Below are 121,896 nucleotides of genomic sequence, written 5' to 3' on the forward strand. Positions count from 1 at the left end.
CAATTGTCTCTAGAGTTTACTCAGAATGGTGCCAAAAGCAAAAAACATCCAGTTCGGCAGATGGGAATACCTTGTTGATGAGAGAGGTCAACGGAGAATTGCCAGACTGGTTCGAGCTGACAGAAAGGCTACGGTAACTCAGATAACCACTCTGTACAATTGTAGTGAGCAGAATAGCATCTCAGAATGCACAACACATTGAACCTCGAGCTGAATGGGCTACAACAGCAGAAGACCATGTCAGGCACTTTATTAGGACCATAGTGTTCCTAATTAAGTGCTCAGTGTGTGTATACGTTGTCATTCTTAAACTGTTTATAACTGTTAATTAATATGCAAGTGACATTTTTAAAATAGTTTTATGGAGAACTAATAGGCTGATGCAAAATTATGCACTATGACTAGTATGTTATCCAATTTGTACTGCCAGTAGAAAGACGTTTTATATTGTTCTTAACAAACTCCCAAATTTAGTTAATCATGGCTGCAAGGAAACCATGAGGTGTCTGTCCCAATAAAAATATCAAAAGGCTGGGCATCACACACATCTGTTTAACTGGATGAAAGGAAAATCTCAGATGGTATATTATATAGCCTACAGTATCATTCTAAACTACTTTGATTTGAAATACAGATTTTTTTTATTTATTTTTTTAGGATCAAAGGAGGAATTCCTAAAGAAAAACAGGATTAGAAATAGTTTCACATTTATTCCCAAGAATGAATAAAACTTTTTGTTTTTCTGTTAAAACTGTTATACATACATACATACATACACATACGTAGTGCAATCTAATACAAATCTGTTATCTGTTATGTACAGTGCAAATGTTTTAATAATGTTATTAAACATGAAATAAAGAAGCTTGCTCTCCCTCAGTCCCAACGAAGACATGAAATATATGAATTCTATTAAAACCATTTGTGCATTGGGATCTAAGGACTGCACAGGGGGACGTGGGAACATTATCCACTCAGCTAATAGCTCATTAAGAGAACCCTTGTGTGCCTTGTTAATAGCATGTGGCCCCCTTTTTTATTTTCTTACTAAGAACATGAATGGAAATGCTAGATGTCTTGGCATAAAATCAGCACTGCTGTTAAAAGCTTATGTAATTTCAATGTTAATATTCTTTCTCATATACCAGCTCAATATGCAATGTCAAATGCAATTAGGCCATTTGTAGGTTGATCAGGCTGAAGTGTAACACTGTTGAGCGGCTCATCCAACCCAGCAAAGCAACATGACCAATGCTGTGATTTTGGTGCAGGACTATCTGTTTGTACAACCAATGTAAGATGGGGGAGTTTTCTGGAAGCTGTTTGAAAAAAGTGATTATTTTTGCAATTTTACTTGGTTAGGCTAGTGGAGCAGAAATTACACACTTTAGCTTTAAGAAGGAAAATGTTCAGAGGTATACAATAATTAGTTTCTACAGTCTTAACCAGACTGAGCTGTATTAATTCAGCTGAGCTTTGCAAAGTTAAAATTGCTGCTGTCAGAAATAGCATAAATGGTAATATTTGTTGTGCACTGTAATACAATATGAATATGTTAGTTGATGTTAATAAACAGTACTTGAACAAAATTGTTTTTCGTTCAGTCATTTCCCAATAGAGCTAATAACAACAAAATCTATTAGCCTATTCAATTATGGCATTAGTGTATTAGAACCTTGGCACCATTGTACTCTAGGGGGGATTGTTCATGTATTAATATCAGTATACTATGGCTACATACACACTGCAGCTTAATACAGTTGTCAATCCACTTTTGAGTTTTTAAATCCATTCTGTACACAAGAGTTTGGTTATATATAGGAACTGAATTTTCATTGACTCTGTGAAGTGTGGATTAAACTGTAGTGTGTAAACTAGGCCACAGTGTCTCCACCTTGTTAATGTAAATGTTTTCATATAAATATTACATTATATTTTATTTAAGGTAGAGACACTGCGGCCTAGCATTTACCAGGCACAAACTGGTGTATCAGACAAAAAGATGACGAATCAATAAACCAAGAAGTAGCTGATATATTTTGATCCATTACAATTTACTATTTGCAAAACACTGATAAACCACTACTCCGGTCTACTATACTTCTGAATTAAATGTCTGACCAGGTTGGTGGAAACAGTATAGTTTAACATAATTTCCACCCATCTAGCTTTAATTTTTTTACTCAACACAGAGGAGGGCTGCTCAATGAGGAAGGCATTAGAGGTGTGATGTCATAGGTTTGCATGTCGCCAAGTGCCTTGAATGATTTGACAGTTGTTTGTCTGCAAAGTATCAACCTATTTGCTTCATGCCCTTAATTGTTCTCTGGAGATGCCAGACAGACCCTAAAGATTATACTGATGGGAATCCAAACCTGAGAGAATTCTCACTAAGTAATCCAGTAAATGAGTGAACACCAATTAGTGTAGATATTGACACTATGAAAGCCACAAACAATGCAAAACCCTTGTGGTCTGATGACACAGACAGAAAAAATAAGAAGTTATTGACATTTAATACTTGTCTGTGTAGGGCTATCATATTGTATGCCTGGAATCAAGCAACTTTCATAACCTTATGTAAAAGTAGTGAATTTTCATTTGGCCTAATGTTGACAAAACAATGATCTCAGGACCATTTAAGTGAACTGCAAAAACTAAAAAGTTGTTTATATTGGTCAAATAAATAAATATGACCATGTACAGCATCTAAAAGAACGCGACTTATGTGGACATGTTAACACATAAGTGCATTCTCACAGGGTTTTGAGGAATGCGCATGTTTGTGTACAGAATGGATAACAAACGTCATAGGATGGAGCCCAACAATAAGTCAACACTGTGCAGAAAATGTAACATTTCTGGAGGTACAGTGGGAAAAGCACATACACTATAAACTATACCCATTTATACACCCAACGTAAAATCTCGATGGTCACTCGCATAAATTAGTTTTACGTAAGAGGGCATTCTTACTATTGCAGTGCGATTCCAATGCAGGCCGTGATAGAAAGTTAAGAAAGCAAACACAGCAACAACTCTGGAATATCTGGAAATAACGCGAAGCAACAGGGAATAAAATAGTGAAGTCTTCTTGGGATGCCATGTTTGTTATTTACACAAGTGTTGCGGGGAAATTATGTTGCTGTGGAGAAAGCTACTCACTGGCCAAGCCGCTTATACAGTGCATGTAAACCAAAATGCTGCTTTCTCACAATAAGCTGCTTTCTGGTTTCCATGTTAACGTAGTCACTGTAGAAAATGTTTTGTTAAGGTAACACAAAAAATGTGCTTGATGTGGTAACATCTTAATTAACTTTCTTTGTTTTGTCAAAAATAGTCAAAATATTGTATCATATAACTGAATCAACCTGATTACATTAGGTTGCACCAACTAAAGACATTTAAAGGTTAGATCAGTTAGAAATAGATCCTTAAGGTAATATCGGTACATGTTAACACTTTTTACAGTGGATTTACAAATAACCAAATAAATAAGAACACTTCATTTAATGTGCATTCAGTTTGATGTTTAAAAGATATATAAAGCATTTAAAAAAAACACTGGACATAAGCCTGATGCAGTCGTCTAGTACAGTGCAAAGGCTATACAATGTGTATAGCTAAAACAATAAGTTAATGTAGGGTGAGGCCTTCGTAAGACCAGGTACTGCAGGCCTCAATGAACACAAAGCTTCCACCTGTTTCAGTTAGGCTAAAGAATCTTACTTCATAGGTTATGAGTAGCATTTAGTCCCTAAAGCCCCCCCGACCCCCATGTAAAAAATGTGCATGGCTGTACACATACTGTTGTAGCGAACACTATATAACAACCGGTAATACACGGTCAACATGTAGAGCATAGAGTCAACATACCAGGTGCACACACATTTTCTAGATATCTGATGTCCTGCTGTTTATTGATGTGTTGCTGAATGTCATAATCTCAGCCTTTTGTTTGTTGAGATTACTTTTTTATATTTGATGTTATTTTTTATTTATTTTTTTGGCTTTACTTTTTTTTTTTTCAAAGGTGTCTTGTCTTTAACAGATATTGAGAATAGATTTTCTGAAACTGACAGTTAATTGACATTTATTATGTTCATATTATAAATTACTTCTGTGCTGATCTCTGCAGACATTTGTGAAATGTTACTGAAGAATTTTACGGCAATCTCTGAGTTCATCATTGTGGGCTTTCCTGGACTCCATCAGGACTACTATGGCCTTGTCTCTGTCATTTTCTTCCTCGTCTACACAACCACAGTGGCTGTGAACACTCTCTACCTTGCTCTGTTTGTCAGTTCAGAAAGCCTCAGAAAGCCCATGTATATTATCCTTGCGAGCCTGGCACTGTCTGATATGTGTTTCTCCACTGTTGCATTACCTAAGATCATATCCAGATACTGGTTTGATGCTGGAGCAACACTCTTTCATGTTTGCTTCTTCCAAATGCAGCTAATCCACTATTTTGGGACATTAAACTCGTTGATAATGATGATCATGGCTCTTGATCGCTATGTGGCTATTTGTTACGCTCTGAGATACCCAACTGTTATGACTAACCACACTACCTACATCCTAAGCATCTCAGCTTGGGTTACTGCCATGATTGCTCCTTCTATAGCCACTCTACACACTCTACAGCTTCCCTATTGTGGTCCTAAACTTATAATTCAATGCTTCTGTGACCACATCTCTATAACCAACCTGGCCTGTGCAGAGAACACCGAGCAGAAGTTGGTCGCTCTGTGTGTGGCACTAATTGTTCTCCTTCTCCCTCTAGCCTTTATCATTTACTCATATTGTCACATCATAGCATCCCTGATGAGGCTGTCGAACTCACAAAGTCGCTGGAAAACCTTTGCAACTTGCAGCACACAGCTGTGTATCATTGCGCTGTTTTATGTACCTCGCTGTGTTGTGTATATCGCCAGCTTCTTGCAATTCCAAATCAGCACAGATTTTAGAATACTTCTCATACTACTGTACAGCCTCTTTCCGCCCCTGATAAATCCCTTCATTTACTGTTTGCGTACCAAGGAGATCAGACAGATTTTAGGCAAGTGGGTAAACAGGCAGACAGCGATGAGGCAGTCACCAAGAATTAATGTTATTACTTTGTAAAAGACTGAAGCCTGTCCTGTAAGAGATTAGTAGGTTATTAGAGCATTTCAATGTCTAATATCAGCATTCTTATGTTCTGTGGTGTTTTGTATTTTATTAACAAGATGATTTCAGTGAAATAACAGTAATTTTTGTGTGTCTGCAAAACACTGTAATGAACTACTGTTTTTCTATGATCAGTTTAATTAATTGTTGTGGCAAAATATTCCACTGAAATCTGATGGTCCCAATACAAGCCTGGGCATGAAAGAAGGCAAATAGCTACTCGATTACAATGACTGACATTTTTAAACACTTTTGGATATTTATCAAGTATATAAAAAACAAAATGGTTTCTGAGAGAGTAATCTTTTTTGTGCAGGAGTGCCATAATCTGTAGTACCCATGCAGCTATGTATGGTGTGCTATGTATAAATATGAAAAACTACAGTTGCCCCAAACATTTTTTGACTCTTACAAAAAACTTTTTTGTAACGCTTTAGATATCAGAATATCAAATGGCATCCACAAACAAATGCTAGACCTTTTCTCAGAACTAACTCCTTTGCCATTTCTGCAATTACTTTTAACCAACTGACCACTTGGTGAATATTATTATTATTATTTTTATTTTTTTTAATGTATAAAGTCAGTGCTAGCAGTGTAACCAAAGGTGTAGTTCATGACATTAACTATTGGGTTGTCACGATACCAAAATTGAATTGGTCTGTACCGATACCAGTAAAATTATATTAATATTTTACTGGTATTGGTACATAATATTAAATATTGATAATATTGAAAATTGAACACACTTTTTTAGCCAATTTAAAAAGTGAAATATCAATGTAAATAATAAATTAAAACAACTTCATGTTTCCCTTCGTGTTTTTTTTTTTTTCTTTTTTTTAATTAAGTAAACAATTTTCTTTAAGTTTGGGTCTAAAATTTTACTTTTTATTTTATTTTTTATTTACATTTTTTAAAGTTGAAATTCAACTTAAGTGTTAAATTGGTGCCTAATCAAATTAACTAATAAAACTTTAATAAAATGAAAAGAGAACAATTGCTTTTCAACATACCATTTCTTTATTTATTTTTTTATCAAATAAAATGCTTCTGTAAAGATCCTGTCCTCACAGCATAATCTAAAACACAACATTGGTCTTATTTTTAGTAAAATTAAGTGCTGCACAATAGAGCATCACAGTATAAATGAAAACATTGATAAAAACGTCTATTCAGTACAACAGGTTCTGAGATATTATTATAAGTATTATTATTATTGTGAATGCATTTTAGTGAATATAACATTTTACTATACAATATTAAAATATTTCTGTCGCAAGTTGAATTAAGGTTCCCTATCTGTCACTCACTCGACGTTGTGTCGATGTAGTGACACTAGAGGTCACTCTTGGGAGCCCCAAACACCTCTGCTTTTTGAAAAAAGGCCAATGGGAATTGGCGAGCGGAATTTGCATGCCACTCCCCCGGACATACGGGTATGATAGGAGCTGGTACGCAAACACTCATTCAGATTTTTTCTTCAGAGCTGAGCGGTTGCATTCAGTGCACTGAATTCAATTCTCCCTTCTGTTCACCTCAAACTGCTGGATTTATGGCGCATTTCAGCAGCTTCTCCCCCTCCGTGGAGTGCAGAGAATGCCCCTGGGTGCTTCGGCAGAGCAAAACAAAGAGTATATTCTAAAAGAGTATATTTTCATAAGAGCGGCACATGGAGCAACTTTTTAAAGATGCCTTCCCGTTTGTGTGTTATTCCTGGTTTATATCTCTCCGCTTCTGACGGCTACGATCGCTGTCTTACGTGTCTGGGCGCTGCCCACGCGGAGACTTCGTTCGTGGATGGGTCTTGTCCTCACTGCGAGAACATGACCATGGCAACGTTGCGGCTTGCCTTTGTAAGAAAGCAAGCCACCCCAGCGGCTCCCCGCCTCGGTCCTTCTACCTACGGGTATGAGGCCACGTTGGTTAGCACTGGGGATGATTTGGGGACTTCAGTGGGAGCACTTCCGCCGGGTAACCCCCCACGGACCTTCCATTCCTTAGCACGCTCGCTTTCCCCGGTCGGGCTCTCGGATGAGACCGCCGGCTCGTCTCAGGGCATGTTCGACCTCTTATTCGGGGCCCGGGAAGACGATGAGTTATCGAGCGCAGCATCGGAGAGCATCGTCTAGTCTGACGCGGAGGCTTCGGCTGGGATTCCTCCTTTGGGTATGGTCGCCCAGTCTTAGGCCGACGCGAAGATGACGGACATGCTTTTCCAGGCAGCCGCGAGCGTCGGGCTAGAATGGAACCCTCCACTCTACTCTGAACCCTCACGGCTCGATGACTGGTTCCTGGGTCTAGAGCGCCACTCACGGCCGCTCCCCACCCCGGTCCCTTTCTTCCCGGAAGTGCATGAGGAGCTGACAAGATCGTGGGGGGCACCTTTTACTACCCGATCTCGATCTTTCAGCTCCCCCGCTCACTACCCTCTATGGTGGGGCGGCCAAGGGGTATTCGGTGATCCCCCAGGTGGATAAGGCGCTCGCGGTGCACTTGTGCCCGCAGAGTGCCGTCCAGGGTCTGTAGGTTTACGTCATCTCTAACAGCTAAGGCCTACAGTGCCGCTGGACAAGCCGCCTCTGTCCTGCATGTCATGGCTCTCCTGCATGTACACCAAGCCAAGGCGCTAAAAGAGCTGCACGAGGGTAGTTCTGACCCGGGATTGATGCAGGAACTGCGCTCGGCGACTGACCTCGATCTCCGGGCGACGAAGGTCACGGCGCGGTCTCTCAGGCAGGCGATGTCCACCCTGGTGGTCCAGGAGCGCCACATTTGGCTCAACCTGGTCGAGATGAGAGAGGCTGACAAGGCACGGTTCCTTGACGCCCCCATTTCCCAGGTTGGCCTGTTCGGCGACACCGCCGAGGACTTTGCCCAGCAGTTCTCGGTGGTGAAGCAGCAGATGGAGGCTATTCAACACATCCTGCCCCAGCACGGCTCAAGACCCTGCACCCCGTCTGCTCGTCGCCAAGGGCGTCCTCCTGCAGCAACAGCACCGGCTCCGCCGCAGTCCGCCCCCGTGGCCCGGCCCCAGCGTGGAGCCCACTGCAGGAAGCAGATGCCACCCGTCTCACAGCTGGCCGCCAAGAACCCAAGGAAGGCTTCGAAGCACCCCTGAGACAGGCGACCCAGGGACTAGGAGACCCGCTTCTGTGGAGCTGGTAGACAGACCACTCGGTGGAGGGCCGGAAGGAGAATCTTTTTTTAATTTTTCGCCGCATGCCCAAGAGGCTGCGGTACCCAAAACTTCAACAAAAGAATGGTTTTCTTGTTCCCTGGGTCACACGTCAGGTGCGCACGGCCGTCGTCACGACCGCCGTCCTCCGTCCCATTTTGGTAGGTTCGGCACTCCAGCGACGGACCCCCCGCCCCTGTGCGCCCAGCTGTGGTACAAACATGCCCACACTGGGTTGGTTCCAATGGACTGCAGGGACGATATTCCTCCTCCCCACTCCTCGACTAATCTTATGGTGGGCGTCAGGAGCCAGGTAAGTGCTTCGATGTCTCTGGACTCAGCACGGCCACGGGATTCGAGCCCCCTTGACGTAGTGCCTCAGGCTCTGCCCCGCCACGAGGCCCCACCCGCCGGTACGTCCGACGTGATTGTCCCCTTGGTCCACCTCGCCCGGAGTTTGGACGCGTGGCTCGCGCTTTCCAGCCCGTCGCGATGGCTGATCCGGACCATCCAACTCGACTACGCAATTCAGTTCGCCAGGCACCCGCCCAGGTTCAGCAGCATCCCCTTCACCTCAGTAAAGGGAGAGAACGCCGCTACCTTGCGTGCGGAGATCGCTACCTTTCTACGGAAGGGTGCGATAGAGCCTGTCCCTCCGGCCGAGATGAAGAAGGGGTTTTACAGCCCCTACTTCATCTTACCGAAGAAAGGCGGTGGGTTGCGGCCAATCTTGGACCTGCGAGTACCGAACCGGGCCTTGCACAGACTCCTGTTCAAGATGCTGATGCAAAAACGCATTTTAGCTAGCGTCCGGCATCAAGATTGAAGGATGCGTACTTCCACGTCTCAGTCTTACCTCGACACAGACCCTTCCTGCGGTTTGCTTTCGAGGGCCGGGCGTACCAGTACAAGGTCCTCCCTTTCGGCCTGTCCTTGTCCCCTCGCGTCTTCACGAAGGTCGCAGAGCCAGCCCTTGCCCCGCTAAGGGAAGTCGGCGTCCTATCCTCAATTATCTCGACGACTGGCTAATCCTCGCTCACTCTCGGGATGTGTTGTGTGCGCACAGGGACCTGGTGCTCACGCACCTCAGCCGACTGGGGTTGCGGGTCAATTGGGAAAAGAGCAAGCTTTCCCCGGTTCAGAGCATCTCTTTTCTCGGCTTGGAGTTGGACTCAGTCTCGATGACAGCGCGCCTCACAAACGAGCACGCATAGTCGGCGCTGAACTGTCTGAAGCCGTTCAGACAGAAGACAGCGGTTCCACTGAAAATTTTTCAGAGGCTCCTGGTGCAAATGGCATCCTCAGCGGTGGCCACACCGCTCGGGTTGATGCATATGAGACCGCTTCAGCACTGGCTTCAGACTCGAGTCCTGAGATGGGCATGGCGCCGCGGGACACATCACGTGGTCGTCACGCCAATCTGTCGCCGCCTCTTCAGCCCTTGGACCGACCTCTACGGGCAGGGGTTCCCCTAGAGCAGGTCTCCAGGTGCGTCATGGTGACGGACGCCTCCAAGACGGGCTGGGGCGCCTTATGCAACGGACACACAGCCGCCAGCTCCTGGACTGGTAGGGAGGACGAGGAGCAGGTCGTCCTAGTAGCACCCTACTGTACAATACCCAGACATGGTTCTCAGACCTCACGCTCCTCGCGACAGCCCCCCCGGCAAATTCCCCTGAGGATGGACCTTCTTTCTCAGGGACAGGGCACCATCTGGCACCCGCGACCAGACCTCTGGAATCTCCACATCTGGCCCTTGGACGGGACGCAGAAGAACTAAGTAGCCTACCACCCGCGGTGGTAGACACGATCACTCAGGCTAGGGCTCCCTCTACGAGGTGCCTGTATGCCTTGAAGTGGCATCTGTTCGCTAAGTGCTGTTCTTCCTGACACGAAGACCCCCAGAGATGCGCAGCCGGATCGGTGCTTTCCTTCCTGCAGGAGAGGCTGGAGGGGCGGCTATCCCCCTCCACCTTAAAGGTGTATGTAGCCGCCATTTCGGCACATCATGATGCAGTGGATGGTAAGTATTTTGGGAAGCACGACTTGATCATCAGGTTTCTGAGAGGCACTAGGTGGTTGAATCCCTCCAGACCGTGCCTCATCCCCTCGTGGGACCTCTCTGTAGTGCTTCGGGGTCTACGGGGAGCTCCCTTTGAGCCCCTGGAGTCAGTTGAGCTTAAGGCACTCTCTTTGAAGACTGCCCTCCTGACTGCGCTCACTTCCATCAAAAGGGTAGGGGATCTGCAGGCTATGTGCCCAAGGTTCCCATGACCCCTTTTAAGGATCAGGTGGTGAACCTGCAAGCGCTGCCCCAGGAGGAGGCAGACCCAGCTTTGGCGTTGCTGTGTCCGGTGCGTGCTTTACGCATCTATTTGGATCACACGCAGAGCTTTAGAAGCTCCGAGCAGCTCTTTGTCTGCTTTGGTGGACAGCGGAAAGGAAGCGCTGTTTCCAAACAGAGGATCGCCCACTGGGTCGTTGACGCCATTGTGATGGCATATCATGCTCAGGACGTACCACCCCCCGTGGGGTTACGAGCCCACTCTACTAGGAGTGTAGTGGCCTCCTGGGCCCTGACCAGTGGCGCCTCTTTGGCAGACATCTGCAGAGCAGCGGGCTGGGCGACACCCAACACCTTTGCGAGGTTCTACAATCTCCGGGTTGAGCCGGTTTTGTCCCGTGTATTGTTAGGTACGAGCAGGTAAGTTCTGAGACAGCTGGCCAGGTGTACCGCTTGTGCATAGCGCCTTTCCCCTCCCTTGAGGTGAAGACGTGTGCTTTTGACCCCCAGTCGTGTTCACAAACTGTGATCACTGGATGACTTTCCTCCTTAGCCCTGTGGCAGACGAGTTTGCAGAGAAACTCGCTGCTGGCCCAGTACGTGTGCTAATTAGGCCCTGTAATGGGGTAGGTGCTCCACATGTGCTGGTTCCCCATAGTTGACCCCATGTGATATCTTAAAATATATACAAGATAAATCTTTTCTCTGTCGGTAAGCTGCATCTTCCTTGGGCAGAGGCCCCTCTGCCCCCGTTCACCATGTTTGTAGAAACTCCTCCCCCCTCGGGTAGGACCTACTATGCGACTTCTCCACATGACATACTTTTGACAAGACTCGGTAAGACCATTTGAAGTATTTCCACTCAAAATCCCCCCCCCCCTTCTCTGGGCGGGGTGTGGTCTCCTCGGTGTCTTCCCCTTGGGGGTCTTCTCTTATAAAACAGCAATTTTATCGTAGTAAAACTTCACACATAGTTCATCCCAAAAGGATTGTTTAATGTAAAACATGTTGAAGATTAGCGGACAGGCGGTTAATTAATTAATTAGCTGTTTCCTCACAAAAGCAGTTTATTCAGTACACTGAAGCATCTCCTCCATTGACATCCATTCAAAAAATGGATACCAGTGTACCGGCCATAGAATGTCTATGGAACCACCGCGTTACGCATTCCTTTGCTAAACTTATAAACTCCCCTTGGTAGAAGGGCTCTGTAAGCTCTCGGTTCTGTCATCTATTACAACACGCACAGCATCATGCTTTATATGCGGCGATTTTTGCATATGAGCGCTTCACACATTTACTGTAAAGCATGCAGCACATGTAGACAGTATATTTATTTAGTTAAAATGCATCCTTTGTGATTTAATAATCATACTAGGACTTAGCACAGTTTTAATTAGATTCATTGTGCATTCATTTTTTTTCCCAAATACAATATGTCAAATTCGGATGTAAGCATTTGAAAGCAGTCTTGTGTCAGTCAGACGGTGTTTTTATTTATCCTTTATACTTTTTATTTTTGTATCAATTTGGTACAGAAGTACCAGTACTTTTGACATCCCTAGCAGAAAGGGCTCTATTTTAAGAGCGCTAAGCGCAGCGCTATGCTTTAAGTCATAATTGCAAAGTCAGTGGGCGTGGCCATGAAGTTTTTGTATTTTTGTGCAAGCATGCGCTAAGTCTAGGTGCAAGTTACATGTGCAAAGCGCTAATGGGCTGGGTCAAGTGCAATTTAGGTTCTTCTTCAGTTATTCCATCATCTGCGTCCTATTATATAGTTAATTCCCTGTCAAGCACCAATTTAAACAAAGTTGGTAGTGTAAATTGACTGTATAAAATGAATTAGAAGAATAGACATATGGATTGACCTCTTTTATGCATTAAATGCGTCCTTGTTGAATGTCAGTGAAATCTCAAAACTGCAAATGCAGGAACTGACTTTAGACTTGAGATAAGACCTGATTTTGAAATGTCTTAGCACAATGACCTATTTCTCAGGAAAACAGCAAATTGTGCTTTGCGCCACTTCATTACCATACAGTAAATCCACAGTTACTCCCACAGATAATGCAAACAGTCCAACCCAGGCCGACTTGCAATTTGCACTGGCATGAAAAATTGGGCTTAGAATTAACACTCTTACAAAAATTGGATAAGAATTGCGCACAGTCTTAGCATGTAGAGCTCACAAAAACAGAGCCCAAAGTGTCCAAATAGGCTTCTTCCATCTTGATTTGAACAGCATATCTATTATTTCATCATTTATCACTGAACAAACCACTTTTTGTGAAATGTTTTGCTAGAACATTTTGCTGTCTTTTACTTTAATAAATGCCACTTCAGTTGATATTTTTTTATTTAATGCAATGATTTTCATGCATTTTTAAGTGTGGCTTAAGTGTCCATAGCTTTTTGGGCCACATTTCAATGAAAACAACTGTTTAAAAGTCTAACCTGTAATATCAGTGCATTAAATTAATAATAAAATGACAATTGATAAAGACTTTTCTGTGCTCATTATAAACATATTACGGGTCTTTAAATGATTAGATTTTTTTTTGTAAAAAAAAGGCTAAACTAAACAGTACACGTGTGTGTGTGTGTGTGTGTGTGTGTGTGTGTGTGTGTGTGTGTGTGTGAGAAAGAGAGAGAGAAAGAGAGAGAAATAGAGATGCTTGCATATCTCCATTAATTTACAAAGCACCTCAACCAGAAACCCCAAAGGTCAGCTCAGTTTCATGATTCTATATGTTAAAACAAAGTGTGATCCAGCATGACGTGCTGGACCCTACAGGCTTTAACACTGATTCTACAGCTATAAAATAATGAAACATAAGTAGAACTTTGGCATGTGCATAGATCACTGAGATAGGTGACATGTTGAGCCAGTAAGAAATAGTCTTAGCAGATGTCATGCAACTTGCCTGAGGAATAATTAAGGTAATCATCTGACTAGCTGAATTTCAATACAACTTAAATGTAATTTTAGAAGAGCAAATAATTTAAGACTTATTTTAAATCAATGCAATAGTGACAATAAAGGAACCCCATGTACATCTTTTAAATGGGATTAAGTACAGTATTAAATTATACAGTGGATTATAATGATTTAGAACCATTTTTAAATATAATTTTATATTTATTTATATAATTATTATATTCTATTTTGATATGAGTGAAATAAATACATATATTATTAAGAGTAAACAAACAAGTAAATAATTTAGGGCAAATTAATCCACTTTTAACTTTAAATAATTTATATTTGTGTAAATGGTTGTTTGTATGTTTGATAGGTTTTTAGTATGTCACGGGAGAACCAATCCACAGCTTCTGCTGTAACAGAGTTTTTCATTGCGGGCTTCCCTGGACTTCAGCCTAAATACTACAACCTGATGGCCTCCGTTTTATTCTGCATCTACATGGCTGTGATTACGGGGAACTGTCTCATTGTGGTCCTTTTTATAATTGAACGCAGCCTTCATAAGCCAATGTATATCGTCATGCTGAGTTTGTCTCTTTCTGATATTGGTTTTTGCACTGTTGCCTTGCCAAAAGTGATTTCTCGTTATTGGTTTAATGACGGCTATATTGCTTTCTATGCTTGTATGTTGCAAAGGCTGCTAATTCACTACTTTGGTACTCTAAACTCTCTTATCATGATGATCATGGCCCTAGATCGGTACTTGGCAATCTGTTACCCACTAAGATACCCAGTTTTAATGACTAACCGCACTATGAGAATTTTACTAGGGTTGTCATGGTGTTCTGCAATGATTGCCCCAACTGTTAGTTCAATGCAGACATCGCAAATGCCATTCTGTGGGCCAAATATGATCCTTCATTGTTTCTGTGATGCCTCGTCTATGAACCAGCTCGCCTGTAATGATGCAACCAGCCAGAACCTTGTGTCCTATTGTATAGCAATGTTTGTTCTTCTTGTACCATTCTCTTTCATTCTCATTTCCTATGTAAGTATCCTTGTGTCTGTGCTTCGAATAGCAAATGCTCAAGGCCGACTTAAAGCCCTCTCTACCTGTGCAACACAGGTGACTATCATTACCCTCTATTATGTGCCACGTTTTGTTGTTTACTCCAGCACTACTATACCAAATATTCCAATAACAATAAGTAGCAGTCAGAGAATCGCCCTTGTCATGTTCTATAGTCTTTTGCCTCCACTGGTAAATCCCTTAATTTACTGCATCAGGATCAAAGAGATCAGGCAATTCTTTCTGAAATGTGTCCACAAACATTGTGTGCAAAAAAATTGGAGGGGCAAGAGGTTAACTATTTCCAAATGAGGTTACCTGTCAATTAGATTATGTTATGCATCTCATTATACAACTTATTTGCTGTTATGTATTGTTATTAGGTATTGACAATATTTTCTATTATTTTCTATTATGTACTGATAATATAGTGGGCGTCAAAAGTCTAGAGAGCACACTTGAGAAATGCTTCTATTTTGCTTTTTTTTTTTCTAATTTCATTATCATCATCATAACAGTTTGAGTGATATATTGAATTATAAAGATAAGCATAGATTATTTAGTATTTAGTATGCGCCCCTTTTGTTTTAATGACAACATGTACTCGAGCTGGATTGTTTGTGTGTGTGTGTGTGTGTGTGTGTGTGTGTGTGTGTGTGTGTGCCGGGTTTGGGTGGTTTACGAGGACTTATTTTTAGGTTACAAGCTGGTAATTACAAGGGTATTATGTTATAAATGTGGTTTATGAGGACATTTCTAGTGTCCCCATAATTCAAATCGCTTAAAAAAAGATGTTTTTTTGAAAACTTAAAAATGCAGAAAGTTTTTTGTGAGGGTAAGGTTTAGGGGTAGGGTTAGGGGATAGAATCTATAGTTCGTACAGTATCAAAATTATGTCTTTGGTGAGTCCTCATAAGGATAGCCACACCAACATGTGTGCTTCAACTGAAGCAAGGAAATCTGAACTTTTGTGCAAAGAAGTTTACATGAACAATGTCACATATTTGCTTATTTGATTGATAACATACACTACCGGTCAAAAGTTTTGAAACACTTGACTGAAATGTTTCTCATGATCTTAAAAATCTTTTGATCTGAAGGCCTATGCTTAAATGTTTGAAAGTAGTTTTGTAGACAAAAATATCATATTAATTTATTTCATTAAAAAACTAAAATTTAATAAAAAAATAAAAAAATAATGTTTTTGAAATTGATGACTTGGACCAAATAATAAAGAAAAGCAGCCAATAAGTGCCCAGCATAGATGGGAACTCCTTCAATACTGTTTAAAAAGCATCCCAGGGTGTTACCTCAAGAAGTTGGTTGAGAAAATGTCAAGAGTACATGTCTGCAAATTCTAGGCAAAGGGTGACTACATTGAAGATGCTAAAATATAACACAGTTTTGATTTATTTTGGATTTTGCTTAGTCACAACTTAATTCCCATACTTCCATTTATGTTATTCCATAGTTTTGATGACTTTACTATTATTCTAAAATGTGAAGAAAAAAAAAGAAAAAAGAAAAAAAAATTATAATAAAGATTGAGTAAGTGTTTCAAAACTTTTGACTGGTAGTGTAGTTCAGAATCTTAAATATTTATTTTTCAGTTTACATTATAAGGTTTCTTTGTTTGACATTTTAAAAATTCTAAAACTCCAGGTTTATTTAAATTAGTGTTTGTATCCCAGATTTTCAATGTGGACTATGAGAATAGATGTGGAAGCATCAAAATAAAGCTGATGGAAACGCAAATTATCGCTAAAATTTCACAAGTGTCGACATAATATTTTTCCGTTTAACTCTAGCGCATAAACTCTATGTCGATACATCAAATGTCGCGAAAAACTGGTTTGAAAACACTTTTTGTCGAGAAATTTATTGTACGTGATTATGGATTGATCTGATCGGCATAAAGATCCGATCACTGCAAACATTACACTTCCAGGAGTGCCAACACAAATATCTCGTATCAAGACATGCACATTGACAAGTGCACGGAGAACAAATGAGTGGCCACTCTTTGTGATTAATTTAATCGCGGTAGACATCCGTTTATTTATTTATATATATAAGTTGCTTTTACACACCATTCAAAATAATAGACGGCAGTCACGGAATTAGCCCACAATACAAAAAACATATAATTTCTGTGCACAAAGATGTTTTAAATTAAAAATAAATACACAACACTATAAGAAAAGCTGCAGTGTGCTTTTTTGGAACACTAACATAGCCCAGTTATATTAAATTATTGTTTATACATTTGAAAAAATGCTGGCAAAATTCCCTGTATTAAATTAAATAAATTACCAAACGAAAAACGCCTTAAATTAAAAAAAATTAATTACCAAACGAAAAAAATTATATTTTTAGACCTATATATGCCTTTTCTTTACACAAACATAAATTAGCCGTACCCTGTTCTGTAGGCGAATAAAGCCGGCTGAATGACATTTTCTACACTTCAAGACTATCAGAACTATTTGTCCAATGCGGAGTTCACTTTCAGAAAACTAGCTTTTGAACATTTTAAAATGTTTAAATATTTTAAATCTAATTCTCTTTACCTCGGATGGCATTTGCTGAGCTTCTTCAGAAAATGTAAATTGTATTATGACGCTAAAATTCATTTTAGATGATAATCAAGTTCAGTTGGTCGTTATAAGTTGTGGGACAAATATACGGGACATAATGCAGTTGAGATGGCAATGCTTTAGATTAGATGATTGCTCAAAATAGCCTATTCAATATCAGGAATGTATCATATGTAAACCCTGATATTACACTGCATCGGTTTTTCTTTAACAGCTGTGCACAAAGCAAATACACATCGATGGATGGTCCTTATACTAAGACCGAAAATTTCCCCATTACTTGGTGCAGGTTGCCAGCTTGAACAGGGCCATGGCGATTTGCTTTCGGGTCGGAACCGGTGGCAACCTGCGATAGGCGCAACATCAGGACCAATATTATAGTCCTACCAGATGGGCAACTGCTCCCTTTTGATTGCAAATCCTCGTCTTCTAATTGCATTTTTTTGTGAAATTAAAATGACAGTAAGCTGGCTAATTTCAATGAATTGCCTCAATACTCTCCCCATTTTACCAAAACTTAGGAGGAAAAAAATTAGGGACATCTGGGAGGCGAATTGGCGATAAACACACATTTCTGTATGGAAACGGCTTAAGGGCAGATTTCTTTTGCAATAAACCAAAACTTATGCGACAAAGTGCTTTTTTTAGGCATGACGTCATCATGCACACTATTTTTATCGATAAAAGGCCATTTGAATGGAAACAGGCAGAAGACGGCAAATGTTGCAAAAAAAACGCATTTTCACTTTTTCGATAACAAAATAGCGCGAAAAGTGGATGGAAACTAGGCTATTGACTTGTTTTGCTGTGTTAAAGTCACAACATATTTAATGATTTATTGACAGATTTTCAGTAAACTTTGTTCACTGGTTTTGTATCAGTATTCCAGTCCTTACAGGCCCATAGCCTGCAAAAATTGTATGAATGCCAAATTTTGTCTGTGGAGCAATTGGGTATAAATTATTTGACTTTACTAGAGCAGTACTTGGGTAAAAGTAGACACAGTTATGGTTTATGCTTGGTTTTAATAATGAAATAATGCAGTTTCTGCATTAATTGCAGATTCTTTGCAAATTAGTTCTTATTTATCAGTTGTGCCTTTCATAATTTACTCTGCACAATGCTATTTGTTCTATTAAGGTTTTTGTCTATAAAGAGCTAAAGGTATTAATATTAACAGGGGTCAGTGGAGGGCCCCCTTACTAATTCATAGGAGCTGCTGTGTTGTCTCATGTGCCATAATCTGCAGTTATCCAAGAAGCACAAGGATAAAGTGATATTTTAAATAAACATATTCAAAATTATAACAAAATTATGAACTTATGTCTGTGAATTGAAGCCAATTTTACTAAAGTGTTAACTTCATCTTATTAATGAAAATGTGCACGGTGTGATTTCAAATCAGATGGCTGCAGTCTCAACTCCATTTGCAGTCTCCGTTTATTGTATGCATCTCAGAAATCTGAGCTTGTCAAGAGTAATATTAAGATACTATATCATATACATTTTCCACTTCTTGAATTCACAATTAAGGATTCCCATGTATTCATAAACCAACCTGGCTGGCCTGACCTGAAGTGATGATTTCACAGCTCATCTGTCCATGTCTTAAACTTGACCATATTTACATCCACATTACCAATGAAAGGAATAGTTCACTCAAAAATGAAGATTCTCTCATCATTTACTCAACCTCATGCCATCTCAGATGTGTATGACTTTCTTTCTTCTGCTGAACACAAATGAAGATTTTTAAAAGAATATTTCAGCTCTGTAGGTCCTCACTATTCAATAGAGTGGGTACCAAAATTTTGAAGCTCCATAAAAACACTTAACGACAGCATAAAAGTAATCCATATGACTCCAGTGGTTACATCTATATCTTCAGAAGTGATATGATAGGTGTGGGTGAGAAACACATCAATATATAAAAGTATTTTTATACTATAAATTCTCTTCCCTGCCCAGTAGTGGCTGTGGCAGCGGGGGCGTGGTCAAGCGGTAAGGGCACTTGCACCTGAGCTAGATTATGTCTAACACCTGTCTCTAATTCCAGTGAGCTTTGAACCCTTTTACACTGGTGCCGAAACCCAGGAATTGAAGTTGGAGCAAGTACGCCCCATGGAGTCCTCCCAGTTGGCAGAGTTCCTCAAGTCCCTCGCTGGCCTACACCAGTCCCACCAACAATTCCTGCTTGAGCTCCGGCAAGATCAAGATCGCTGGTTTTCCAAGGTCCTTCGAGCTCAAGCAGAGGACCAGCATGTGATCAAGCGCCTTCTCAGCCAGGAGAGAGCCCCGGCTGCATCCCCGGACAACCACAGCCCCATGCCCCCGCCCACGCTCTTGAAGATGGGGGCGGAAGATAACCCAGAAGCATTCCTCGAACTCTTTGAGTGCACCGCTGAGACCTGGGGCTGGCCGCGTGATCAGTGGGCGGCCAGGCTCCTCCCATTGCTGTCCGGGGAAGCCCAGCTCGCAGTACAACAACTGCTGGCGGCTAACCTCCTGGTTTATGAAGATCTGAAGAAGACCATCCTGCAGCGGGTTGGCCGTAGTCCGGAGCAGCATCGCCAGCTCTTCTGATCGATGAAGTTGGAGACGACCGGCCACCCGTTTGCTTTCACCCAATGGCTCCGAGACGCCTGCCAGAGATGGCTGCTGGCGGGGGATCGCATCGTCGAGGGAGTGATCGATCAGGTGGTACTGGAGCAGCTCGTCCATCGGCTACTGTGAGGAATGGCGGAATGGGTCCAGTGCCACCGCCCGGCGTCGCTGGAGGAGGCTGTCCGATTGGCAGAGGACCATATGGTGGCGTACCCGAGGGCGGAAGAGCCCTCCCACTCTCTCTCCCCTTTCCCTATGTGGATGACGTGAGGGGGTGTGAGGCTGCAGCCCCGCCCATCATCAGAGGATTTCCCGAAGGGGATTTCCCTTTGGAGCAGTCACGAGACGAAACCCTCAAGCACGCCTTCAACCAAGTGAGAGTGATCGATGGTCAACAACTCCGGCCGAATGTCGCACTTTCATATCCCTATTTCACGATTATAAACGAGCGGTTGTATAGAGTGACGCAGGATGCTCAAACAAAGGAAGATACAACCCAGCTCTTAATACCGTGGAGCCACCGGGAAATGGTGTTCCAGGCGGCTCATTATAATCCGATGGCGGGTCATTTAGGGGAAAGAAAAACACAGATCTGCTGAGGAAGACAGGCCCCGATCAATTCTGGCCAAATTTTTTAGATCATCCGATAAAAATCTCGTGTTGCACCAGGTGAGGAGCAAAGGAAAAATTTCTTGGAAGAATCACGATATTTTCTTGTTCCCTGACTTTGCGAATTCGACAAGAGAGAAATGCGATAGGTTCAAAGAATGTAAGAAACTCTTACATCAACGGAAGATCACTTTTGCACTGATGTTCCCGGCCAAACTGAGAATAGACACCTAGGTTGGCAGCAAAGTAATTACATGTCCAAAACTGCCACTCTCCTTCATAAATACATTGGAGTAAGCCATTTGATGTTTCTTATATTAGTGGACTGACTCGCTGTATAGTGACTTGATTTTCTAAGGAAGCTGGGCGCCATTTTTGTTTCGTTTTGCGTTGGCTCCGCCTAGTGGCTGGAGTTTGTTTTGTAGAATGACACTTCCTTCAAGAAACTTTTGCATTGACGGAAGATCGCTTTTACACTGAAGTTCCTGGCCAGATTGAGAATGGGCACTTTGGATGACCGCAAAATATGTACATGCTCACATAAAGGACGTCTTTTATAAAGTTGACGGACTGAGTAAGTCATGGTGTATTTTATTTTTACTTTTTTACACAGCATCCGAGTGAATTTGACTCGCTCAATACACACTTGATCATCCGAGGAACCGGGATGCCTATTTTGTTTCTTTTCATGCTGGTTCCGCCTATTAGCTAGAGCTTGTTTTGTGGAATAACACTGCTTCGGGAAAGTGTTGTGGATGAATCTGTTCATTTTTTGTGCTTATGCCTCCTGTTGGCTGGAGTTTGTTTTTGTGGAGTATTTTTAAGGGACATTAGAATGATTTCGTCATCTGCTGCACTCATAACAGCCGGCTCACTGAACAATTCTTTGTCTGTCCGAGGAAACTGAATGGCTTTATATCAGCTGGAAGTTGTTTTGTGGAGAAACACACCTTCAAGACAGTTCTGTGAATGAATCTACATGTTTTTTGTGTTTATTCTGCCTGTTGGCTGGGGTCTGTTTTACAAAGTATTTTCTGTTATGTAATTTTCCTCACAAAAATTGTGCAGAGGCACTGGATTGAGCAATCTGATGGCAAAATTGTCGCGGGGACTCTCGCATGCGTACATGGACTCTTTGAGTTTAGAGGGATTGACGCTGGTTGGCGCTGTCGTGCGCGGGGTTAATGCACACGTTTTTCTTTTTTCTGTTTGTTTTGTTCGGGGGGAAGTTCGGGGTTTGTTTGTTGCACTAATGGGGAAAGTGGTCTGTATAATCTTGTTTTTGACACACAATTTTGTTTTATTTTTATTTGTTTTTATTATATCAATATGTCAAATGTTATTATGAGTAGGTTATCTCTCTCCACATGGAATGTCAGTGGGTTGGGGCATCCCATAAAAGGAAGGAAGGTTATTTCTTTTCTTAAGCGCAAGAAATATGATAAAGTGTTTCTTCAAGAAACGCATCTTTCCCTGCAGGAAGCTGAAAAATTTGGGAAGATATGGGGTGGACATGTTTTCTTTAGTGCAGGCTCAAGTAAGAGTAGGGGGGTCATTATACTGATAAATAAACATTTACAATTCAAATATTTTAAACAGAGTAAAGATAAATTAGGAAGAGTCATTGTTTTAGGAGAAATTCAGGGGCAAAATCTAATTGTGGCTAATATTTACGCACCTAACGCTGATGATCGGGGCTTTTTTATAGATCTTGAAGGGATGTTGCAAGCCGCTGGCACCACTCATGATATAATATTGGGAGGAGACTTTAATCTTTTGATGGACTCAGTCCTTGATCATAGTGAAGCAAAAGTGTGTAAACCCACTAGAGCAACATTGACGCTTCACAGAGTGTCTAAAAATCTTGGTCTTGCAGATATCTGGCGACTTTTGAACCCATCTGGTAGGGACTATAAATTTTTTTATCAGTCCATAAAATTTATTCTAGAATAGAATACATTTTTTTTTTAGATCTAAGTCCCTCATTTCATCTGTTGTGGACTGCTCAATTGGAAACATCTTAGTCTCATGCCCTGGTGAGTTTAGAGATGTTGCCACATACAGAGAAAAAGAAATCATATAGCTGGCACTTTAATGTATCCCTTTTCCAAATACTGATTTCCAACAAATGTTAAAGACTGAAATCAGTGTTTATATGGAGACCAACTGGTCCTCAGTATACTCTGTGGGCATGGCTTGGGAGGCACTTAAGGCAGTTCTTAGGGGCCGGATCATACAGTATGCCTCATTCACCAAAAAATGCAAAGCACGTGAACTCATGGAGTTGAAAGAGAATATTAAAAGTGCCGAGGCAGAGCTGAAGCGCCGAATGTCATCCAATGGCCTCAGAGATTTGACCCATTTGAAATACAGATATAATACTATTTTGTCGTGGAAAGTGGAGTTTTGATTGTTCAGGGCAAGACGGTCATACTTTGAGTCGGGGGACAAAGCAGGGAAGCTTTTGGCTAGGTATATAAAGCAGAGAGAGTCTTTTTCTACCATTCCCTCAGTGAAATCTGCTGGTGGTGAAATATTTACCCCAGCCATTGATATTAATAATGCTTTCAAAGAGTTCTGTCTTGATCTCTATAGTTCCAAGTATTCGTCTACTGATGAAGATTTTAGAAAATTTGTGGAACCATTAGAACTCCCTAAATTGACAACTGAGCAAAAAAAATTATCTTGATTCTGAGATAACTTTGGAGGAGCTTGACGAGGTAATTAAGGCCTTGCCTACAGGCAAGTCTCTGGGGCCAGACGGTTTTGCCACTGAATTTTTTAGATCTTATGTTACAGAACTGGCTCAACTTTTGTTAGAAGTTTATACGGAATCTTTAAAGAATGGAAAACTTCTGCCAACCAAGACACAAGCCCAGATCAGTCTGATTCTTAAAAAAGACAAAAATCCAAGCGAGTGTAAGAGTTACAGTTCAATTTCCCTGATCAGCTAGATGTAAAAATGTTGTCAAAAATTTTGGCTAACCAATTAAGTAAAGTTATGACATCTATTATACATATAGATCAGGTGGGGTTTATTCGGGGCCGTAGCTCTTCTGATAACATTAGGTGTTTCATCAATATCACGTGTTCAGTAGCGAATGATAAGACTCCGGTCGCTGCCATCTCACTTGACGCCGAAAAGGCATTTGATATTGTAGAATGGGATTATCTTTTTAAGATTTTGGAAATGTATGGGTTCGGGAATACATTTATTGGTTGGACTAAGTTACTTTATAGACACCCTGTAGCAGCGGTGCAAACAAATGGATTAATTTCAGATGATTTTACTCTGGATAGGGGCACCCGGCAGGGTTGTCCTCTTTCCCCATTATTGTTCTGTCTTGCCCTAGAACCATTAGCAACCACGATAAGAAAGGAGGATGATTTTCCAGGGGTGCTGGCGGGAGGTGAGGCACATAAGCTTTTGCTTTATGCAGATGATATTTTATTATTTGTCTCTGACCCTGCTAGATCTATGCTTTGCCTCAACAGAATTATTAACTCTTTTTCCAAGCTCTCAGGATACAAAGTCAATTGGTCTAAATCCGAAACTTTAGCTCTAACAATGTACTGTCCAGTAACGGCTTTCCAGACGGGCACCTTCCAGTGGCCCAAACAGGGCATTAAGTATTTGGGGATTTTATTCCCAGCAAATTTGTCTGATTTAGTTAGAGTTAATTTTGACCATTTAATAAAAAGGTTTTCGAGCGATGTGGACAGGAGGGCTTCATTACATTTATCTATGATTGGGAAGGTTTATGTTATTATAATGAATTGTATTCCAAAATTTAACTACCTGCTACAATCTCTCCCTGTAGATGTCCCCCTCTCTTATTTCAAGCAATTTAATAGCATAGTGAAGTCCTTCCTTTGGAATGGTAAGTGTCCCAGATTGCATTTCAATAAGTTACATAGGCCGATTGACAAAGGAGGGCTAGGCCTACCCAAGATTTTGTTTTATTACTATGCGTTCAGTCTCAGACATTTGGCTCATTGGTCTCTACCACCTGAGAGAGCCCCTCCCTGGTTTGGTATTGAACAGGAAGTTCTTGCCCCTATTTCGCCATTGCAAAGCCTCTCTATTAAACTAAACTAAGAAGTTAAGTCACACCCCCTTATTTCACATGTACACTCGGTATGGACAAAAGTGTCCAGAATGTTTAAATCTGACATTTATTTAAATATTGCCTCAAGAATATGGCAGAACCCAAGATGTTAAATGTTGTTTTTATTTATATATGTTTTGCATCTTGTTATTGTATGATTTAATAAAAAAAAAATTATTACAAAAAGAGGTTAATCTTCGATATGTCAGCACCCAGGTCTGGGCAATTTCCCAGCCTTAACTCTCTAATTCCCCTCGAGCAATTCTCCGTTCACTATGCCACCATAGATTATGCTAACTAATTGATCAAAGTAACAGGCTACGGAGCTCTTTTGGCCAAGGATGGTATTAAAGATGCTTTCAAAATTTTGCCCCTTTACCCTTCAGATTGGCCCCTTTTCGGCATCGAATGGCAATCCAAGTTCTATTATGCAGTCAGACTCACATTCGGCTGCCATAGCAGTCCACACACTTTCAATTTGTTGTCGGAAGCTTTGTGTTGGATTTTACTGAACGTTCACAAGCTCCCATTCGTTTTACATTTATTGGATGACTTTCTGCTGATCGATTTCCCCTCTTACCACAGCCCCATGTTGGACATTTTGAAATATTGTTTTTCAGGAGCTGGGTGTTCCCCTCTCCCTCGAGAAAACCTCTACTTCCCTGGAATTTTTAGGGATCACACTCGATACCAAATAAATGCAGGCTTCCTTACCCTCAAATAAATTGGACCGAAACAGAACTTTTTGTGATTTCATTATTCAATCCGATGATATCTCTAAACACGACCTTCTGTCTCTTTTAGGGCATCTAAATTTTGCAATGTGCATTATTCCCCAAGGCTGTTCATTCATTTCCCTCCTTCTCACCTTTAGCCCATTCTGTGGACAACTTGTCACTCAAGGTTACAAGGTTATAAAATAAAATGAGCAACACTAAATGGAGATTAAGTTCAATTAACTGCCAATTTTTGCACACACATATAAAAAAACAAATATTTCAAGAAATTCAAGAAATATAAAAAAAAAAAATATCAAGCCTTCTCCCATGAGATATTGAAACATTTAATTTGTTATTCAAGAGCATATTTTATTTGCAGTTGATGTACATCTAAGACTGTGTGACAGTAAGATTCAATTGTTGCAGTGTTTGCTTTTTTTTTTTTTTGCTCTTGTTGTACCCCTCTCTTTCCTTTACTAGTCTTTCCTAGACTTGAACTCACAATCTTTTGACTTGTATTCCAATACATTCACCATTGAGCCATTCAGTTGACACAGCTCAAAAGTGCCACTCCAAGCTGAGAGCAGCAGGTTTTAAAAATAAAATATATATAATAAATAAATTTAGAAATGTATCTCTGCCAATATCAGAAGACTTAGAATAAGGAAGCAATGACACATTAAAATATTTGTTTAAATTGACTAAGTATTTTGACCACTATGTGGCGCTGTCTCCAAACTGCTCTGGTACCCTCAGGACATGATGTCGAAGACTCCTTCCAATTTTCATTCAAATCGGACAGTTTAAAACATACAATATTTTTTCATAAAATTCTAAACAGTGGGGAGGTTATATGGCTGATTTTTGAAAAATTGACAAAATATTTTTTTTTAATTGAAGCAGGAATTATGCAATAAAGTACTGTCTGCATTGTAGTAAGCACAATATTTAGACTCAGAGATTAACAGAAGTTTTTAAAGTTTTACATTTTAAAACTGCTCTCTCTTGGACTCAAACTCACAACCTTTTGACTTGTGTTCCAATGTGTTAACCACTAAGTGATTCAGTTGACACAGCTCAAAAGTGCCAAAGATACATTTCAAGCTGAGAGCAGCAGGTTTTAAATAATAAAAAATATATAATAAATACATTTATACATTTATATCTGGCAATTTCAGAAGCAATGATACAGTAAAAGTTTTGTTTAAATTGACTAAGCATTTTGACAACTATGTGGTGCTGTCTCCAGACTTCTAAAGTACCCTCAGGACATGATGTCGAAGACCCCTTCGAATTTTCATTCAAATCAGACAAAGCATTTTAAATATACATAACTTTTTCATAAAATTCAAAATGGTGGAAAGTGTAAAAGGCTGATGTTGGAAAAATTTGTATTGTTAAAATTATCGTGACCCAAGGAATCCAAAGACACCAAACTTCAACTCATAATTTGCTAAGAATGTTTTTTACTGCCAAGCACAACAGTCAATGTGATCAACTTTGTATTCATGTAACTTTTCAACAGAGATCAAATTCAGAATTTGATTGTGGAACAGCCCAGCAACCATTCATTAAGCCGATACAAAAATCACCAAAACTACAGAACAATTTGTAGAGGTAGGGATTTGAACTCACAACCTTTTAAACTATAAACCAGCACTTTAACACTCTGAACCACTCAGTTGACATGATAACTTGTGATCAATTAGCCTTATAAGACAGAAAACCCAACAGTTAGCATGCTAACAGATGCGCTGGTTAGAATGCTAACTGATTAGCATGCTAAGCTAACGTTGTCTACAGATAACTTTTTGATCAAATAGCCTTACAAATGCATTGGCTAGCATGCTAACTGATTATCATGCTAAGCTTATGTTGGTCTACGGATAGCATTGTGATCAATTAGCCTTATAAGACAGAAAACCCAACAGTTAGCATGCTAACCGATTAGCAAAATGATGAATGATGAATGACATAATCCAAGATGGTGGCCACTGTAATGGGTGCAGTTTAATCCAAGATGGGGTCCATTTGAGTCATCAAGAGGAGACAAAAAAATCAGAATTGTGTCTCTAGGCCAAATGGTTCAAAATATACACACAAAAGAACAGTGGATTTTTTATATGGTGGTGGCGCTATAGAGTATGTTCTAGAGACCCCAAATTGGTATGGGGGCTATTCATGATCACCCCTATCAGTGTATCAAATTTCATCATTTTCCTATGTACGGTTCTATGGGCTGCCATAGACTCCCATTGGGGAGGAATAATAATAATACTACTAACAAAAACAATAGATGCCACAGCACCTTCGGTGCTTGGCCCCTAATAATACTAATGGATACAATAGGGGCTACAGCCTCTTCGAGGCTTGGCCACTAATAATACTAATGAAAACAATAGGTGCCACAGTACCTTCGATGCTTGGCCTCTAATAATAATAATAATACTAACGAAAACAATAGGTGCCACAGCACCTTCGCTGTTTGGCCCCTAATAATACTAACAGATACAATAGGGGTTACGCACCTATGTTGCTTGGCCCCTAATTAACGGATACAATAGGGGCTACTTACCTTCCGTGCTTGGCCCCTAATAATAATAATAATTATTATTATTAATAGTATTTTATGACAAGGCATATGCTTTGTATATTTTATTTATAGAAACTCTAAATGTAATAGAGTTACTTTTAAATTGGGCGTTTTATTTAGTTTTGATGCACTTCTGGTTAGGGCTGGGTGATATGGCAAAAAAATTTAATCTCGATTCTTTTCCAATTTAAGGATGATTTATGATTTTCAATAAGATTTTTATACATTTAAAGGTATTTTTCAAAAAAGTAACTCAAACATGATTCAAATAACATGTTCTTTATTAGAATACAAGGCAACAGGAATACAGTTTTTTTCATTATAGAAAACAAAGGTGTGTAACAGAAATGCACAAAAAAGTACAACACACAGAAAGTTGTCAACACTGTAAAAGTAAAATAAATGAAAATCTAATTTATTTTAAATAACACTGATGTTCAGAAATAATTTTATAAAATAAGAAAACTACAAAATACCTCAAAGCCAAATTAGGTATTATTTTTATTTAAATCAAGTCCATCTAGATAGTTGTCTAGAAATCAATATCTAGAAATAGTCATGTTTATCTAGAAAGTAGTTTTAGTATATCAGTCAATTTGTATGTATAAATATAAACACCTGCAGATATCAGAAACATTTCAGTGTAGTTGTAAAAACTGCTGTTCACTCTTTTATCTAACTCAGGTTCGAAGAAATTGAACGGCTACAGGATGTCCGTTTAGAACATTGTGTCTCACAACAGGGTGTACTTTTAGATTATTTATTGTGTAAATTTCAGGTGTGGTTCTGTAAACATAAAACAATATACAAAATTTAAATAAACTTAAATGTACAATCACAGATCTATAAACAGTACTAGATCTATAAAGCAGTATTTGAATACTGGTTATAAGCGGCATGGTAAAAGGCATTAGAGAACTAGACATAAAGCAAATAATATATATACAAATACAAACTCTATACTAATTATTATGCTACCACACTGCATGCCTAGCACACGTAGTGCTAACCGCGCATGCGTCTAACTCGCCAGATAAACATGCCCGTACATGTTCCCTGAGACACGTTTTAAGTCTACAAGATATAATGCAGATATAACATTAAATAATGTACAGATAAATAACACGGGAGGATCATATGACATTTAGGCGATAGTATAATGTGCAAACATAATTAACAATGTAAACATTTAGACGGAATGCCGCTATAGCGATCTTTAATGTCTCTCATAAACTTATTATGCAATAAAATATGCAAACGTACTTACGATTAGCTGCACGCACACACATAATCCACAAATTCCTTAGATGGCAACACTTCTGACTAGTTTAACTATTATTTACTATAAACATGCACATCTACACATCCTCTCTCCATAATATCTTGTAAAGGGCCTTTAGGTAGTTTGTGAAGGTGTGAAATTGCTGAGGATCTGGCAGTGACAGAGCAGAGGTTAACAGTCCACAGAAGGTTGACTTTTTTAGCTCACTGTTTTGGTTTATGTGAGCTAATGGTGGCATCTCTGGCCAGCTGTCTGGTGTTTGTCTGAGGAATGCTGGGCCTTGGTTCCATCTGCTCTCTCTGTTGAGATCAGAGGGAGACTTCCCTCTTGTAATGGCATCTGCAGAGTTGTAGCCTGATGGTACATAGCGGCAGGTGTCAGATTCAGGTAAGTCCTGTATCTCTGCCACTCTGGTCCACACAAACACCTTAAAGCGGCAGGAATTTGATAAAAGCCAGGTCAGTACTGTAGTGGAGTCAGACCACAGAGTGACACTACTGAGTGGTAATGTTAGCTCTGCATTCAGGACTTTAGCAAGCTGTGCCCCCGTGAGTGCTGCACACAGCTCAAGACGAGGAATTCTCTGTTGTTTCTTGGGAGCAACACGGGACCTAGCTGTTACAAAGGCCACCTCCACTGCACCTTGAGGGTTCTCGGTTCTTAAGTAAGCCACAGATCCATAAGCCTTCTCTGAGGCATCACAAAAGATGTGAAGCTGCCTAATACTAGTGAAGCAGTCCAGTTCTTTGCTGCAATAACACCGGGGCAAAGTGATGTGCTGCAGGTCTTCCAACTTGCTCTTCCAGTGTTTCAAAGAGTCTAGTAGGTCTTCTGGTAGCCGTGGGTCATCCCACTCCCTCCTTTTGTCCCACAACCTCTGTGCTAACACCTTAGCTTGAGTGGTGAATGGTACAATGTAGCCAAGGGGATCATATTGGCTAGCAAGTATTTGGTAGATGCTTCACGTTGTGGGCACTTGACAGTCTGGTTTGCGTCGTTTGTACGTGAGGGTGTCTGATTGACCATTCCAATGTAGGCCAAGAGTTGATTCCTGGGCCTTTTGGTGACCTTCACGGAGCCAGAGGATGCTGCTCTGAGATTGAATATCAGCTGACAGATGGCTGATAACTGAAGGGTAATTGCTAGCCCACTGTCGTAGCTCAAACCCACCAGATGCTAGAAGGCTGCGGAGTTTTTCAACATGATTCTTGGCCATGTCATGGGAAGTGAAGCTCTGAAGACAATTGTCCACATAAAATGACTTCTCCACTGAAACCCGTGTGTCCTCTCCAGGCTGACTGTAATCTAGAACATGCTTCTGTAAAGCGAACGAGGCACAACACGGACTGCAAGTAGTCCCAAAAGGCAGTTCCTGCCATTCATAGACATCAGGGATTCTGTCTCTTTGCATATCTCTCCAGATGTATCTCAGCAGTGGTTTATCCTTTGGCAAGAGGCGTACCTGATGGAACATGCCACGGATGTCACTACTGATGGCAATAGAGTGCTCCCGGAAATACAGAAGAACTGCCAGGGGTGACGGACCAAGTGTTGGACCAGGTAGTAGGAGCTCGTTCAGGTTGTTCCCTTGGTATGAGAATGAACAGTTAAAGACCACCCTATTCTTCCCATTATGTTGCACCATGTGGTGCGGGATATACCAGGCCTCTCTGGTTTGGTCCACCTGCTCCTGGCTGAGCTTCACTACATAACCAGCTTGCACTAGCTGTAGTGGCTTCTGCCACCTCTGTGAAACATCACTCTTGAAGTCTTGGGGTTTTGATGCCAGAAGATAGACTTTATCATCAGAGACAAAAGAGCCGAGTTGTTCCCAGCACAACAATTCCAGCAAAATGGTTTGCACCCGCTTAAATGCATACCATCCACCAAGGAGTGGCCAATACATTCCTTACATGTCACCATCATCCATCACCCTATTCTTTGACTCCAGTCTGTTTATTTTATGAAGTGGACAGGAGACACCTGTGGAGGAACCTCAACATATATTTTCTCAGCAGTCATGAGAGCAGTTTACTATATCAACACCGACCATACTTGACCAATCCACACTCAACTTGATAAAAATATTCTACATAGCTTGGCCAGCTCCTCTTGGTATGCTGCAGCTAAATCAGGGTCTCTCTCCAGCTGTTCCTCAGTTCCCCTCAGCTGTGGTAAGACAGCTTCCTTATGTGCATAGAGACGAGGCATGTTCCTGACACAAAGCAGAGGAGTAGCATACTGCTGGACACCATCAATATCCACTCTCACAGTGTTTTTCTGGAGGAGTTGAATGGACTCTTTGTCTTGGCGTGACCTGGTGATCACCTTTTCACTCTGGTAAGGTAGAACATCCATTTGCCACAATCTCTCCACATTTGCATAAAGGTCATTGATGGGCCGCAGCGAGGTGAAGAGGCATGGTTTAGGGGTAAGATGACTGCTCAGATCTTGAGCTGGACCCTGCAGTGTCCATCCCAGATGTGTCCTTACTGCCACCGGCCCACCAGGGGGTCCCAGTCTGACTGGCTGTATGGGTGTAATGAGGTGGGGGCAATCAGAGCCAATGAGAAGCACAGGATGTCCAGCTGTTGTAGATGTAACCCGGCAAGATGCTTGGATTTCCTTTGCAGGACACTGACTGGGTGTGTATGTTCTGCCAGACCAAGTGCTTTGGCTGTGAAGGCATTACGGATCTTGTAGGCTTTACTGGGATTAACCGTTGGGGACACAGTAAAGGTCACAGCTGCCCTGTGAATGACCTGGGTATCCTGTCTCACCGTGCGGAGTACAAGGTCCTCTGGCTCTCCCACAAGTCTTAATTTCTGCACTGCATCATGCAGAATGATGGTCCGCTCTGATCCATCATCTAATACTGCATAGGCCTCCATTGCTATGTTGCCATTCCTGATCAGAACCTTAGTCACTTTGAGCAGCACTTTACTGCCAGAGGTTGGGCGGTCGACATACAAAACTGCACTGGAAGGAACTGCACTCTGCTGAGGTGGCTTGCCTTGGTCATTGATGTCATGCAGTACCAAAAGGTGCTTCTTGTTATATGTTGGGCAGAGAGCCTTTAGTGTGCAGTTGGCTGCTTGATGTTCATGACCACAACACCAGCATTGGTTTTTTGTCTTTATCCACTCTGTCTTCTGGTCTTTGCTGAGAAACTTAAAGTTTTCACAGCCATTTAAATAATGCTTATTATTGTTGCAATATGGACTAAAAGCTCTCGCCTTCTCTTCTCTGACTGTAACTGGTTTAGACATGGCTGACGACATAGGTGTGGACTGTGACTTTTCAGTTCCAAGCAGAATAGTAGTCGGTTAACGAGGCTGCTTAGACTCTCTTCTCACCTCTCTGCTGCGTACTGAGGATTCCTGCCTTGGGTGACAAGCATACTGGCTATTGTCTTCCTGTACCTGAAGCTCAAATTCCAGCCAATCAGCAAAGTCCAGCAATGTGTGAATAGTAACTTGCAGAGGGTGGGTGTACCGCTTAAAACTAGTCCTGAGGTCATGTGGCAGTTTACTCAGGAGTCGAGACACATGTGATCCACATTCCAGCTCTACACTACCTTTGTGGCCCAGCTGTTGCAACATACTGACAAGAGAGCACACCTGCAGCCCAAACATCCTGAAGGCTTTTACATCTCCACTGCGTATATTAGGTCCATCCATCAGCTCAGCAATTCATTGCAGGGCTAATTGGTGAGGTTGACCATAAAAATTTTTTAAGAGCTTTCATAGTGTTTGAGAAGAGAAACCTCGAATTGCTGTAAGAGTCCACCATCAGGAGGGCCTCCGCCAGTTTCAGTTGGTCTGTGAGGATTTGAAACTTGAAGTGTTCTGTGGCATCGTCAGGCAGGATGTTCTCCAAAGCAATTCTCAGCCTTGAAAACTCCCTAGGGTCAGGAGATGTAAGGAAGTGGATGGTAGGGGCTGGACCTCTGTAGGTTTTCTCATGGGTAGATGAGGGTAAGAGATGCTCTAAACTGTATTCTGCATGGGCTGGCCTCCTCCATTCCTGTGATGGGACCACAAACTCAGGCAGCCGAGGTGGCAGAGAATACGGAGGAGAGTTGGCATACATGATATGAGGTGAGTCGCTATACTGTGTTGTAAAGGGGGCTCTCTCATGTGAGGAGGAAGAAATGTTCATGTTTCTCAGGTCCTCGATCAGCTCTGGGCTTTCCTCTGGTACAGCTGGTAATGGCTGTCTCTTAGCAGTAGGTGGTGGCAGCCTGGAGCGTCGGGCTGGTATTGGACGGTATGGCTGTGGAGTCTGAATGTGGACTGCTGGAGGGTGAGAGCGTGGTGATGGCATCGGTGAAGTGACTGACTCAGGTGGAGCTCTCCGCTCAGATTTCAGGCTTTGAAGCTCAGGACAAAGTGCAGCATTTTGTTGACGCATCTCTTGGAATGCTGAGATGATCTCAGGGAGCTGGCTGGCTTGTCGTTGCAAGGCTGCGTTCTCCCGCTTCATCTCCTCTAACATAGCTGTAAGCTCTGGTAGCTGTTTCACTTGCCATTGCAATGCAGCATTCTCCTCTCTTAGCTTTTCAGAAATGCTGTCCCATTGGTCGGTCAATATCCATTCTGAACACTCTGATGCTTGGTTGATTGGTGAAGTGGATCTGGAATGACCTGTAGTATTTGGTGGTTCATCCTCCAGTACACCCTGGTAGGTAGGCAACCGTGGTTGCTGTCGACGAGGCCCAGGTCCACTGAGCTCGTAGTCTTTGAAGTAAGCTGGAGGGTTAACTCGTCTCCTTGGTCACACAGCAGGGGCTTCTCTTTCTGGGTGAGACATGTCTGTAACAGTTCACTCATCCGGCTCGAAGGACCATGTAAAATCTGCTGTTCACTCTTTTATCTAACTCTGGTTCGGAGTAATTGAACGGCTACAGGATGTCCGGTTAGAACATTACGTCTCAAAACAGGGTGTACTTGTAGATGATTTATTGTGCAAATTTCGTGTGTGGTTCTTTAAACATAAAACAATATATGAAATATAAATAAACATGAATGTACAATCACAGATCTATAAACAGTACTAGATCTATAAAGCAGTACTTGAATACTGGTTATAAGCGGCATGGTAAAAGGCATTAGAGAACTAGACATAAAGCAAATCATACATATACAAATACAAACTCTATACAAATTATTATGCTACCACACTGCATGCCTAGCACACGTAGTGCTAACCGCGCATGCGTCTAACTCGCCAGATAAACATGCCCGTACATGTTCCCTGAGACAAATTTTAAGTCTGCACAATATAATGCAGATATAACATTAAATAATGTACAGATAAATAACACGGGAGGATCATATGACATTTAGGCGATAGTATAATGTGCAAACATAATTAACAATGTAAACATTTAGACGGAATGCCGCTATAGCGATCTTTAATCTCTCTCATAAACTTATTATGCAATAAAATATGCAAACGTACTTACGATTAGCTGCACGCACACACATAATCCACAAATTTCTTAGATGGCAACACTTCTGACTAGTTTAACTATTATTTACTATAAACAAGCACATCTACACATCCTCTCTCCATAATATCTTGTTTTCCAACTCCCTGGAAAGTTTGGAACAGTCCAAATCACGAACAGAGGCGGGGGAGTTTGGAAGAGTCCATTTCCAAAGGGTGGCCTTTTTTACAGTAGTTGAAAACGCAAGAAGCAAAAAGCTCATTTTAAAATAATGACGTTAGTCAGTGCTGGGAGCACGCGCGCTATCTAACAGTACAGGCTGAGCAGAGCAGCAAAATAAAATAATATCGCTGTTTGTGAAAATGATCGCTTCGCTTCCTAAATGTTGGTTATAAGTGCAGTACATTTGAAACATGTCACAGAACAAAGTAATAATTAGCGATCTATCTGAATCATCATGGTAAAAGGAGATGTGGATGATTCTCCCATTTATAGCCATCCATTATCTGATTTGATATGAAGTGCCCATAACTGCCACGTATGTTCTAACACTTTATTATAAACACATACATTTCTGTTGACATCTCAGAAAATGTAGCTTAGTGCTTCATGACTTAAACAACTTACACAGAACATAGTTATTGTTTGATTAAGCCGGTGTAAACATGCATGATGGACGAAGTCTCCCTACAGTCACACTGTACAATCGTACTGGATATAGTACCGGCTTTTATATCGGTCTCCGTGATGTTAACCTATTTTACACTGGTGCATGCAGCCGTGCATATTTCCACATATGTTCATCTTATCAGACTGAGGGCGGCATCAAGCCTAGTGCTGTGAACATTTGTTTTTCTCTTTTATATTCAGTCATTTATGGATTGACAGTGTATCCAACTACAGTGTCTGCTAAATATTTTATGTACAACCTCAATTCCACAATAAAAAAAATCATTTAAAAAAATCATTTAAAAAAACGTAAATTCGAATTAATTGAAAAAATCACCCAGCTCTACTTCTGTTTTAAGCCCCGTCCACATCCAGTTCTATCCAAATACAGATACAGATAATGGCTTGCACACCCCTACTAACTACACAGTACACTGTGTGTGTGTGTGTGTGTGTGTGTGTGTGTGTGTGTGTGTGTGTGTGTGTGTGTGTGTGTGTGTGTGAGAGAGAGAGAGAGAGAGAGAGAGATGCTTGCACAACTCTTTTAATGCACAAAGCACTTCAACCAATAAACCCCAAAGGTCTGCCCAGTTTCATGATTCTATATGTAAAAGCAAAGTGAGATCCAGCATGACATGTTGGACCCTACGGGCTTTAACACTGATACTACAGCTATAAAATAATGAAACACAAGCAGAACTTTGGCAAATGCATAGAACCATGAGATAGGTGACACATTGAGCCAGTAAGAAATATTCTTAGCAGATGTCATTTAACTTGACTGAGGAATAATTAAGGTAATCACCTGATTAGCTAAATTACAATACAACCTAAATTTGATTTAAGAAAAGCAAATAATTTAAGACTACATTTTAAATCAATGACAATAAAGAAAACCCATGTACAGCTTTTATATGGGATTAAGTACAGTATTTAATTACACAGTGTATTGTAATGATGTAGATTAATTTAAATTAAGTAATTGTATATTTCTTTTTAAATTATTATATTGTACTTTTAAATAGGTAAAAGAAACAAAAAAAAATATCATTTAGGCTAAATATATAAGTACATCGTTTTGGGTAAATCAATTTTTAAAATGAGAAAAAGTTGATTGGCAGATGCATTGACGTGTTAAAAAGCATCAGTCTTTACCTTCAAATAATTGATATATGTGTAAATGGTTGTTTGTATGTTTCATATGTTTTTAGTATGTCATGGGAGAACCAAACAACAGCTTCTGCTGTAACAGAGTTTTTCATTGTGGGCTTCCCTGGACTTCAGCCTAAATACTACAACCTGATGGCATCCGTTTTATTCTGCATCTACATGGCCGTGATTACGGGGAACTGTCTCATTGTGGTCCTTTTTATAATTGAACGCAGCCTTCATAAGCCAATGTATATTGTCATGCTGAGTTTGTCTTTGTCTGATATTGGTTTTTGCACAGTTGCCTTGCCAAAAGTGATTTCTCGTTATTGGTTTAATGACGGCTATATTGCTTTCTATGTTTGTATGTTGCAAAGGCAGCTAATTCACTACTTTGGTACTCTAAACTCTCTTATCATGATGATCATGGCCCTAGATCGGTACTTGGCAATCTGTTACCCACTAAGATACCCAGTTTTAATGACTAACCGCACTATGAAAATTTTACAAGGGTTGTCATGGTGTTCTGCAATGATTGCCCCAACTGTTATTTCAATGCTGACATTGCAAATGCCATTCTGTGGGCCAAATATGATCCTTCATTGTTTCTGTGATGCCTCGTCTATGAACCAGCTCGCCTGTGCTGATATCACACACCAGAACCTTGTGTCCTATTGTATAGCAATGTTTGTTCTTCTTGTACCATTCTCTTTTATTCTCATTTCCTATGTAAATATCCTTGTGTCTGTGCTTCGGATAGCAAATGCTCAAGGCCGACTTAAAGCCCTCTCTACCTGTTCAACACAGCTGACTATCATTACCCTCTATTATGTGCCACGTTTTGTTGTTTACTCCAGCACTACTATACCAAATATTTCAATAACAATAAGTAGCAGTCAGAGAATCACCCTTGTCATGTTCTATAGTCTTTTGCCTCCGCTAGTAAATCCCTTCATTTACTGCGTCAGGATCAAAGAGATCAGGCAATTCTTTCTGAAATGTGTCCAGAAACATTGTGTGCAGAAAAAAAAAAGGGGCATGAGGTTAACTATTTCTAAATGAAGTGACCTGTCAATTAGATTATGTTATGCATCTCATTATGCAATTTACAGTATTTGCTTATGTATTGTTATTAGGTATTGACAATATTTTTTATTATTTTCTATTATGTACTGATAATATAGTGGGCTTTAACAGTCTAGAGCACACTTGTGAAAGGCTTCTATTTAGCTTTTTTTCTAATTTAATACTGTTTGTAATGACAAATTATATCATCAGCATAACAATTTGGGTGAAATATTGAACTGAATAATAAACATAGATTATTTAGTATTTAGTATGTGCCCCTTTTATTTTAATGACAACATGCACTCAAGCTGGATTGTTGTGTGTGTGTGTGTGTGTGTGTGTGTGAGTAAAACATGATGATCCATTTTATCCCAGCATTTGAGAATGGTCACAAAAGCATAGTTTGTGCTTCAACGGAAGCAAGGAAATCTGACCTTTTGTGCAAAGAATTTTACATGATCAATGTCACATATTTGCTTATTTGATTGATAACATCTTAATCTTAAATATATATTTTTTCAGTTTACATTATAAGTTTTCTTTGTTTTACGTTTTTCAAAATTCTAAAACTCTTCTAAAATTCTAAAACTGTTTATTTCCAGGTTTAAATTAGATTTTGAATTCCTGATTTTCAGTGTGGACTCAACACACACTGACGTTTGAACCCCACTATGAGAATAAATGTGGAAGGTCATGCATTACTGACTGAACCAATAAAAACAGGTGTCTTGTTTTGCTGTGTTTTCCAGCGTTACAGAAGAACTGACCTAACTAAATGGATCTACTGCCTGGAGTAGCCATCCTCCTCCTTGAACTAGAAGATCGTCCGGTTGAGGATCACGTGCGTGAGAATCTCCATCTCGCGAATTTGGTGCACTACGATGACCACGCTCTGGTGAGTTTCTTCAGGGCTGGCCTGAATAGTGCACTGTAGGAGCTGATGCTTCCGTTGGGTCCTCACTGGACGATCGCCGACTACGTGGAGATGGCTCTGCAGCTATGCGGCTCTCTTTTCACTGTGGGTATGGAGAATGAAGACTTTGAATATCCTCCCACAGTGGATGCCCTCCAAGCCTTCCATGGCCCGAGTCTCCAAGCCTTCCATGGCCCCTGTCTCCAAGGGAACTCCTCTCCTTACATTTCCCCCTTACACTGTGAATTTTGGCGGGAACCCCAGGCCACAACCTGTGCCCATGCCTGCCACAGTTAATGAGCCAGTGCCCATGCCTGCCACGGTTAACGAGCCAGTGCCCGTGTCTGTAGCCTCGACCATCCCAGAGCCAGTGCCTGTAGCCTCGACCGTCCCAGAGCCAGTGCCTGTAGCCTCGACCGTCCCCGTATCCACGCTCCCTGCTGGCCGGAAGAGGAGGAGAAGGAAAAGGACTCCTCCTCCCCAGTCTCTGCCCATGCTCACGACCACGGAGGTTGTTCCCCAGTCTCTGCCCATGCTCACGACCATGGAGGTCGTTCCCCAGTCTCTGCCTATGCTCACGACCATGGAGGTCATTCCCCAGTCTCTGCCTATGCTCATGACTACGGAGGTCATTCCCCAGTCTCTGCCCATGCTCATGACCACGGAGGTCGTTCCCCAGTCATTGCCCATGCTCACAGCCACAGAGGTCGATCCCCAGCCTCAGCCTGTACTCTCTACCACGGGAGTCACTTTGACCTCATCCCTCGAGCCCTCATGACCTCGTCCCTCGATCCTTCCATGACTCTGCCTTCCATGGCTTCACCCCTCGAGCTTTCCACAGCTCCGCCTTCACTAGCTCTGCCTCCCATGACTCCCTTCCATGGCTCAGCCCCTCGAGCCTTCCACGGCTCTTCCTTTCCTGGCTCTGCCTCCCATGGGTCTGCCTTCCATGTCTCCGCCCCTCGAGCCTCCCTTGGCTCCGCCTCCCATGGCTCCGCCCCTCGAGCCTTCCACAGCCCCGCCTCCTTTGGCTCCACCTTCCTTCACTCCACCTCCGATGGCTCCGCCCCTCGAGCCTTCCACGGCTCCACTTTCCCTGGCTCCTCCTTCCTTCGCTCCACCTCCCATGGCTCTGCCCCTCGAGCCTCTCATGGCTCCACCTTCCACGGCTTTGCCCCTTGAGCCTCTCATGGCTCTGCCTTCCATGGCTTCACCTTTCGAGCCTCTCACGGCTCCACCTTCCACAGCTCCGCCTGCCTTAGTCGAGCCTCTCCAGGCTCCGCCTGCCTCCATCGACCCTTCCTTGGCTCCGCCCTCTGTGTCTCCTACTGCTCCGCCCTCAGTCCCTGGATCTTCCCCTCCTACGGCTCTGCCCATTTCACCACACACTCCACTACCTGTGTTTCAATACCCCAATCCTCTTGTGGCTCCGCCAGCTCCTCCTCCGGTTCCTCCCCTTGAGACCCAAATCCTCCATCCTCCTGTGGCTCCGTCTCCGGACCCATCTCCGGCTCCACCATCGAGACCTCTAGTCCCTGCTCTGTGGTGGCCTCCTAGCCCTCCTGACCCAGTTCCAGCTCTGTGGCCACCTCCCAGGCCACCTGACCCAGTTCCAGCTCTGTGGCCACCTCCCAGGCCCCCTGACCCAGTCCCTGTCCTGTGGCCGCCCCCCAGGCTACAATTCGTCTTCCTTGGATCCTTCACCTTCTGTGTCACCCTACCTTCCTCATCCGTCTTTGGGGCACCAGGAGTAGCCTTTTAAGGGGGGGGGTAATATCACAGTTATTCACCATTCTGTTCTGTGGACTCTTATTTTGAATTGTTTCCCTGGACTACATCTCCCAGAATTCACTGCCCTCATCACTTCCATCTGATCCCCATCTTCCTCACCTGTCCTCCATTCCCTCGTTAGCACTGTTTGTATAAATACCCTCCTGTTTTGTTCATTCAATGTCAGTTCTTGTATTGTTACATTGTGTTGTTTAGTTGGTTATTTGGTGTTAAGATTTATTGTTTGTTCCACTCCAGCGTTTATAATTAAAAGATTGAAAGATTCTACTCCTGCATCTCCTCTCTTCCACTCCACGTACCCAGCGTTACAGTCATGTGGTACCTGTAACCCACACGTTGGTGGAAAAACCTTACAATAAGGAACTTTTTACTGTAGTTTTTTATTTAATTTTTTATTTTTTTATTAACAATTTTTATTGATTCACATAAATGTAACTCATAAGACAAAACATATATACATAGAATCAAACTTAACCCCAATCCCACCCTAACCCCAACAACATAACAGTGGTCCCAAATGACATAGACACACACATGCACAAAAAAAATAAATAAACAGATAAACACAACAACAATAATCACACATCCACAAATGACAAATACCCACCCCATTTCTCCATTAACACTTTATACCTCCCCGTTCCTTTGAATGTAACTTCCTCAAAGGCCACCACCCTTCCCATATCCGAGCACCACTCCTGAAAATTAGGGCGCTCCAGCCAACCTCCAGCCCCTCAGAATTATCTGCCTGCCGATCATGACACTGGTTAAGACCCAACTCTTTATGTGTCTACTTTCAATGTCAATGACCGCCCCATCACCCAAGATACAGAGTCTTGGGCAGAATGATACCTGAATGCCTAACACATCGCACATCAGACTCTGCACCTTTAACCAAAACTTTTGTATTTCAACACACCCCCAAAAGACATGGGTTATATCTCCGTCCTCTGATTGGCATCTCCAGCAGGTGGGTGTGTCTTTAAGACCAAGCCTATACAATTTAGAGGGGGTCCAATAGAGCCGATGTAAAATCTTGAATTGTATAAGGCGCACCCTTGCATCTCTAGATGCAGTTTTTATGTTTTTTAAATCCTAGCCCATTCTCCCTCCTCCAATTCCAAGTTTAAATCTTTCTCCCATAATCTCTTGAGAGTGGTTGAGACTCCGTCCCCCAGACTCTGAATTAGCAGGGAGTAATACACTGATGCCTCATGACCTTTTCCAAAAGCAGAAATCACATCTCCTAGAGTATCTGCTGCTTTAGGGGGGTGTATGCTATTCCCAAAAATAGTACAGAGCAAGTGACATAGCTGAAGATACCTAAAAATTACTTAATGCCCTGTTTGGGCCACTGGAAGGCGACTGGCTGGAAGGCCGTTACTGGACAGTATGCTGTCAGAGACAAAGCTTTGGATTTAGACCCGCTGACATTGTATCCTGAGAATTTGGAAAAGGAATTAATAATTATGTGGAGGCAAGGCATAGATTTAGTAGGGTCAGAGACGAATAATAAAATATCATCTGCATAAAGCAGAAGCTAATGTGCCACGCCTCCCACCACCACCCCTGGAAAATGATCCTCCTTCCTTATCGCAGCTGCTAATGGTTCCAGTGCAAGACAGAACAATAATGGGGAAAGAGGGCAACCTTGCCGGGTGCCCCTATTCAGAGTAAAATAATCTGAAATTAATCCATTTGTTTGTACCGCTGCTACCGGGTGTCTATAAAGTAACTTGATCCAACCAATAAACGTACTCCCGAACCCATACATTTCCAAAATCTTAAAAAGATAATCCCATGAATTTTTATTGTTGATGCCATGCAAGAGGCAGACGTGTGAGCAACGAGCTCTGCGCACTTTGCTAAGTTTTTTATTATTTTCATGTTATAATCTGGTGAATTTTGATACACCCAGTTACACTTTTGCTCTTTGATGCAAAACATGGCAAAGAAGTCAAAATCCTCGGGCTCTGGAGACATTATAAGACACTTACGTGTTCAGGATGAAAGCCCCGACAGACCTACAGACCGGGGACTCGATTTGGATGGTGCGGCGGGAGAAGGAATCCAGTGTCAGTTGTCCAACATGTCGGTGATGTTGACGAAGATTCTTGCTGACTTGGAGGATCTTGCTGTAATACGTCAATCGATTACAGCGATGGAAACAAAATTCTCTGAGTTAGCTACAAGAGTGACTGATGTTGAAAAACGAATCGATTTTCTGGAATCTTCGGAGAGGGAATTAACCGCTAATTCGCCCACGACCAAAGTTGATTTGGAACATCTCCTTGAAAAGCTTGAAGATCTTGAGAATAGAAGCCGCAGGAATAACGTTCGAATTGTTGGAATTCCTGAGCATGAGGAGGGCAGAGATATGGTGAAATTCCTAGATGAGCTTTTCCCGAGTCTGCTCAAAATAACAGGCCACAAGCTGGAAATCGAGCGAGCTCACAGAGTCCCTGCTCACAGATCTGCTGAGGGAGATAGACCCAGACCGATTCTGGCCAGATTTATGAGATCATCCGATAAAGATCTTGTGTTGCGCCAGGCGAGGAGCAAAGGGAAGCTTTCTTAGAAGAACCATAATGTTTTCTTGTTCCTGGACTTTGCGAGTTCGACAAGAGAGAAACGCGATCGGTTCAAGGAATGTAAGAAACTCTTACATCAGAAAAAGATCTCGTTTGCTCTGATGTTTCTGGCCAATCTGAGAATAGAAACGAAAAACGGTCGCAAAGTATTTACATGTCCAAATCAGGCAATGTCTTTTATTGAATCAATGTCTGAGTAATCCATTGGATGTTTCTCATGTGAGTGGGTCGACTCGATGTACTTACCCTTGAGGAAGCTGGGCATCATTTTGGTTTCTTTTTTCTTTTTACGTTGGCTCTGCCTAGTGGCCGGAGCTTGTTTTGTGAATAACATTTTTCCTTAAAGAAATTTTGCATGGAAGTTCCCGGCCAGTTTGTGAGTGGACACTACAGGTGACCACAAAATATCTACATGCTCACACAAAGGATGTCTTTTATGAAGTTGACGGATTGTGTAAGTCATGGTATATACCTTTTATGCAGTCTCCGAGTGAATTGACTCAACCATCCGGGGAACCGGGATGCCGGTTTTGTTTCTTTTTGTATTGGTTCCGCCAAGCGGCTGGAGCGTGTTCTATTGAATAACACTCCTTTGGAACTGCTGTGGATTAATCTGTTCGTTCTTCGTGCTTATTCCTCCTGCTGGCTGTATTTTGTTTTGAGTTTTTTACGGGACATTGGAATGAATACGTCATCCGTTAAACTCATAACAGCCGGCTCACTGAACATTCGTTTTTTGTCTGTCCGAGGAATCTGAACGGTTTTATATCGGCTGGAATTTGTTTGTGGAAGATCACACCTTTGAGACAGTTCTGTGAATGAATCTACACATTCTTTGTGTTCATTCTTCATATTTGCTGGGTTTATTTTACAAAGTATTTTCTGTTATGTAATTTTGCCTCACAAATTTGTGAGGCAAAATTGAGCAATCCGATGGCAAAGTTGTCTTGGGGGCTCGTGGGCATTAATGGACCTTTTGCGTTTAGAGGGATTGTCACCGGTTGGCACTCTCGTGCTGAAAAATTTGGAAAGATAAGGGGTGGACATGTTTTCTTTAGTGCTGGCTCAAATCATTATATTGGTAAATAAACATCTACAATTCAAATGTCTCAAACTGGTGGGCACTCAGGTTTCGTTTTGCCCCAGACTTTGTGTTCTGGGGCAGTCATCAATGTGGGGGATGGCCATATAAAGAACTGGGTTCTGACATGTGTGATGATCACCAGGCAGGTTATTTTGAGGGGTTGGAGGTCAGCTGGTGCGCCCCGATATCCGGAGTGGTGCACGGAGTTGGGGAGGGTGGCAGCTTATGAGGAGGTGTCATCGGGAAGATGGGATGTTTACATTTCATTGCTCATGTATGATTTAATAAAAATGTTAATTACAAAAAGATAATCCCATTCTACCATATCAAATGCCTTTTCGGCGTCAAGTGAGATGGCAGCGACCTGGAGTCAGATCATTCACCACTGACCACATGATATTGATGAAACATCTAATGTTATCAGAAGAGCTACGACCCCGAATAAACCCCGCCTGATCAATATGTATAAGAGATGTCATAACTTTACATAATCGGTTAGCCAAATTTTAGCCAAAATGTTTACATCTAGCTGGATTAGGGAAAGTGGATAGTAACTCTTACACTCGCTTGGATCTTTATCTTTTTTAAGAATCAGACTGATCCGAGCTTGCGTCATGGTTGGCGGAAGCTTTCCATTCTTTAATGATTCAGAATAAACTTCTAACAAATGTGGAGCCAGTTCTGTAGCATAAGACCTAAAAAATTCAGCAGCAAAGCCATCTGGCCCCGGAGCCTTGCCTGTATGTAAGGCCTTAATTACCTCCAAGGTTATCTCAGAATCAAGAGAGTGTTTTTGCTCAGTCGTCAATTTAGGGAGTTCTAATGGTTCCACAAAATTTCTAATACCATCATCAGTAGACAAAGACGTGGAACTATAGAGATCAATATAGAATTTTTAAAGGCATTATTAATATAACCACCAGCAGATTTCACTGAAGGAATGGTAGAAAAAGACTCTCTGCTTTATATATCTAGCCAAAAGCTTCCCAGCTTTGTCCCCTGACTCAAAATATGACTGTCTTGCCCTGAATAACCAAAACTCCACTTTCCACGATAAAATAGTATTATATCTGTATTTCAAACGGGTCAATTCTCTGAGGCCATTAGATGACATTCAGCGCCTCGGCACTTTTAATATTCCCTTCCAACTCCACTAGTTCTCGTGCTTTGGATTTTTTGGTGAATGAGGCATACTGTATGATTCTACTCCTAAGAACTGCCTTAAGTGCCTCCCAAGCCATGCCCACAGAGGTTACTGAGGACCAGTTGGTCTCCATATAGACACTGATTTCAGTCTTTAACATTTGTTGGAAATCAGGATTTTGCAAAAGGGATACATTAAAGCGCCAGCTGTATGGTTTCTTTTTCTCCGTATGTGGCAACACCACCAAGCTCACCAGGGCGTGATCTGAGACTAAAATGTTTCCAATTGAGCAATCGACAACAGATGAAATGAGGGACTTAGATATAAAAAAAATCTATTCTAGAATAAATCTTATGGACTGATGAAAAAAATGTATAGTCTCTACCAGATGGGTTAAAAAGTCACCAAACATCTGCAAGACCAAGATTTTTACACATCCCGTGAAGTGTCACTGTTGCGCTAGTGGGCTTACACACTTTTGCTTCACTATGATCAAGGACTGATTCCATCAAAAGATTAAAGTCTCCTCCCAATATTATATCATGAGGGGTGCCAGCAGCTTGCAACATCCCTTCAAGATCTATAAAAAAGCCCTGATCATCAGCGTTAGGTGCGTAAATATTAGCCAAAATCAACCTTTGCTCCTGAATGTTTGCTAGAACAACAATAACAATGAATGATTTATCTTTAATCTGTTTGAGGAATTTGAATTGTAGATGTTTATCAATATAATGACTCCCCTGCTCTTACTTGAGCCAACACTAAAAAAAAACCTGTCCACCCCATATCTTCCCACATTTTTCAGCTTCCTGTGGGGAAAGATGTGTTTCTTGTAGAAACACTATATCATATTTCTTACATTTAAGAAAAGAAATAACCTTCCTTCTTTTTATGGGGTGCCCCAACCCATTCACATTCCACGTGGAGAAAGATATCCCACTCATATTAACATTTGACATTTGATATAATAGAAAAAATAAATTGTGTGTCAAAAACAAGATTACAAAACCACATTTCAACATCAATGCAACAGTCAAACCCTGAACTTTCCCCGGAACAAAACAAACAGAAAAAAGAAAAACGTGTGCATTAACCCTACGCAAGACAGCGCCAACCGGCGTCAATCCCCCTAAACCCAGAAGGTCCATGTACGCATACGAGAACCCCCGTGACAACTTTGCCATTGGATTGCTCAAGTCCGGTGCTTCTATATAGATTTTGTGAGGCAAAAGTACATAACAGAAAATACTTTGTAAAACAGACCCCAGCCAACAGGCAGAATAAACAGAAAGAACATGTAGATTAATTCACAGAACTGTCTTGAAAGTGTGTTCCCCCACAAAACAAATTCCAGCTGATATAAAGCCGTTCAGTTTCCTCGGACAGACAAACAAGTGTTTCAAGTGTTCAGTGAACCAGCTGTTATGAGTGCAGCAGATGACGTAATCATTCCAGTGTCCCGTGAAAATACTCCACAAAAACAAACTCCAGCCAACAGGAGGCATAAGTACAAAGAACGAACAGATTCATCCATAACTGTCCCAAAGCAGTGTTATACCATAAATCAAACTCCAGCCGCTAGACGGAACTAGCACAAAAAGAAACAAAATAGACATCACGGTTCCTCGGATGATCAAGAGTCAAATTCACTCGGAGGCCACATAAAAAATAATACATCACTTACTCAGTCCATCAGCTTTATAAAATACATCCTTTGTGTGGGCATGTGGACATTTTGTGGTCATCTATAGTGTCCATTCTCAATCTGGCCAGGAACTTCAGTGTAAAAGCGATCTTCCGTCAATGCAAAAGTTTCTTGAAGGAAGTGTCATTCCAAAAAACAGCTAGGCGGAGCCAACGCAGAAAGAAAAAATAAATGGCGCCCAATTTCCTTAGACAGTCGAGTTATGTACATCGAGTCAGTCCACTCACATAAGTAACATGAAATGGTTTACTCACCCATAGTTTCTATAAAGGACAGTGCTTTTTTGGGGCATAAAAATACTTTGCGGCCATCTTTGGTGTCTATTCTCAGTTTGGCCGGAAACATCAGTGCAAAAGCGACCTTCCGTTGATGTAAGAGTTTCTTACATTCCTTGAACCAATTGCGTTTCTCTCTTGTTGAATTCGCAAAGTCCGGGAACAAGAAAATATTGTGATTCTTCCAAGAAAGCTTTCCTTTGCTCCTCGCCTGGCGCAACATGAGATCTTTATCGGATGATCTCAGAAATTTGGCCAGAATTGATCGGGGCCTGTCTCCCTCAGCAGATCTCCGAGCCAGGACTCTGTGAGCTCGCTCGATTTCCAGTTTATGGCCTGTTATGTCGAGCAGACTCGGGAAGAGCTCGTCCAGGAATTTCACCATATCTCTGCCCTCTTCATGCTCAGGAATTCCAACAATTCGTATATTGTTCCTTCGATTCCTATTTTCGAGATCTTCCAATTTTTCCAAAATGTTTTCCAAGTCTGTTTTGGACGTGGGCGGATTAGCGGATAATTCCCTTTCCGATGACTCGTTTCTCAACATCTGCTACTCTTGTGACCAACTCAGAGAATTTTGTTTCCATTGCCATAATAGATCGACGTATTACAGCGAGATCCTCCAAGTCAGCAACAACCTTCGTCAGCATCACCGAGATGTTGGACAGTGGATGCTGAATTTCTTCTCCCGTTGCGCTTTCCAACTCGAGTCCCCAGCTCGCAGGCCCGTCAGAGGTTTCAGCTAGAGCACGTAAGTGTCTTTTAATGTCTCCAGAGTCTGAGGATTTTGACTTCTTTGCCATGTTTACCTCAAACATGTACCTGGGTGTATTGAATCTCACCGGATTAAACATGACTGCGCACTTTGCTAGCAATTACAAACTAGCAAAGTGCGCGGAGCTAGTCGCTCACACATCTGCTTCTCGCATGGCGTCACGTGACCCCCTTTACTGTAGTTTATTAAATATTATACTAAAAGAGAGTTTAGTTAAAAAGGACTTTTATAAATGAACAATATATATATATACTAGCTTTTAATGTATTAACTTTTACTCTCGATGTTTTTTTTCTGTAAAAATACAAATAAAAAAGAGAAATAATCTGAAATATGGAATAGTGCTAAAATCTAAGCATGGCATAACACAAAGTTTGTAATGGGATTTTCTAACCATTCAATTTGATATTACCAATATGAATGTGAACACCAAGAAAAAGGTATTTCACTTCAATATTCTGGATTCTTTATTCAGTTTATAGATGTATTTCAATTTGTAGTTTAAAGAATGAGAAGCATTAGTTTTATTTACCATTTGTTTTTTTTTTAAACTTCAGTTCTGTACAGATTTGAACCCTGATAAGGACCAATATTTTTCAGACCTAGTGCGGTGTTAAAAAGCATAAAGCAAAGACCACAAAAAGAGAAATGAAAGGCAGAACAAAAAAGATTATATCAAATTATGAAAATTTTAAAAATAAAACAGGACAATAATTCTTCAGCCATTAGAGGGGATTACTGCTGTTAGGTACATGATATTGTCAGCATGTCACTGTTCCAAATGCAAATGAGCTAACTGTTTTAGACTTAACTTAGATACCTTCTTTTTACCAAATTCTAAAGCAGCATCGCATGTAGCCTTCACAGAGAAGGCAATCCAATAATGCATTGCAATGAGCAAAGATGGAAGACAAAACACGAGAAATGTTACTCCATTGTACTTTACAAAAGTCCAGATTTATGTGCACTAAGAAGTACTGAGGAGAATCCAAAGTGCCATATAGCTAACCGAGATTACAGTCATAATTTCTCTTAAACTGTATGACATGCTATAACGCAATTTAAATATTTAAATAAAAACAATGATACTTTAATCACAGATTAGTTAAGTTTACTTGTAACTAGTTAATGTTACTTAAAAAAAAAAAAATTTTAGTTTACTTGAGCCAAATTTGGGGACCTCAATGGGACCACCTCCGCCATGCTCGTTTGCCTCGATTGGCTTCCGGATGAGTCCGCCGGCTCGTCTCACGGTGAGTTCGACCTCTTGTTCGGAGTCCGCAAAGGTGATGAGCTCTCAAGTGCAGCATCGGAGAGCGGGCTTGTCCAGTCGGATGCGGAAGCCTCAGCTGGGCCCCCCCCCTCGGGTATGGTCGCCCAGTCACAGGCTGACACGGAGATGATGGACATGCTTTCCCGGGCAGCCGCGAGCGTCAGGCTAGAGTGGAACCCTCCACTCTCCCCTGAACCCTTGCGGCTCGATGATTGGTTCCTGGGCTCACGGACGAAGGTCACGGCGCAGTCTCTCAGGCGGGCAATGTCCACCTTGGTGGTCCAGGAGCGCCGCCTTTGGCTCAACCTGGTCAAGATGGGAGAGGCCAACAAGGCACGGTTCCTTGGCGCCCCCATTTCCCAGGTTGGCCTGTTCGGTGACACCGTCGAGGACTTTGCCCAGCAGTTCTCGGTGGTGAAGCAGCAGACGGAAGCTATCCAACACATCCTGCCCCGGCGCGGCTCAAGATCCCACACCCCATCTGCTCGTCGCCAAGGGTGTCCTACTGCGGTGACTGCACCAGCTCTCCCTCAGCCCGCCCCGGCGTGGAGCCCACTGCAGGAAGCAGACACCACCTGTCTCACGGCCGGCCGCCAAAAACCTGAGAAAGGCTTCGAAGCGACCCTGAGACTGGCGACCCAGGGACGAGGAAACCCGCTGCCCTGGAGCTGGTAAGCAGACCACTCCATCCCCCGGTGGAGGGCCGGGAGGAGAATCTTTTGTTACCTTTTCATTTGATTTCACCCAAGTGGCTGCGGTACCCAAGAGTTCAGCAAAAGAGCGGTTGCCTTGTTCCCTGGGTCACATACCCGGTGCGCACAGCCGTCATCATGACCACCGTCCACCATTCCATTTCGGCAGGTTTGGCGCTCCAGTGGTGGTCTCCCCGCCCCTGCACGCCCAGCTGTGGCACAAATCCGCCCCAGATGTGACAGTCTCCACGGGTCACGAGGACAGGCCTCTTCCTCCCCCGTCCCAGTCTGTTCCGGGGGTGGTCACAAGGAGCCAGGTAAGTGCTTCGATGTACCTGAACTCAGCATGGCCACGGCACGACGTGGCATCTCAGGCTCCACCCCGCCGCGAGGCCCACCCACTAGTACGTCCGACGAGATTGTCCCCTTGGTCCCCCTCACCCGGAGCTTGGACGCGTGGCTTGCGCTTTCCAACCCGTAACGATGGCTGGTCCGGACCGTCCGACTCGGCTACGCGACTCAGTTCGCCATGCGTCCGCCCAGGTTCAGCGGCGTCCACTTCACCTCGGTGAAGGGCGAGAATGCCGCTACCTTGCGTGTGGAAATCGCTACCCTCCTACGGAAGTATGTTTGTATAAACTCCTCCCCCGTAGGGTAGGACCTACCATGGGACTTCTCCACATGACATACTTCCGACAAGGCTTGGCAAGACCATGTGATGTATTTCCACTCAAAACGCAAGTGACCAGGACGTTTAATTTCCATATCATTGAACATAACCAGATTATTGACCTACTTCCCTCAGCTCTACTTTTAATTGTTGGCCTATGTACTCAAGCGTCAGACGGACGCTCACTTTGTTTGCGTCATATCTCACTAGTTTTCAGTGCCTCTAGTCCAAAGTGCTGTGCTTTTAGGATGCTGTGTAAAGTTAAACATAGTTTGAAACTTTAAAAAAAACCAGTCTTGAGATCACTGCATTCTGTTGTGCTTGGTTCAGCTGTCTTTGAGTACCGCTGCATCTGAATATTTATACTTCCCTAATATATAGTATGCCAAAAACAGTATGCCAATGGAGTAGTATGTCCAAATTCTCAGTATTCATAAAACAGTAAGCGAGAAATAACCATTTCCGGTGAGATTCTGAAGTGCAGATTGACACGACACTTAAAGTTCCCATAATCCCTTGGGAGTTTTCGAGACTTCTCATTCAAAACACTGGAATTAAAAGAACAGCGGTGAACCGCGAGTCAGGTGGTTCTTTTCAATTGTAAGTGCTATACAGTATATGCCAAGAAAGTTGTTCCTTATGGTTTAATGGTGCTTGTTTAACAAAACCAGAGTAGATTATTTCACGGTTTTTGTTATTACGTCATATATACAGATCTATATGTCTCCAGATGAAGTATGTCCGGAATCTATTCATTCTACTCGCATGCATCAGTTGATAGTCGTTGTGGAACAGAGCCATAATCTTTAAAACTGATGAATATGACTACAGGACAGAGCAAGGATTCTCTCAAAACACAAAGTGCCCTGGCATTCATAAATAATGATTAAACAAATATATATAAAAATACAAACTCATACAGAACTGAGAATGTCACCTCATATCCAAGAGGATTATTTGGTATAATAAAACATTTACATTTGTATTAAAGTGACAATTCCTGACTTCAATTTAATTAGGGACTGTTTTAATTTAGTGAATATCTCACAGCAATATTAATAATGGTTTAACAAGGGACCATGAATCATAAGGTTAATCAATTCACTGCATTTTTTGCATGAGAAAAATAAGTAATATGAACAACATCATCAAAACAATTCTAAGTAACTGTCTTATACATGGGTAATTCTTAGACTCTGGTAATATTTCATACTGTATATTCATCTGAACTGCTCACAACATTAGCGACATCTAAACCATGAAAAAAAAAAACATGTATTCCCATCTCAGGCATTAAAGGGCCCTATTTTAAGACCACTACATCCTAATTGCAATGCTATGCGATATGTCATACATGCAAAGTCAGTGGGCATGGCCATGAAGTATTTTCATGCAAGCATGCGCTTAAAAAATTCCATTCCCTGTTGATATCAGTGAAGACACCCCATTCATAAGAATTTGGTAGTGTAAATAGGCTCTATGCAGTGCATTAGAAAAAAGAAATATGGACCATTTGCATCTTGCATCAAATCATGGCTAGTATTAAAAGTGATCGATAGCTCTTTGATGTCATCTGCTGGTGAAATCCCCAAACTGCAACCCCCAAACTTTAGACTTTGGGACAAAAAATAGATGCGGTTCTCATACATCTTGGCCTAATGACCTATTTCTCAGGAAAATAGCATATCACGATTTGTGGCACTTTATTAACATACAATACACCCGCAGTTTGCATGCATACACCCACAGATAACGCAAGCACTTGCCCGCTTGCGTGTTGCACTGGCATGAAAATTGCACTTAGAATTAGCACTTTAACAAAAACTGGATATGATGCAGCGCACGGTCCTTGTGCGTAGCGCTGTGTCTAGCGCGGTCATGAAAATAGATCCCAAAGCCTTTTTTATTATTTTGAAATGGACATTAATACATTTTATAAATAAATCATTGGTCTTTACATTTTCATGAAAATGTGCCTTAAGTTCAACAACAGCAAAAAAGAAACCTTTTTGCGATTGCTTCTAACATGTTAGACTAAGCTCAGCAAGCACTACGTTCCAAAATTAAATGGTCTTCCAATTTAATTTGCCCAAAAATTGTCATGTGACAGGGTTGAGGCAATTTTATTTTGGTGAACCAAAACTTGGGTCTGGAATAATACAGGAGCCCAAAAATGACACATATAAACTGGTCATTTTTTAACAAAGTGAAGGCTGCAGTAAGGCAGGGAGCATGTGAAAAAGTGAGCAAAGGCTGGAGAGAAAAGAGATTGAATGTTACCTTGGGAATTTGGCTTGGGCAGTGTCTCTCTGGCAACTAAATGCATCACTGTAGTTTTTCTGAGAGGCAGTTTTAAAGCTGCAAAAATTTAGAAAAAAAGATTGTCGGACTGAATGAACACAAGAGAGTATTTTAGATATACATTAGACTGCCTACAATATCAAAGCATGTAGACTACTATGCAAAGGGGAAAAGACATGGTTTGTGAACACCTGGATGAGAGCAAGGCATTAAAGACTTTGTATTATCAAGAGCTGCCACTGACCTGACCCACTTTGCAAAGACCAGCCAAACTTTGTCGGCCTGTTTTATCAAAGTGACTTTTCTGGCAAATCCTGTCTGAATTCCACCATCACGTCATTGGCCGATAAAGTTCAGAACGTGGAGCTAATAATGAGTTTATACTCACTCAATTACTCATCCTTGGGAAATGCTCCCCCAGACAAAACATAATGAAAGACTCCCCAGATATGAGTAAATAGTCTGAGAAACTCTTTTGATAGGTTGCAAATATTTATGAACGCCTTCATCAAATTTGAGGGAGGATCTAAGAGCTTGTTTATTTGTGCATTAGGGGTAAAATAACATATTTCAACTAAAGAGGATTCATTGTTGATCAATAGTCTCAACTAAAACAGATTAGACAGACAGACAGATTATGGCTTGAGAAATCTGCATGGCAACACTTAGGTGTTTCGGGACTGTGAACTAGATTTCTGGGTACCTCCTTACTATCAGCTGAACTGTGATGGAATTTAATCACACCCTTGACTGAAATAAACTACCACAAATCCAAAATAAATATCTGTGTGGTCATAACAGTCCACTGGGACACAGCTGATTCAGTATTCCACTCAGCAGAGAGAGGCCAGGCTTCAATGTTAAAGAAACATTGACATTGACGACACATCCAATCACGTGACAACCTAAGGTCAAGTCTGTTTAAGTCAGTCCTTCAGTAATATAGTTATGTAAGGCTGATTTAGCCATAACAAGTAATATTTCTGGCTTAAATTAAATTTAGATGTTTATTCATTAAAAAAAAATGTGGTTACCTGACAAAACATTTTCTACAGTATAACTTATATTTTAGACACAATATGGCACGTTTTTGCTCCGCCAATGAGAACAGTTCCAAAACTGTGTGAATGACAGCCAGTAGAGTCCAGCTTAGGGTGTGATATTATTTAAAATTAATAATGGCAATGAGAAGTGTAGGAAGCAAAATGAATGAAAGAGAGAAAAGAGAAAGAAAAATCAGACATAAATCTTCCCTGTTTCCTCACCTTTGATCCCATTCTAATCTTCTATTGAATGTTGAGCTTGCATTGCATCCCTATCAGGGTACATTACACTAAAATTTTGTCAGTTAACCCTTTAAGCTCGGATGGGCCCGTGAGAAAAAATAAGTGTCAAAATATTAATAACTACATTCTTGACCAACACAAAATAGGTGTCGTTTGAAAGCGTAGTTCTGCATGTTCTACATAATGCATGTAGGCATTATGACCAAAACAGAACAAGTGCTTTGAAATTTGCAGACAAATCAGTAGTGTTCTTTTATGATAATTTATTTAAAAACAAATTGCACTGTACATGTTATTGCAATCAGTAAAACATCAAACATTTTAAATAGCCATGTATCATATGTTGTTGGAAAGCTCCCAAAGAGTAGAATACAACCTATTTGTTTTACTCACAGACAAAAATATAACGAGTAATAGCTAAGCAGTTGCTTCACGAAGATTTCCCGAGTCTTCCATCAAGACGCTGGGTCGATGGTCTTCCTCATCATATAAGACATACATACGTCCCTACCTGCATTCAATGAATCGAGCTCAGCTCATATTGAGCAACATAGCAAATGTACCATTTTCTTACAACTCTGGTGGTGGTAGAATAAAAAAAAAAAATAATAAAAAAGAAAGCTATGCAACCCCTTCCTCATACTCCTCCAAGCATTGTTATCCTTTTCAAGAGTATTGCACAACAATGCTCCCCTCCCTCTCATGTGTCATTTACATGGTTACTCTTGTAAAGGGTATTGCTCAACCATGTCGCCCAATTCAGGGCTCATATACATCATAAGCTTTGGTTGCTCTTGTCAAGGGTATTGCACAACAAAATGCTTGCCCGAGTCAGGGCCCTAAAGCATCAATCACCACAAACGATGCTCCCCTCCCTCATTTTCCTCACAGCATTGTTATCCTTTCAAGGGTATAGCACAAGATGCTCCCCCAGTGTTCAGTCTATCTTGAGCCTTTACTGCTCTCATGTAGTTTTAGCAAATCATTATATGCTCATTGAAATTCACATAGGTTCCAAAATAAATGTTAAATATTATTAAACTAATTATAATATTTCTTATTTATTATAAAATTATTTATAAAAAACAAATTCTTACAAGCCATGCAAATTAATTTTGTATTATTTTTTATTTAAATGTATTTTTTGTCACTGTGACAGTGGAATTATTTAGCTAATTTTTTCCTTAAACAACACAAGTTATAAATTCTGTCAGGAAAGTGAAAATGAACCTCATAGAAAATATATTGTAACTTCTGTCATTGTTTTTGCTTTGGGACTTGCTATTGGCTGTTGTGTTTGCATAATTAATTAGGTAGGTCTGTGAAGGTTTTGGGGACTGTTTGGGGGTGTTATTAATTAACATTTAAAAGTAATTGTGGGTTATAGTTATGTTTCAAGTTCTGTTTAATCTTAATAATGTCGTTTTATGTTATGACAAAAGCTTATTTTTAGTTACCAGGGATGAGATTTGTTTTCCCATGAGCTAGTTGTGATCCTGGTTATTGGCTTTTGCTAAGTCTCTAGTGTAAATAGTACTCATAGATCTGTATTGACAAACAGGTTAAATTGTACAAAAGTATTGGCTTCTTGGATTGTAGAAGAGAGGGAACATTTGTTATAATGTTTTTCTTTGTTACTAGTTAATGTAATCACCCATGTGAACATAAGGATTTTGTGCTTTAGTGAAAGTAGTCCATGCAGCTCGTGGTCACAGAGGAGAAACATTCTTCTTTGCTTTTATGTGACCCTCCTCAGAGGGATGAGTCTGTGTGAATAACAACGCAATAGTATTTTCTTATAAGAGATTGTTGCATCCTTCAGTGACAGTATCTGATTAACTTGTCAGATAACTATTCCACTAACTCCATTTATATGAACTGCATATATTACCATGATCAATGATTTGTGCAAAACACTTTCTTCTAACACAGTTAAAACATCACACATATTTTAAGCATTTTCAGTGTGAATAACCCATTTCCTAGAAATTAATTTATTAAAGAAGGTTCAAGTGCCTAACCAAAGAGAACACTAATCACTGTAATGGTGACTTTAAATAAAAAAAATTTTTTTTTAATAAAATCAGCAACACTAAATGGAGCTTAAGCTCTATTAACTGCCAATCTTTTACACACATATATAAAAAAGTAATTCAAGACATATTTAAAAAAAATGTCAAGCCTTTTTCCATGAGATATTGAAACATTTAATTTGTTATTCAAGAGCATATTTTATTTGCAGTTGATGTACATCTAAGACTGTGTGACAGTAAAATTCAATTGTTGCAGTGTTTGCTGGTTTGATCTTTTTTTTGTTTGTTTTTTTTTTTTTTTTTTTGCTCTTGTTGTACCCCTCTCTTTCCTTTAGTAGACTCTGTGTGTTAGCACCACGTGTCATCACCCAGAGAGTGTACCTTCTTTATTTGAATTACTGTATCTTTTAGGCCAATTCTGTGTATTGTTACAGGTTATTATGCAATAAAGTATAGTCTGCATTGTAGTAAGCACAATATGAAGACTCAGAGATCAACAGAAGTGCAAATTTTAAAACTAGTCTTTCCTAGACTTGAACTCACAACCTTTAGACTTGTATTTCAATGTGTTAACCACTCTGCTCTGCTCTGCCCAGACGGTTTAAAATATACATTTTTTTTTTTTTTTTTTCATAAAATTCCAAATGGTGGGGAGGTTATACAGGTGCATCTCATTAAATTAGAATGTTGTGGAAAAGTTCATTTATTTCAGTAATTCAACTCAAATTGTGAAACTCGTGTATTAAATAAATTCAATGCACACAGACTGAAGTAGTTTAAGTCTTTGGTTCTTTTAATTGTGATGATTTTGGCTCACATTTAACAAAAACCCACCAATTCACTATCTCAAAAAATTAGAATATGGTGACATGCCAATCAGCTAATCAACTCAAAACACCTGCAAAGGTTTCCTGAGCCTTCAAAATGGTCTCTTAGTTTGGTTCACTAGGCTACACAATCATGGGGAAGACTGCTGATCTGACAGTTGTCCAGAAGACAATCATTGACACCCTTCACAAGGAGGGTAAGCCACAAACATTCATTGCCAAAGAAGCTGGCTGTTCACAGAGTGCTGTATCCAAGCATGTTAACAGAAAGTTGAGTGGAAGGAAAAAGTGTGGAAGAAAAAGATGCACAACCAACCGAGAGAACCGCAGCCTTATGATCATCAAGCAAAATCAATTCAAGAATTTGGGTGAACTTCACAAGAAATGGACTGAGGCTGGGGTCAAGGCATCAAGAGCCACCACACACAGACATGTCAAGGAATTTGGCTACAGTTGTCGTATTCCTCTTGTCAAGCCACTCCTGAACCACAGACAACGTCAGAGGCGTCTTACCTGGGCTAAGGAGAAGAAGAACTGGACTGTTGCGCAGTGGTCCAAAGTCCTCTTTTCAGATGAGAGCAAGTTTTGTATTTCATTTGGAAACCAAGGTCCTAGAGTCTGGAGGAAGGGTGGAGAAGCTCATAGCCCAAGTTGCTTGAAGTCCAGTGTTAAGTTTCCACAGTCTGTGATGATTTGGGGTGCAATGTCATCTGCTGGTGTTGGTCCATTGTGTTTTTTGAAAACCAAAGTCACTGCACCCGTTTACCAAGAAATTTTGGAGCACTTCAGGCTTCCTTCTGCTGACCAGCTTTTTAAAGATGCTGATTTCATTTTCCAGCAGGATTTGGCACCTGCCCACACTGCCAAAAGCACCAAAAGTTGGTTAAATGACCATGGTGTTGGTGTGCTTGACTGGCCAGCAAACTCACCAGACCTGAACCCCATAGAGAATCTATGGGGTATTGTCAAGAGGAAAATGAGAAACAAGAGACCAAAAAATGCAGATGAGCTGAAGGCCACTGTCAAAGAAACCTGGGCTTCCATACCACCTCAGCAGTGCCACAAACTGATCACCTCCATGCCACGCCGAATTGAGGCAGTAATTAAAGCAAAAGGAGCCCCTACCAAGTATTGAGTACATATACAGTAAATTAACATACTTTCCAGAAGGCCAACAATTCACTAAAAATGTTTTTTTTATTGGTCTTATGATGTATTCTAATTTTTTGAGATGGTGAATTGGTGGGTTTTTGTTAAATGTGAGCCAAAATCATCACAATTAAAAGAACCAAAGACTTAAACTACTTCAGTCTGTGTGCATTGAATTTATTTAATACACGAGTTTCACAATTTGAGTTGAATTACTGAAATAAATGAACTTTTCCATGACATTCTAATTTATTGAGATGCACCTGTATGGCTGATTTTTGAAAAATTGACAGAATATTTTTTTATTTAATTGAAGCAGGAATTATGCAATAAAGTACTGTCTGCATTGTAGTAAGCACAATATGAAGACTCAGAGACCAACAGAAGTACAAATTTTAAAACTACTCTCTCCTGGACTCAAACTCACAACTTTTTGACTTGTATTCCAATGTCTTAACCACTTCAAGCGATTCAGTTGACAGCTCAAAAGTGCCAAAGATACATTCCAAGCTGAGAGCAGCAGGTTTTAAATAATAAAAAATATTTAATAAATACATTTATTAATTTATATCTGCCAATTTCAGAAGCAATGATACATTAAAAGTTTTGTTTGAATTGACTAAGCATTTTGACAACTATGTGGTGCTGTCTTCAGACTTCTTAAGTACCCTCAGGACATGATGTCGAAGACTCCTTCCAATTTTCATTCAAATTAGACAAAGCATTTTAAATATTCATAACTTTTTCATAAAATTCAAAATGGTGGAAAGGTTATAAGGCTGATGTTGGAAAAATGTATATCGTTGAAATTATCATGACCCAAGGTATCCAAAGACACCAATCTCAACTCATAATTTGCTAAGAATGTTTTTTACTGCCAAGCACAACAGTCAATGTGATTGACTAAGTATACATGTAACTTTTCAAAAGAGATCAAATTCAGAATTTTATTGTGGGACAGCCCAGCAACCATTCATTAAGCCAATACAAAAATCACCAAAACTACAGAACAATTTATAGAGGTACAGATTTGAACCCACAACCTTTTGAATTATAAATCATCTCTTTAACACATTGAACCACTCAGTTGACATCCAATTTGTTGGCAAAGAGACTTCCTTAGGTTAAAGTCAGCACACAAGTGTAGGTTATCTTTTGAACTATAGGTGGCGCTGTCTCCAAACTTCTCAGTTATCCTCAGGACATGATTTTGATGATGCATACCAATTTTCGTAAAGATTTATCATATTTGTTTTTTACAAAATTCAATATAGCGGAGAGACTATATGGCTTATATGGAAAATGCTAACTAATTAGCATTCTAGCTGATTAGTATGCTAAGCTAATGTTGCCTATGGATAGCATTGTGATCAAATAGTCTAACAAATGCGCTGGTTAGAATGCTAACTGATTAGCATGCTAAGCTAATGTTGCCCTACGGATAACATTGTGATCAAATAGCCTTATAAGACAGAAACCCAACAGTTTTACAAATGCATTGGCTAGCATGCTAATCGATTAGCATGCTAAGCTATCATAGCATGTAGCATGATAACCATGCTAAACAGACCATGTTCCTTTGAACTACAGGTGATGTTGTCTCCAGACTTTTCAATCCTTTCAAAAGATATCACTCCCTTATATATCAGAAGAACAAGAAGTATACCTGCAAACAGAAATGATCTGTGATAAGCCCTGCAACTATTCAGTAAACAAATAGAAAGACCTCCAGTACAATATAACATCAATTCTGACACTGATCCAAATCCAAGACTCTTGAAACTATAAACCAGTGATTTAACACACTGAAATTACCCTGAGTGCCAAAGCGAAACTGCTTAAGTATCATCAGGACATGATGTTGATGATGCATACCAATTTTCTTTGAAATCTGACAATGTATTTAAAAGATATATCACTTTTTTTTTTAAAATTCAATATGGCGGAGAGACAATATATCTGATATGGGGAAATGGAATCGTTGAAATCCTCATGATCCACAGAATCCACAGACACCAACCCCATGATTTTAGGACATATGGTTCAACCCATAGGTGGTGTTGTTGCAAAACTCTGCATGTGCCCTAAGATCATGGTGCTGATGAAGCATACCAAGTTTCTTTTTGATAGGATGAAGCGTTCCCAAGATACAGCTTCAAATCCGTTTTCACAGGCCCCTCTTTAACTATGATTTTGTGTAACTTTTCAACAAAGGCAAAAATAATTCATATTTATTCAATCTGTGCGGCTCAGTCTGGAGATTATTTTGAGACCTTGCTTGGCAGAATTGGGTAATGTTTGAAGGAATAGTAGTGAAAAAATGATGAATGACATAATCCAAGATGGTGGCCATTGTAATGGGAGCAGTTTTAATGTAAGGGGTCCATTTGAATCATCAAGAGGAGAGTAATCAGACAAAAAATCAGAATTGTGTCTCTAGGCCAAACGGTTCAAAAGATATACGCAAAAGAATAGTGAATTTTTTATATGGTGGTGGCGCTATAGAGCATGTTCTAGAGACCCCAAATTGGTATGGGGGCTATTCATGACCACCCCATCAGTGTGCCAAATTTCATCATTTTCCTATGTACGGTTCTATGGGCTACCATAGACTCCCATTGGGGAGGAATAATAATAATAATAATAATAATGAAAACAGTAGATGCCACAGCACCTTCGATGCTTGGCCCCTAATAATACTAACAAATACAATAGGGGCTACAGACTCTTCGAGGCTTGACCACTAATAATACTAATGAAAACAATAGGTGCCACAGCACCTTCGATGCTTGTTCTCTAATAATAATAATACTAACGAAAATAATAGGTGTCACAGCACCTTTGGTGCTTGGCCCCTAATAATAATAATACTAACGAAAACAATAGGTGCCACAGCACCTTTGCTGTTTGGCCCCTAATAATACTAACGGATACAATAGGGGTTACGCACCTACGTTGCTTGGCCCCTAACTAACGGATACAATAGGGCTACTTACCTTCGGTGCTTGGCCCCTAATAATAATAATAATTATTATTATTAATAGTATTTTATGATAAGGCATATACAAAGCATATTTTATTTATAGAAACTCTAAATGTAATAGAGTTACTTTTAAATTGGGCATTTTATTTAGTTTTGATGCACTTCTGGTTAGAGCTGGGTGATATGGCAAAAAAATAAAATCTAAATGTTTTTCAAACTTAAGGATAATTTTTGATTTTCATACATTTAAAGGTATTTTTCAAAAAAGTAACTCCAACATGATTCAAATAACATATTCTTTATTAGAATACAAGGTAACCTGGTTAGAAAAATCTAAGTTTTTTTCATTATAGAAAACAAAGATGTGTAACAGAAATGCACAAAAAAAGTACAACACACAGAAAGTTGTCAACAGTGTAAAAGTAAAATAAATGAAAATCTAATTTGTTTAAAATAACTGATGTTCAGAAATAATTTTATAAAATAAGAAAACTACAAAATACCTCAAAGCCAAATTAGGTATTATTTTTATCTAAATCAAGTCCATCTAGAAAATTGTCTAGAAATCCATATCTAGAAATTGTCATGTTTATCTAGAAAGTAGTTTTAGTATATCAATCAATTTGTATGTATAAACATAAACACCTGCAGATAGAGTCCAGATATCAGAACCATTTCAGTGTAGTTGAAAACGCAGGAAGCAAAAAGCTCATTTTAAAATAATGACGTCAGTCAGTGCTGTGAGCACGCGGTGCTATCTAACAGTACAGGCTGAGCAGAGCAGCAAAATAAAATAATATCGCTGTTTGTCAAAATGATCGCTTCGCTTCCTAAATGTTGGCTATAAATGCAGTACATTTGAAAAGTAATAATTAGCGATCTATCTGAATCATCATGGTAAAAGGAGATGTGGATGATTCTCCCATTTATAGCCATCCATTATCTGATTTGATATGAAGTGCCCATAACTGCCATGTATGTTCTAACACTTTATTACAAACACATACATTTCTGTTGACATCTCAGAAAATGTAGCTTAGTGCTTCATGACTTAAACAACTTACACAGAACATAGTTATTGTTTGATTAAGCCGGTGTAAACATGCATGATGGACGAAGTCTCCCTACAGTCACACTGTACAATCGTACTGGATATAGTTCCGGCTTTTATATCGGTCTCCGTGTTGTTAACCTATTTTACACTGGTGCATGCAGCCATGCATATTTCCACATACGTTCATCTTATCAGACTGAGGGCGGCATCAAGCCTAGTGCTGTGAACATTTGTTTTTCTCTTTTATATTCAGTCATTTATGGATTGACAGTGTATCCAACTACAGTGTCTGCTAAATATTTTATGTACAACCTCAATTCCACGATTTAAAAAACTAAATAAAATTATGACGAAAACGTAAATTCGAATTAATAGAAAAAATCAGCTCTACTTCAGTTTTAAGCCCCGCCCACATCCAGTTCTATCCAAATACAGATACAGATCATTTTGCCACTGCAACAGATACAGATAATGGCTTGCACACCCCTACTAACTACACAGTACACTGTGTGTGTGTGTGAGAGAGAGAGAGAGAGAGAGAGAGAGAGATGCTTGCACAACTCTTTTAATGCACAAAGCACCTCAACCAATAAACCCCAAAGGTCTGCCCAGTTTCATGATTCTATATGTAAAAACAAAGTGAGATCCAGCATGACGTATTGGACCCTACAGGCTTTAACACTGATACTACAGCTATAAAATAATGAAACACAAGCAGAACTTTGGCAAATGCATAGTTCACTGAGATATGACACGTTGAGCCAGTAAGAAATATTCTTAGCAGATGTCATGTAACTTGACTGAGGAATAATTAAGGTAATCACTTGATTAGCTAAATTTCAATACAACCTAAATTTGATTTAGCAAATAATTTAAGACTACATTTTAAATCAATGACAATAAAGAAAACCCATGTACAGCTTTTATATGGGATTAAGTACAGTATTTAATTATGCAGTGTATTGTAATGATGTAGATTAATTTTAATTAAGTAATAGTATATTTCTTTTTAAATTATTATATTGTATTTTTAAATAGGTAAAAGAAACAAAATATATATATATATTATTTAGGCTAAATATATAAGTACATCATTATGGGTAAATACATTTTTAAAATGAGAAAAAGTTGATTGGAAGATGCATTGACGTGTTAAAAAGTATCAGTCTTTACCTTCAAATAATTTATATTTGTGTAAATGGTTGTTTGTATGTTTGATATGTTTTTAGTATGTCATGGGAGAACCAAACAACAGCTTCTGCTGTAACAGAGTTTTTCATTGTGGGCTTCCCTGGACTTCAGCCTAAATACTACAACCTGATGGCATCCGTTTTATTCTGCATCTACATGGCCGTGATTACGGGGAACTGTCTCGTTGTGGTCCTTTTTATAATTGAACGCAGCCTTCATAAGCCAATGTATATTGTCATGCTGAGTTTGTCTTTGTCTGATATTGGTTTTTGCACAGTTGCCTTGCCAAAATTGATTTCTCGTTATTGGTTTAATGATGGCTATATTGCTTTCTATGTTTGTATGTTGCAAAGGCAGCTAATTCACTACTTTGGTACTCTAAACTCACTTATCATGATGATCATGGCCCTAGATCGGTACTTGGCAATCTGTTACCCACTAAGATACCCAGTTTTAATGACTAACCGCTCTATGAGAATTTTACAAGGGTTGTCATGGTGTTCTGCAATGATTGCCCCAACTGTTAGTTCTATGCTGACATTGCAAATGCCATTCTGTGGACCAAATATGATCCTTCATTGTTTCTGTGACGCCTCGTCTATGAACCAGCTCGCCTGTGCTGATATCACACACCAGGGCCTTGTGTCCTATAGTATAGCAATGTTTGTTCTTCTCGTACCATTCTCTTTCATTCTCATTTCCTATGTAAGTATCCTTGTGTCTGTGCTTCGAATAGCAAATGCTCAAGGCCGACTTAAAGCCCTCTCTACCTGTGCAACACAGCTGACTATCATTACCCTCTATTATGTGCCACGTTTTGTTGTTTACTCCAGCACTAATATACCAAATATTCCAATAAAAATAAGTAGCAGTCAGAGAATCGCCCTTGTCATGTTCTATAGTCTTTTGCCTCCGCTGGTAAATCCCTTCATTTACTGCATCAGGATCAAAGAGATCAGGCAATTCTTTCTGAAATGTGTCCACAAACATTGTGTGCAGAAAACTCGAAGGGGCAAGAGGTTAACTATTTCTAAATGAAGTGACCTGTCAATTAGATTATGTTATGCATCTCATTATGCAGCTTATTTGCTTATGTATTGTTATTAGGCATTGACAATATTTTATTATTATTTTCTATTATGTACTGATAATATAGTGGGCTTTAACAGTCTAGAGCACACTTGTGAAATGCTTCTATTTAGCTTTTTTTCTAATTTAATACTGTTTTTAATGACAAATTATATCATCAGCATAACAATTTGGGTGAAATAGTGAATTGAATAATAAACATAGATTATTTAGTATTTAGTATGTGCCCCTTTTATTTTAATGACAACATGCACTCAAGCTGGACTGTTTGTGTGTGTGCGTGTGTGTGTGTGTAAAACCTGATGATCCATTTTATCCCAGCATTTGAGAATGGTCCCAAAAGCATCGTTTGTGCTTCAATGGAAGCAAGGAAATCTGACATTTTGCGCAAAGTTTACATGATCAATGTCACATATTTGCTTATTTGATTGATAACATAGTTCTGAATATTTATTTTTTCAGTTTACATTATAAGTTTTCTCTGTTTTAAATTTTTCAAAATTCTAAAACTCTTCTAAAATTCTAAAACTGTTTATTTCCAGGTTCAAATTCAGGTTTAGACTCAGACGTTTGAACCCCACTATGAGAATAAATGTGGAAGGTCATGCATTACTGACTGAACCAATAAAAACAGGTGTCTTGTTTTGCTGTGTTTAAGTCAAGACAGATTTAAAGTTTTATTAACATAGATTATCAATAAACATTGTTAACTGATGTTGTATCAGTATTATAGTCCTTACAGGCCCATAGCTTGCAAAAATTGTATGATGCTAAATTGTGTATTGTTTGTGGAGCAATTGGGTATAAATCATTTGACTTTACTAGAGCAGTACTCACAGGTAAAAGTAGACATAGTTACAGTTCATGCTTTGTTTTTAATAATAAACAGTTACTAATACAGTTTAGTTTCATTGTAATTAGTTATTCATCAATGTCTGTCCCTTTCCCTTCTTCTTCATGTACTAAACTGCAGTAGCCAGGACCAAACTTCCAAAAATTATCTTCTTAGACAGAGGGTCTGTTCAGTAAATGACTTGTCATAGTCAGGAAAGAAGTGAAGGCAAAACAGATTATGAGCTGACACAGGACAGATGCACTCCTGCTTGGCCTTTAGAGAGCTGCTACTGCAACCTCCGTTAGAATCCTTCATCCAACAGACACTCAAACTTATCCTACACCATTCATTTTTGAAAGAAACCCCTTCAACTGGCCTAAAGAAAGATGTAGTAGTGAGAAAGAACCTACCTTCTCATAGTTCAGGATGACACAAGTTCGCTTTCTTCAGAAAGATCTTTCTCCATATATTCTGAAAGCTTCTTACAAGAAATTGCATATTAAGTCATGCTTCACAGTAGTAAAAATAAATGTATGGTATTTTGAGGGAAACTGTGGTATTAGGCCTAAATGTTTGTAAAGAAATTGTTCGTTTTCACTGGCACAATATTGCTAGCGAATACACACACACACACACAAACTTGTTTTTATATCATTGTGGGGACTCTCCATAGACTTCCATGCATTTTATACCAATCTAACAATAATTTCTATCCCCTAACCCTACTCCTAAACCTGACCCTCACTTTGCATTTTTACATTTTCAAAAAAACATAATTTAGTATGTTTAATAAGCCATGTCCCTTGTGGGGACCGCTGGCTGGGTCCCAGAAGGTAGGTGATCTCAGGTTTTACTATCCTTGTGGGGACATTTGGTCCCCACAATGTAGGATAAACATGTACACACACATACACACACACACAAAAGAAGTCGTCTGCTTTAGAATGCCGAACCGTCCGATTTGACATTTACCAACTGACTGTACAAAGGTGCCTGGGTTTGTTCCTGGCAGGCAGCAGATGCCCAAACCCCGCCCTATCCCTAATCCTAACCATTTGGAGTGTGTAAGGCTGAGTACCCTGTCACACTGTACCCTGTTTTTTTCTGTAAAAAATAAATAAATAAATAAAATAAAAAGAGAGAAATAATCTGAAATATAGAATAGTGCTAAAATCCAAGCATGGCATAACACAAAGTTTGTAATGGGATTTTCTAACCATTCAATTTGATATTACCAATATGAATGTGAACACCAAGCAAAAAGTATTTCACTTCAATATTCTGGATTCTTTATTCAGTTTATAGATATATTTAAATTTGTAGTTTAAAGAATGAGAAGCGTTAGTTTTATTTACATTTTTTTTTTTTTTTAAACTTAAGCACTGTACAGATTTGAACCCTGATAAGGACCAATATTTTTCAGACCTAGTGCGGTGTTAAAAAGTATAAAGCAAAGACCACAAAAAGAGAAATGAAAGGAAGAAAAAAAAAAGATTATAACAAATTATGAACATTTTAAAAATAAAACAGTACAATAATTCTTCAGCCATTAGAGGGGATTACTGCTGTTAGGTACATGATATTGTCAGCATGTCACTGTTCCAAATGCAAATAAGCTAACTATTTTAGACTGTTTAGACTATCATACACTAGACACCAATATATATCAACAATCTATAGATATGTTCTCAATAAGATTCATATTAAATATACTCTACACATAAGTAACCTTCGAATACAATTCCCATTTGGAAAAAATATTAAAAAGTGAGAAAAACATTACACAGATTTAGATGAAACAGTTCATGTTTCTGTGTTGTGCAAACAAATTTTTTTGTCTTTAAAAGGGGAGGGGAAATAGAAATCAAACCAAACTTCATTCCATAGCATTAATTTACACCACTACACTTGGAAAATAAAGGGATAAATCTTACCTTTCCTAAAAGAGAGCAGCTCATATCTATCTAAAGAGGGCAGACACAACACTGGTTGGTCAATTAAAGAAAACATAGATCTCAAAAATTGTCTGAACTGTAGCGGTGATGCATCGAAGCAGAGGTTAAACCACCAGTAGGTGTGTGCTATTGTTTCAGACGTAGATCACGGCATGCCTTTACACCTCCCAATCAGATCCGTCAAGTGTGATGAGCAAAGCGCACATCTGGTGCTTTGTTAAATGCAAAAAGTTCGTCAGACCCTGTGTAAATTAATCTTTCTCACACATCTCCCCCTCTCACAGCCTGAAAAAGGAAAATCTCTTCTTCCTCACTCAGTAACGAATGTTTACTATGTGCAATTCAAAAGGAGAGACAAGGACCTCCTCCGTGTGCAAACTGGGAGGATTGTTGGTCTTATGTGTGAGTGTGTGTGTGTGTGTGCATGTTTAAATGAGCGCATGAGTTAGTGTGTGAAGGTGTTAGAAAGGGTGGGAATGTGTGTGCGAGAAGGTGGGATGTATTTAATTATCTGCTTCTTTCAGGGTTGGAATCTCTTCACATCTTTTGGCTTAAATATGGACAAGAAATGATACAAATATGTTTTGTATCAATGCAGAGCAGCTCAATATTTTATCCTCTCTCTTGGTTGTGATTTTCCGTGCGAGTGACATAAAACTCTCGTCCTGGTCAGGTGCTCATGGGAGTCAGGTGTGAGTAGTTGTTTATGCGAGTGTCTCAGCAGCATGGGCGAAGGATAATCGAACACACTCATTCAGGGCGGGAGGGATGTATTTACAGGATCACACAACAGTTGCTCTCTCCAGTCTTTTCTCGGTTCCTTTGACCTGTAACAAAAACACAAGGTCTTAACACTGTTGCTCAGATAGAGAATGGCTCTGTTTCAAAACCTAGTGAGCGACCTACCTAGATGGCATTTTAAGGCATCATAGGTGCACTTAATGCGAAGCTATAATAATATAGTCAAAAAGAGAGACGCACTGCAAGGAATATAACAGAACGCAGGTGTCTCGAGACCTTCAAAGTGCTTTTAAAACTTTAAGATCTTTTTAATGCTCCTGCATGATATGTTATATAAATACTGAGAAACCTTCTTAACTTAGATACCTTCTTTTAACCAAATTCTTAGGCAGCATCGCATGTAGCCTTCGCAGAGAAGGCAATCCAATAATGTATTGCAATGAGCAAAGATGGCAGACAAAACACGAGAAATGTTACTCCATTGTACTTAACAAAAGTCCAGATTTATGTGCACTAAGAAGTACTGAGGAGAATCCAAAGTGCCATATAGCTAACCGAGATTACAGTCATAATTTCTCTTAAACTGTATGACATGCTATAACGCAATTTAAATATTTAAATAAAAACAATGATACTTTAATCACAGATTAGTTAAGTTTACTTGTAACTAGTTAATGTTACTTAAAAAAATAATTTTAGTTTACTTGAGCCGAATAAGTACGTTTACTTAGAAAAAGCATGCAAACCGTCAGGTCAACTCATTAGATTTTACAGTGCAATTTTTACTGAGAAAGGCCCCCCCAAAAAGGTAATTTTTAATAATTAAAATAATTATAAATATAATATTCAGACAAGCATTTAGCATAAAAAAGTGGCTTTAAAAGTGTAGATATTTTTTGTTTCATTTCCATATCATTGAACATATCCAGATTATTGACCTACTTCCCTCAGCTCTACTTTTAATTGTTGGCCTATGTACTAATGCGTCAGATGGACGCTCACTTTGGTTGCGTCATATCTCACTAGTTTTCAGTGCCTCTAGTCCAAAGTGCTGTGCTTTTACTGCTCTAGTAAAGCTTTTTGTAAAGTTAAACGTAGTTTGAAACTTTAAAAAACCAGTCTTGAGATCACTGCATTCTGTTGTGCTTGGTTCAACTGTCTTTGAGTGCCGCTGCATCTGAATATTTATACTTCCCTAATATATAGTATGCCAAAAACAGTATGCCAATGGAGTAGTATGTCCGAATCCTCAGTATTCATAAAACAGTAAGTGAGAAATAGCCGGATGACCTACTATTTCCGGCGAGATGCTGAAGTGCAGATCGACACGACACTTAAAGATCCCATAATCCCTTGGGAGTTTAGGAGATGTCTCATTCAAACGCTGGAATTAAAAGAACGGCGGTGAACCGCGAGTCAGGCGGTTCTTTTCAATTGTAAGTGCTATACAGTATATGCCAAGAAAGTTGTTCCTTATGGTTTAATGGTGCTTGTTTAACAAAACCAGAGTACATTATTTTCGCGGTTTTTGTTATTATGTCATATATACAGATCAATACGTCTCCAGATGAAGTATGTCCAGAATCTATTCATACTACTCGCATGCATCAGTTGATAGCTGTTGTGGAACACAGCCATAATCTTTAAAACTGATGAATATGACTACAGGACAGAGCAAGGATTCTCTCAAAACACAAAGTGCCCTGGCATTCATAAATAATGATTAAACAAATATATATAAAAATACAAACTCATACAGAACTGAGAATGTCACCTCATATCCAAGAGGATTATTTGGTATAATGAAACATTTACATTAACAGTTAAGCTCCTTTTTATTAAAGTGACAATTCCTGACTTCAATTTAATTAGGAATTGTTTTAATTTAGTGAATATCTCACAGCAATAATAATAAAGGTTTAACAAGGGACCATGAATCATAAAGTTAATCAATTCACTGCACTTTTGCATGAGAAAAATAAGTAAGATGAACAACACCATCAAAACAATTCTAAGTAATTGTCTTATACATGGGTAATTCTTAGACTGGTAATATTTCATACTGTATATTCATCTGAACAGCTCACAACATTAGCGACATCTAAACCTTGAAAAAAAAAAAAAACATGTACACATCTCATTAAAGGACCCTATTTTAAGACCACTACGTCCTAATTGCAATGCTATGCGATATGTCATACATGCAAAGTCAGTGGGCATGGCCATGAAGTATTTTCATGCAAGCATGCGCTTAAAAATTCCATACCCTGTTGATATCAATGAAGACACCCCATTTATAAGAATTTGGTAGTGTAAATAGGCTCTATGCAATGCATTAGAAAAAAGAAATATGGACCATTTGCATCTTGCATCAATTCATGGCTAGTATTAAAAGTGATCGATAGCTCTTTGATATCATCTGCTGGTGAAATCCCCAAACTGCAACCCCCAAACTTTAGACTTTGGGACAAAAAAATAGATGCAGTTCTCATACACCTTGGCCTAATGACCTATTTCTCAGGAAAATAGCATATCACGATTTGTGGCACTTTATTAACATACAATACACCCGCAGTTTGCATGCATACACCCACAGATAACGCAAGCACTTGCCCACTTGCGTGTTGCACTGGCATGAAAATTGCACTTAGAATTAGCACTTTAACAAAAACTGGATATGACGCAGCGAACAGTCGTGCATAGCGCTGTGCCTAGCGCGGTCATGAAAATAGATCCCAAAGCCTTTTCTATTATTTTGAAATGGACATTAATACATATTATAAATAAATCATTGGTCTTTACATTTTCATGAAAATGTGCCTTAAGTTCAACAACAACAAAAAAGAAACCTTTTTGCGATTGCTTCTAACATGTTAGACTAAGCTCAGCAAGCACTACGTTCCAAAATTAAATGGTCTTCCAATTTAATTTGCCCAAAAATTGTCATGTGACAGGGTTGAGGCAATTTTATTTTGGTGAACCAAAACTTGGGTCTGGAATAATACAGGAGCCCAAAAGTGACACATATAAACTGTTAATTTTTAACAAAGTGAAGGCTGCAGTAAGGCAGGGAGCATGTGCAAAAGTGAGCAAAGGCTGGAGAGAAAAGAGATTGAATGTTATAATGTTACCTTGGGAATTTGGCTCAGGCAGTGTCTCTCTGGCAACTAAATGCATCACTGTAGTTTTTCCGAGAGGCAGTTTTAAAGCTGCAAAAAGTGAGAAAAAAAAGATTGTCAGACTGAATGAACACAAGAGAGTATTTTAGATATACATTAGACCACCTACAATATCAAAGCATGTAGACCACTATGCAAAGGGTAAAAGACACGATATGTGAACACCTGGATGAGAGCAAGGCATTAAAGCCTTTGTATTATCAAGAGCTGCCACTGACCTGACCCACTTTGCAAAGACCAGCCAAACTTTGTCGGCCTGTTTTATCAAAGTGACTTTTCTGGCAAATCCTGTCTGAATTCCACCATCGCGTCATTGGCCAATAAAGTTCAGAACGTGGAGCTAATAATGAGTTTATACTCACTCAATTACTCAGCCTTGGGAAATGCTCCCCCAGACAAAACATACTGAAAGACTCCCCAGATATGAGTAAATAGTCTGAGAAACTCTTTTGATAGGTCGCAAATATTTACGAACACCTTCATCAAATTTGGGGGAGGATCTAAGAGCTTGTTTATTTGTGCATTAGGGGTAAAATAACATATTTCAACTAAAGAGGATTCATTGTTGATCAATAGTCTCAACTAAGACAGATCAGACAGACAGACAGATACTGTAGATAGACAGGTCTGTCAGCCATACAAAATCTCTTCTTTGATTCTTTTCATATCTCTACGTTTTTCCCTCCATGTATCCTCATCATCCTCAGTGCTTCCATCAATACTTGCTGAAGCATTCTGGCAATATTTTTGTTAGTTTAGGAAGTGTATTCTGTTTATGGCTTGAGAAATCTGCATGGCAACACTTAGGTGTTTCGGGACTGTGAACTAGATTTCTGGGTACCTCCTTACAATCAGCTGAACTGTGATGGAATTTAATCACACCCTTGACTGAAATAAACCACCACAAATCCAAAATAAATATCTGTGTGGTCATAACAGTCCACTGGGACACAGCTGATTCAGTATTCCACTCAGCAGAGAGAGGCCAGGCTTCAATGTTAAAGAAACATTGACATTGACGACACATCCAATCACGTGACAACCTAAGGTCAAGTCTGTTTAAGTCAGTCCTTCAGTAATATAGTTATGTAAGGCTGATTTAGCCATAAGTAATATTTCTGGCTAAAAAAAAATCAGTTAATTTAGACGTTTATTCATTAAACAATTTTTTTTTTGGTTACCTGACAAAAATTTTCTACAGTATAACTTATATTTTAGACACAATATGGCAAGTTTTGCTTTGCCAATGAGAACAGTTCCAAAACTGTGTGAATGACAGCCAGTAGAGTCCAGCTTAGGGTGTGATATGTTTTAAAATTAATAATGGCAATGAGAAGTGCAGGAGGGCAGCTCACCTCCTAGTGTCACATTGCCATGTAGGAAACGGCCCTGGTAGATGAGGCGCAGGATATTTGGACTGCTCACTTGTTCCTCTTCCCAGTCTGTGACAAGCAGAATGAATGAGAGAGAGAAAAGAGAAAGAAAAATCAGACATGAATCTTCCCTGTTTCTCCACCTCTGATCCCATTCTAATCTTCTATTGAATGTTGAGCTTGCATTGCATCACTATCAGGGTACATTACACTCAAGTTTTGTCATTTAACCCTTTAAGCTCGGATGGGCCCGTGAGAAAAAATAAGTATTAAATAAGTATTAAAGTATTAAGTAAAAATATTAATAACTACATTCTTGACCAACACAAAATAGGTGTCGTTTGTAAGCGTAGTTCTACATAATGCATGTAGGCATTATGACCAAAACAGAACAAGTGCTTTGAAATTCACAGACAAATCAGTAGTGTTCTTTAATTTAATTTATAAAAAATAAAAATAAACATAAATTGCACTGTACATGTTATTACAATCTGTAAAACATCAAACAGTTTATATAGCCATGTGTCATATGTTGTTGGAAAGCTCCCAAAGAGTAGAATACAACCTATTTTTTTTTACTCACAGACAAAAATATAATGAGTAATAGCTAAGTATATGTCTTTGACCTTTATGTTTCATGTGAACAGTTGTTCCCTGTCTGTCACTCACTCAACGTTGTGTCGATGTAGTGACACTAGGGGTTCGATCTTGAGAGCCTCAATCACCTTTGCTTAAAATAGAAAAGGCCAATGAGAATTGGCGAGTGGATTTTACAGAGCATATCAGCGGACACCCTCGCACGGTTGAGTGTTGTGTTTCCCCTGGGCGCTTCGGCAGCTGAGTCCGCAGGTGCTAAAAGAGTATATTCAAAAGAGTATATTTCCTTCTAAAAGAGCTCCCGCAAACGCTTGCCGTCTTTTTAAAGTTGTCCTTCCACATTTGCGCTACTGTATATGGCCGTTATCTCTCCCCTCCGGACAGCCATGAAATCTGCCTCGAGTGCTAGGGGCCCCAGCACGCCGAGGCAGCTTTCGTGGAAGGGACATGTTCTCATTGCGAGAACATGCCCATCAGAACATTGTGGTCGTAGCTCACTTCCTTCTTTATGAAGCAAGGAGCCACCGCGGCTGCTCCCCAACCTGGTCCGCCCTGGGCTGATGCTCAGCCGGCCGGGTCGGCAAGCACCGCGGGTGATCTGTGGACCTCCCATCCCCCAGCACGATCGTTCTATCCGGAAGAGCTGTCGAGCGATACAGGCGGTCCGCCTCAGGGCAGATTTAATGTGTCATTCGCGGCTCGCGACGAGGATGAGCTTTCGGTCGCAGCATCGGAAGGCGGGTCCTGCTATCGGAAGCGGATGAATCTTCTGAGCTCCCACCCACAGGCGGTAGAGCACAGGATGAGGCGGACGCTGAGTTGGCAGCCGTGCTTGCCCGGGCGGCTGCGAACATCGGGCTTAGTGGAATCCTCCACCCTGCCCTGAGCGTTCGCGGCTGGATAATGAGCTTCTGGGCTTGGAGCGTGACTCACGACTGCGCCCCGGTACCTTTCTTCACGGAAGTGCACGAGAAGCTAACGAAGTCGTGGAAGGCAACTTTTTCTGCCCGTACATGCTTCGCGGGCTCATCCACCCTGACTACCCTCGATGGCAGAGTGGCTAAGGGATATGTCAAGCTCCACCAGGTAGAGTACGCTGTAGCGGTGGATTATGCCCGCAGGGCGCAGCCACCTGGCACGACTGACCAAGGCTCCCTTCCAAGGCCTGTAAGTTCTCTTCCTCATTAATGACGAAGGCTTACAAGGCCATGGGTCAAGCTGCCTCTGCCCTGCATGCCATGGCTATCCTGCAGGTCCACCAGGCCAAGGCACTGAAAGATCTGCACTAGGGTAGAACCGACCCAGGGCTGATGCAGGAACTACGTACTGCGACCGACCTCGCCCTGGGCCAGACGATGTCCACTCTTGTGGTCTAAGAGCGGCACCTGTGGCTCAATCTTGCGGAGATGCGTGACGCCGAGGAAGTCCGCTTTCTCGATGCAACCATTTCCCAAGAGGAGCTTTTTGGCGAAACCGTCAAGGATTTCACCCATCAATTCTCGACGGTGAGAAAGCAGACCGGGGCAATTAAGCACATTTTGCCAGCGCAACTTGGCCGCCTCCAGGCCTCCGAAGTCTCGTGCCCCATCTGCTTCTCCCCAGAGCTGTTCCCCTGCGGTGCTGGCCCTGGCTCCCGAACCAGTATGTACGCCGGCCTCAGAGAAAGAGATCCTCCTGCAGGAAGTCGGCTCCACCTGCCTGTCAGTCGGCCCCCAAAAACTCCAGATGGGCTTCAAGGCAGCCCTGACACGGGCAGCCCAGGGATGAGGTGACTGCCTTCGACCGGTCTGGCCCAGGTGATCTCTCCAGTCCAACCATCGCCCCTGGGCCAGCGTGTGGTGAATATTCTATCCCCGAGTGCCCCCTGGGCCTCTGCACCCACATGGTAAGTAAAAGGGCAGTCCCCTCATTTCCTGGGGCTAGCGCACTCGCGACGTCCAGGCACTGGAAGTCTTTCCGGTCAATCAGGCGAACGCGAGTACCTCCTGTTCCCTCATTCTCCGTCGAGAGACAGCCAGCGAACAGGTAAGTATGCTGGTCTCTGGGGTCGCTCACCCGCCCCAGTCACCGACCACCGTTGCAGGCTTGCGGAGCAGCACGTTCCCCCTGGGCTGTCTTCCAGGTGGGGCGCCTGCTCTGCCTTTCCGCGAACCTCCCTGCCCGGGCACGGTAAGTCCAGTTGTCCCCTTGGTGCCGCTGTCGCGGTGGCTGGAGGCCTGGTTAGCGCTTTCCAGCCCCTCGCGGTGGCTCATTAGGACGATTTGCCTCAGCTACGCGTTCCAGTTTGCCAGACACCCGCCCAGGTTCAGTGGCATCCTCTCCACTACGGTGCGGGGCGAGGGAGCCTCCGTCCGCCGGCGAAAGGAGCAATAGATCCCGTCCCCGTAGCCGAGTTGCGCGAGGGCTTTTACAGCCCTTATTTTATCGTACCCAAGAGATGGGGAGGGTTGTGCCCAATCTTTGATCTGTGTGCCTTGAACAAAGCCTTACAGGATGTTAACACAGAAGTGCATCCTGGCGTCAGTACGATGTCAGGATTGGTTCGTGGCATTCAGGCAGAAGGTGGCGGTGCCAGTGAAATAATTTCAGAGGCTCCTGGGACACATGGCATCCTCTGCGGCGGTTCTCCCCCTTGGGTTGATGCATATGAGACTTATTCAGCACTGGCTACAGACTCGAGTCCCGAGGTGGGCATGGCGCCACGGCACCCGGCGTGTGACCATCACACCACAGTGCCGTCAGACTTTCAGCCCTTGGTCGGACCTGGCGTTTCTACGGGCAGGTGTTCCCCTAAAGCAGGTCTCAAGGCGCGTCATGGTCATGACAGACGCCATGAACTCGGGCTGGGCACCATGTGCAATGGGCAGGCATCAACTGCTTAGAGTTGCTGGCGGTGTTGCTGGCCCTGAGGAGGCTTCGGCCGTCGATTCAGGGCAAGTATGTTTTGGTCCGGACCAACAACACAGCAACCGTAGCATACATAAACCGCCAAGGCGGTGTACGCTCGCGTCGCATATCGCAATTCGCCTGACGCCTCCTCCTTTGGTGTCAGCATACGTTGAAGTCTCTGCAAGCCACTCACCTTCTGGGCGTTCTCAACTGTGCAGCGGACGCGCTCTCACGGCATGTAACACTCAACGGGGAGTGGGGACTCCACCCCCATGTAGTCCAGCTGGTTTTGGAGAGATTCGGGGAGGCGCAGGTAGACCTGTTTGCCTCCCAAGAGTCATCTCACCGTCTCCTTTGGTACTCCCTGTCCGAGGCCCCCCTCGGCGCGAATGCCTTGGCACACAGCTGGCCTCGGGGGCTGCGCAAGTATGCGTCTCCTCCAGCGAGCCTCATTGCACAGACTCTGTGCAAAGTCAGGAAGGACGAGCAGCAAGTCCTGTTCATTGCGCCGTACTGGCCCAACCGGACTTGGTTCTCGGATCTGATGCTCTTGGCAGTAGCACCTCCCTGGCGCATTACCCTGAGGCAGGACCTTCTCAGGGGCAGGGCATGCTCCAGCACCCATGGCCAGACCTCTGGAATCTCCACGTCTGACTCCTGGATGGGACACGGAAGACCTAGTGGGTCTTCTGCCAATGATGGTAAATACGATCACTCAGGCCAGAGCCCACTCTATGAGGCAGCTGTATGCCTTGAAGTGGCATCTCTTCGTGAACTGGTGTTCTTCCCATGGGGAAGACCCACAGAGATGCGCCGTTGGGTCTGTGCTGTCTTTCCTTCAGGAAGGGCTGGGGAGACGGCTGTCTCCCTCTACCCTGAAAGTGTACGTGGCTGCCATAGCAGCTTATCATGACACACTGGACGGGAGACCCTCACGACAGCGTGACCTGATTAACAGGTTCCTCAAGGGTGCGAGGAGGTTGAATCCTCCTAGACCGCGCCTGATTCCCTCTTGGGTTCTCTCTGTGGTCCTACCTGCCCTACAGACAGCCCCCTTTGAGCCCCTGGAGCAGGCCAAGCTCAGAACTTTTTCTCTGAAGACGGCCCTCCTGGTGACGCTCATTTTCATCAAGAGGGTGGGGGATCCGCAGGCGCTCTCTGTTACCAGCGAATGCCTGGAGTTCGGGCCAGCACACTCTCCCAAAGTTCCCACCACTCCTTTTCGGGACCAGGTGGTGAACCTGCAAGTGCTCCCTTCAGAGGAGGAAGACCCGGCCTTGTCGTTGCTGTGTCCAGTTTGTGCCCTGCGCATCTATCTGGACCACATGCAGAGCTTTTGATGCTCGGAGCAGCTCTTTGTCTGTTTTGGAGGACAGCAGAAGGGGAAAGCTGTCTCCAAGCAGAGGCTAGCCCATTGGATTGTGGATGCCATTTCTCTCGCATACCAATCTCAGGACTTGCCATGCCCCTTGGGAGTACAGGCGCACTCCACTAGAGGTGTTGCATCCTCCTGAGCACTGGCAAGGTGGGGCCTCTCTAGCGGACATATGCAGAGCTGCGGGTTGGGCTACACCTAATACCTTTGCGAGGATTTACAACCCATGCACAGACCCGGTTTTGACCCAAGTGTTACGCAGTAACAGCAGGTAGACCGGGCGGCCGGTTGGGTGTATCGCTTGCATTGCGCCTTTCCCCTTTTTTAAAAGGTGATAATGTGCGCCTTTTTGTCCACAACAGTTCCCGGTATCCGGTGAAACCCTGATGCCTCTTTATTTCTTAAGCACTCTTCGGTGACGAACTCGGCAGAGGAGTAACGGCACCAGGCCCAGTACTGGTGGTATGCCCCTTTTCAGGTGAGCCCGTGTGCTCGGGCTCAGTGCTCCATGCATGATGATTACCCCTTGGTAATCCATTATGATGAGTTTCCACTGTTCAGGTTTCCCCTTAGGTGAACCCTGTGTTTCCCCTCACCAGAGCTTTCTCTACCTCGGTCACTGTTGCTGTGTACCCTCTCTGCAGATAGGGTCCTCCGGTGGTATCATTCCATATGTGAACTTCCCCGCTGGTAAGTCCATTTGAGATTCTCCACATGTTAACCTCCCTCTGATAGGATATGGTCTCCATAGTGGTCCCTCCTGGAGAGGGATGAGCACTTCCCAGCGTTATTCTAGGAAGTGCTCGGCGAGAAATTGCTTAACAGCAATCAGGTAAGGCTCTGCCGGTAGCTTCCTTGGGTAAGTGCCTCAGGACTAGGGAGACGCCTTACCTAACTCACTGGAAGGTCACGATGTGGTTGAGCACTCGCTGCGAGGCACACAGCAGCTTGCCCGTGTCCACTCTTCCATACCTCGTGACATGGTTCAGTGAGTGACAAACAGGGAACGTCTTGGTTACTGATGTAACCTCTGTTCCCTGATGGAGGGAACGAGATGTTGTGTCCCTCCTGCCGCGGTGCTGAACTGGCTGCTGACATGGCCGGGATTCTCTATCGGCTCCTCAGCATAAATCTGAATGAGTGGTGCACCCTTTTATACCCGTATGTCTGGGGCGGAGAGTGGCATGCAAATTCCACTTGCCATTGGCCTTTTCTATTTTAAGCAAAGGAGATTGGGGCTCTCAAGATCGACACAATGATCTACATTGACACAACGTCTCGTTCCCTCCATCAGGGAACAGAGGATACATCAGTAACCAAGACATTTTCTTATATGCCATGTTTTTGCTTATAACTTCACAAAAAGTAAACAAAACGTCCTGGTTACTTTCGTAACCTCCATTCCCTGATGGAGGGAATGAGACATTGTGTCTATGTAGGGACACTAGGGGTCACTCTTGGGAGCCCTGAACACCTCTGCTTTTTGAAAAAAGGCCAATGGGAATTGGCGAGTGGAATTTGCATGCCACTCCCCAGGACATATGGTTATAAAAGGAGCTGGTATGCAACCACTCATTCAGGTTTTGTGCTGAGGAGCCGAGACAAGGTCCCGGCCATTTCAGCGGGTAGTTCAGTGTTGTGGCAAGAGGGACACAACATCTCGTTCCCTCCATCAGGGAACGGAGGTTACGAAAGTAACCAGGACGTTCCCTATCTGTCACTCACTCGACATTGTGTGGATGTAGTGACACTAGGGGTCCCTATACAAAACACCACAACTAGCTGAACCGTTACGTGGACTGGCGGTGCGAGACGGGCAGACCGCTGTGTGCCTCGTAGCCAGCGCACCAGGCTGCCACGTAACCTCCCCCAACATTCTTATGAGAGTCAAATGGTCCTTTGAGAACAAGTTGACTGCCCAACAAATAGGGACAGGCTAACACAGCCGTGGCCTCTTTTCCTCTCTTTTCTCCCCAAAAAGGAAGTATGTCATGTGGAGATGTCCCATGGTAGGTCCTACTCAACAGGGGAGGAGTTCTACAAACACGGTGATCGAGGGCAGAGGAACCTCTGCCCAAGGGAGACACAGTTTACCGACAGGGAAATGATTTAGCAGAAGACATATCACATGGGGTCACCTATGGAGAACCAGCGCATGTGGAGCACCTACCCCAATACAGGGCTTAGTTAGCACATGTACTGGGCCAGCAACTCGTCTGCCACAGGGCTAAGGAGGAAAGTCATCCAGGGATCACAACTTGTGAACATGACTGGGAGTAAAAAGCAGACGTCTTCACCTCATGGGGGGAAAGGCGCTATGCGCAAGCGGTACACCCGGCCTGCTGTCCCGGAACTTACCTGTTCGGACCTGACAACACACGGGACGAAACCGGCTCAACCCGGAGATAATAGAACCTCGCAAAGGTGTTGGGTGTTGCCCAGCCCGCTGCTATGCAGATGTCTGCCAAAGAGGTGCCACTGGTCAGGGCCCAGGAGGCCGCTACACTCCTAGTAGAGTGGGCTCGTAACCCCACGGGAGGTGGCAAATGTAGCATGATATGCCATCATGATGGCGTCAATGACCCAGTGGGCGATCCTCTGTTTCCTCTGACTGCACTTCCTTTCTGCTGTCCACCAAAGCAGACAAAGAGCTGCTCTGAGCTTCTAAAGCTCTGCGTGCAATCCAAATAGATGCGTAAAGCACGCACCGGACACAGCAACGCCAAAGCTAGGTCTGCCTCCTCCTGGGGCAGCGCTTGGAGGTTCACCACCTGATCCCTAAATGGGGTCATGGGAACCTTGGGCACATAGCCCGGTCGGGGACTCAGGATCACGTGAGAGTAACCCGGACCGAACTCCAGGCATGATTTGCTGACAGAGAACATCTGCAGGTCCCCTACCCTCTTGATGGAAGTGAGCGCAGTCAGGAGGGCAGTCTTCAAAGAGAGTGCCTTAAGCTCAACTGACTCCAGGGGCTCAAAAGGAGCACCCCGTAGGCCCCGAAGGACTACAGAGAGGTCCCACGAGGGGATGAGGCACGGTCTGGAGGGATTCAACCTCCTAGCGCCTCTCAGGAACCTGATGATCAAGTCGTGCTTCCCCAAATACTTACCATCCACTGCATCGTGATGTGCCAAAATGGCGGCTACATACACCTTCAAAGTGGAGGGGGACAGCCGCCCCTCCAGCCTCTCCTGCAGGAAGGAAAGCACTGATCCGACTGCACATCTCTGGGGGTCTTCGCATCGGGAAGAACACCACTTAGCGAACAGACACCACTTCAAGGCATACAGGCACCTCGTAGAGGGAGCTCTAGCCTGAATGATCGTGTCTACCACTGCAGGTCTTCCGCATCCCGTCCAACGGAACGGAGACATGGAGATTCCAGAGGTCTGGTCACGGGTGTCAGATGGTGCCCCATCCCTGAGAAAGAAGGTCCTTCCTCAGGGTAATTCGCCAGGGGGGGCTGTCGCAAGGAGCGTGAGGCTCTCCGATGCTGCGCTCGATAACCCATCGTCTTCCCGGGACCCGAATAAGAGGTCGAACTCGCCCTGAGATGAGCAGGCGGTTTCATCTGAGCAAGCGAGCGTGCTGAGGAATGGGAAGTCCGTGGGGGGTTACGCGGCGGAGGTGCTCCCATTGAAGTCCCCAAATCGACCCCAGTGCTAGCCAACGCGGCCTCATACCTGTAGGTAGAAGGACCGAGGCGGGGAGCCGCTGGGGTGACTTGCTTTCTTACGAAGGCAAACCGCGACCGCAACGTTGCCATGGTCATGTTCTCGCAATGAGGACAAGACCCATCCACAAACAATGTCTCCACGTGGGCAGCGCCCAGACACATAAGGCAGCGATTGTGGCCATCAGAAGCGGAGAGATAACCACCGCAACCAGGAATAACACACAAACGGAAAGGCATCTTTAAAAAGACGTTCCATGTGTGCCGCTCTTTTAGGATGGAAAATATACTCTTTTTTAGAATATACTCTTTGTTTGCTCTGCTGAAGCGCCCAGGGGCATTCTCTGCACTCCACGGGTGCAGAGGGGGAGAAGCCGCTGAAATGCACCGTAAAATCCAGCAGTTTGAGTTGAATTGAATTCAGTGCACTGAATGCAATCGCTCGGCTCCGAAGAGAAAATCTGAATGAGGGGTTGCATGCCAGCTGCTTTTATACCCGTATGTCCGGGGGAGTGGCATGCAAATTCCACTCGCCAATTCCCATTGGCCTTTTTTAAAAAAGCAGAGGTGTTTAGGGCTCCCAAGAGTGACCCCTAGTGTCACTACATTGACACAACGTCGAGTGAGTGACAGATAGGGAACATAAAATATCACATACCATTACTTAGAGGAGGCCATTATCTTTAAAATGAGCCAACACACAACATAATCAGATGCATAGATCATTAGATAATCCACACGAAGCACAATGTTACATATGGCCACCAGGAGATAGGGCCAAGTACATGACACAGACTCAATGATGACTCATTCTATGAAATCTCATTACTAAAATCATGTCTGCATGCTATGCAAGCCTTTAGTCATTGTTGAGTTTCCATGTGTACTTAGTTGTTATGTACAATTATTATGTTTTATTTGTTTGGAGAGGCTTTTGGACACTTGGGGATGTTTTTGGACACTATGATAAACTTGATTGCTTTGTCGTACTCTCAGTTACAGTTGACATGATTGGGAACAACACAAAAGCCTCTGAAATTTTTTTTGGAGCCACCTTATTTACACCCAGAGATATATAATATCAAATCAGAAAAATGAGAAAACAAAAGTACGTTTTGGCTCAAGTTTTTTTTGTGATTTTTCAGCTGTTCCTTTCTTTCTTTCTTTCTTTTTTTTTGACAAATTATAAGTCTTTAATTTTGGGTATGCCTCTGAAACAGGAAATTTTTGAAGACACTAGGGCTGCCCCCTAATAGTCGACCAAAGGTTAGCTGATGAGAAGAGTCTTGGTCGACCAAGTTTTGATTGGTCGGTTGGTCGCAGAAAAAAAAAACACAGGAAACCGATGAACACAGGTATTACCGCTGGTTAGACAATAGGTGGTACTTCGGGGTAATTTTCGTTAAGCAGAGTTAAGGTTTAGCCTACACAATAAAGCAAGACACCTTGATTTCAAACTTTGAACTTTATTTTTTATTTATTTTAACTAAAAATTTAAATGAAACTGGAAAAAAATTAAGTGCAATTAAAATGTGTGTTGTTCAACTTTTTGAAAGATAGCTTTACAACAGTTGTGAAGGGCAACATCTCTTTGGAAACTAACCTACTTCATCTGTGCATTCTCTAACGGTCGGGTATTTCGTTGTCTGGGAAAATACATCATGTGTGCGAATAAATTTGTTTTGTTCCCTCCTTCACGATATATATATCGCAAAATCCATTTACATCGGCAACCCCCGGGCTGAGGAATCGGTGAATATTCTTGCTTTAGTGATTTTGCATTGAAAATTAAATTAATTTAAAAAACGAAATTTTTTAAATCAAATACATTTCTAAATTCAAATTGCATTCCAAACAAAATGAAAAAGCAATTAAAATAATGAAGTGATTAAAAAATAATATATATACTGTATATAAGTAACCACCTTTCCATTTACCGTCAGGCATATATCCGTCTAAACATGCAGGCGGAAAATTACTTACACAAATGAAGACATAAAAACAATTATAAATGTAAAAATAATAATTATAATGATGATAATAATCACTGAAATATAAATCATGGTTCAAGGTGAACGTATTTTTGCATTATATTATGATTTAATCACAGATGTATAGGCTGCAGAGTTGTGGTCTCAATGAACTGCTCTGTGGAAATAAAGCGAACTGAACTCAAAGCACCTTCTGAGCTGAGATGTCTGAGATCATTTGCAGCACTCATAGACGATACTCTTCTTGAAAAAAAAAAAATTCAGAAGACAGAAACAAAGAAAGAGTGAGAACCTTTTACATACGCATGTTCCACGAGACTGCACGCCTCCGTACAAACAGCGTGTCATGCATGTGCATAGACGGCTTTTCTGTCATCTGTTCTTAATAATATAATAAAGTGCGTTTCTTCAAGCGCATGTCTGTGTGTCTACAGGCAAATTATTTGTAATATTAATTTGATAATAATAGTAGCCTAATAATAATAATGATAATACTTATTTAATACATTAATGGGAAAACGAGCCAAATATCGTCTTGACATCGTCAAAGGTATCAGCTATTGGTGATCACTCTGACCATCGTCGATCCCCGAGATCATCGTCTGTCGGCACAACCCTAATGTGCATTTCTCTCTATAAATTAACAAAATGTTCAGACAGTCTCCTTGCTGGTTTTTCCGACACATTCACAATCATTACAGCTTTTGCCAGTGTCGTTGCGGCTTGCTTCGTGTGTGTGCTTGTAAAATTTATATTTTAAAGGCTCATTATTACAGTTTAGTATTTCTCTGTAATGTAGAACAGTGTTAGCAATGTTACTTATGACATATTTTCTCAGCCCTGGAACTCAAACCATTTTCTGATGCCCCCTAAAAAATATATAAGTAATTAAATTAATATCATAAACATGCGACTAGCAACTAGTCAACTAATGGCTTAAACTAAATGCTTAAAATATATATATATATATATATATATATATATATATATATATAAATTTTTTTTTTTTTTTTTTTTTTAGATTAAATAGAAATGTGTAATTCCTAAAAACAAATAGGCTAAAATATTTTTGTTTGAGTGTAATAAAATATAACTGTTTTTGTTTGCCTTCAGAAATTCCGAGAGATGACTCGTTTGAATCAATAAGAACCTGATGAAAGGAATTCCAACTCAGTCACACTGTTAGAATAATTTAGTCACATAAATTAGGTGTAAACTTTTTACTTTTTATAGATAACCTTACTGTTGTTGATACCAGTAAATTTACATCTACATCCAACGCAAAATCAATGCTGTAATGTAGAATGAGCATTTCAGTAGGACAAAATATGCAATATTATTGGTGTTTTCACTTATTTCTGAAATATAATAACATTACCACTTTTATTATTAGTTTCTGTCTTCGCATTTTCATTTTATAGGCCCCAGATACAGCCCTCCATCTGTTTGAATTCAAGAAACGCATGTTTTGGTCTCACATTCATGATGCATAAGCCTGCTGAATTTATTAACAAAACTTTAAAATGATGCAACGCATCGAAGTTGCATCGAGCAAATTAAGCAAATACAAATGTTGAGTTTGTGTTTTTTTCTTTTTTTGGTCATCAAACAAAGGTTGAGGACCACTGGCTTAAAGGTGGAGTACTGTATGTAATTTCTGCTACACTAGTGTCACTAAATGAAGTAGCAAAAAGAATGTTTGGTAAACCTGTTTTAAGACAATCTCTTCATCTGCAATTAGTCAAACAAACAGATGCTCCCTTTAACGTTACAGCTTAAACAGTTCACCCAAAAATGAAAATTTGCTGATAATTTACTCACCATCAGGCCATCCAAGATGTATCGGGAGTTTCTTTCTTCATCAAAACAGAATTTAAGGATTTTATGATTTCATTTCACGACTCCAGTCGACAAATAAAGTTCTTCTGAACCCAAACGATAGATTATTTTTAGAAACAAAACAATACTTGTATACTTTTTAACGACACACTTTCTGCCTCCTCCTCCATGTGACACGTGACCTTACCAACAAGCTTACGTCATCCCTCTCATGAGCGCGTGTCACAGAGATGTACAGAAGTGAACATTTGTAGTTAAAAAGTATATAAGTATTGTTTTGTTTCAAAAAATAATCAATCGTTTGGGTTCAGAAGAACTTTATTTGTCGACTGGAGTCGTGTGGATTATTTTGATGCACCCTAAATATGCATTTTGGACCGTCAAAAAAATGAAGTACATTCACTTGCATTGTTTAAAAGAGGAGGCCTGAAATGAAATCCTAAAAATCTTAAATTCTGTTTTGATGAAGAAAGAAACTCAGATACATCTTGGATGGCCTGAGGGTGAGTAAATTATCAGCAAATTTTAATTTTTGGTAAACTATTCCTTTAAGCATCGGATGAATAGTCACCAAAAACTGCCATTGAGATGGGGAATGCTAACGGATAGCTCCAGTTATTATAGACCTACTTGGTAAATACCAGGTGAATATGGATATGAATGTGGTAATCATTCAGTATCATGTATATATTTTTCTATTGTACCACCACAATACTTTTAACAAGGGCAATCAGATAATAAACCTAAAACCAAACACACTTCTTCAGAGAGACTGCAAAGACACACTTGAAGACAGTGAATGACTTTGGAAATAGATGAAAGAGTATTCTGGATACCATCTGCACTTTCATAAAATTCAGAGGTAGCAGTGTGTGTGTGTGTGTGTGTGTGTGTGTGTGTGAGATAACATAGAGTACAGCTTCAGCTCATTTAGGTGCTTTGAGGAATATTTGAGTGGAAATCCCATTTCAAACTACTCAGACACACAGGCAGAGAGACGGCCAGCCAGACATTTAAACATAAACACACAAAAGAGTACAGCGAGTGGAATCTAGCTCTGCGCAGGATTACCTCTCACTCAGACAGACCGATTTGTCTGCAGCACAGATTATCTGAAAACAGAAAAGGATGAAAAGAGGAATCGACTTGAAACAATGTCAGGCGACAAAAGCCCTAAAATCCTTGACACAAGTCAACAGTGTCAGTCTACAATAAAAAGGTGGACACATTCAGTAGTGGCAACCTATATTTTAGGATGTTAATGGTCACGCACCCATTGGCCAGTTGTCATACACATGCTTGGCGATGTCGGCCGCAGAGTCGTTTGGAGAGAACAGGAACTCTTTTGTTTTTCCACTCACCAAGATGAGCCTTAAGTTGATCTGAAACACAAACACAACAATAGATTGTTAGAACCTTTGTTAGAACCACCCCTACACTACCTTTAAAGGGATAGTGCACTCGAACATGAAAACTCTGTCATTATTTACTCACTCTCATGTTGTTCCAAACTCATATTACTTTCTTTCATTCATGAAACACAAAATTATGTTAGTCTGAATGTTGGGGAAAGCCTCAGTAACTGACAGCCTCATTGTGAATGAGTCACGGAAGAAAGTCATACAGGTTTGGAAGGACATGAGGGTGAGTAAATGACAGAATTTTTAATAATTCCAATATTTTTAGGTGAACTAACTAAACTGAATTGGCATTCGCAGCCCAATTTACTTCGGTTTCTGTAATGTGACAGATTTCTGAGTTCCATTCAAGAATGAAGCCAAACCTGAACGTGAATTTGCTAACAAAATTTCTACTGGGTTCCCACACTTTTTGACAATGGCTTTTCCATTACCTTGCGAGTCGTTAATGATCACTGGATAGGGATTTTTTTAATATAATTTTATAGAGATTGTTGTGGCAGATTTTCATCTGAATATAATTTACCAGTCTGTTGAATTACTAGACTTAAACAGTCATACTTAGTGTACAATTAAAAAGGTCTTTAATAAGACCTACAATGGACAGGTAGATGCTATAACACTATCACACCAAATCTTAGCAATATCTAGCTGATGACATTTTTAAGAGTAGAGGAAAACAAGAAAAAAGCAAGTTTTTACATTTTGATGAAAGACTATAAAGGCATTTTTTTCTTTGGAATTATGCACACCAGTGGAAACATTAAGACCATGAACGTATATTACGAAAGTTTAAAAAAAACACATGAGAAGGAAACACTGGGTTATTTAAAAGCAAAAGCTTGACAAGAATGATTTTCATGAGAGACATTAATGTGATTTCATTTTATGGTTTAAGGATGGGGCCATATAATGAGTGGTTAATCTTTCATACAGTATATCCTCCATCGTGTACTTATTTCAGTGAAAGTCAAGCCTTTTGATGATTGTAGACTACCAATGATTCATCAGCACGATTATGCTGTTTGTGCAAGTACTCCAGCAATTAAAATAATTTGAAAAATGTCCATTATCATATTCATTCAGATCACAGAGTGTTGCTCATTTAAAAGCAAAGACCAGAAGAGCCATTCAAACCATATGCTGAGAAAGAGAGAGAGAGAGAGAGAGAGAGAGGCGCTCTGGGCAGTGCATGTCCAATGCACGTGTTACTATGTGTCTGACATCAGAGAATCCAGTATTTTGCCCTTCCTCCCACACTAACACTCTCTCACTGCCAGCTGCAATGATGTAACAGTGAAGACCAGCAGATGGAAACAAAGATCCTCCTAAGCACTTTATAGAAATAGATTAGAGCCAGGAGCAAGCCTGCTCACTCCAACAACCCATCCAGAGAAATCAAAACACAAAAACACATACTTAATTCTTCTTCTAAAGAAAGTGTATCAACCAACAGGGAGACACTCGGTCTGTCAACAGGGCTAAAAAACTAAATTCGAATTTTCACTTAAATATTAACAAAATTCAAATTAAATTAAAAATTTAAAAATGTAAGACATTTGATTTTTAAAGAAGGCACAATAAATCAATATAAACCAAATAGCAGCGTGTTATAATTATTGTTTATTGCAAAGAACATATCTGGCTGTTAACAGAAATGTGTAAAATTATAGTCAAAAGACTTAGCCAGTTCATGTTCTCAAATCTTAAGTAAAAAGTAAAACAAGAAAAGGAACACTTCAACAGACGGTTCTTTGTAAAAAAAAAAAAAAAAAAAAAAAGAAAAGAAAAAAGAAGAGGGTGAGTGAATTATCAGCAAATTTTCATTTTTGGGTGAACTATTCCTTTAAGCATCGGCAGAACTGCCATTGAGATGGGGAATGCTAACTGATAGCTCTCTCCAGTTATTATAGACCTACTTGGTAAATACCAGGTGAATATGGGTATGAATGTGGTAATCATTCAGTATCATGTATATATTCTGCTATTGTACCACCACAGTACTTTTAACAAGGGAAATCAGATAATAAACCTAAAACACTTCTTCAGAGAGATTGCAAAGACACACTTGAAGACAGTGAATGACTTTGGAAATAGATAAGAGTATTCTGGATACCATCTGCATTTTCATAACATTCAGAGGTAGCAGTGTGTGTGTGTGTGTGTGTGTGTGTGTGTGTGAGAGAGAGAGAGAGATAACACAGAGTACAGCTTCAGCTCATTAAGGTGCTTTATGAGGAATATTTGAGTGGAAACCCCATTTCAAACTACTCAGACACACAGGCAGAGAGACGGCCAGCCAGACATTTAAACAAACACACAAAAGAGTACAGCGAGTGGAATCTAGCTCTGCGCAGGATTACCTCTCACTCAGACAAGGAACACTTCAATAGACGGTTCTTTGTAAAAAAAAAAAAAAAAAGAAAAGAAAAAAAAAAAGAAAAAAGTGTTGCACAGTTGCCTCATCGGTGTAACATGGACTCAAGCTTCATAGTACTGGAGGTACCACAGTGTTTTTCATTAAATACAGTTGTATAAATTAATGCTTAAACCACAAGATGCTGATAAGAGCAAAACACAACAGCCAAAGACCACCCAAGGGGCTGTTCACTCCGAACACATAGCTATACTGACATCTTTGACCGTTGCACTGCATCTCTCTCTGTTTTTTCATTATTAGACGCTGTATCAGTTTAAAAGGAAATTCAACCATCTAAACGCGTCACTAAACATCCACATTCTGTTTTCCACAATCTGTTTTATTTGTTGTTGCGTCTGTTTTTAGCCCTTGAATGCGATCAAACAGAACGTCGTTAGTACTTCGTTAGCACAAATCCAAAATTCGAAAGCATGTTTTAGCCTTCAAATGTGCATTTTTAATCTTAAATTCAACAAATATTTGAATTTCAAATTTGACAGCCTTAAGAGATGCACAAATGTATACAATCCGTTGTGTAGCCCAAATAATGGACCCTTTTCACTTTTTTGGGTTTGGAACGGCGAAACAAACTATAGCGGGGTAAACGGCGCCACTAGTATATAAAGGTAAACAGGTAACCATAGCAAATGTTATGCCCTTTGCGCTAACAGCAAAAGTCAAAAATCCACTTATCGTGACTTTCCGAAAGAGGAAAAAATGGAGTAAGGTGGATTACGTCAATAAGAAGAGAAAAACCCCATCGCAAGAACCCCATGTACAGTCATGGGAAAAAGAAACCATTCTATGGTTTTACGTATCAGGACATAATAAAAATCATCTGGTCCTTAGCAGGTCTTAAAATTAGGTAAATACAACCTCAGATGAACAACAACACATGACATATTACACCATGTCATGATTTGTTTAACAAAAATAAAGCCAAAATGGAAAAGCCATGTGTGAAAAACTAAGTACACCTTATGATTCAATAGCTTGTAGAACCACCTTTAGCAGCATTAACTTCAAGTAATCGTTTTCTGTATGACTTTCAGTCTCTCACATCGTTTTGGAGGAATTTTGGCCCACTCTTCTTTACAACGTTGCTTCAGTTCATTGAGGTTTGCGGGCATTTGTTTATACACAGCTCTCCTAAGGTCCCGCCACAGCATTTCAATCGGGTTGAGGTCTGGACTTTGACTGGGCCATTGCAACACCTTGATTCTTTTCTTTTTCAGCCATTCTGTTGTAGATTTGCTGGTGTGCTTGGGATCATTGTCCTGTTGCATGACCCAATTTCAGCCAAGCTTTAGCTGTCAGACAGATGGCCTCACATTTGACTCTAGAATACTTTGGTATACAGAGGAATTCATGGTCGACTCAATGACTGCAAGGTGCCCAGGTCCTGTGGCTGCAAAACAAGACCAAATCATCACCCCTCCACCACCGTGCTTGACAGTTGGTATGAGGAGTTTGTGCTGATATGCTGTGTTTGGTTTTCACCGGATGTGGCGTTGTGCATTATGGCCAAACATCTCCACTTTGGTCTCATCTGTGTAAAGGACACTGTTCCAGAAGTCTTGTGGTTTGTTCAGATGCAACTTTGCAAACCTAAGCCGTGCTGCCATGTTCTTTTTAGAGAGAAGAGGCTTTCCATGGCAACCCTTCCACACAAGCCATACTTGTTCAGTCTTTTTCTAATTGTACTGTCATGAACTTTAACATTTAACATGCTAACTGAGGCCTGTAGAGTCTGAGATGTAACTCTTGGGATTTTTGCAATTTCACTGAGCATTGCACGGTCTGACATTTGGGTGAATTTGCTGGGACGTCCACTCCTGGGAAGATTGGCAACTGTCTTGAATGTTTTCCACTTGTGAATAATCCTTCTCACTGTAGAATGATGGACCTTAAATTGTTTGGAAATGGCCTTATAACCCATCCCAGATTGATGGGCAGCAACAATTGCTTCTCTAAGATCATTGCTTATGTCTTTCCTCCTTGGCATTGTGTTAACACACACCTGAATGCAACAGACCAGCAAACTGCTAAAACTTCAGCTTTTATAGAGGTGGTCACACTTGCTAATGATCAATTAATCAAGGGCATTTGATTAGCAGCACCCGGCTACTACTTAGCCTCTTAATTCCTATGGAAGCAGTAAGGGTGTACTTGGTTTTTCACACATGGATTCTCCATTTTGGCATTATTTTTGTTAAATAAATCATGACACGGTGTAATACGTCATGTGTTATTGTTCATCTGAGGTTGTATTTACCTAATTTTAAGACCTGCTAAGGACCAGATGATTTGTATTATGTCCTGATATGTAAAACCATAGAATTCAAGGAGGGTGTACTTTCTTTTTCCCACGACTATATGAAACCCCACCACAGCACTGTTGAGTAGTTTGATGGATTTTTTTGATAATGCCAGGTAATATAATACAAAGTTATGTGATATACATTACATTAAATAATGTACATTACAAGATAAAAGGTTTGTTAGATTTACCATGCTAATATAAAGCTTAAATACATCATTGAACTCTGTGAAAAGTTCCACAGTTGGATGAACACACAAACATACACATGCAAATCTAATCAAGGCTTTTCCACACTGGCTCAGATTAGCATGTGGTGATCCCTATTTTACGAAGCTTCTACTCAGGAAGGAAATACCAGAGGAAATCCACTTATCAAAATATTTCTCAGCACACAAATTTCCAAGCCACTCCTCTGTTTCCAGAGATTTTAAAAGATTTTAAGCCTTTCTAAATGAGTATCTGTCCGAATGCAGGAAATAGAATTAGTGCAAGGTGCAACAGAAGATCGACTTCCTCAAATTAGTATTCATTTCCTCCAGATGTAAAGACAAGAAGTTCTTAAACTGGCCTGGAACAAAAATGTGCCTGATCATACATGCTAGGTAACATAGTGAATAGCGATTAATTGGCGGATATTATCTGCATTGACCGATTTCTGTACTGGCTTGGTTGGATTAGAAGTGGTGTGTCAATTCCAAATTTTACCAACATCTTTTTCAATAAATATTGTGCATTTTCTGTTCTCAAATATGTTAAGAGAATTTTGATTACATTTTGAGTAAAATAAGAATCAGTGTATTATATTCCAAAGAAATAAAATAAATGCTTGTCTTCTTAGACATTTATTAAATCTTCAACTGACGTCACCAATTCCACTTATTTTTCAGCCCCTCCAGTCATCTAGCATACAGAGCCTACTTCACAATTAAATTAATTCCTGATGGATAAAATCAAGAGTACCCTACATTTTTTTCTTCTTATCCGATTTCACTCTGTGTCAGGGATGTGCAGAGAATGAGAGGCTCAGGACCCAAGCGCAGAGTAAAAATAAAGGAATTTATTTAATACAAAAACAAACACAAACAAAGGAAATATAATCCAGGCTGGGGCAGGGGAAACAGGAAACAGGACCGACCAGACCAAGGTAGGGATGGGAATAAAAGACAGGACCAACAGACCAACAAGACTAGACTGACTGGAACATTAAAGACCAACTGGATACACAAGCACACAAGACGAACTGGCACTGGACAGCACACACAAGGAGACTAAAATAGGGAAGGAAATCAAACAGGTTAATGCAGAGCAGGTGTAACAAATGAACTAATAATGGGCAAACAAGGATGCAGGGTATGACGTAAGACAGAGAGACACGCGGCAATACAGAAGCAAAACAATTCCACGTGCTCTCACAAGACAACAAAACACCCGAATGGCATGAGCGCACATTGCCATGACAATAAGGCAATATACGCTCATGCCAACCGACAAACAAGACGAGAGAATGCATAGCAATGCCAAACAAAGTGATGCCACGCATTCTCATATTAAAAAAAAACCTGAGCGTACATTGCGAGGCAAACGCCACGCGATGCACACCACAGGCGACAAAAACAAGACAGAAAACCTGTGCGAGAGTTCGGCCACACACAAAACCCGAAATCTCAGACCGAAGTGACCGAACTTATGCACAGCGTGAACACAGCTTGCGTCCCAGGTGCGAAGAGCAAAGCGTGCACAATGCAGAACATGGATCATGAGTGTCTGGATCCCAACACAGACCGAAACTGAACCAGACAGGGAAGTCAGGATCCAGACACCATGCTCCGGACATGAAACACAAGACAGCTTGTGACCCGGGCGCGCAGTGCAACGCGAGGCGCACCCGTGTTCGCGAGAGACAGACAAAAACTACAGACGCGAGTGCCTACTGCCAAGATGACACAAGCGTGATACACTTACGTCAATAACAGACAGAACATGGAAAATGAGTGTCCGTATCCCGACATAGACCGAAACCGAACCAGACAGGGAAGTCAGGACCATGCTCCGGATATAAACACAAGAAAGACTGAAGAGCGCACGGCAGGGAAAAAAACGAAGCCATGTACTCACATGAAGACAGACAACGAAACACAAGACAGACATGGGACAATGATGACACGACCTGTCAGACAAAAACCGAGACTAACAGAGTGACAGGACTGTGACACTCTGGAATATGCAGCGTTATGGAAGTAAAATGGGTCGTAAATGCCCATATTGGTTAATCACTAGTTGTCAAGAAATATTATTTAACTCAAACTGAAAATGTTCCTTGCAAGGAAAATTCACATATCAAACACACACACACACATAAGAGTGTGTGTCTCATTCTCTCAGATCGACTCACACAGAGAGCTAGCATTTTCCAGAGACTGGCTGATCAAAAACATCAGAACGGCAGTTTTAACAAAAGAAAACACCTCCTTGTTTCCATAGAGATGGTAACTGTGGCAGCGGTTCCTCAGTAAGAGTGCTGACCTGAATCACCTGCAGGCAGACACTTTCTCCATCTCTCTCTCGCTCTCTCTTCATCTCATCTTTCATTCTGTCACTCCATCTTTTCCCCATATTTTTTTCTAATGATGACAGATGTAAGTTTCATCTTAACCGGGTGAATGCCAATAAGCTGTGCTTGTGAAACAGACAGATGTTGATTTATACGATGTATCCAGAGGTACGCAGAAAGGGGGGAAAGCTGTTCTAATCACAGAAAAATTTGTTATGGTGGAATACGTCTGTCCTAACACTCCTCTTGCATCACACTCTAGACACTGCAAGTAGTCTCCTTGGTGACCAGGCAAAATCTCACTATGAGGTAATGCGGCATGCAGCCTTCAAGGAACTTCACCAACAGCCTCAGTTGATAAGAACCACCGGGGAATGATTTCATTATCAATGGTAAGGTTGACATCTGTCTGGCCGGGAAGCAGGTGGTTCCCTTTCTAAGAATAGTAGTTGCTTTGCCAGACATTCTTAAAGTCAACATTCGGAAAGTGCAAACTACATATTTTAAAAATCGGTTGCTTGAAAGACTAGTAGACTAATCAGTCTTAAGGAAGCCCAATATAATTAGACTGGTACAATCGTGATAAAATAATTTCCTAAAGGAACAAAATCATTTGATGACATTTTTTCTCAATATTAAACTTTGAAATTGATTACAGAAGTAAAAATGTGTTGCAAATGCCATTTCACATTGTTTTTACACTGTTCCATAGTCTGTCTCACTGCTGTATCATTACAAATTATGCCCCAGTGCGGGAAGCCCCGGTTCTATGCAACTAAACCTACAGAGGGAATCTTTGATGTAATCACCCAGCGCTCTCCTGCAAACACAAACACACATTCCTAGGGGAACAGCAACGTGTAACACGTCACTCATGAGGCTACAGGGCAGAGACAGGATCTCCACTGTGATGGAAATATTTACTGATTACATTTGGCTTATGCGAAGACTGCATTCATACCAGAGTGCAACAACCAGGGCACCGTTAACCCAATGGGCAACATGGGCTGTAGCCCAGGATCCTGCCACTGGCGCCACCGAACACTGTAAATATTATGACTCCTCTTAACAGTTTTCCTGAACTCTCTTGCCACTCTTAGTCTGCTATTGTTTACACAAACTAGTAAATTACAGGTAGTCCTGCCCCCTTTGAACCACACACTTTTCACAGGGGGATGTTGGTTCACAGTAGAAAATGATGTATTTCTTTGCATTACCGATCTGAAGTGGCCTGTGTAGAGCTCTAGAATATGTGACCTAATTAATATTCATGAGCTAGCCAAGGCTCCCGGGGAGGCTTAACAAGGTCCTGACAACAACATACAGCATATCAAGGGCATTGTCAATGCAGCTTTTCCATGTAGACTGAAAATGTAGTATTGATACTCTCTTTTTTTTTTTTCCTTCAATTTGGAATGGCCAATTCCCAATGTGCTTTTAAGTCCTTGTGGACTTAATAGTGATTTGCCTCAATCTGGGTGGCAGAGGATGAATCCCAGTTGCCTCCACATCTGAGATTGTCAACCCACGCATCTTATCACGTGACTTGTTGACCATGTTGCCACGGAGACATAGCGTGTGTGGAGGCTTCACGCCATCCACCGCGGCATCCACGCTCAACTCACCACACGCCCCACTGAGAACGAACCACATTATAGTGATCACGAGGAGGTTACCCCATGTGACTCTACCCTCCCTAGCAACTGGGCAAATTTGGTTGCTTAGGAGACCTGGCTGGAGTCACTCAGCATGCCCTGGGATTCAAACTAGCGAACAAGCGAACTCCAGGGGTGGTAGCCAGCTTCTTTACCACTGAGCTACCCAGGCCCCCTGGGTACTTTGAGAAATAATAAAGGGTTTTTAGTTGAATGACAAAACTATAGTCTGTTGTAGTGGTCAACCAATATGGGTTTTGCAATGTCCAATGTATTTGCTGATAACTCATATCAGATTGTTTCTCATATTCTGTTTAAGTTTCATGAGAGAAACGCATCAAGTAAGCCACATCTGTTTATAACATCTGCAATTCTATGATGTGCACAAATAAACAGCTTTAAGTCTGTGAGTAAAACAATACATCTGTTGTATTCTATTCATTCATTAACGTTAGCAACTGTGGATATTTCTGATATTTGCAAACCTCTTTGCTATGCATTAATTATCTGGTTCACTGACTGAATGTTTTTTAACGAGTGTGATGAAGCATAATTTTGTGGGCATGTGAGGAGTTACGTTTGACAGCGGACTAGCGTTTGTTAGAACAGTAATGTTATGATGGACAAAATATTTAAACTGGTTGCATAAATGCATAAAATATTTTTTTATAAAAAAATAAAAACCATCTCTATGACTGATGTTTTCATCTGTTATGGTGCGCGTGTTTGACCAGCCGACATCAGTTATGTATAAATTATGTATAGGCCTACAAATAGCTTCTGACTATAAATTGCAGGACCTTTCAGTTGATGTAAAAATTCACGACTTATATTCTGGAAAACATGGTATTTATTTTGTGGAATTTTATAATTTTCCACGACACACCTGACAATCTTTCACGGCACACCAGTGTCTCTAGAGTTTACTCAGAATGGTGCAAAAAAAAAAAACATCCAGTGAAATGGCCAGACTGGTTCAAGCTGACAGAAAGACTATGGTAACTCAGATAACCACTCTGTACAATTGAAGTGAGCAGAATAGCATCTCAGAATGCACAACACATCGAACCTTGAGGCGGATAGGCTACAACAGCAGAACACCACATCAGGCACTTTATGAGGACCATAGTGGAAAATCCACATGTTGCTTTCATGTACCATGAAATTATTCTAAATCAGCCGAATCATTGACAATACTGTGTTGTGCGAGCAACCTCCGAGATACAGGTTCTGGTCCAGTGAGAACCAGGAAGTAATCATTTCACATACACAATGTTGACTGTTATTCTGAGGTTGTATTTTTGCTAAAAAATTACATTTTTACTCCACTGACTTTTAGGTTTAGGTGTGGGATTAGAGTTAGGAGGTAGAGTTAATAAAATATATATTTCTGTTGACTGTATTATATAATTTACAACTAAAAATACAACTCATTTTGGCGCCACTCTGCGGACATTTCAACCGGAAATTGGGAGCTCAGACGTGCCCATACATTTCAACAACACGTCCAGCTTTGGTCACGGGGGGACAGTTATTTAAATTTCTGTAAGCACAGACCGATTTCAGCAGCAAAACTTTTGACCTACTGTTGCCGAATTCACTGTGTGATCAGTATGGTGCTCTAGATATTGGGAATCCCAAGTTTAACAGGAGATTCTCAGTTTGAGAAAGAAAAACAGCCCATTGGTTCTGCCAAAAACATGTGACATAGTGGGTGAAAGAAAGAGAGAGAGAGAGAGAGGCAGAGATAGAGAGATATGCTGACAGAAATGAGTATGTCAGACAGGGCGTCTGAACTAAAAGCAGCCACAACAAATGCTGACCACAGTGGATGTGACACGCCGCCCGGCTTTGCCCATCTCAGAATAGAATTCTGCCAGATTTTTCTGGGAATGACATTTATGCAATAGGGAACAGACCCACACAGCACTTATGCAACCATACATCAATGAAAGCAATATCAGAAACTACGCCTCCAGCAGAGATTTGTCCATTTTTGGAGAGAGGAAATTAGCGTGATCCGCTATGTTTGTGTAAGCAGTTTAAAAAACAATGACGTGGCATTACAAAGCAAATCAAGGCACCTGCATCATGTCTGGCTCACAGAAAGAGCCATTAGGGATTAAGACCATACAAACCTATTGTGTGCTTTAGATTCACAAGAACACAACTTACTTTCAAGCTGTTCCTTCAGTTTAGCATAGAACGGACACCCAGTATGTGCTCTAAGGCCTTATTTACACCTGGTATTAATCCGTCTCGAGTGATCTGATAATAAGTGGTCAGCCAAGATATTTTACACCTGCTATTAAATCAAATTGACCTACTATGCATCACCTAAAGTTTAAAAACCTTTGTTTTGACGCAATAAGTATGTGTTACATGAGTAGGCAGTCCCTCGTTGTCTGGGTAGCTACAAATGCAATATGGAAATATGTGCCCCTAACCTGAAAGTGGTTTGAGTGATCAGATCACAATGCATCTCCAAAATACATTGGATCCTGTTTAGACTTGTATTTAGGACTGTCCACTTATGATCAGATCATCCAAAATGAATTAATACCAGGTTTAAATGGAGCCTTTGTCTCTCAGAATTATATATTGGGGGGTATGCTGGGGTGGGGTTAAAAGAAAAGCCAAGACAAAAAGTTAAAAGTTAGAGATGGCAAAGAAAACTTGAGAGAAAATTTAATCATCTGGAGAAACCACGAAGCCCAGGATAATGTTGTGCTCCTCATTAGTGAAGGTACCACTGAAGCTTCATGCTGGAGTAAACATCACTATGGTTATATTATACTGTATTGTTAGCATTTAAGTTGCAGCCAAATGCAATGAAACAAATGATGAATATAGGCTAATAATCAAGAACTAAAACCTATGAAATGTCTTGAAAATCCATTTCTGTCTGGTACAACACTCATTCATTCTGCTTACTGGTTTCAGAACTTGGGTCTATGTGTAAACTCAAGCTAAGTCTTAAACAGACTAGACAGAGAAAGGAAGCTATCCATCTTTCCCCTGTCAGCACAGTGTTGGTTCAAATGAGCCCATCTCTTTCTCCAGGAGTGTGTGATGTAGTTGAGACAGAAGTGGTTTTGAAGACTGTGATCACACCCCCTCATCTCCCCTTAATCAGACAGTATCCCTCCCGCATATCTGAGAAAGTGCGAAGCAGAGATTTTCGGAGAATCTCATTCCAAGAATAGAAATGTGTTTTCTTTCCTCGGCCTGAAATAGGGGTATTCCGTACATACCTGGACATATCTGTTTCTGAAGATTTGAAGTGTTTGGACACTTGAAAAAGGGCTGGGCGCCACTAGCGCCACCGAACAGAATTGCAAAAATGTACTTTTGTTCTCAAACAGCTTTCAGAATATGCCCCGTCTGCTGTTAAACTAACAAAAAAATAGTCCCGCTCCCAACTCACATCATTGGTTGAATCAGTGTTATTGTGCCGAATGGACAGGTCGCTCAAAACTAATTTTTATAGTGCCACAGAGACATAGTTTACAATTATCAAGAAAATTAACCTACAAATGGATTACTTACAGTTGTCTCTGCATATCAAGCTACAATAAGATATTTTAACAGAAAAATGTATAACAAAATAATATCAAATATATTGTTAACATATCAATATATTGTCCAGTCCATACTTGAAATCAACAAAATGTTCCTTAACTTCATTTAATTACAAAGTTGAGACAGATGATAGTTTATAAGTAAACTGATTTTGCTATGTCAAAAACAGTATGCAAATAATTTGGAGTAAACAACAAACCATTTGTTTTGTGGACAGTTTTTATTTTGTTTTATTCTAAAAGGAAATAAAGAGGCAGGAACCTCAGACTGCAGGTATGTTCTGTCAGGTACGGTACAAAGTGTACAATCCAGTTTTTTTTATTTCTCTCTACATGAGAAAGGACAGGTCGGTTCACTCTGTGAAGGGGATACAATTCTTTCTCTTGTGAGAAAGCCAAAAATGCTAAGCACAGTAAACCTCCCATTGTGTGCACAAGGATCTTTAACATTACAGGTCACCTTGACCTCTGTCTTTTTGAAGAGAGTTTGTAATGGTTTGGAGAGGATTATCTTGCATTAGCTGGAATCAAAATTATAAACATTTAGAAAATGACAGAAAGAAACTTTTTTTGGATATGGGAACGGAAGGATAAATATCGCACTTTAACTAAGGCTAAAAGCACAATGACTTTTGGCACGTCTGGTAATACAGCTAGCTCATTCTGCCACAAGTCTCTAGCCAACTTAATGAATGGATTTCAGCAAACAAAATGATTCATAAATTCCTTTCATGACATTGAAAGAATTGTTTCTAGGGCTTAAATCTGATAGAATGAGACCCGGCCATTTATTAATATGCAATATCTTTCAGTTGTGCATCAGACTCTTAAATTCTCATTATGAAGAGCCCCACATATAGAAAGTATTAAATAACAAGAGATCTGTGAATTAGATGGCACATTTAGATATGGGAAATTAAAGTGAGAAAGGAAGTTGTAGAGAAATTGTCTGGTCCCTGTCTATCTTCATGACCTCTAGGGCTGGCACAAAATTATGCAGGAATTTCAGAACTGAATCACACTCATGGGCATGCACATACACACACATATAGGCAAACACACCATGTACAAGCAACAAAAGTTGAGTTGATATGAGGGTAGGATGATCATGAAGTGATTGATTTTGCTCTCAGGTGCATTCACCTCATTAAAAAGCGAAAAATGGAGGGAAAGATAAGAGGTTTTCATCTTAGAGCATAGGCTCGTGATAGATAGATAGATAGATAGATAGATAGATGGATAAGTTTCAGTTTTCGGTCACACAAAATTTTACTTATAAAACTATCTGGGAAAACACGTACCACACACACACAAGGTGCCAAAAACGTTTCACTTCCTTGATAGATTTTTCCATGATGAACCAGTCTCAATAGCTAAGTGAAGAGTTATAATTTTGCAACCATTTCCTCAAGATTCCAAGAATGTCCTTTAGTCCCATTATCACGCTATTTGTCTTCTCCCCGACTCATTTGAGCAAATCACATCATAACCATTAGAGCCAGAGAGCGAGTTTTAGCTTCTGTACTTAATTACAAGCACAGCACAGCAGCAGCTGCAGTCTCAGCCTGTCCGGATGCCCCATCAGCAGTCCTGAAGGACAATCACTAAAACAAACATACTCACACATGCTCATCCAGCCCAAATGACACATCTCAACGGAAGAGACAATAAGGGCTTGGGTGGTAATATCATTGAAATCAATACAGGGTTGTCAGATAACATGCCAATTACAAAAACATAAGTGGTCAAGTCTTTAGGGCTAGGTATCGATACAGATTTCCCAATTCGATTCCGATTAGCAAGTCCCGATTCAATTCCAATTCAACTGAATATTGATTAATTTGGGTATATTTCAGTTATAATGTCTATTCTGCCAACATACCTGTATGAGAGCAATTTGACAATTCTCAATAGCAATTTCAATACCACTAAAATACTAATTTGAGTAAACACTCTTAAGTTATCAAGAAATTATTCAAGCTAAGTAAACAGTCAGTAATAAAGAACAAAGAAATAATTTACGAACAACAGAATAATGCAAATTAAGAAAACTGTTCAAGTAAGCATTTAGAAACTGAAACAAAAAGGAGCCTAATGAAATGTAACATATTTGAATTGCTTGTCTTCAATTACTGGTCGAGTAAATAATGAGACAGTTTAAATTTGGGGGGAAAACTATCCCTGTAACTGCTGACCCAGTAATTAATTCATAATTTTAACAAACTGAGGGGAAATCACTAAGAATGGATTGTGCCCAGTAAAAGCACCGGTCTGCGCTAGTTTAGCACATGATTCACATAAGGAATTATGTAGATCAGGCAACGGCGCAAATGTGCCTAAATCACTGCTGTATGAAAAAAATTACAGCATGTACTGCATGCTCCGGAGAGGTTTTGTTGCGAAGCAGATTTATGAGTTAATTATCAGTAGTAAATCCTAATTTCATGTTAATGTCAATCTTAAGTGAAAATGCTGAGTTTTTGCTTTTGCATGGCCGTTCACTTGTCAGAAGACAATGTATGAGCACAGTACATGCACGCGAGCAGGAACAGTTTTATAGTTTTACGTTTGATAGTTTTTTAACTATTACGTTTCCCAAAGTTTTCTCAGTTCTGACAAAATAAACTTCTGTCAAAGCTTCCTATGTTATGACGTAGTTATGTACAAAAGAAACGTAAGAGCATGGTCAAATATATAAATCTGAAATATAAATTTGATATTCATGAGAGGCCACATTATATAATATATACAATGTGTTCATGTATGGGCACATGGATATATAATATATACAATGCCACTCTAAAATACAAGGCTTTAGTTTATTTTATTTCTACCCCTTTTTCTCTCACTTTCTTGTACATCATTCATTGAATTCATATGACTATATATATATATATTGTCAGTAGTGATGAAGCAAACAGTCGCTATTTGGCTTTGTAAGGCAGTGTTTTATGTTACTGCTGAACAACAAACACATTTGGCCTATAATATTTTAATTAATATTTTCATTAATTTCAGATAGCAAGTGCTTTGAAGAAGGCAACAGTGTGGGAGAAATGTATTAAAGTGTTGCCATTGAAAGTGACACTTCCTAATGTTCAGCATTATTTTACATTAAGTGAGAAGTTTTCATTCATATTATATATTTAAAAAACTATCGATTAATCAGCTATCGGCCTGTTTTCCCACCTTAGTTATCGGTATCGGCAAAAGCCACTACCGGTCGACCTCTACTCCAGACACCTGAATTTCTTTAACATAACAAAAGTGCACTTGACTACACTGCACATCTGGATAAAATGCCAGATTATAACACTCTTCTCCATAATTTGATCATTATTTTATGAACTACTAAAATGATTGATAGAAAATGTATACAAACATCTCTTTTATATAAAACAAATTTCACCACCTGATTTTATCACTGGCAATTTTTGTGAATGAAGCGCAATCTATAATTAGCCTAATTTACATAGAAAGTATGCGTGTTTGCTTGGATAATGACAATGACAATTTAAATACAGACACACTTTGAAGGTTGCGCTGTTAGATGATATTTGTTCTACAACAGAGAATGTAGCCCAGCCATAACAAAATGCACAGAGATTTTCCGCTTGGCTAGAAAAGAAAAGAAGAAAGCTAGAAATGTGTAGCTTGTGTAGGATTATTCTGCATACAAGTATTAGTGAAAATACAAAACGTGCTAAGATGCTCTTTTTGAAATACAACTCATAAAGCTTTGAGGAAAATGTGAAGACTAAGTAAAAATAAACTGTAATTCTAGACAGAAATGTGCAGCTTGGATTATAATGCATAAGGATATTGGTGAAAGTTAAAGTATTCTTTTTAAAATACAACTCAAATATTTCTTTGATGGATGTATATTAGTGCTTCAACATGGAGCATTGGGAGGATATGAGGATAGAAAGAAGATTCAAGATAAAAGAAAGAGAGGCAAAGAGCAAGAAAGATAGAGAGAGAATAATATCTGCTTTAGCCAGATGAAGGCAGCCAGCCTCCTGCCCTGCAGGCCCTGCCCACATGCCTACTGCTGAAAAAGGGCAGACATCTGCAGAAAGAGAGAGAGACAGAGTAGGGGGAGGGAGCCATTCACTTTCCTTTAACATCATTTGAAATGGCCTTCTGATAGAAATGGCCTTTTGATAGTACTGTATTTCCGCCATGTATTAGACTCCAACAGAAACATCTAATTTCATCTTATATTTCTATCATGTACATTTTCTCAGAATTATTGCAGCATTGCAGGCAAAGCTCATCACACTAACTTCATGACTGAAAATAGCTGAGAATAATAAACTAATATTTGTGCATTATTATTATTTCTTTTATCTTTCTGTAGGGTGAACACAGAGATTTTTTTTTTTTTTTTTTTTTTAAGTAGAAGTAATGATGCTGTTCTTTCTCAAGGCTTTCACCTCATTATGTATGTCAAATGGTATTAAAGGAGCGCCTCTTTTCCAAAACAATGGAAGCATTCACTTTCATTATCATTTCACCATTTCCTTTCATTGTATGGAAGTGTAAACATTATTTAAAACTACTTTAGTGTTCCATGGAAGAAAGAAAGTCATATGGGTTTGGAACAATATGGGGGTGAATAATTGACAGATTTTTAATATTTGGGCAAAAGCAAACTAGATTAGAGACAGATCGCGGATTAGGTCATGTCTTTTCAGCAGAGGAAAAAATGTTTGGCAAGGAGGTGAGAGAGGCACAGAGAGGCCACTAGGATACGAGATTTGAATCTGTGACTTCACATGGACACACGTCCACACTAGAGCTGCACGATTTATCGTTAAAAGATCGCGATCTCGATTCAAACACCCACATGATCTCATTTCTAAATGACAACGATTCTGCAATGTATATTAACTTTCCCAAGGCATGCATTTGTAAGGCGGTCAAATTTTAATTCGAAATTCACTTCAAGACGCATTTTTAAATGTTGATCTTTTAAACTTTATATGGCATCTACAAAACACAGCGCTCCTGCACGAGACACTGAATAAACTAAAACGCAATGCCAAAGATGTTTGTCCAGCACAGTGCTTTACAGACTGCAGGGTGCAGCCACAATTAGCCAGGAGTGTGACAGAATCTCTGCTCAGTTCAATATTTTAATAGCCACCGATGCAAAAAAAAAAATAAATACCGGCATTACCAAAATCTGACTAAATTCACTACCCATGCGCTGTCTGATTACAGCCGGCTGCTCTCAAATGCTCACATGCGTGTCTGCTGTGCACTTGTGTCTCGTGGTGAATGCACGAGAATCAGCTGTTTTTAATCAAAATACCCAGCGAAAACACTCTCCCAAGTGAATAATTTTGAAAACGATGTCTTCGCGATGTAGTGTGAACAGGGAAAACGGAGATATTCGAAAAAGATTACCAATTTGTTGTCATGTTACATAGTCAGAATCAGAATGAGCTTTATTGCCAAGTGTTCTCATTTACACAAGGAATTTTTTTGGTGATAGGAGAAACAAGTGCACACAGAACATTACAGTGAGACACAGAATATGAAACAGGGTAAGAGTATAAATAGACATACAAATAATAGGACATATAACAGAATGGCATATGTATACATGTGCAAGTGGTAATGTATGTGCAAGGTAGGGGTATGTACAGTTATTTAATTAAATATGTGAATTTACATATGTACATGAGATATGTATTTACATTATTGCACTATGGAGGAGTCCTGAGGCAGTTAAATTGTTCATGAGGAAAATGGCCTGAGGGTAAAAACTGTTGTTGTGCCTGGATGTCCTGGTGCTCAGTGCTCTGTAGTGCCGGTCAGAGGGCAACAGTTCAAAGAGGGTGTGGGCAGGGTGTGTGGGGTCCAGAGTGATTCTACCTGGACATTTCCTCACTCTGGAGACGTGCAGTTCTTGGAGGGTGGGCAGGGGGGCACCAATAATCCTCTCAGCAGTCCTGACTGTCCGTTGTAGCTTCCTTCTGTCTGATTTGGTGGCTGAATTAAACCAGACAGTTACAGATGTACACAGGACAGACTCAATGACGGCCGGGAAGAACTGTGACAGCAGCTCCTGTGGCAGGTTGAACTTCCTCAGCTGGCGAAGCAAGTACAACCTCTGCTGAGCCTTCTTCACAATGGAGTCTATGTGGGTGTCCCACTTCAGGTCCTGAGAGATGGTAGAGCCCAGGAACCTGAATGACTGCAGGTGGATTTCTCCTGAAGTCCACTATCATCTCCACTGTTTTGAGCGTGTTCATCTCAAGGTTGTTGTTAGAGGTGTGAATCTTCAATGACCTCACGATTCGATTTGATTACGATACAAAGGGTAACGATTCGATTATGAAACGATTCTCGATGCATCACGATGCATCTTGTCCTTCAATTTCTTTCTTTTTTCAGTTTCTTCAAAATTTTATTTTTTACTCTCTATTTTTTCCCTTTCAGCTTTTTATTTAACAGCTGTTTTAAAAAATCTGAATGAGTCACATTACATAAACTGGCCTTTTACATTCAAAATGAGCTGTGAACAAAACATGGAACAGCCACAAGATTAAATAAATGGTTCTTTAGTTTAAAAGAGTATCTCAGTTTTTCAGTTCCTTTCTTTAGAACCTTAAAAGAAATCTTTTAAAAGCACAAGAAAAAAAATATTGGTTCTCCATCAAAACACACTGAATACTATTACTTCAACTGATTATATTATTATTATTATTATTTTGTTTTTGTTTAAGCATTTAAATCATTTAATAGTATTTAGTTATTATTTAAAATTAACCTATGCCATGCTATTCATTTTTATTTTTAACCACAACTGGAAGTTGCAGGTCCAGGATGAGAGACATATCTGCTTCTATGAGAGTGCAGCTGTCAGCTTCTCCTCTCCTCACCTGCACAGGTGATAGTAAAGCGGTATAATAACGCAGTTGTTGCTTCAGAAATTTATCAAGTGTCTCGTATGCACTGTTCCATCTGTTTGCTCTGCAAGTAAAAGATCGCACGACCCTGTCGCAAAAGCTAGGATGGATTTCAAACCTTTATCATCAGGTGTGCGCACTGTCCTGACAAGCGAGTGACCGGCAATAAAGCAAAAGCCAATGAAATGGAGAGCACAAGAGTAGAGAAAGGCATCGAAAAAAAAAAAAAGAATTAAATGAAAACATCACCAACATCTCCCAAACTGCTGCTTCGTCATTATTTTCTTCTGTGTTTTCCGCCGTTGTGTGCAAATCAGTGCAATAATGGGTGCAAGCTCATCTTTCATGTTGTTTGTTGTCTTATCACGAATAAACTCTCCCGTTGCTATGTGCGTGGGTTTGTGAAAGAATTTCGGGATCGTAGTTTCATTCATGCACAAATGGTCATGTGTTTGATACAGCTGGTCTGCAAACAGTCGTGTTTGTGCACTTGACTTTAGTGTATGCACTTAACTCGTGTCTTTGTTTCTACATCTGTCTTTGGCGCGCGCCATTGCTCTGCTGTGATTTAAACTGAACTCAGAATTGATTCTGATTCTTTTGAGCATTGATTCAGAATCGTTTGATTATGAATCACGATGCATCGTTGAAACGATTTTTCCCCCACTTCTAGTTATTGTGGCACCAGTCAGCCATCTGATCAACCTCCCGTCTGTATGCAGACTCGTCACCTTATGTGGAAGACGCAGATGACCATGGTGTTGTCTGCAAACTTCAGGAGCCTGACAGTGAGATCTTTTGCAGTGCAGTCATTTGTGTACAGGGAGAGGAGCAGTGGAGAGAGAACGCATCCCTGAGGAACACCAGTGCTAGTTTCCCCAGTCTCACTAGCTGCTGCCTATCTGTCAGAAAGCTGGTGATCCGTTGATAGATTGGGGTGGGCACGGACACGTGATCCTTTCAACCCAAAACAATCAAGATGGCTGCCCATGTTGTAGCGGCATTGTTGTAGAGGTCTGCACAGGCCTTAAAATGAAATCCGAACCCGACTCATACCCGAGACCGTGTGGCACGAACCCGGCACGAATGATACCGTCAGATTATACTTATTGATTACTATTTTTATAATTTCTTCTCCTAGCAAGTACTGTTGCAATAGGCAATTTTTTAATGTAAGCATATAGGCAACATTCGTAACAATATTGAAACAGTAAACATACAGTTTTAACAAAGCACGGCAGCCCCTCAGTACACTAGAGCAGAAGGGGGGAAAAAGCATAGCCTTACCGTTTACATGCTGAAACTTTGCTTGGTGCAGAACAATCTGGAATAATATGAAACAATGTAAAAGTCCCCTCTATGCAGCCTGAACTTGTTCAGAACGTTGAATCTTTGTGACACCTGTGCTAAAAACAATCTAGACACAGCACAAAGAATTAAACAGAGAGCAGGTGTCTCGACAAGCATTTTTGACAATGCTAACTTGACACGGTGTTTAAAAAAATCTGGTCCTGCGAGACGCTGAAGAAACAGCGAGACGCGGTGCAACAGTCAAAGACATTCGTCCAGCATGTGTTTACATAGGTAACTCGTCCGTCCGTGCGTGTCTGTGAGTGAGAGCGTGTGCGCAAAACAAGTTCGGTAGGCCTTTTTAATTTTTAATTAATTAACAAACCCGACCCGAACCCAAAGTCCTACTTGAAAAACTGATCCAAACCCGGCCCGAAACCCGTCGGGTTCTCGGGTCCCGTCGGGCCCGGGTCGGGTTGCAGACCTCTACATTGTTGTGCATGCTATCAACTTTAAAAGCGTTTGTTAAAGATAAATGTTATTTTGTACAACCTTCACATTGCATTCCTTCAAAAGTGATGGGAAATTTGCTCAGAATCGGTGTCTGGCGGCTGAACACAAGGACAATTGCGTTTCAGACCACACATGTAAATGACACAAGGCCACGCTTCTTACGTTTTTTTCGCATGCACAGTAAGGGGATTTAAGTGTCTTCGGATGTTTTATTGTGGATGAGCAACTTCGAAAAAGAAAACACAGTTTTCAAATTCACAGGTATTAATGTGGACATAGCCTAAACTACAAGAGAATGCTTTTGCAATTATGCCAGAAGTCAAGCCTGAGCCACTGTTTACAGTCTTTTTACAGTCAGTCTCTCTCCAACTCACATTTTGAACAGACCCATCTCTGGAAACATGTAAATACAGGTATATGTTGACTCATGCCCAGTAATGAATATGTAATAACACCGCAAAGAAGTTTAAACGTCTTATAATAGGACACTAAGTACTATTTACATGAACTGACGTCAAATCACTCTAACTTTCCATGAAGTGTGTGTGTATGAGCACCTCTCTCACAGAACTGTTGTAAATTGTTCTTCACTCTACTGAAAGGATCCTTTATTGAGTGAGTCTGAGCTACTTCCTCCCCCCTCCTCTTTCCTTTTCTCTCATTCTTTCTAGCATTTAACTCTTACTGACCCATAAACACAATCAGAACTTATTATTTACACAAATCATACTCGCCACTTTATTTTTTTGTCAAATGTATATGGGTGAAACAATCCATCAATCATTCTGGATCGATGCAGCAATAAAATAACCAATGATGCAATATTATCAATGCAATGCATAAACATCGATGTATATTTTTTTAGATGCACCTTTATTTTGACACTCTGATGCCAGCCACGTCCATACACATTTCCATCAGGCAATGCAGCAATCTCATGATATTCATCTCACTTTATAAGCATTAAATATGCTTGTCATGTGAGACATGGATGTGCGCCGAGATATTGAAGCCAAATGATATAAACCAGAGGTGCCCAAACTTTTTCCTATGAAGAGCCAAAAATCAAACTTGATTGAGGGCCATGGGCCAAAAGTAAACGTTGCATTATAACAAACTCAGGTTCCTGAAATTCATTTCTGAAAATTGGGGGGAATTCCCCCTTACACTAGGGTGACCATACGTCCTCTTTTTCCCGGACATGTCCTCTTTTTCGGACCTTAAAAAAGCATCCGGCCTGGATTTCTACATTTGCGAAAATGTCCGGGATTCGGCTTTAGTTGCATTATGATGTGCATCTGGTCTAATACTTCATTGTGTGTGTGCGCATATTTGCATTGCTTTAACCCCTCTTTGTAAGTCCCGCCTTCTTGCACACCAATTGGTCGATTATAAGAGGCTTGCAGCAACTATTGGCCAAATTCTTGCCTGTCAATCTCTCCGCGAACGCGCGAAGCGCTGTTGTGTTCGGCATCAAACAGTTGCTTGACAGTAGCAGCAAATGACAGCTGAGTGGAAACAATGCCCAAACAAAAGTGCAAATTTACAGAAGATTTGAACAAACAATTCCCATGCTTTCGACCAGGTCGAGGTCCGTGGGAAGCAGAATGTATGACAAAGCTAGCACTTATGTGTCAGTTGCTAATAAAGGTGCAAGTGATTTAAAAGCACACATTAGCTCTGCGAAGCATAAACGGTCAGCAAAAGGTGAACGTTCATCAGGTAAATTAACGGACTACTTTTTGCGACCAGGTAAATTTATCACATTGCTTCATTTTCCATGGCCATTCAAAAAAATAGTAATAGTAAATGAAGGCACTTTTTAACTTTACAAAGGTAATTTATTTCTAACATTATAAAATTACTCTGTTATCCTTTTATGTCAAATACTTTATTTTAAACAATTAATTAAAATGTCTTTGAACGTGCAGAATGCGCATGCGCCTGGAGTTATTTGCACTAATTAGTCATGATTTCAATGATTTCAAGCTCAATTACATTTCCTAGCGCCATCTAGCGCTCTGCACATGCATCAAGCACTACAAAATGTAATCGAGCTTGAAATCATCATCCTGCCTAGAGACTGCAATGACAAGATGTACTGTGAAAAAAGTTACATTTGGGTCTGTTCTCTGCCAAAACCAACTGGATCGCTTCAGAAGACATTGATTAAACCACTGTAGTCTTATGGATACTTTTATCATGCCTTTATGTGCTTTTTGGAGCTTCAAAGTTTGGATACCATTCACTTGCATTGTATGGACCTACAGAGCTGAAATTTTCTTTTAAAAATCTTTGTGTTCTGCAGAAGAAAGAAAGTCATACGTATCTGGGATGGCAAGAGGTTGAGTAGATGATGAGAGAATTTTCATTTTTGGGTGAACTATGCCTTTAAGTGGCTTAATATTTTTTGGGCCTCTAAATACAGAAACAAACAGATATGAAAATATACATATATAGCACTATCCTTAAGCTATTCTGTATTACTAATTTTATTCTTATTTGCAAACACTTCTATTTACTTACTTATATGTATCTTTTTCTATGTTTTAATCACTCTCACTCTCATATTCTCTGATGCTGACTTCCTCTCAGAGTTCAGGCAATGGCTTTTCAGAGCAGGTAGGCTGTTTATAGTTGGAGGAGGATCTTTCTGTCATATAACAGATGTTATGGATAACCTAATAAACCCTCAGAGGGACTGATCTGTGTACACACATCCCACTGTTTTCTTGTTCCCCGATGAGCTCTGCTGATTTGAGCTTGGTTATATAATTATGCAGAACTCATGATGACATAGGCTAGCTGGCTTGACCTGAACCTACATATACATATTTATTCTGCAAACAGAAAGCACACTGCTTTAATGATTTGCCTTTTAATTACCTGTGTTGTCTTTCTTTCCCTCCTCTCTGAAACATGATAATCACTCTTTTACAATTTTATTGTAAAATAAACTAGATTTTTACATTACAAACTCAACGCCATGATGTTAGGGTGCTGTGGGTGGTTGACAGAGCATTGCTATTCGGTTGCTAAGGTGTTCTGAGTGTGGTTGCTATGGCATTACTAAGTGGTTTTTAAGGTGTTCTGGGTGGTTGCTTACTGACCAAAGTCAAAACAGCCCACCCATACAGTAAGTCTCTACGGTAACACATTACAATAAGGTTCCATTCGTCAGCATTAGTTAATGCATTAGGTATTATGAACATACAATTAACAATATATTGTTTACAACATTTCTTAATCTTTGTTGATGTTAGTTAATAAAAATACAATTATTCATTGTTAGTTCATGTCAGTCATAGTGCATTAACTAATGCTAACATATACAACTTTTGATTTATGGGCTGCCAGTTATTGCATGCCACAAAATTTGAGCTATCATTCATGTTAGAGGTGGGCGATATGACCAGAATCTTATATCACGATATGAATAATTTTATATCACAATAATGATAAATAGCTATCACGATATAGTACAAGTTTTCTGGAAAATCAATAAAAATTGGTTTATATATTAAATAACCATATTGTAATGCCTATTTTTGGAACTCCAGTCAGTGAATTTAATTCTTTACAAATTAAAACTAACTTTTTATTTGGAACAAGACAAACACTAATAAATAATTAAAAATCAACTTGTTTTCAAAAATCAACCTTAACAAAATGCTAAATATAACAGTATGGCACATTTCAATTTAAAATGTTGTTTATAAGTATTATTATTAGCCTATTATTATAAACTTTGCTCAAGAAACTTAAGATCTTCTCAAAGCAATGCGACAAAGAAAATAAAACATAAGTTAAAAAAAATTACAATGAAAATAAACACTTATTGAAGAAAACAATTATAATATAAATATCACTTCAAAATAAATAAATTACCGAATTAATGCGGAGTTCATCTTTTGGCTTTCATAATATTCTTTTGCGTGCTTCATTTTGAGGTGGTAAAACAGATTGCTTGTATTCACCTTATTTTGCAATGCGGAAGTAAGCAGGGGCTGCATTTCCAGTGAATGTGAAAAAATTCAGCTGGCATTGACCGTAGTGTAAAGAACTAGAAGGTTATAATAACAGAATTTTGTAATATGGGCTTATAAACTATCACACAACCACAAGATGTACAGCAGAATTATGTGCCAATGTCGGATAATTTTCTAACATCAGCATTTATAGTAAAGAGTAAGTAAATCATTCACTTGTTGCCATGTGTTGTTGTATTGAAGAGACGATAATAAAATCTGCTTCTTTCTTTACCGAGATCATGACAATGCAGTGTTTCTTGTCTCCATGTAAACCTCCATTCATATGTACCTACATAACCTAAGATGATGCCTTTATTTATTTATTTCCAAAGGCGATGTTTCATAAGCCATGCTGAATGCGTGATCTGCTTGTCTGTTTACTATGCACCGCTACCAAAGAGAGAATGCTCTCTGATGAGAACGGAGAGTAAAATGTGTTTATTATTTTGTCAAGATGAAACAAGATGCAGTTTTGGTGCAAAGAAAGTTGAAGGAGCATTTTAACAGCAGCTTTCTCCTCTCTGCTGGTTGTGTAAAGTTTGTGGAGGCGTGTCAGACAGCACCCAGGACTGTCCATGTCAGCGACTGATTTGATTAATTCTGCCTGTGCAACAGTGTGTGATAAGACAATGGAAAAATGCAATAAACGGTAAAACTATATGCACTCAAAACCAATGAGTTTATGAACATTTTAATTAATGATAGTAATATATTGACATTTATTGCCAGCCGGTAATATAAAGCAGCATAATGTAGTATTTTTGTATCGCTAAAATAGCTGGAATACCCTGACCTCTTGGCTCCATACAAAGAATACATATAAGCTGCATGTTTTATTGTTGCAGGAAAGTGAGTAGACAATATATTTTAACATTTTTAATATAATATTATTCATTACTGGTGATGTATTACACCAGAAGCCCTCCTGCATGACATCATATCCTCATCTGTTGCGTTGTCCGAAAAGAATTTGCATGCCCAAAGCCCAGAGTGACCGCCCCTTTAACAGACAACTACATACTTTTACATCACAATTTAAGATGTTAAAAGTGCTGAGCAATTACAGAAAATAGCCATAGGGAAGGTCTCTCCTCATGTGTGGGGATCCTTCGTGAGTTGACGTTTGTCGTGATGAATTCCCTATTTACCCCTACACATGAGGGACACAATGACAGACTGCCTGATACCACACAAACTGACACAGTCCTGTCAAAAAGTATTGCAATCATCTTCACACTTCTGGCTCCATCTCACAAATGATCAAAGCGAGCTCTTTTAAAAGAGATTATATGATGTAGCACCTATGGGCAAAAGGCTTCCACAACATCGCTTGTTTCTTAAAACAGTGAGCGCTCTCCAAAAAAAAGCCCATTCACCAAAATGCCCACCCACAAAATGAGTATGCACACACACACTCATACACACACAAACACTCCCATTGTTTGGCAACCCTGCCCCCAACAAAGCGTCAATCACATGTTGGTGAAGATGGCAAGGTGTATTTTAGTCTTTTTTCCTTCAAAACTATCGTTCCTTAACCCAAACTTCCTTGGTTACGGGTCAGCTGGCTTGAATTTACATTTGAATGAGGAGGAATAATGGCTAATTTGTGGTTGTGTTCGAGACATTTCACCCCTTAATTGCTGCAGTGACCAACATTTTTTTCTTGTTTCAATCGGAAATACGTCACAAAACGGAAGTCGGTCGCAACTTCTGTTTCATGCCAACTTTAAGCTCAATTGACAGCATTTGTGACATAATGGCAAAAATGTATTTAGACTTGTCCCTCCTTTAAAAAAAAAAAAAAAAAGCAAATATTTGCTTGGTTACAATGAGGCACTTACAATGGAAATGAATGGGGTCAATCCGTAAACACTGATATACTCACTGTTTCAAAAGTATAGCCACAAGACATAAACAATATGTGTGTTAACATGATTTTAGTGTGATAAAATCACTTACTAACCTTTTCTGTGTAAAATTATAGCCAATTTTACAACTTTGTTACCATGACAGCATAACGCCGTAAACCCATAAACCCTATAACGATCGCAAAAATTATTAAACAACTTTACATCTCAAATAATACACAAATTTTAATAGTAGAAAAAGGGCTTCTATAAAAATTATTAGATTCACATTATAAAGATTAAACCCTCCAAAAATTGTCCCCATTCACTTCCATTGTAAGTGCCTCACTGTAACCCAGATTTTTGCTTTTTTTTTTAAGAAGAGGGATGAGTTGAAATTATTTTTGTTGTAATCAACATTATGCCACAAATGCTAGCTTAGATAATTAATACCTGACACCAGGATAACATAACAGAATGTTCTTGCCTTTGCTTTGGTCCTTGTTTGCATAGGGAACTGTGTGAGAAAAAAAGCCCCATCAACAGAGTCAGATCAAGTGTCTGCCCTGAAAACAGGTCAACAATACATGCCTTTGTCTTTTAATGTCTACAGTATCCAACGACGCCTTTCTGTGGGCCAGATTTACATTTCAGTATTTCAGTACCACACTCAAAAGCAATGGGAATAACTCAAAGGCAACAGAACGTGCACTTTAGAGGCCAATCATAGCATGTCAGCCCCTGGCGTACATTACATCAAACTAAAGTGAGTCTCTGCGATGTCAGATTGTCAGGATCTCTTTAGTTTGACAGCCAGCTCAGCTGTTTGGCATATCCAAAGCATGCTCATCTAACATGACTGGGACATAGTGTTACAGTTCAATGCCAATAGAATGTGTTTCCATTTGTTTTTATATTAGTTTCAGATTTGCCTGTCCTTAGAAGACAGTAGCTGATCTGCCCATTTCCTAAAACTGAGATTCAAATCACCAAACTTCTAGATAGTATAAGTACTACCACTGTGAAAATCTCAATGTATTATAGCCTTACATCATAGTGCACAGCTTGAAATGTTATTCTACAAGCATGCAATAAGGATTAAATAGAAACTATGACATCATCCCCTTGACACATGAAGGTTTTTTGGTTTGATCATACGGTTTAATCATGGTTGGTGGGCAGATTCGTTTTGATTCACCGCTTGAAGATTGTTTCAGTTGTGCATACAGTACACTGTGTTAAATCTCACTGATCACACTTCCTCAATATCAGCCAGTACAACACGTAAAGCCATCAGATAATATATCTTTACACTAATGCCCTTCCTGATAGAGACGGAATTTCTATGGGGTTATTGCTTGAGCAAAGGAGTGTTAGCCAGCATATCAGTACACCTAGATGCATTTTATAACACTGACCAGAAAAAAATGTACACCTTTGTTGGTTTTATCTGTTTGCAGATACAACAATGAGATCAGCGGACCTTCCTTGATCTTTGACAAGCACCATAACTTATGCTTGATGCCTCTCAATCTCTTTATAACTCCTTTATAAACCTCACTCTGTCAATTACAACACCTGCTCTATTTCCAGAGAAAATACATGTTGTGAAATGTAGCCTAAGTAAACCTTTTGCAGCATATGAGTACATTCTTACCATATCAGCTGGAATATTGCCAGTCATCTTCGAAATGTGCTCTTTCGGATCTTCACTTTTGCTTAATAAACAAAGTTTTGACAGCAGAAAACTTGTGGTAAAGCAGTTGACCATGCAAAGAGCACTCGTCTGGTTATTCCTGTAGGTTGCTGGTAAAAGGTAGTTAAGCGCAGGCAGGAATAGATTCTTCTTGAAATACGCTTCTGACTTCTGGCTATTTCATGGTATAAACTTTAAAAAAACGAATGTTTTCAGGATTTTATATTTATGTGGGAGGATCCCCTCCCATCCTGAAATAAAAAGATATATTTAGAAAATGTGCCTACGCCATAGGAAAGGAAAATAACACTACAATACAGCGTTCACAGTTTTTTTTTTTTTGTTTTTTGTTTTTTGTTTTTTTTAAAAAAACACGCACGTACTTGCGTATATATCGTATATATATATGTCCGCGATAAAAAACTGACCGTCTGCCGGTCGAATAAAGAAGTAGATTCGAGGGTTTTTAGACTATATCCGTCTTCGTCTGCGCTCTCTCTGCTGTCATCCTGCCTCAGAAAAACATGGCGGCAGTTGACTGGGAGAGAAACTAAAGGCTGAACGGGGGAAACCGAAGCTGGTGAGGCAGATAAAACGACGCGCTGTCAGTCGGTATGTGCGCGCGGATGAATACGCCCCCCGAGCAGATTTAGTGGGACGGATTTGGGCACTTCTATCCATAATGATTTATTCCTGATCTCTTTACGACTGTTTATAGAATAATTTCAAAATCCTGCGAAATGTTATCAGCAGCTTAATGTGTGTTATGTGCTCATGTGTTTTTGTTATTAAAGGAATATTCCGGGTTCAATAAAGTTAAGCTCAATCGACAGTATTTGTGGCATAATATTTATTACCACAAAAAATTATTTTGAATTGCCCCTCCTTTTCTTTAAAAATAAATAAATAAATAAATAATCTGGGTGACACTTACAATGGAAATGAATGGAGCCAATCTGTAAACGTTAAAAATACTCACTATTTAAAAAGTATAAACATAAGACATAAACAATATGCACGTTAATATGATTTTGGTGTGATACTAACCTTTTCTGTGTAAAGTTATAGTCAATTTACAACTTCGTTGCCATGATGATGTAGTCAACAAACCCTAAAACCCTAAAATGACTGTAAAATGATGCTTTAAACAACTTTACAACTCAAATAATACACAAGTTTTAACAGAATAATTAATTTAAGTTTTAATCTTGTCCTTAAATCTCTGCCTTTAAACCCTCCAAAAATTGGCCCCATTTCCTTCCATTGTATGTGCCTCACTGTTTTTTTTTAAAGAAAAGGAGGGACGAGGCAAAATAATTTTTTGTGGTAATCAACATTATGGATGGCTGTCTCCTTATTGGTCCTCATCTGTAACACAAACTATGGTATGTTATAAATAATGTTAAGATTTCTGTCAAAATACTAGTTACTACAGAAGTGTTACTAAAGAAAACCACGATACATTTTCATAAGTGATGTTTTATTTTCTTTTAGGTTTATTTTGCTGTTGACAAAAATGGCAAATAGGTGTCATCAGTGGACACATCTGTCTCTGGGTCATTGACAAATAAGGTTGTTCGAGATGATAAAAATGAGTAATCTTTAAAAAATTGTTTAAAACATACATGTTCGTAGAAATGCCATCTTTGTGTCAAATTTGGTTTCATAATTTTAAAAAAATATATTTATAGCATTTTCTACAAAAAATAAAATAATTAATGACTTTAAAAATGTCATGTGGTGTAGTTATGAATTAAAAGGTAATACTTCCCTTGCATCTTGAATTACATTGATTTTTAAGTCATGGATGTAAAGACGTTTTCTCAGGGTTACCACATGACCCGAACAAAATGTGCCTTTTCATAAAAATATCACAATATCGCATTTTTTATTTTTTTTTTCAAAAAAAATTTCACAAATTTCACACTTCGTTTTGAGGGTCTAAAGCGGTCCACTCTATTTAAATATTTTTTTTTTTTTTTTTTTTTGTCAACAAATAACAAAACAGCAACCTACATGTTGAATACACCACATGACTTGGAGGACAAAAGTTTTATTAATCGTATTTTAAAACAATTATTTCACTGCTTATTTTTTAAATAAACATTAATAAAATATTGTTCTGCACTACTCATCCAATATAATATTTTTTCTGAGAATTTCCACTTTTAATGAGACTTTGAAATCAAAAATTAAAAACATGTTCATTACATAAGGGGTTTATTCAAGTAATTGTTTTGTGTGAATTGCATTTTCTATGAATTTGTAAATACTAAAGTACCCTGGACAAAAAAAAAAAAAATGAGTGTCACATCATTAGTCACATTCACACATACAGGCTTTTCCAGAAAATTACCTACAATTTCCAGTTTAGAGGTCATTTGTGAACACGACCCTTTTGAAAATACTGGTAAATTTTGCTCTGGCAATTTTCCTTAATACAAAGTTGTAATATTACCTTTACATTTCCTTATTGATGTTATGTGTGAACAGCACATTTGGTAAATTTACCAGTAAAGGCAACCTAACGATTTTCCTGTAATTTACCTGGTTGCATGTGTAAACAGGGCTTGACACAGCCTGTTACAGCGTCCTATAATGTAATTCAACGGGTGCAATTTTACATGTGCTTACAGCTATTTTATGGATAAAATGTCTCAGAGAGAGGACAAGCGACTTGAGCTCTGTGTGTTTCTATGTATCTTTGTCTCCCTGTGTGTGGCCCTGTCTTGAAAGCATGAGGTCTGTATCTGTATTGTTGACTCTACCTCCTTTGTTTTGTGTGGTGTTGAGAGGAATTTATTCTGACATGGGATGTCAGGCCCACAGAACCTCAAGAGGATTAACTCCTAATCTGTCACTGATTCTTCTGTGCTGCCTCCAAAAAAACGCTTTTGTTCTCCTGTGCACCATTTCAGTCTTTGCTCTCTAAACAAAATATAGCCACAATTAACAGCAACCACTCAGCTGGTGAATAAATAAGAATGCTTAGGGATTGAAACAAAGGGTCAGGTGTGTGTGTAGGTGTGTGCTTTAAAAAAAATGCCTCGCAAATATAGTGAAACATTAATATAATATCAAAATCCGACTTTTGAAGTGGTCCATACTATAAAAATGGTCATAAATGAGACAAAATGTAAAATAATACAGTTTCGCTTCAAATGTATTAATATCAACAGGTTTCTATGAGGGTTAGGTTTACAATAGATTAAATGCTACTATTTTAGTTTGAAAACCATTGTGTCTATGAGAGGAAGTTAAAAAGTATGTGTGTGTGTGTGTGTGTGTGTGTGTGTGTGTGTGTGTGTGCGTGTGTGCATGCCATAAAGGGGTTGTTGCGTCGACGGAGATCTTTATCCATTGGTGATTGTGTTGACATTCAGACAAACATGTAACTACTTCCTTTGTTTGATTGTGACCTTTAATCAACATAATAGTGTGTTTACATAGAAGCCATTAAGTGGATTCGGACAAGGATTCAAGAAAGCTGGGTAGAGAAGGCTTGACACACACACAAATACATGTACAGAGAAATCAATTACTGTGGATTATATGTAACAAGGTCCTGGGATTGAATGACATAGGAGAAGTCTCTGTTGTCTGGCAGACAGAAGGGCGTTTAGGTAGAGCTAAAGTAGGATTACTTCCAGAATAAGCACAGACCCACAGAGTGGCAGCTTAGTGCTGTAGGACTAGGCAGGGACGGTTTACAGTACATATGACTGGCTTTGATAAACAATTACTTTCCTCTAGCTTGGTGATTCAGTAAAGAGACACAGTGCAAACTACTGTTAGATTTACATGCATTCTTCTTAATAGAGAAAACGGACTCTCAACTAATTATTGGCAGGCCACTTGGTCCTTCTGGTGTTTGTTGTGTTGTATTTTAGCAAGTCACTACATTCTGTCATGGCCTTTAGAAAGTGTCAAGTTGCTGGAGTAGCACTCTTTGTTATGGTCAGTCCAACACAGTATCATGAGAATTCGTAAACAGAGAATGTCATCTGAGATAGAGACATACTCTAACATAGAGGGAAAAATCATTGCTCAGAGGTTTAAAGCTCATGAGACTTAATGGAGTGCTCAGTAATGATTCATTTAAGTATCATCTTTGAAAATTGCTTATATGCAGAAATTAAAAGAGTATGGTGCGTAAATTTGGATAAGTAGCTCAGATAATTTGGCCTTGGAAGCATTTTATGCTAAATGTTTAAGTTTTGAATTTAAATTGCAGACTTTGGGATCTTTCCGTATCTGAGCACAGTTTAAGACCTTGCTGAGATCTCTAGGGTTTCTTTTCTGTGGGTGTCTTAATTTGGTCTCCATGTAATCTCATTGCCATCTAGGTGAAACAACTGAGAAATTCATGAGATCTAATTTGTTTGTGTTTTTCTGTGGGAAGACATAATGATTAAATATAAAAAATAAAATTATGTCACTACCGGACAGGAAAGTTTCCAAAACATTGTATTTGCACTCGTGTTTCTGGTTAATTGTTAACATTTTAAAAGTTGGCTTTTAAACTGCCTTGAACATTGATCTTTGACTCAATGTTTATGGTGGTGAAAACACATTGATAATTATGTAAACAGTCCATGAAATGAAAAGAACTCATTTAGATCTAATTTATGTATGTAGAGAGGTGAATGTGTATGCATGAGCAGTATTACTGTGGTTAATCGCCCATTACACTACATATGTCTAAACATAAACCAGTTTACGCTGCCGATATCACGTGTTTGAACATTTTCATGAACCTCTTGACTGTCCCAGTTTGGGCTGTGTGTTTCACTGTGTGTCTAAAAGGTCTGTTGAAGCACAGGATTCTTTACTGTACCACAACCCTTACTGTGTATGACTATTGCCCAAATCTTTGTCTTTCTTTCCAACTCGGAGCAAAGCTTTCTGGGGTACTCCCTAGACATTTTTCACTGTTTAAGTCGCAGCTTTGAAACTGGCCATTCATAATGCTCCTTAAGGTAATAGCTCATCCAAAAATGACATTTTTCCATTATTTGCTCACATTCAGGTCACTTCAGATCCTTATGTTTTGCTTTTCTGTGGAACACATAAAGAGAAGTTAAGCAAAATTTCATTGCGTCATGCCGGGTTTGAATGTATGGAAGTGTAAATGAGATTTGAGAGCTACAGTGGAGGTTAAAAAATATTATCAATGAATAACACCTTTTGGTGTATTTCTCACGCAAAGCCATTGTATGGCTTGGGAAGCCTTGGAATACAGCACACAAGTCATATAGACTAGTTTTGTGATACCTTTACGGTGCTTGTTTGTCATTTTTGTAGCTCCACAGGTCCGTCTCCATTGCCTTTCATTGTATGGAAAAGAGCAGCATGGAGATTCTCCTAAATTAAATGATGACTGAATTTTCATTTTGGGGTGAACTAGTACTTTAATATGTTTCTAAAGTATTTAAAGTCTTAAGCACAAAATTTGGGGTTACCTAAGACCTTTGATGATGTTTCAGTTCAGATTACTTGACGACAATATACCACCACCTATTAAATGAGCCGGTGAGACAAGGGAGTTTTTCTGCTTTGCTCAATGAATTCTAGTGACATCACAGTTTTGAACATGACTGTTTTCATTTTAGGGTTTATAACATGACTGTTACAGTAAAGCCTGTCTAAAGTCCAGCCAGACACAAGATTAGTGCATACTAGGTCAGGTGTGGTTATAATGACAGTATTACCTCAACAACAATTACCTAAATACACTCTACTATAACGGGTGGAGACACACAGTGTATGTTTCATCTGCTTAAAATGCAGCCATACACTAGAGTCTTATTTCCATTTTCCCATGAAATCTTCAATAGCTTGAACTTTGAATATTTGATGGAGTCTTGCCAGCACAAATGGGGCAAACATGGTGAAACTGGTTCTGATATAATAAGCCATATATCTTTACATTTTAAGTGGCTGTTTACCAAAATTCTGTTTCTTTTCAAAGTTGAGACTGGAGTCTAAAAGGAATATGGTCTGCTTCTCATTATCTCTATTAAATATATATGCAGTGTCCTCAAAAAGTATTTGGACACTTAAGCCACACTTAAAAATAAGATGAAACATACACTATCCTTTTTTGGACACTTTACTTTGCTGGATGTCAAATGTTAGTGGAACATGTCCATAGTTAATGTGATGAAGTAAACCTGTTGTTACTCTTTTTTGACACCTGTGTGAACTTAAGGGGAACTGACATCATATAGCCACTATTAATGACCGTAAAAATAAAAATTGTTCTGTGGAAAGGTCTGACCATCATTTGTCTGCAGATGCCACTTGGTTTAATGTTTTGTTATCTATGCAATGAAATGCATATGTTTTTAAGAGTGAGTATCCAAAGTATTTTGGGGCCACTGAATAATCCACACTGCTATTCTTGTTCCCACATGAAAACAACTGGCAAGATCTGGTGTACTTGGATTTAGATCTTCATAGTGTTCATTCACCTTTGGCCACAAATATTCCACAACTGAAGCTTGACTAAATAGTATGTGACATAACACAATAGTATGGTTCAGGTGACCACAGTACTGGATGTACTTCAAAACAGATATCACTCCATGTGGCTTTTCCTCATTGTGGGCAGCCCTCTCTAATTCCTCTCAAACCTGCCTCATTGTGGAAAAAAATCCCACATCAGCTTGTAGGGGTTGGTGTGGCTGTAACAGAACACCTTGGCATGCCTAAGATCATTTTGTGTTACTTTGACATTGTTGACAATGACAGGAAGCTACAAAAATAACAAGACCTCAGTTAGCATAATGAGAGTTCTCTCAAGGGTCTAAATATCAATCATTATCTTACTGATCCTTTAGTAACTAAGGCACACATGCCTTAGAATATTGCACAATGCTTTTCTTAAAGTCAAC

General features: G+C 40.3%; 5 protein-coding genes across 5 annotated transcripts; 4 read left to right on the forward strand and 1 right to left on the reverse strand.

Moving 5' to 3' along the window:
* The first annotated feature begins 4,149 nt into the window (after nt 1-4,149).
* On the forward strand, nt 4,150-5,127 carry or30bv1 (odorant receptor, family 30, subfamily BV, member 1). Its single transcript, XM_051685927.1, has one exon. It carries the CDS (start codon nt 4,150-4,152, stop codon nt 5,125-5,127), a length of 978 nt encoding a protein of 325 aa, XP_051541887.1.
* Nucleotides 5,128-13,939: 8,812 nt separating this feature from the next.
* LOC127433248 (olfactory receptor 2AT4-like) lies at nt 13,940-14,938 on the forward strand. The gene has a single exon (XM_051684960.1). It carries the CDS (start codon nt 13,940-13,942, stop codon nt 14,936-14,938), a length of 999 nt encoding a protein of 332 aa, XP_051540920.1.
* A 21,534-nt stretch (nt 14,939-36,472) lies between these two features.
* LOC127433249 (olfactory receptor 2AT4-like) lies at nt 36,473-37,471 on the forward strand. The gene has a single exon (XM_051684961.1). The coding sequence runs from the start codon at nt 36,473-36,475 to the stop codon at nt 37,469-37,471; it is 999 nt and encodes a 332-aa protein (XP_051540921.1).
* A 23,821-nt stretch (nt 37,472-61,292) lies between these two features.
* or30bu1 (odorant receptor, family 30, subfamily BU, member 1) lies at nt 61,293-66,257 on the forward strand. The gene has a single exon (XM_051685779.1). The coding sequence runs from the start codon at nt 63,254-63,256 to the stop codon at nt 64,250-64,252; it is 999 nt and encodes a 332-aa protein (XP_051541739.1). The 5' UTR covers nt 61,293-63,253; the 3' UTR covers nt 64,253-66,257.
* A 151-nt stretch (nt 66,258-66,408) lies between these two features.
* On the reverse strand, nt 66,409-115,567 carry LOC127433687 (ubiquitin-like protein 3). Its single transcript, XM_051685780.1, has 5 exons — nt 114,962-115,567; nt 86,027-86,135; nt 72,369-72,455; nt 70,966-71,043; nt 66,409-67,920 (listed from the first exon to the last, which is right to left on the reverse strand). Exons 1-5 carry the CDS (start codon nt 115,073-115,075, stop codon nt 67,868-67,870), a joined length of 441 nt encoding a protein of 146 aa, XP_051541740.1. The 5' UTR covers nt 115,076-115,567; the 3' UTR covers nt 66,409-67,867.
* Between the last annotated feature and the right edge of the window lie 6,329 nt (nt 115,568-121,896).

The sequence above is a fragment of the Myxocyprinus asiaticus genome, chromosome 43, assembly GCF_019703515.2.
Source record: "Myxocyprinus asiaticus isolate MX2 ecotype Aquarium Trade chromosome 43, UBuf_Myxa_2, whole genome shotgun sequence".
Taxonomy (NCBI): Eukaryota; Metazoa; Chordata; class Actinopteri; order Cypriniformes; family Catostomidae; genus Myxocyprinus; species Myxocyprinus asiaticus.

What these genes read in the sequence shown, in the direction of transcription:
- or30bv1 (XM_051685927.1), top strand. Translation starts at nt 4,150, where the DNA reads ATGTTACTGAAGAATTTTACGGCAATCTCTGAGTTCATCATTGTGGGC.
- or30bu1 (XM_051685779.1), top strand. Translation starts at nt 63,254, where the DNA reads ATGTCATGGGAGAACCAAACAACAGCTTCTGCTGTAACAGAGTTTTTC.
- LOC127433249 (XM_051684961.1), top strand. Translation starts at nt 36,473, where the DNA reads ATGTCATGGGAGAACCAAACAACAGCTTCTGCTGTAACAGAGTTTTTC.
- LOC127433248 (XM_051684960.1), top strand. Translation starts at nt 13,940, where the DNA reads ATGTCACGGGAGAACCAATCCACAGCTTCTGCTGTAACAGAGTTTTTC.
- LOC127433687 (XM_051685780.1), bottom strand. Translation starts at nt 115,075, where the DNA reads ATGGTCAACTGCTTTACCACAAGTTTTCTGCTGTCAAAACTTTGTTTA. An exon ending in GCAATATTCCAGCTGATATG is followed by an intron (nt 86,136 to 114,961) that starts GTAAGAATGTAC and finishes TTTGTGTTTCAG; the next exon opens with ATCAACTTAAGGCTCATCTT. An exon ending in GTATGACAACTGGCCAATGG is followed by an intron (nt 72,456 to 86,026) that starts GTGCGTGACCAT and finishes TGCTTGTCACAG; the next exon opens with ACTGGGAAGAGGAACAAGTG.